This window comes from Hoplias malabaricus, chromosome 12, assembly GCF_029633855.1.
Source record: "Hoplias malabaricus isolate fHopMal1 chromosome 12, fHopMal1.hap1, whole genome shotgun sequence".
Taxonomy (NCBI): Eukaryota; Metazoa; Chordata; class Actinopteri; order Characiformes; family Erythrinidae; genus Hoplias; species Hoplias malabaricus.
The window spans coordinates 38,486,009-38,600,942 of NC_089811.1; the positions used below are offsets into that span (position 1 = coordinate 38,486,009).

At 41.9% G+C, this 114,934-nt stretch overlaps 1 protein-coding gene across 3 annotated transcripts; it reads left to right on the forward strand.

Moving 5' to 3' along the window:
* The first annotated feature begins 1,668 nt into the window (after positions 1-1,668).
* col18a1a (collagen type XVIII alpha 1 chain a) lies at positions 1,669-102,680 on the forward strand. Of its 3 annotated transcripts, XM_066686578.1 has the most exons (42): positions 1,669-1,847; positions 1,949-2,010; positions 65,237-65,775; positions 70,260-70,343; positions 72,185-72,232; positions 75,608-75,674; positions 78,906-79,033; positions 79,316-79,342; positions 80,832-81,038; positions 82,987-83,013; positions 83,565-83,627; positions 83,859-83,939; positions 84,067-84,117; positions 84,698-84,838; positions 84,988-85,050; positions 85,287-85,331; positions 88,033-88,173; positions 88,433-88,504; positions 88,676-88,702; positions 88,800-88,898; positions 89,997-90,032; positions 90,116-90,205; positions 90,599-90,619; positions 91,619-91,654; positions 91,763-91,822; positions 91,963-92,040; positions 92,693-92,728; positions 92,825-92,878; positions 92,986-93,057; positions 93,157-93,222; positions 93,357-93,387; positions 94,287-94,340; positions 94,528-94,553; positions 94,649-94,777; positions 95,119-95,272; positions 95,379-95,443; positions 95,682-95,810; positions 95,936-95,968; positions 96,155-96,724; positions 99,208-99,405; positions 99,585-99,700; positions 101,217-102,680. In XM_066686578.1, exons 1-42 carry the CDS (start codon positions 1,837-1,839, stop codon positions 101,428-101,430), a joined length of 4,251 nt encoding a protein of 1,416 aa, XP_066542675.1. In that variant the 5' UTR covers positions 1,669-1,836; the 3' UTR covers positions 101,431-102,680. The 3 variants fall into 3 exon arrangements, with proteins under 3 accessions (XP_066542675.1, XP_066542672.1, XP_066542674.1); XM_066686575.1 differs by lacking the exons at positions 1,669-1,847; positions 1,949-2,010 and adding an exon at positions 54,012-54,313; XM_066686577.1 differs by lacking the exons at positions 1,669-1,847; positions 1,949-2,010; positions 82,987-83,013 and adding an exon at positions 54,012-54,313.
* The last annotated feature ends 12,254 nt before the right edge of the window (positions 102,681-114,934 follow it).

A 114,934-nucleotide genomic window follows, 5' to 3' on the forward strand; every position in this document is an offset into this window, starting at 1 on the left:
GTGACTGTCTGTGAGGAGTGTGGTGTGTTCTCCCTGTGTCTGCGTGGGTTTCCTCCGGGTGACTGTCTGTGAAGGGTTTGGTGTGTTCTCCCTGTGTCTGCGTGGGTTTCCTCCGGGTGACTGTCTGTGAGGAGTGTGGTGTGTTCTCCCTGTGTCTGTGTGGGTTTCCTCCGGGTGACTGTCTGTGAGGAGTGTGGTGTGTTCTTCCTGTGTCTGCGTGGGTTTCCTCCGGGTGACTGTCTGTGAGGAGTGTGGTGTGTTCTCTCTGCGTCTGCGTGGGTTTCCTCCGGGTGATTGTCTGTGAGGAGTGTGGTGTGTTCTCCCTGTGTCTGTGTGGGTTTCCTCCGGGTGACTGTCTGTGAGGAGTGTGGTGTGTTTTCTCTGTGTCTGCGTGGGTTTCCTCCGGGTGATTGTCTGTGAGGAGTGTGGTGTGTTCTCCCTGTGTCTGTGTGGGTTTCCTCCGGGTGACTGTCTGTGAGGAGTGTGGTGTGTTCTCCCTGTGTCTGCGTGGGTTACCTCCGGGTGACTGTCTGTGAGGAGTGTGGTGTGTTCTTCCTGTGTCTGTGTGGGTTTCCTCCGGGTGACTGTCTGTGAGGGGTGTGCTGTGTTCTCCCTGTGTCTGTGTGGGTTTCCTCCGGGTGACTGTCTGTGAGGAGTGTGGTGTGTTCTTCCTGTGTCTGTGTGGGTTTCCTCCGGGTGACTGTCTGTGAGGAGTGTGGTGTGTTCTCTCTGCGTCTGCGTGGGTTTCCTCCGGGTGATTGTCTGTGAGGAGTGTGGTGTGTTCTCCCTGTGTCTGTGTGGGTTTCCTCCGGGTGACTGTCTGTGAGGAGTGTGGTGTGTTTTCTCTGTGTCTGTGTGGGTTTCCTCCGGGTGACTGTCTGTGAGGAGTGTGGTGTGTTCTCCCTGTGTGCACATACAGCTACAGTCTAAATATACATATTGGTAGGTAAATTGACTGTGTGACGTTGCCCAGAGCTGTGAGTGTATGAGTGACAAGGTAAAATGCTAGGGCACTGAGGGCTGCCGCAAGTAGCAGCTCATTCTCGGCTTGGCCTTTGGAGCTGGGGCATTCCTGCTTCACCATTATTATCAAGTCAGCATTTAAAGCTGCTTGACATTTATAGCTTCACGCATAACCAGCTGAATGGTTGCTCAAGCTTAAAGTTCGACAAATTTGGCGTTGAATTTGTTCATTGTGACACTTAAAAGCAAGATTCATGATTTTAACTGCATAAAAGTAAACACAGACTGAAAATGCTACAAAATGAAACAACTCGAGACATGAGTTTATGTGGTAATCGAAACAGTGAATAAAAACTTACAGACAAGGTTAACTTCAGTAAGATACAAACAATCATTTTTCACCTCAAACATATCATTCCACCTTAAAAGATGCGAAGCTTCTGGATATAAACAAACCAGGGAACACCATTTCCCCGCTGACCGTTTAAGTGTATTTTTCTGATCAGCTGCATCCGACTTCTGACACCAGTGTAACACATTTGTTTGGGGGGGGGGGTCTGTTATTCTTGTAGTAGGTCAACTGTTTGGTACCAAAGTTTCCTAAGTTTTTTATTAATTTCTTAGCAAATAGTAAAACGGCTTAGGCTCCTCTCACCTCTTTGGTCTATTTTTAAACTGTCATTCATGTACTATTTGTATTGTACTGCTGGGGGATAGTGGGCATCCTCGTGTCTCTCTCTTGGAGTCGGGGTGGGACTGAGTCCGGGTTCTGCCTCTTCCTCTCCTCACTCTCCTTCCACACAACACACACACACACACACATATACTCCGCGCGCATCAGCTGCTCCGGGCAGCTTTAGGAACGAGAGCGTGATGGAAAAGAGGTAGGCAACAGCGCGAAGTTTATACACATTTTTGCACGAGACTTGTTTACATTGCGAGCGTCCATGGCGATAGCTCGAGCTGATGTTCCTTTTCCTTGCAGGTGTCTCTCGTGGCTCCTGTGCGCGTGGATCGCTCTGTGGTCAGCCGAGGCGCAGTGGTCAGGTAGGGTAAATCCGGCACGTGCGCCGTGCTCGCGCTCTTCTTGCGTTTATGCCTTTACCGAGTTGTTTGTTTATCTGTTTGTTTACTCGCGAGAGCGGCTCATAGCGGCTGCGGCGTGTTGCACAAAACTAAATGTTGAAACGCGGTACTTGGTCAGAGAGATTATAAATGAGGCCGAAAAGAGCTTTGGTGAAGCAAGAAGCTTCTCGTGACTCTCAGATGTGTTTATACACTTGCCAGGTTTACTCAAAGTCCCCGAGCTGGCCGAAGTGTACAGGACACACATTTTTTGCAGTAGTTCACAATGAAGCTTATCTCAGGTTGAAATGCATTAGAGGGGAACTTTGCAACTGGTCTGTTTTAGTCGTTAACAGTGATGCAAATAGTGCCGGAGAGAAAGGAGAATGTTTGTTTGTAGATAAACTCACCGATCAGATTTCTTTGCACTGGTGGTGATAGGAACCAGGGGTCTCAGTCAGTACAATGCTAATACAGCTCTATTTACTGTCCAATGAGCCCTACACGTCCTCTGTTTTGTATGTAGTGTATATGGCAAAACACTAGTTAAGGCTAAACTGGTGGTAGATTTGATTATTTTTTCTGTACACCTGTTTTTTAAGCCAAAAATGGCAAGACTATTGAGAAAAAAAAAGTTTACTATTGTAACTACTGTGGTTAATTGATAACCATTTGATGTAATATCATATTTATGTAATGTAGCTTACAGGCATTAAACATGACAGACGTCTGGTTACTATCTCTACCACTGTGGACTGTTAGGTTTCTCCAAAGTGGCATATTTCACATGAAATCGCTCTCACTGATGTTACATCGGATCTGGAGGTGTTTCGAACAGTTGGTGTTCCTTTTAAGTGTTATTTTCTTACAATTTTCTTCACTTAGTGCATTTCCCTGCCACTGACTGCTAACGTAACTATAAAACATTCTTTAAGAACTTTTCTTGAAATGTTTGGTGCATTGGTTTTCTGCCTGTAGCTGTCTTTAGACCTAATGGGAAGATCAGGATGTTGCAGTGCATTCAATTTGGAATCACCTTCAAAACTGCTGACACGTCAATGGATATTTTCTTCTTCATAAATAATGACGTTAATTAAACATGCTGGTTTTAAGAACTGGCTGCATGTATTATGACTGGTTTTACAGGTTTCAGTAGCTTCATGGCTTTGCTTTATTTGGCTTTGGATCAATGAAAAAAAAAAGTGTATTATTGAAATTTAAAGTGTTTTAGGTTTCACTGACCCTGTGTTTCTGAACGGTTTGGAGGGTGTTTAGCAGGTACAGCATGTTCAGTGTTTCTCCAGTGATAATGGCTAAGAACAGCCCTATTTAGGTGTCTTTAAGGGCTGCTCTATAGAACCAGGGTTCTTCCAGTGTGAATAATTAACCCAAAACCCTTGTTGCAACCCTGTGTTTATTTTAGCTGAAGCTCTGTCTGTTAGTTGTGCAGGTGTCATGTATAAACCTGAGAGAAACTGAGAAGCTCCTTATAAATATTTGATTGACAGCGATCACGGTGACCACCATCACTTCATACAGACAAGAAAATATAGGCAAAAAGGGTGTTTGCTTTATGGGTTTAATGCTAGCATTGAGGTTTAAAAGAGTTTCATTACGAGTGCAAAGATACAGTGAGTGGAATGATGAGATCAAATGAGCGTAATCAGCTGGTTTCTCAGACTAGTTGCATGGATTAAGTCTAGTTTTTGGTTAAACTGTGGTACAAATGGTGAATAGCCATCGGAAATTCTTTCCAAGTCTTAGATTAGGATTAACCTGGGTCTGGAAATAAAGATGGTTAACGTTCTTAACATGAGCAGCTGTGTTTTTCATTTCTAGATATTTCTAGTCATGACCGGTCTTGTATATTTTCAGTGATTTTTCAGTTCAAAACAGAAGCAGTGAGAAATCAGATCAGCTGTCAGATCGAAACGGAGAAAGAGAAGTGCTGAGGTTTAATGGAAGTATCTAAATGTATGAGAGAGGGGTATTGTAGTGTGTCCATTGGGCCCTGAAATTCTGCTTCTCCCCCGTCCTGCTAGAGAATTCCTTTTGTCATGCGCTCTGTTCCTCCTCTCCAAGCGTGTGGAGCCCGGGGCAGTGGAGCAGACCTGTGGGGAGCAGCTGTAAGGGGACACCCTGCTGGCACGGGTAATAGCCCAATGCGTTGATGCATTAAAAATCATAACAAACAAGTCCTCCACCTGCATCATGTGGATGCTAAGGCTCAGGGAGGCAGAAAGGTCCTTAAGAAAGCTGTGTGCACAACCGTTAACGATATTCCCTTGGGTTTTCTGCTTCTCATAGTACATTTGCACACAGAACTTATAAAGAGCACATTCAGTCTGTTAGCTGTGGATCACAAACAATTCATTCCAGTGGTAATGGATGGTGCTCTATTGCTCAAGAGAAAACCATTCCACTGCACAATAGAATGACTACTTTTGACATATTTATAGGCTCACAGTTATCCTATAAGCTCACACGACTGCATTTCCCTCCTCAAAGTCACTTACTTATGTGTTTGAAGTAATAAATGAATAAGGAAAAGGTGCATCACTGGCTGAATAATCTAAACTAATGGTGTTGGATATAGGGTGATGTTAAATGGGATTAACACAGGTTTTTCTGCATGAATCATTGGTTAAAACATCATTTATTTGTTAAATAGTGTTCTATATTTTATGACGTTAAATGCTCTGTTCGACAGAATCTTGAGAAATCACAACTGCTGACATTGTTTGTGAATGAACCCAGACATCAGAATGATTTAATGCTTCCTTAATAGAAAGTTATGATATGAAATTCTTCTTTAAATATGCTGCCTGATGCCTGAGACATTGTTTATGACTGTTTTGAGATAAGACTTCTAAAAATATGTTTTATTCAAAGTATAAAAAACTGGTTCATGTGTAGATTCCATTATCATTTCGGTTTGTAAATAATGATGATCCTGTACTTGTGCATCATTGAAACCTCTGGTTCCTATCACCACCATTGTAAAAGAGTCTGAATCAGTACATCTCCCAACGTACCAACTTTTGCCCAATGAAGGGATCTCTCGAAGAAAATCTCTTCGTAACTCCACGTTTCTCTCAGCAGCAGCTATTTATATAAAATCATGAACATGTATTCAGGATAAGCAAATCCGGGAAATTACTCCATGTACATCTGCAGTCTCCTAAAAATGTCCCTACTGTTACCACCTGTGACACCTTGAAACATCTGTCTGTCTCTTGAGCATCCTGCAAGATGCTGCTGTGGGGGGTGGGGGCGGGTGTAATCAATAATTATAGACCTCTGCTGTTGGATATATTGAACCTTTCTGGTTATAACACCCTCCCTCTGTGGAATGCATTTTAAACCGTAATCGGTAATGTCTTTCAGCCCTGTGGAATCCCTTTTTTGATTTAATGTGACCACTTTAGAGAGCAGCTGACTTAATCACGGAAGCGGCCTCTAGAATGTTGCATTTGTACTTCGATGAAATGAGTTACTGTTAGGGATTAGTTTTCGAAGGTTTTAAGGGTGTGGATTAAACATGATGTGACTTGAGAAGCTGCTTTGAAGACAAACGCAATGCTGGAATTATGCTGACTGCCTCGACTCGCTCGTAAAAGAGCGATCAGTCATTTTTTTCCAGGGATTCATCTTCACATTGTGAAATGACCATTGTACTGACACCTAGTGGCCTGGATGGTTACATGATTTTGTACATTAACCTATGCACTCTGTGGATCATAAACTGGTTCATTCGAGAACCTCAGAGAAATTTGATGCTCATGTGGGTTGCACTTTATGGAAAATATGCAAAAGTTGTAAATAAGAACTATATCATATCATTTTTTTGGTAAATTTTTGGTGGAGTTTTAAATGTGCCTCGTGGTTTAAAGTCTCTCCTTTCTAAAGCACAAGGCCAGTAAATCTGAGCGCTGGGCTGTGCTCTTTGTGTTCAGACCCGGCCTTTTTGCCTGTGGTGAAGTTCCTTTAGGTCAATGGTTGAGTTGACTTGCGTGAAAAGCAGGGAGAAGTCCGTGCTTAACCTCTGTTCTGGCTCAGCAGTTCCTGTGGCGTCAGTAATCCGTGGATTTTCCAGTCAATAAACAGATTCAGCGATGGCTGGAGTTTTCTTTTTCGTGGCCCCCCTCAGAGCCCGGCAGACTGGAGTGGGGGGCCCTCTGCTGTGGGCCTGAACTGCTGATTTAGGGATATGAAATGCAATTTCGCTTTAACCTGCTCCTCCTTTTCAGGCTGACACCCCCATAGTAAAATGAGCCATACTTAACCCACTTCACTAGAGAGGCCTCAGTGTAGAGGAGCCCAGCAGAACCTCCCAACATGCATTTCAGCTTTAGAGTGTGTGTGCGCTTTGCTCACAGTTGATGCCAGTGCTTTGCAGATAATCCAGTTTAGGATTTATAAGCATTGCCTCTAATGATCAAACATCTGGTTAGAAATGAAGTGAAGCTGAGTGCCGGTGAGCAAACATTCGTCCACAAAATACAGAACCTAAGACCCACAGATGTCATGTCAGGCTTTGATTTCCTAATCTGATCCACCTGGACTCTTTCCTCTCTTTAAACCGGTGTGGAGCAGACACCAGATCTGAGATGTTGTTCTGCCCCATGCAGTCAGCTCTGGCTGTGAATTGCTACAACAAACAGCGGTTCTTCAAAACATTAGGAAATGCCCACAGTTCATAGGTCAATTTTTATTTATGTCATTTCCTTGTTGCTTTTGGTCACTGGGTTTAAAGTAACAGTGACCTGGAGCATGCCTCTTTGATCTTTCATAGCAGTGATAAGACCCTCAGGGGCCAATCCAGGGGTCAAATCAAATTCAAATAATGGAGGAAATAACTGAAATTTCACAAAACGATGCAGATGAAGCTGTTTCCTTCAGCACCGTACTACTGTAAAAACTCTTCTGTTTTAGATTTATGGTTTTATTTTAATTAACACAGAGAACACAGAGAGAAAACAAACACAGATCTATCTATCTCAATCTATGTATGATTTATTGTGTTCATAATTAAGATGGTAATTAAAATGGTTTTTTTTTAACATGTAAAATAGTTCATAGAATAAAACCCAGCTACTTTGAAAATATTTATATTCATGGCATTTAGCAGACGCTCTTATCCAGTGCAAGTCACAAAAGCGCTTAGTTTGTTGTTCCTGGATAGATAATAAATCTACTTACTTACTTATGTGAAACAAACTAAACAAAATCTATAGATTAGTGATGGATGAACAGTACTAAATGTGCTTGGGTGTAAACCTGACCGAAGCTGCAGTCCGGGGGTGTGGACTGCAGATGCTGATGAATGGGAGCTGAGTGTGAAAAAGCTGCGTTTAACAGCTGATCACAGAGCTGTTTGTTCTGTCTGTGAGTTGTTTGTGGGTTTACTTATGAAAGAGGACACATTGCAGACATTCAGTTAGAGATGGGCTGTATCCACGTTCTCCATACTGTCATACCGTCTCAAAATATTAACACGGTATACGCTACTAATGTGGGGTGGTGTGAGGTGATGGTGGGGGGTGCACTGTCGGGCTGCGTGAGCCTCATATCAGTGAGTGTGGGTCAGGAAAAAATATTTCTGAGAGATCCAATTCCAGCAACGGGCTCCACACTGTTTAGAAGCACGTTTAGAAGATAAGGCCTCATACCTGTGAGCATACATTCTGAGTATTATGTCCATTTTCATCTTACTTCCTCTCTCTTTTGACCCAAACTCGGTGCTAAAAGGATGAAAACTTTGGCCTTAAAGACACACACATCATACTTTTGAAATACTGCCCTCATTTTGAGACAGTCCACATTTTTAAATACCGCAGTATATGGCATTACTGTAACACCACCCAACCCTACACTGGGTGACAGTTAAGAGGATGTATGCTCAAAGATGTGGAAAAGTACTTGCCATTTTTATGGTGAGGGGAAAAGTCACATGGTTAATGGCTGTGGTTTAGTTTGTTGGGATGAAGAGAAGGCTAAATTGGTCATGTTTTTTTTTTTTGAGGTCAAAATTGCAAGATTTAACATATTTGGCAGCACCTTGGTGCCAAGGTATTGTCACTGCCACACAGTGCTGGGTACGTGAAGACAGGGGTTTGAACTTCGACTGCAAGCAGTGAAGAAGCTCAGCCCCGGAGCTGTGTTCCTCTCAACCTGCATAGCTTTTACATTTATGGCTTCCAAATTATGGCTTGCATGTATGTGCAGGCACGCGTGCTGGTAATAACTTAACACATGTTGATGAAGTAGTTTTAAAAGATGATTAAACATTTTGTTAATATTTTAAATCAGAACTTTCATTCATTCATTATCTGTAACCCTTATCCAATTCAGGGTCGTGGTGGGTCCAGAGCCTACCTGGAATCATTAGGCGCAAGGTGGGAATACACCCTGGAGGGGGCGCCAGTCCTTCACAGGGCAACACAGACACACACACACACATTCACACCTACGGACACTTTTTTGAGTCGCCAATCCACCTACAGCGTGTGTTTTTGGACTGTGGAAGGAAACCGGAGCACCCGGAGGAAACCCACACAGACACAGGGAGAACACACCACACTCCTCACAGACAGTCACCCGGAGGAAACCCACACAGACACAGGGAGAACACACCAACTCCTCACAGACAGTCACCCGGAGCGGGAATCGAACCCTCAACCTCCAGGTCCCTGGAGCTGTGTGACTGTGACACTAACCTGCTGCGCCACCGTGCCGCCCAAATCAGAACTTAATTTATGGAAAAGCAAGGAAGTTTCTTGACTTCAAATACTTTAAAGGTGCACTTCTCATGGACATTGATGTTGACCTGTGCATGCATGCTTGTATAATATATATAAAAATAATTAATAAATATAAGATTCTCTTGTGCACCTACAGTTGAGCTAAAGGTCAACATGGCTAATGCTAGGTATTGGCTAGATGGGCATAAATTGTCCCAGCACTGAGATGTGGTCAGTGGAACTGTATTCTCTGGAGTGATAAAGCTCAGTATCACTGGGATGTGTTGAAGTGGAATGTGAACTAATAATTAACACCAGAACCTGGCCTCATCAATGCTCTAGTGACCTTCAAATCCAACAAGACAATGCCTACTTTAAGGCTTTCCCCCAAAGATTAGAAGCTGTTGCTAAACCACAGGGGATGAAACGTATTTTTCAGAAGAAGGGTAGCATGGGCATTTGTCCACAAATATTTTGCCACTTAAATAGGAAGTGCATTAAATAAAATCAACGTAGACTTAAAGCCATAACGAGTCAATGATTAAAAATTATGGCTGACAACACCAGACGAATACTTAAGACACTACACCTGTTCAAAATGTAATCTTATATAAAATTACTGGATTACAGGTTATTAAAAAGACATTAATTAATGATATGCCTGCAAGAGGAGTGCAACGCTGAGGTCGTGACCCTTGAGATAATATCATGTGGACACCTGCTCCAGTATAATCATCGTCTGCAGAAGATCATAGCACTTAAGCCATCCTCATAAAACTGCAGCATGTACACCCAGCCTCATAAATACCATGGAGGACACATGAAGAGGAGACTAGGTTCATAGTTCTTAACTGTGTCACCAGATTGGAAAGGTCCCTGTACATCCAGCAGATCATAGTGTTTGCTTTGTTGTTTATGAGGCAGGATGTGCTATCAGCTGTTGCACTGCTGTTAGCGCCTGATTCAAAAGAAACCAGCTGTACAGTGTTTACTTTGTATGTCAGTAGTCTCCAAGCAGTTTCTCATTTCAGTTCAGGACCGTAAAATTACCGCCATCACCCAGAAATATGGCATCATAACAAGGCCAAACCCTTTGGGAACCAGAAAGCTTCACACTTGACCAAGGAATCTACATCTATAAACAAGAGCCCTGACATAAAATGTTGTGTTTTTTTACATGTACATTTACAGCAGCTGAGATATTTCTCAATCCAGTTTGACTGACAGTTTTAGTTGTGTTACAGACAGAGATGAGGCTAATGTAGTGTTAGGAGTCTTACCCAAGGACTCTCACTGATATAGTGCTGAACTATACAACATTTGTCGGTCTGTAAGGAAGTTGGTGTGTTCTCACCGCATCCGTGTGGCTTTCCTTCGGTCGCTCTGGTGTTCCAAAAACACACGTTGGTAGGTGGATTCGCTACTCAAAGTGTCCATAGGTGTCAATGTGTTAGTGTGTGTCGCCCTGTGACTGGACTGGTGCCCCCTCCAAGGTGTGTTCCCACCTCACGCCTAGTGATTCCGAGTAGGCTCTGAACCCACCGCCACCCTGAACTGGATATGTGCTTACAGACAATCTACGATATGTCACGGTTGGTCTTTCTGCTGTAGTGAGGCAAAAGGTACTGGTTAGGGATTCTACTTCTCAGTTCTCAAAACACTGGTCTTATTCTGACACTATACAAAAGTGTCTTCTTGTATTCATGGACGTTTGGGTCATCTTTACTGTGGACAGAGTATGGATTAACTTTGAACTGTGCAGCCTCAATCCCTTGCCTCAACATTTACATTCTTCAAAAGGCTCTACCAAACTTTCAGCCTGTCCTGTATCAACACATTCACTGGTAACGTTTGATCTGAATTTGCTGATGCATGTCCTCTTCCTTTCCAGTGGGAGGTACACAGCACTTACAGCTGCTGTTTGTATTTTTTATATATATATGTATACTGTCTGTTCTCGCTGTCTGGGGACTCTTTCTGTCTCATGCTGAGCCCAGCACTACAGCCCAGTGCCAAAAAAAACAATGGGAAAACTATAATTACTGCTCTGGAGGCATGAAAGAAGGACTTGTAATAGCCTTTAGAATGAGCACCCAGCCATCACCAGGGCTAATAGGACACTGAGTTCCCTCTCACTGCTGCTAAAATTCTTCCTGTCCAGGGATAAAGCCAACACTTATTGACTCCCTTTTCCTATAATCTCAGCAACAGTTTACATGTACAGCACCATTTGACAAATGACAGGCCACAAGACTGTGTACACACCTAGAACACCTTGAAAAAGCTCTGTAGGATAAAAGACCCCAAAGAGAGTTGGGAGAGGTTAGCACTGAGGAATTCCTGTGTGAACTGTGTGACATCTTTGGTTTATTGGATATTGGATCACAATTATTATATAAACTCCTGACTCAGATGAGTTGAATTTAACAGTACTATATTTAGATCACAACACGTGGAATATGAAATGGGTGCAGGTTTACACACTGAACTATCTGTAACTGCGCATAAAACCTACAGCCCTAAAATCAGCTAGGTGCCATAACACCTTTAGAGGGCAGTAGTGAGTCATGTTTGTTTATTTGAGCTCAAGGCGTATCTGTTATCAGTGTCAACAACACGTGAGTTGGCTAATCAGCCCATTTGGCCTATTTTATGTGTAATTTTTTGCATACAATGAAAAATAGACAACTTAATTTTCTCATAGGGAAATCTTCTCAGGTAAAATTTCATGACTGTCTCAGGCAGATCATATTTCGTTTCTTTATAATGATACGATAATGAAAATAATGATCACCATGTGCCTTGTTTTTCCAGCTGCTGTTGTGTGAGATGGAGCTGATATAGCTGCAGCTGTTGATCATGATAGCAGCGTGAGCTTGGAGTTTGATTATTTGTTCAGCATGAATAAAACTATTTTTATTTGCAAATCTTTTTTGTACAATTCTGGAAATGCTACAATTATCCTTTTAGCAATCACACTGTCTACATAATAGTTTATTTAAATATGTACGTCATATGGTGTTTATGCTTTTAATGGTTTAAAAACTAATTCAGTAAAGTCAGTTTATTTGCATTCACTGTGTCAGTCAGCTTCAGTGTAAACGTTAAGGATAACAATCAGTCAGATTGCAGCCATCCTTAACTGGTGATTAGCATAATTTCAAATGATTACATTTAAATCCATTGATTTACCGCTGTCTTTAGTCTCTTGGCATCTAGACATATTCCGACTGACGTGGAACACGGGTTACTGTTTTGAATAATTGTTCTGCATCACAGGTTTGCTGTTTTATACAAACCTTAATGTTCTGTCTAGTCTTGTCTCTTATGAAATGTTTGAACACGAAGGCTATGAAACTTTATGTTCAGATGTGTCATGTTCTGCCAGTTTTGTTCATTGTCTGATCTGTGGAAAGAGTTTGCAAAGCTACTGCATGCTGCAGATGTCATCATCATCATTCTTATACCTCCAGGTTGGGTACTGGGGGCGGCTAATAAATATGTAAAGAGGAATAGCTTGGACTTTAGAGCTTTATTTGGGTCACTTGAGCAATCAGGACATTTCCACAGTCAGCAGTCAGTAAGTGCTGAAAGCCTGCCAGTGGTCTGAAAAGTGGTTTCCATGGCCACCAGGTGCAGATTTGCAGGACACAAAGCATTGCTGGGCCTCCATGTGAGAAATAAGATCCCCTTCTCTGGCACTTCAGCCCCCCTCCCAGTTTAAGGAGCGCTTACACTGCCCGAGTAACAGTCTGGTGAACGCAGGCCTGAATGAAACCAGATCTGGCCTCTCCTGAAATCTATACCATTGGCTTTATTCTCCTGAATGAAAACGGGATTTGAATGACGACCACTGGGTGACACATAAGACTCCAAGGGCAAGTGCCAGTAAGCTGATGCATCTAGGTCTGGAATATCTCCCAAAAAGAATACTGATTCCAGTCTAGTCCTATTCTAGACTGGACATATTTACTGAGGATTTTTTAATATAGCTTTTGGCCCCAAACTTGATGCCTCATATCTGCTTTATCCTGTTGTTTGATGGCCTTTCAGGGTGCATTGCCTTTTTAGAGGATCTTTACATTCCCCCATTTGTCCTCTTTTCACCAGCAACTACCTCCATAGACAGTTCTCTTGTTTCATGTCCTTACAAATCTCACACCGCAGGGGTGTGAAAGGCGTGCTTCCCTTGGGCAAGGGAGATTAGCATCAAGAGCAGCAAGCTCGAGAACAAAAAACGGATTTACCACATTGTGGATCTCTGGAGAGTTGTGGCAACAGGGGCTGGAGTTGGATATGGGAGAAGGTATCATTCATGCCTTTTTCTTGTCAATAGGAGAATGCAGCAGAAGAGACTTTACATCCTTAGTAGTCTCCATATCCAGGTGCAAGCACAGTTTTTTCAGTGACACTTTATTTCTGTTGGGGGGCCTATGAACTGAAGAGCCATTCAAGGATGTGCTACTTTGCTAGTGTTATTGGAGTTCTGTGCTTTTGCCAGAAGCATGTTTCTGCACGCAGGGATAAAAGCAAATATCACCCAGCTTCCTCCCTCTCTGCCTCTCTGCTTTCAGCGGCGGTGAGTCAGGCACTTGTGGTCCTGACCTGGAGAGCGAGACGTCTGTCTGAGGTTTAGTGTCTTTACAGTGCTTAAGATTTCTTCATCACTTTTAAAGCAGACACCATTCTGCAGGTATTTATTTGATATGAAACCACACTTCTCTGTGTTGAGGCTAGTTCACCTTGAGGAGGAATAGTGGATTTTGTTTCTTAGCATTTACCATCAAACCAATAAAAACACTCACTGAGAAGCAGCTAATGTCTCATGAATTAATCCTCAGACAAAGAACCGATCCCTCTATTCATTTAGCTAATTCAGGCCTAAGGGAACTGTGCCACGCATTGAAATCTGCAAAACACAGAGACAGGGACTTCCCCTCTCACACAAGAACAAAGTCTGATATGGCAAAACTGAAAGGACGCCAAAGGGGACATTTTAGCATGACCTCATTTGTGCCTCGCTGCCTAATTTCTAATTTATAAAATTGCCCTTTCCAATTGAACGGTCTCTACATTAAGCCATAATGCAGAAGTGATCTGAGACCTATTTCCCCTACATTCAGCACTGTCAGTGTAACTTCCATTTCAACAAAACTGCTTTGTATGTAGGTTTGGAGGTACAGTAGTCCAATCCAAAACCCCTCCATCAAAGTCAAAGGAAATAAGTGTTTCCAAAACTGGAATTAATTCTTGGTAAAATCAAAAAATATGACCATCAGATAAACAGTACTTAAACCTTGAATCTTTGAGAGCCCCGTCCCCACTCATCTCATTTTCAAGTGTTCCGTCCAGCCTTCCACTGTGAGAAGACATGCAGCTGTGAAGAAAAGAACTGAAAGAATTATTGTGCAAAATTTTTATTGTATGTAATCAGCGAGGAATTTGTTAATGTTCTTTTAAATATGGGCTCTGTCTTTATCACAGCACACTACTATAGGACAAAAGTAGCTAATAAACCCAAGCTAAGATCCTGCTAAGTTTATCCATTATAAATAATATAATGTGCAGTGATTAATAAATAAAGGGATTATCCTGAATATTCCTGATCAATGGCAAACCATCTTTTTAACAAAACTACTGGAAATCTTTTTGAGCTTTTCTGTTCATTTAAGCACAACATGTTAGACAAGGTTAGACAAATCTGCACATTGGTGCTGGTCCAACTAGTGTTACACTGTCATGACACTGTTTTTTGGAGCATGATAGATTTCATTACCAATAGGTTCTGCCTTTGGAGGAAAACTCAGACACTGGGTTTGTATAGTCCCTGTTACAAAGTAATATATTTGGTAAAGGGGTGGTACACCCCTTGGGAAGTAGGGGCTGTTAAAGATTAGACAGATCTGACAGTTTTCTTGGGAAGTATTCATTCTTTGGCGGTCCAGGAGCAAGGGATATTAAGTACAAATTCAACTAGCATCTTGACAGTCCCTGTAATAACTGCTCAATAACTGTAATACTGTTCAAAGCTCATTGGAGTTTTTCACCAGTTTCCCATGAGTCCTTTTTGTTTGAATTCCCAAAGATGCAGTATTGTTGGTTTCAAAAGAGGAGCATGTGCTGGATTCTCTGTAAACCAGGTGTTTCCACGGCTATACATTGCAATATGTTATGTATTTAATCTTACACGTCTCTTGTTCACATGTCAGTGAGGATCATATTTTAGTTTAAGAGGAGAGAGAGTCTGAATTCTTCTTTGCAAAATATGTAGAACAAAAACAATGTGTCCAGGGTTCCTTTTTCAGTCTGCCCTTCACTAATTGAGCAACTGACACTGTCCTCCTGATGAAAGACCTCTTTGTCTGACTGTGTGGTGATGATGGACCTGAAAGCTCTCTTGTTGCTTTGAGCTGGACATCATCCTCAGGTCAGTTTTTACAGCAGATGGCTGAGCAGTTTTAAGGCAAAGTCGATTGTTTAAAGTCAAATGTGCTTAAAGTCCTTAACATTGTCAGTACTGCTCTACTGAAAAAAATCCATTCTTAATTTTTAGCAATCAGAGGTCATGGTCTGCCTGATAATCCTCAACTATTAGGTTTCTTTGACAGTCCGTAACTAAGCAACAGGGATTAATTCTGCAGAATGGCCTGTGCCATGGAATTTGATGCCAGTTTTGAAACTCAGCTCCCAAGACACTTACGGTTGACTTCAACAGTCTGCATCCATCCTGCATTTTTTTCGCCTTCCATTTGAAGTGCTGACAGGCACCAAATTGTACTTGTTTTTTTTTATTTTTTATTACAGGACAGGATTAACATTTGTCCAAGACTTTGAATCTTATTTAAGCCTTCAGAAAAGATCCAACATGATCAGATTTACAAACTGTAATTCCAAGCTTCTGATGGGAAACTCCTTTCCCAGAGCTGTGATTTACAAAGAATTGTAGAAGGTAACATGACAAAATGCCACAAAGTTTGCCAGTATTTTATATAAACTGTTTTATCATGTTGTGCAGTGAGTTCCATCAGAAAGTCTGTTACTCAAGTCTGTTTATGTCTTTTGAGATGATTCATGGAACTTGGAATAAACAGTCATCAACGAACGTATTCCTCTGACCAGGATGGAAAACTGATGTACTTAAGCCCTGTGCTCATGCCAGCTTTCGTGAACAAATTACAAGACACACCTGCTCAGGCATGTAGCGGAACATTGTATTTAACATGAATTGAAAACTCACATAAAACAGATGTCATTATCTTTTTGTTTATATTGATATCATAAATGTGATTCTGCCTACATCAACGTATCAATCTTAGAAATTCCTTTCTTTAATGGAGCACTTTGACCAAAATTATAACTGTACCCATTTCTACATCTGAGAACATTCTGAGAATGCTTACTCACCTCCTACAGAAACCCAACAGTAGCCTTAAGGGGGACATTTTCCAGTTTAAATGTTAGAAAACCCGCCTTCTATTGAAGGTGGGAGAAGCTGCGTTGTGCTAGATGCATGAGAGTTGGTTGCTAACAGTTTTTTAATGGTGGTTTTAGCTTGAGTACCCCTTTAGTAGAATAATGTTAGCTTCTTAGTAGTGGAAATTCATCATTTTAGGATAGAAGGCAAATGAATGCTCCTTATCTGAAGAAAATAACTCTAATCTGTTACCGTAATTAGAAGAGGTGGAAATTACAGGGAGTGTAGGCCTAAAAGCCTGGCCATGTGTTCTACATCATCCCTTTCAGCCAAACATGTATGCACTAAAACAGGGGTTTACAATTTTAGGACCCCAAACCACTTTGAAGGACCAAGTGGAAGCAGAGTCATGTTTGAAGAAGAGATGGTTTATTCTAAATGTGCACAACACAACAAAATCCCAACCAAACATCACACGCTCACGCTTTATACACAACAGTGGTGTTGTAAAAGAGTAGTCTGATTGCTTGACTGTTTTACCCAATTAATTCATTTAGGATGAGTTAATATTTTTAATAATTGCTAATAGAAACAAGCAGCTTGTCAGCATAAACTTCCATCCTGGTCTAAGCTGATTTGTGCCCGTTGATGTTGCTCAAGTTCTGGTTTAACTGGTCAACCACCAGGGTGATTCTGGTTGACCACAATGGCAGTGTTGAAAACACAACCTATATTTTGCTGGCAGCTGGTCTATGCTGGGTTTTAAAACTGGGTAAGCATTAGTCATTAGCCATGTTAGTCTTTTTTGTGAATTGTTTCTGAATTACCCTTCCTCTAGGGACCACCCACAACAAATGACTCAACATAAGCTCTCCCAGTAGCTTCCACATTTTGGCAAGCTAACAGTCTGTTTACAATGAAGGAATGACTGAGTTATGTTGTTCCTTTTGCAGTCTGGTTTCTTTTGTGGGGGGTGGCCATAAGTGGAATAGAAAAGTAGTGAATACTATGCTCTTAGATCTGTCTCAAGGGTGTTGACCATACCAGGAAGGGGACATGTTTTGATTGTTTACTGGCTAAACTTTCCCAGACCACAGGATTTCAGGATTTCTATTACTTACATCTGGAGATTGAATCTTTGTGATGTAATATACAGAGTATATTTCATGTTGGTGATCCAAAAAAAATGCATGTTCGAGGTCAGGGATATAAGTGGATTATCATAAATCATAAAAAGCCATAGGCAGATACATTTCCTGGCGGTTACTGGGCTGGAGAACTGCCTTTTCATGGTTATAGTGATAATACAAAATCAGTTTTGCTTAGTGATTGACAAGGGAATGCTAAGAATGCTGGCTGGCTGGTCAGTTTGTCAGTGAGTGCGTAGGGAACGGTAAAGAACCGGGCCCAAGTTTCATTACATGTAACTGCTTTCAGGAATGTGAGCAGGCTCTGTCTGCCTCCAGAGAAGTAGAATAGAGTACAAGTGCAAACAGGCCACATTTTATTCATCCACAGAATTGGAATTTAACTTTTTGACACTAGTCTTTGTCTAGATAACTGTGGTATTTACATCATCCATGACACATATTTGCTGACTTTCTTTTATCAGAGTATGCACAAGCAAGGTGCACAATCATGTCACAGTTCTTGATAGTGAGTGTGTGGGCTGGTATAAAGTTCTATATAATCACAGTAAACACAGACTAATAATAATATAAAACACATCAGAAATATAAGATAATGTTTCTCTATAAAGCAGTGGGTGAGAGTGAGTTTGAAGAACAGTGTTTTGTTCAGATTCTCCTTGATTTACATGAATTTGTTAAATCCACAGCACATTATTTAAAATCATTATTGATTCACCACTAAAACTAGGCACTGGATGATCACCTCAAATAATACACACTCCACGAGGAGAGACTTGGACAAAGTTAAACACATTCACACACAGAGGATCACACTGGAGGAATGTGATTGGGTTTATTCTAATGAGGGGTGTTATTTGTAGTTTAGCAAATAAACACTTACTGCTCAGATAAATACCTTTTTAAATCTCATAATCTCTGGTGCACAGTACTGTATACATCACAATATAAAATATTTTATAAAAAATATATGATTTTTAAACACATTTTCAATATTTCAGTATAGATTTTGTTTACAGCATGTGTCACTCACTGATGTGTATTACAGGGCACTGCTGTCAGTTATTGGCACTCAATTTTAAAGCTAGTTTAAATATAATATTATTGACAAATCCAAGAGGTTAGTGTTTGACAGTGATGGCATGTTTCTTGTTTGTTCTTGTCAGTTTTTCTGTTGCTTTTATGTTGTTCATATCAATATCGGAATTACATCGTTTTGACTGAAATTACGAACTATATCGTGATAGGAATTGTGGACGTATTGTCCAGCTCTACTACATGATACCTACATAAGCCCTTCATGACAAGTGATCCTAATTTAGATAAACATCTATACATATTTCAACACATTCTAGGGTGAAAGTGACTAAAGTTAACAGTTGTTGGAATGAGCCGTTAAAGATGGCAGAGTAGGTTCAGGCCAGTTGTCACAGAAGGCTTATGCAGTCGTCATGTAGACAGCTTTGAAGACAGCTGATGCTGATGTAGGTTTATGTTATAAAAGGCTTATGTAAGTACCACTTAGCCTCATGAATAATAAGGTACAATAAAGAGTTTAAAAAAAAAAAACACCTGTACTTTCTCACTAACAAGGGTGTCTAAGTCTGGGTAGCTTAAGATGAGAGCATTACTTCATGCATTTAGGTGTTTAGACCTTTGTTCCTTGACTATGTTTAGTATGAGGCGACCAATTTCTTACTTAATCCACTTCAACCCATTAACCTGGCTGACATTTGCTGCGTCAGTGAAACTAAAGTCCTAAACCCTTTCCGGTGCTTGCCAGTGGAAATCTGGGGCCTCACAGTTGTGTGGCCTGGTCTTGTCAGGTGCCAGGGATTAGGTGTAATTAGTACACTCCTCTGAAAGTGACAATGGCTGGGTTTGTTCCCGGCACTATCTGCTTAGAGGATCAGCTGAGATCCACTCATCTGAAAGTATGGATTTACTTTAGAAGTATGTATGCATTAACCAGACCAAGATGAAGCTTGTTCTGCTGCAGGTGCAGAGGCCTTGCTGTGAGACTGTGGTTGTTACATGACTGGATTGTTCTCTAAAAACTCAAACCCATTTTTGCTGGACCACCTACCGGGGCGGCCTAGAAAATGCATTTTCACTTACAAACTGACTGACTGAGTGACTCCTAATGTTGAAATGCACATGCTCAAGTAGAAACTGTTAGTTCAGCTGTATTTCACAGAGAGAACTTAAGGTGGCGCTACTACACATTCTGTTGTTAGTTCAGCTGTATTTCACATTCCAGTTCATGAACTAAATTTGGAACAGTTTGGTGCATTTCCACCGACATAAACTGGTTTGTGAGCCAGAAACCAGAGCTGGAACCAAGAGCAGTAGGTTCTTCAGCACGAACCGTGGCTGAATAATAGGAAATAACACAAGAACATGCTCCGTTTGTGTGTGTTTCTGGGGCTGTGTTTGGCTCAACACCATGAGCATTGCCCAGAGACTCGGCTCAGCATTGGTTAGTTCACAAGCTCAGCAGGACGCCTCTGAACACTGTAACATTTACACAGTATTATATCTCACAGAGAGAGGAGGACTGCTGAATTTGTCTCATTTTCACGTGAGTGTGGGTCTTTGAAATAGTGTAAAGGGAAGTGGCGGGGGGACATTTTGTGGCGTCAGTGTGTTTATAAAACTCCAAACAACAGCCTCCTTGAACTTCACCTGCTTTCACCTGTTTCACTGAATAAATAAGTAACTGTTCATTCTTAAAATCAACACAATGTTCTTGGTCTTTGTTCTTTGGTGGTGGATCGTCTACTGTTTATTTTTAAATAAAATGAAGGAGAAAAACTGATGACAGTGTTGTATTTTATGAACGAAACGCTGTGCTCCTTTTTTCATTTCTGCATTTATTACCTGCTCCATATTTTCTGTACAACACACTCACAGAATAAACACCACATGGAAACACAGACATTGATATGAAGCACCACAGCTTCTCCACACCTTCCAATGACAAGGGGGTGTATTTGGGCATTTCCTGTTTTTCAAATGCCAGAAACACCTCTGGGACAATGGCTATATAGCTAATGGCAGTCCGGTTAAACTATGTTTGCCTAGTTTCTCTTTGCTCTTGTTTTGTAAAAAGAAGACTGTCCTATGCTTTTCTGTGATATATTTCTTAAATGCAGTGTCTTACAAATACCAAGGCTGCACTTACCAACATGTAACAATATGTCCAGACATTTGTGAAAACATCTTGTAATGAGGGATTTCTGGTACTTCAATTTTCAGTTTTCACATTTTTGCAATAACAGCTTGTATAACCTTCAAAATTAGATGCTCTACACTCTCTGAATAAAAAGGTACATTATAGGTACACCTAACTAAAAGTACTGTCACAACTGAGAGCAGTCACAATTTTTTCTGACAGCATAGAGCAACTGCAAATGAGCCTATATTCTGCTCAGTCCCAATCATTGAAACTGCCTTCTGGATTGATGGTGCTCCATCCAATGTCTTTGGGATGAATTGGAGTGGTGTGTTTGATCCAGAACAGATCTTTCAACATCAGTATCTGACCTCACAGAGGTGTTAAAATTCCAGTACCTAAGATAATTATATTTTTTACTTGAAGGTAGTATTATTAATAATTTAGGTGGTGACAAGATATTCCAATTAATTGTAGAACTGTGCAGGTATGACCATACCGACAAGCCTAGTATATTCATTATAAAAACTGATTGGGGGTGTAGGTTGGAGTTTTTCTGGCCATGTCACACAGCTTTTACGGACTTGCGTCACATGCTCCACCTTTAAAGAAGATCCAACAGTTTTTGATGCTAAGAGCACTGAAATTCACAAACCCGACAAACACACAGCAAACATGGAGCTATCTGAGCAGTCTTCCTCTGCTCTTCACCTGCTGTTAAGCCAAAGAAACGCAGACTTAGATGTGAAGAGAGATTAAAGGCCAAAGGAGAATGTGACAGATTCCTCGCTAAAAAAAGGATAAACATTGGACTGGCTTTTAAAAGATGGAAAGACTTGCATGAGCTGAAAGGATTTAAGAGTTATGTTGAACTGGCTTTTTTCTTGCTAAATAAGCTAAGATTTTTATTTTTATGACTAATTTAAACAGGCAGAACAGAGTTCGTATAACAAACAAATTGTACACTTGTCATCTGTGTAGCAAATTAGCTTGTTAGCTAGGCTGTTCTCACTGTCGTTTTGTAAACAAGAGTTATACGTCCATATACAACTTACTGAGTGGACGTTTATATAGCTGTTGGACACATGCCAAATAACGTTAGCTGTACACGATGATAAAGTTTACTTGAGGTTCTGGACGTGACCGATTGATATTTTTTCTACCTCACAGTTATGAAAAAGACCATTTTGACTGAGCTCTTTCTCTCTAATGTGATTACCCCACACCGTCACTGCACTGATTGTAAACACTTGTAAGATTCATCCACTCTGAGTTCAGACCACATCACAAATCACGTTGTAAAAGTACTCATCCCCATGCTTGGTGTAATTACACGTTCTCACCAGAGAGGTCTCTAAATCCCCAAATCTCCAAAACTTAATGAGTATAACTTTAATGCATGAATATTTTCAAATCTTCCCAGAAATGTTCTAACGTTTGGTAAACCCTTCCAACAAAAGTCTGTTACTGCAGTAAAAGGGGAACAAACTCTCAATCTGTATTGGTACTCCATTTATCCTCACAGTGTTTATTTATTTCAATATCTTCCAAAGCCTCTGTAGGAAAACTTTCTTGACCTATTTTCTTATGAGGATGGTTTTTGAGTTAGTAGAATTTGTCTGTTGCTTGAGTTTTCTGTTATTTTGCATATATTATCATGTTGTCTCATGTTGCAGGCCACAGAGGATTGCCCCTGGAGCTCTTCAGATTAGTCCTCTCTGTGTTTAGTGAGGATTGTGGGGGCTGTCTGGTGTTTCTTTGTAAAAAGGAATATAAGAAAAACTAGAACTTGTTAATAACCTTGATTAATGCAATTTTTTATATGTGAAATATAAACTCATTCTTACATCACACCTTGGCATCTATGATGCAGTTTAATTAATCACATGCATAGTTTTAGAGCAATAAGCTCTAAGTCCATGGGATGAATAGTCATTTTTTAGCTTGTTACATAAAGTCTTTATGCAATAGTTGAGTCACAAAAGTCTCCTCAGGAATTTCAAGGTCAGTGGTCTGAAGTTTGGATTCTTGGGAGTGGGAAAGAACCTGCCGAATGACCATAAAAGTTTCATAAAATTAAGTTAAATTAAATCTTGATTTTCCAGCACTGATGTTGGCACAGGGTGCTGTTCTATTTAGTTTAGTTTATTTAGTAAGAACCATGTCCTGTCTCTTGGTTACCTTGTAAACTGTGAAAAGGGTTGCTACTTGCTCAGGGCAATGATTGAAGCCCTGAGCTAATACACAGCTTTGTTTGCATTTTTTAAAACTTCAGTATTGGAAAGGTAAACCCCCATTGAGCTCTTTGCTAATCTGAGTTGATGCAGTCTTTCAGAAGATCTTCAATGATAACTGTGTTGAAGGTCTTGACTGCAGAATGCATAGCCTCAGGGCTTCACCACCTGCCTATGCATACTGAGCCTACAGCCTCCACCCTTCAGCCTCAAGTCTCCTTTTGACAACTGCAACAGCTCAGTGAGGACAAAAAGTGTGGAGAACTCCAAAGAGTCACAGAGAGCTGGCTCACGTCCAAGGGATTTGTACATCCCCCAGCAGTTCACAATGAGGTCAAAAGTGAACTGGCAATAAATGACTCCTTAATAAGGTTCGCTCCAGCTCCAGGAGATAAGTTTGAATGTCGAGAGTTGTGGGGAGGGGACAGGGAGTGAGTTGGGCACAGTATTGACCAGGCTAGGAGGAATAGGCAGCCATTGTCTTTTTATTCTGATCCTGAATATCACAGTGGTCAGTGTTCTGATACCAGGACACACACTGAAGGTTATTGTGCACATAAAACAGGGACGTATTTGTGATTTCTAAAGGCAAACATCATGAAAACCTACTCAAATGCCACACTATCACAATATCATTATGATATACACAATATCGGATATACATGTAGTGCAGTGTGGAGAGGTGAGGAAGGATGGGGTCTCTGCTCAGGTCTTTCTCTTTGCGGTGTGGCCCCTCCCCTCTGCTTCAGGGGTCTGTAGTATTCCTCCACATTCCTGCCTTGCATTCCTGCTGCCGTCTGCCTCTCCTCAGACACATCGCTTCAGTTACTGAATGTCACTCAATACACCTGATCTGCGCTAAACCGCACAGCGAACATTAACAGGGGGGACGCTTTTAGCAGAGCTTTCAGACACTTGCCTGGTGGCAGCCAAAACATCTCCAGCACCAGTGAAGTCACCTTCTATATACATCATCTTTCCATTAGCTCATGCCACATTGTTTTAAAGGGGGAGAGTTTAAAGAGACCGTTTGAATCGAATCTCTGTTTATCCCCCTGCAGTCACGTTGGTAATTCAATCTGTATTGAGTAATTTACCACAAACATATGTCTTCTAAGAAGCCTGAATAGAAGTTTGTAGAAGAGTCTATTCATGGCCTCAAAGCTTTAAATGTCCCAAACACATGGTGATAGAATTATTATTTTTTTCACATTAGAATAAAGCACTAAATCAAAGCATAGTACTGAATTTCTCACGTCATTTCTTTGATATAATAAAGTCTCACAGAATATGTAATGTTTTCCAAGTTGGGCCAAGACCTGCCATTTTTGTTTCTGGGTAAAATTTCCCAGATTTGGATTCCTTGCCCAGTCAGGATCCGATCTACATCTTTATTTTCCAGGAACGTCTACAGACTTTCTCTTGAAACTTTAAGGTTGGGGGGCGTGGGGTTTGATACATAAGTAAGAATGCATGCTTTAATATGCATTTAATACATACAGACATATTTTACATTCAAACCTCCCTCAAGGGGTTAAACAATGATTTACATCTTAATGTGGCTAATTACATTAAAGTAGATGAATTGGGAATGTTTGCCTATTTATAGGTTTAGTTTATTTAAACTAATTGAATGCAGTTGTCTTCACTGTAGGGATTACTGAGGTGTTTGCTTTGTCTACAGTTGATGCATGAAGCTTTATTTCATTGAAATACCAATGGGTGACTGCTTGCCAGCCCATCTGATAAACCGACATGCCCTTCAGTGTCAGATAAAAGTCTTTAACGCTGTGTCTTAGTGTGTGGCTTGTAATAGAAATACAGTTGTGACATGCAAATCAGCCATGGCAGCCTTTGAAGTTTTAATACAAGAGTAAAATTTCAAAGCAGGCTGCATGCTGTATTTTGCTTTATCGTTGTATTGAGTGTCTGATGAGCTTCAGTGACTCTGTATCTCTGGCCCTCTGCCATTTTTTTGTGTTTAATACAGGAGGTGCTGGACCACCAAAATTGGTCCCTGAAAAGAACAGATACTTTGCTTTAACTTGTATACAAAGTGCATAAAAGGTACTTGAGGCATAAACAAAAACATCCCTGGGAAGCAAACTAAAACCAAATTGTTTGGACTAAAAATATAAAAAGAATTCTTCTTGTTTTACTCATTTGTCAAAGCCATGGGGTGATTACTGTATGTCATTTAGTTTTCTAACAAGTGCTATTTTAGAACATCACTTATTTTCTCTTGGGTTCAAGTGCTTATCCGAATGCTGGAAGGACCCCAGGGCTCGATAAAATTCATCACACAGCTAACATTTATTTTTATCTGTTCTCCAGCTACAAACATTGCAGCAAACATTTGGCTTTGAAGCACACACACAAAAAAAAGGTTTTCCGGTTGCATTATGCCCTAATTAAATTTTGGCTTTGCGAGTCCTCATTACACATTGTCTGTTGGTCTCAGTGTTTTTGATGTTGTGTTTGTTGTTGAATCATGAATGGTTCATTGTCAGATCGGAACGAGGACAAAAAAGGCAGCTCTCTCCCTCCTACTTCACAGCTTTCCAGCAGTCCTCTTGCTGCTCCTCCTCACATCCCACAATGTCCTCAGATCGGCTGTGTGGGGATGTACTTCCACTGTGTCTCACGTTAAACAAGCCATATTTTCTTCCTGCTGAGTCATCCCTGCTCCTCTCCAGTGGTTTTAAATGGCAGTTAGTGGGAGTCTGGAGTCCAGGCAGAGGTCAGCGTAAGAGGCCAGTGCCTGCCCTATACATCCCGTGAGGTCTCCTTAGTGAAGCACGGGCTTGGTCAGGAATGTGGTCAGCAGACAATGAAGCCCCGCTTCACCTCAGCATCGTACTGAGGAGGTGGAGAAAGAGGTAGAGCGGGGGGAGGCATGAGAGAGCTCAGCATCAGCCCAGGACAACGATTCATATGGATATTAAAGGCCTTTTGTACAATATCAGACTAGCTTTATTTGCTGAAACCTTCATGCAGCTTTGGAAGTTTTCGAGCGCTTGAAACTTGCATCAAACAGACCTTCACACTGCATAAGCTAAACTGAAATCTGAAACAGCCATATCAATATAACCATTTCAAAAAAACAGTTGAAAATACAATAACAGGCCTTTGTCAGAATATTATAGTCAAGATGTCCTGGACATTGGTTGTTGGTCTATTTTGCTAGACATGGTTTTGCTTTGTTTCTCCGCTGTTTTCACAATCTGTTATTAATTTCCTCCTATATTTGTGATGTAGAAATGTAAATTGTAACAGATGGAAAGGCACAGTTGAACATGCAAGAAATTGATTAAATTAAAAAAGTACATGTTGTTGATGTAAATGTAGCTAGATATTTTAGGGCACAGATGCGGGGCGTGGGAGGGTGCAACGGTGCAAATGAATGTGATACATAATGCGTGTCATTTCTGATAATTCTATTGTAAAGTGATTAGTCACTTATTTAGTTTTCTTCAATGAGTTTGAAGTTTTAAATAAATTACAATTTTTTAAATGCATTTCAGTGGAGGGGGGGCACGGTGGCGCAGCAGGTTAGTGTCGCAGTCACACGGCTCCAGGGACCTGGAGGTTGTGGGTTCGATTCCCGCTCCGGGTGACTGTCTGTGAGGAGTGTGGTGTGTTTTCTCTGTGTCTGTGTGGGTTTCCTCCGGGTGACTGTCTGTGTGGTGTGTTTTCTCTGTGTCTGTGTGGGTTTCCTCCGGGTGACTGTCTGTGAGGAGTGTGGTGTGTTCTCCCTGTGTCTGCGTGGGTTTCCTCCAGGTGACTGTCTGTAAGGAGTGTGGTGTGTTCTCCCTGTGTCTGCGTGGGTTTCTTCCGGGTGCTCTGGTTTCCTCCCACAGTCCAAAAACACACGTTGGTAGGTGAATTGGGGACTCAAAAGTGTCCGTAGGTGTATGTGTGTGAGTGTGTGTGTGAGTGAGGGTGTGTGTTGCCCTGTGAAGGACTGGCGCCCCCTCCAGGGTGTATTCCTGCCTTGCGCCCAATGATTCCAGGTAGTCTCTGGACACACCGCGACCCTGAACTGGATAAGCACTTACAGATAATGAATGAATGAATTTCAGTGGAGTCTGGAAGCAGAAGAAGTGTGTTTTGTGAGTGGGGGGCTTAAAAATATTTGCATCTACAAAAGGGGGACACACCAGAAAAGGTTTAAAACCAGCCTACTAACACTGTGAATGAAAATAGCTGGATGTTACTATGGGAGAATGAGTCAGTGACCTACTGAGATAAATTTCCTGTAAAGAAGACATGAAGGTTCATAGGATGGATGCATTCATATTCATTCATTCATTCATTGTCTGTAACCTCTTATCTAGTTCAGTTTTGTGGTCATGTGATTTATTTCATAAACCCTATAAAGGACTGGTGCCCCCTGCAGGGTGTGATCCTGCCTTGCAGCCAGTGATTCCGGGTAGGCTCCGGACCCACCACGACCCTGAACAGGATAAGGGTTGCTGTGTTTTCTGTTGTTTCTCAGGTTTCTTTCACTGTTTTTAAAATGCTTTTTAATCGTAAAGTTGAACTTAAGATACATCCTCAACCTCTTTATCCTAATGATTTATAGCACAGTGGTGCTACGATTCCTCTGTCAGATTGAATCATTTTTCTCATGCCCCAGATGTTTGGCTTTATAACACTTTATACACCACTTCCTAAACCTCAACACTCATTCGTGATTCTTTTAGATCAAATCTTGTTTTTGTGAAAGAAGCTCTTCATTTTGTTTCATCCTTAGAGATAAAGCAGTGAGGCACAGAGATACAGATACGGCCAAAGAACCGCCTCAAGTTTTCTTTTCCTGTTTTAATGTAATATTTAAGTCAGCTGGTGGACTATAAGCTTTGATATGCATGGATTATTCATGCTCAGTACTGGGCTATTTTCACAGGAAATCACACCTGACTGCTTTGTTAGATTTTGCAACACTTTATTTCCCTCTCAGCTGAAACAAGACTTTCATTTGCAGACAATATTAAGCATAAAACACATTAAAGAACCTTTCGCAGAGGAGAGCCCTCTGAATATTGCTGTTTTGAGTGGTCCTTCACATGTGGGTGGGTAATGCCTGGCCTGAATCAACACGATTGGAATTCTTTTTTGTTCTGCCTTTCTCAGTCTCCCTTGCCCTCTTTCGCTCTTTTTAGTAGAGGTCTTTTGTTCCAGCAGGATAATTAAGATGGAATGTATTCCCTGCAGGGGGGCTTTTGCTTTGGATGGGAGGAAAAGAGTGCCAAACAAGGAGAAAGAATCAGAGGCGGTAATGGTCTTTCTCCTGGTCTGTTTCTCTCTGTCTGTCTGTCTGTCTGTGTCCACCTCTTTCTCTGTCCAATCTGTCTATTTTCAATTCTTCTTTTTCCTCTTTTTTTATCTCTGTATTTGATTCTTCTTTCCCTCTCTGTTAAGTTCTTTCTTTCTTTCTCTCGCTGTCTGTCTCTTTTTCTTCTTATTCTTCACTCTCTTATTCTTTCTCCTCTTATTAAGTCTTCTCTTTGTTTCTCTCTCTCTCTCTCTCTCTCTCTCTCTCTCTCTCTCTCTCTCTCTCTCTCTCTCTCTCTCACTCTCCAGCTCTGTTGAACAGACAGTAGTGTTGGTGCCCTACATCCGGTCACTGAACTGTGCTAAGTTCCCCACCACACTGACTCATCAGGATCCTCCTGAGAACGGGCATTGTCCAGATCTCCCAGACACTCTGATCACTGAGCAAAAAAGCATGGCTTAGTGTGTGTGTGTGTGTGTGTGTGTGTGTGTGTGTGTGTGTGCGTGCAGATGGCTGGATGGCTCTGATAATGGGGAATAAGTGAATGCCAAAACCACAGCATATCCTTTGGATTTCTCTTTTTTAAATTCCTTGTCTTCTCTTTTGGCCTGGTCAGCTGTCGGACCAAATCTCCTGGATCTGGGAAAGAGATTTCAAAAAGTATTTGCGTAAGGGAAAGTACGGAGGAGTTAATGTAGCTTTAGCGGATGTTGAAGGGCCCGGTCAATTTCCCCAGGGAAACTGAGTCAGTCAGGGGGTGGCAGACAGCTGAAAACCAGGGTAAGGAGACACCGGGTTGGGTCAGCAATCTCCGCTAATTCTCGTCCACAGGAGTCTTTTGGGGCTAAGAATTCTTCTTATGCCCTTTGCTTGTGCAGTATCCTTTGGTCATCTTTATTTGATTGCAGCAAATGGAGGAAATGTTCAAAGGGGCTAGGACGTGTCCAGATCTCACCCACGTCCTGTACTTAATAGCTTTCCATGCAGTATCACAGCACACTTATGCTTCCTCAATTAAAACACTCCGCAGAGGTGATGAACTCCCAGCAGGAGGATCATTTCACCGTTCGGATGAGTGGGTGTATCTTAGCTTCTTGTTCTCTGCATAGTTGTCTCTACAGTGTCAGAGGAAAAATGAACAGGCCAAGTTCAAGCCTGCCTGAAAGGCTAACTCTAGCTTTTACCACTTGGAAATGCCGCAGAAGCTACTGGAAGCTGCTCCCACTTGCTGGCAGGGAGGTCTAAGAAAGCAGCCAAGTGTCTTACTCGTGGGGGCCTTTTTGAATCTGACTGCCAAGGTTGGTAGATTAAAAGAGAGTAGCAGCAACCCAGTGCACTTGTCTCTTCAAAGTACAGCCATGTAAAGGTTTGCAACCTTTTAGAGCCCTCACAAAATTGTGGATTGCAGTTTCCTATCCCTCTCTACTTGACTGGAAGTGCCACTATAGCAACCTTCTCCAAGGTTCTTCACATTGGAAGTGTGTTTTATAGCATATATAGATGACTGACTGTCTGTCATAAATATATGCTGAATGCTTATCAACTGCTACTGCTTGAGATTCATTCAACCCAATGGCAACCAAATACATGGACGAACATTGCACAGCCAATCACAAATAAAGCAGCTAGATGTGTGGTCCACCTTACATGCACAGTAAATTCACCCGTGTTAAATGAACACTATTAGTGTAATAATTTAACACTCTCAGTATTAAGGTAACACTAATCGTGTTGATTGAACACTGGTGAATTTACTGTGTGTGTGTTGTGTTGGTGAAAATCAGTATAAAAAGAAATGTACTATGATCTCCAGCTCGAAGAGTATTCAGGTAATGAATGCAGGTGAGGGGTGGTGCCAGGGTGGTTCCATGCAAATTCCCTTATTGTGATGTCACAATAAGGGATCTATTCAAACGGCTTGTAGAAGCTTATGATTCCTCACACCACAATCTTTCAACTGACTCACAGAAAAAAGGATAGATGTTTATAGGAGCAGTAAAGAGTGGAAAAGCACACAGAAAGTGAGTTTTGCACATGTCTCCTTTAATGTCATAGTTTTGTTACAATGTTTGGAAGCAAAAGTCTAGTACGAGTGTGTTGCGGTGTGTGGGAGGTGGCACTACAGAAAAGTATTGGGAACCGCTGAATTATACCATGATATCATCACTGTGGGAAATGTATTTATTGTCACTGCCAAAAGTATGAGCCAATGTATACATTCATTCATTGTCTGTAACCGCTTATCCAGCTCAGGGTCATGGTGGGTCACCGGGCGCAGAGAGAACACACACTGGAGCCCTACCTGCTGCGCCACCGTGTCGCCCAATGAGCATGTGTATATAACTGTAAATACCTGTAATACCCTAAAATGATCTCACAATCCCTTTGTGGTTTGAAAATCACTGATGTGCTGTGACTGTGGTCCTGACGGTAGTCTGGCTGTAGCTGTGTGAATATCCCTTCGCTCTTCTACTGTTGAACTGGTACTTTACAATTAAGCATCATCAAGCATTCCAAAACAAGAGTGAAGGTTTATGTGGAAGGATGCCGAATGCTTTTAAGGCGGAATGAATCATCTAAACCCCTCTCGCAGGTCTAAATGTTTGTGCTGATATGGCACGCTACATGCTCCGCGATCCAAATGGGGGTGTACGAACACACACTGTGCCTGGGAGTTTCCCCTGTGAGAGAGAGGCAAGGAACAGACACCAACAATGTGACTCATCTCTTCTGTACTGACTGTTCCCCACATTACTGACCTCGTTTCCTGCAGGGAATCCTTTTTAATATCTACAGATTTGCAGGACTTTAGGCTTGTCTTCTACAACAATATGTACTTTTCCCGTCTTGATTACTGTTTAGTAACATTTGCCATCCAGGAAAGAGTGTTAGTGCAGATCTGTATTTTCTCTGTGAACATGTTATTTAGTTTGGATGGAAAGCCAGCTCTGTTCCTCAGATACACACATACACAATGTTAAGGGAATGTATACCAAGACGAATCCAACCAAGCAAAGAAATGTCAGTATGAACTGGTGGCAGTCATGTCATGACGATTCAGCAGCTGCTGGCTACTCCCTGTGCCACATTTTCTCTGACTGGGTCTGGGCCTGTTTTACAATATCTTCACAATACTTTCATAAAAGGCTGTTTAAAGCAGTGAGAAAGTTCTACGCCACAAAAGCTTCTTTGTTGAAGCACAAAAGCTGAAGGAGAGCAAATTATGAGGGCAGACGGACAACAACACCGTAAGGTCAACTCGAGTGAGACGCTGTATGGCCAAAATAAAAACGTGTTGAGCAAGCTGAGGGTGATCTGCGCTGTGGAGATCATCCCACTTCAAAGATGCTGCCTAGGACACGCTGTTAAGTTTTAACAAAGTAAGACAGTGAGTGAATGGGCGCTCATGTGGGTGTTCCTTGAGTATGTGGGCTATGTGGAGTTGACAGGCTGAAGTGTTTCTAGTTTAACGTAAGTGAAATCCTCCAGTGCCCACTCTGGTACCTTTGGGACTGATGATTAGAGGTGAGTGTGTTTAGGGAAGTTTTGTTTGAATGTCTAAATGCATACCATTGTTTGATGACCGCGTTGGACACCAAAAAATGTGATATTTTATTTATGTTTCGGTACATGATTTGGTAGTTTTACCCCACTGTGGGAGTTTGTAGGTCAGTTTATATGAGACAAAATGGCAGATTGATAACAAACAAAATGTACTCTTTTGCACGAATGAGTGATGAACCGCTTGTGCAGTAGAACTGATCCTACATTATGGTCAGATGGTGTTGTGGTCATTATGGATTGATACAGAGAGACGGGAAGCTGTTGATGTGCCATGAAGAATTAGAGGCGGATTTAGAGGGTAATGAAAGTAGGGGGGGGGAATGAGCTATAGTATGTCCTTTTGATTGGACGCCCACTGTGAGGTCCAGCTTGTTTTTTGCAGGCAAAGGAGAGCATGGAGAGGACAGCTATTCAGACGCAGCAGACACCATTTTCTAACTTTCCATCATCTGGCTGGCTCCCTTTTAGAGCGTTTTTGTTCTCAACCCCCCATCCCCCTGAAACAAATGCTTAGGCAGCCCACACCCACATTCTGCTCTGGAAGTGTTGGGTTAAGATCAGAGTCCAGACATTCAGAGGAGATGACAGATGATTTCAGGTCAGAATGTGTTCCGTGTCTGTTTCCTGAGAGAACAAATACTGCTTTTACAGGGCGGGATGTGTGGTCCGGTAAACAGAGTGGATGCAGTGTCATGTTTTAATGAATACAGTGAAGCAGGAGTGTTGAAGGTGGAATTAGAGCGCAGCGCCGCTGAGGCATTGCTGCAGATGTGACTGATGGCTGGTCATGGGCTTCGGGCCAGATGTTCAGTCTTCTGCTTATCACTTGTACTTCCGCACCTCCGCATGCAATCCTCACGTTCACTGACGCAAAGTGGAGACGTTTTGAATTCAAAGGTTACATTTACTTTTACATTTACCAAACAAGTCCATATACTATTGTACTAGAACACCGCTAGATAGAGGAGTCTAACTTTAACCCTAAAGGCATGTGTGGTTTGAGGACCCACAGGATTGGGCTGTGGATTAGTGGAATACAGGCAGTGACAGAGCTCCATTTATAACCTCTGAGATATCCCCATCTCTCATATCATATAGTAATCTTCCAACACCAGTATCTGACTTTGCTAATGTTATTGTGGCTGAATGCAATCAAATGCTTACAGGAATGTCCAAAAATGTGATGTTTTCCCCGAAGATTGGAGGCTTTTAATGCAATACACTGTATTTCAGAAGAAATGAGCAGGTGTCAATAAATATTTGACAGTATAGTGTATGTACGATTCCACATCCTGGCTTGTGTTTGTGTTTGTGTGTGTTTGATGGTAGTCTTTTATGTGTTAGTGATTTAATGGAACTACTCTTCTTCCTGTTGTATGAGTCACACCGACCCAAGCACTCTCTCGCCCTCTCCCCTCCAGTCCCTCGTCCAACACAATGTCCGTAATGTTTGCGTATTTTAAAGACGTTCTTCTGCAACACCTAGGATTTATTTAGTAAAAGCCCATGAAGTCATGTTTGAGGGTAAAGAGTTAGTCTACACACAGCCTCTTGTAGTTTAAGGGATTAATTACGTAAGCTGATTTTCGTGGTTGTGTCTTTTTCGCTTTATTTCCACTCCATGTTCACAACAAAAACAAGCCCTGTGTTTGAGAGCATTGCCTTGGTTAGTTCTGGCCATGAGTCAGAGGATTGTGTGCAGACTTGAGGGAGATTTGTGGAGTCTGAGCTCTAAGCTGAGCCCTGCTGTATCCTCTGCGGTGGACATGTTTTGGAGATGCGCCTGTGTGTCCGGCGAGCTTGTAGCCTGCGCGCTTCAAAGCAGCCTCCGCCGTCGTCCCCTTAAACTCAAAACAGAGGCTTTTCAAAGCCCCTTCTCCTCCCAAAAAAACAGCTGCTGTCACCAGCAGCCCATCCCCCTGTTCTGGCTGAATGGAGGTTTCTGAAAGAGAGCCCTGCTTTAAAGACAAGACTTTGTGCGCTGAAAGGTGTGGATTGCAGCGCCGAGGTCAACGTGGCTTTTGTTCTGGACGGTGCAGGGCAGCGTGGGGCCAGCCGCCTGGCCACGGAGGAATGTTTGACTTTCACCTCATCATTTGATACTCTTTTCTCAATGAACTCTTTCTTTGGTGAGCCGAAGAGTGAATGCGCGTGTTTATTCCGATCCCAATTCCCCTTCCAACTGTTGACCAAATACACTTTTGCTCTCTGTTGCCGTCCAGATCAAATACATCCTGTCTGTTTAACTTTAACCACACCTCAGCTTTAGCTCTTGAGAAACTCACTGTGTGTTAATTATGAACATTTAGTGAACCCTCTGCCCCGCCCCATACTCTGTTCGGTGTCTGGATCTTTGTAGGTGAAGTGAGTCAGAGAACTGGCCTCAGGTAAATCATTAGCAAAGCCTCTGAGACGCAGAACTTAAAATATTTGTCTGAATCCCCAGAGGACTCGAGAATAACTTATGTCTGGGTTTTGGTCATGTTGGGACATCGTTTCTCAAATATTTGGCAGGTTCAGGTCGTGCGGTCAGAGCCCATCTGCCACTGGCGGAGTACATTTACCCCCACTTTAGTTTCACTTCCTGTTTGATCCTTCCTCCCTTCTTTTATTGTTTAAGACAGTTTAAACTGGAACTCTAGAGCTGATGTTGATGACACTGAGGTCAGGAAGGTCAATGCGCATTGCGCATCATTGACTGTCCTTTTATTGATTTATTTACTGTCATCACAGGTGTTGTCATTTTTTTTTCAGGAGATATTTCTCAGACGGCTGTAAGACGTAAGATAATCGACTCACGTGAGGGAAATAGAGTTTGTAGTTTTGAAAAGTGGAGTTCATCATTTTATTCAGATACATAGAGGAAATACGATTTCTTAGGAACATTCTCCCCTTGACCTTAACAGCACTTAACAGAGTGGTAATAGTCCAGCACTGTCAGAAATAAGTAAGCAGCAAACGTCTGTACACATTGTACAATGATAGATTAGTGTTAATCATTTTAACAACATAAATCTGTTGCAAAGTTAAGCCAACAAACTAACTGACTGTCCTTATTTGGTCTCACATTTAAATAAATTTGGCACCCATTTCTTGATATCTGAAGATTACTCGCACTAAAGCTCAGCCGGCAGGGTCTCACGGCCAGGGGCTCTGATGCAGCCTCTGTGCACAGTGGAGAATTTAAGCCGTGTTAATGACCGCTTTGACTGAACTGCCCTCTGGAGTGAGGTCAGGGGTGCAGCGGTTGTACTCAGTGCCCCCACAGACCACTCTGAACTGCCCTGCACATAGCGCCACCTGTTGGTCAGCTAGGGAACTACTGATCCTTTTATTTTTATTTTTCATGGACAATTGTGTTTTGTATGTACATTAAAAAAAGACATATCAATGTGTTTCAATGTTCTCCAAAATCGTCCTGCCCTCCCTCCCCCCTTCCTTGGTGTGGTGGTGGGTCACACAATCAAAGAAGTAAATAAATGAACTACTGATCCTTGTTACATTAATGGCATTTGGCAGACGCTCTCATGGAGAGTGATATGGTGTGTGGGGTCTCACTGGTATTGCGTGGTGTTTCTGGTCAAGGTGTTTGAACCCCAGTCTACTTTATATAACCACCTCACTGTGCGTAGATCCTCTTCACACCTCTCAGCCAAGTATGCATCGCATTTATTTTGGTTGGCCTTTCCGATATCTGGTCCCTGAATGTCTTTTAACAAAGATGAAAGAGTTTGATGTTGTGTTTCATGTTGTTTGTTTGTGCCAGACAGGAAATGCTGTAACGAAAAGCATATGCCTGTGGTTTGGACGACACTGTAGCTTGGTTCTCGCTGTTCCAGGGCTAGACTCTTTACCTTTTTTTCTGGATTATATTTGGTTTGCTCGAGCGGATGTCGTGTTCCTACTAAACAGATGTAAGCCCACCATGAAACCCCTGCGCTCAGCACAGCCCTGACCGAGAAGTCCCATAAACGCCTACTTTCCTGATGGGAGCAGGTTAAGAGGTTGTAATGTGACCAGAAGTGCAGCATTGCATCACCAGCACCTTCCAGCTTCTCTGTTTTCCACTGTCACTACATATGTCTGTCCACCACCTAATCAGAGGCTTTGTGCAGCTGGAGCGCCCTCCCAACAAAACACCAAACGCTGACAAGTTATATTAACAGCCCTTGTGTGTGTGTATGTGTGTGTGTGTGTGTACGCATGTTTGGACAGGTGTGTTCTGCCTGTGAGGGACACTCTTAATCTCTATATCTGTGTTTGCTCTCTCTTTCTGTGCTGTTAAAGTTTTGGGTTTGATCTGCCGTGGATACAACAATGAAGAGGTAATCAAGTGCGGTCAGGAAAAGTCAGCCGATATACAGCAACAAATAAAGTAGCCCTGCCTCTCTTCTACTGCAGCTAGATAAATAAAAACCTGTTGCAAGATTGATTTAAAGGGCCTATATCTTAGAAAATAAACTAAATAAGACATTACAATGATAGATTTATAGTTGTATGTAAACATTGTTTAAACATCAAAAGGACTTTTCACTGTGTAAAAGCCACATACTTAATCTATGTCGCAAAAGCAACTGTTTTGATTTAATTGTTTCTGTGATGTCACAAAAGCCAACATCTCTACCTGCTAATTCAGCAGCAGTTTAGCTCATTGAGGGTTAATCATCCGGACAGTGTTTTAAATAAAGGCCAGTTATAACAGAGGTCTCTACACTATACACTGAGAAAGACTGTGTCCACCATTTCTTCCGAAATGAAAGGTGTTTATAGGTATTTTTCTGTGAGGAGTTGATGGCATTCAGCCGTGAAAATACTGACGTTGATATGCTCTGGATCATAAAGGCTTCTCCTACTGATCCCAAAGGTATTGGATGAAGCTCCATCTCTGCACAGCTCAATGCTGCCAATGTTCTTCCAAGTCTTTGTCTGAACCCACAGTTCCCCAGTAAAACCTGATGTACTGCTCTCTGGTGGTGACTGAGAGAATTGTCGGAGTTCTGTCCCTCAGTTCATTTTGAGTAATAAGACCGCAAATGGATCTAGTGAATAAAAAGAGGAATACTATAATTCAGATGAAACTAATATTGAACTGTGATTAAATTAATATGACTCTGCTTTAATTATTTGTTATGGTTCATCGTGTTTCATCCAGTGCAGTTATTGTCTTTTATTTTTCTAATAAAGGAGTGAATGTTAATGGCAAATGAGCATTGAGAGCAAAGCTGTGGTCTACAAAATGTATGTTCAGTTGTTTTCAGGGAGTGGGACATTCGAGGTGTTTTTTATTTGTAAAAGATTGTAGTTGAAGTGTAACTTGAGAAATAAAAATAGTAAAAAGAAAGATATAAATTCCAAAGGGTGAAAAAATGAACATTGTCAAAATGAAGTGCTCTTTTTCTTCAAAGATTTTTGCAGAATTTGTTCCTGAAGAAGTTGAAGTTGCCTGATCTTACAGCAGGGGGAGCCACTTGCTCATAGAGGTGCTCTAGTTTTTAAAGCTCAGTCTGCAGCAATTCTATTGTTTACTATTACATACTTTCTTCCTTTAGGGCATTTCAGAAACGACAGAGAACCATTTTAACATGCTCCTACAACAGTGATACAAACCAGACACTGCTCTGTTTTCAATGGCACCTAAATCATGTGCATAAGCTTTTTTGTTCTGCATCTGGCAGCAGTTACAATGCAGCTTTGTCTGATATCGCTTGGTCTTATCTAAATTATGTTAAAGCATGAAAAACTGATCTACACTTGTATTACACACTGTATAGAATGCAAGGTGATTTTGATGTGGGCTGCACTAGCTCCAGATGAAACGATGATATAAAATCCTTCTGCCTTTTTAAAACCCATTCTCCTCACAGCTCTGAGCCATTAATGCAAACCAACTGTTCAAATATAAACTGATTAAATAATTTAATTACATTTCAATGTGCATCTTAAAGTATTTGGGGCTCAAGGTTTCGCATATTTTGGGTGAATGACCCCTAATAGTTCAGGGTGGCGGTGGATCCGGAGCCTACCTGGAATCACTGAGCATTAAGGCATAAAGAAATTCATCCTGCAAGGGGCGCCATTTCCTCACACATTCACACACACCCTCACACCTACGGACACTTTTGAGTCACCAATCCACCCACTATCGCGTGTTTTTGGAGCGTGGGAGGGAACCGGAGCACCCGGAGGAAACCCACGCAGACACAGGGAGAACACACCACACTCCTCACAGACAGTCACCCGGAGGAAACCCACGCAGACACAGAGAGAACACACCACACTCCTCACAGACAGTCACCCGGAGGAAACCCATGCAGACACAGGGAGAACACACCACACTCCTCACAGACAGTCACCCGGAGGAAACCCACGCAGACACAGGGAGAACACACCACACTCCTCACAGACAGTCACCCGGAGGAAACCCACACAGACACAGAGAGAACACACCACACTCCTCACAGACAGTCACCTAGAGCGGGACTAGAACCCACAACCTCCAGGACCCTGGAGCTGTGTGACTGTGACGCTACCAGGTCCAGGTTTTGAACATTTAAAAAATCAGTTTCATAGGGTTGACGTCACACCAGAACCTTGTACCTCCCGTCATTCTTTTTCTTTTGGCATCATTTAAAAATTAGTTTTCTCCACCATGTCATTACATTTCTATGATAAATGCACAAATAAAATTGGTGTAGAGTAGGGCTCGGCAATTAATCAACAATTAATCGGAATTGACATTCAGAACTTCTAATCGACTTATTCTTGTTTATATTAATTATATATATAAATAACTGTTTTTTTTATACTGTTGTGTCCCCACTGTGTGTTCATGTACTGTCCCTTTAAAACTTCGCTACCAAGCTCTAGTCACGTGACTCTGCCCCCTATCTGCCTCATGGAGGAGAACCTAAACACAGAGGCCGACCGAGCGACTCGAGCTCGTACCAAAGAGAAAGACAGCGTCTGTGGTGTGGAGTTGTGTTGTGACTTTAATTAAGACGACGCTGAATTAAAAGAAGTCAAATGTAAACGCTGAGAAAAAACAGTTTCAGCCAAAGCACAATCACACACCGAATATAAACAGAGCTCAGAAAACAAGAGAGGAACAAGCTCCCAGTGACATTAGAGAAACTATCCCAGCTTTAACCCTGGAGCATATTTACAGCACAAGCCTCGCCACTGAACTGTGAGGATCATAAACACACACTAAATAATCCTTCATTAATCATAATCGTGGTAAATGTACAATTAATCGTGATACTGATTTACGCTCATATCGCCCAGCACTAGTGTAGAGTTACTTGGATAAAAACACTTTCATACAAAGGCTGACTATTCTAGTAATTGGTAAAATAAACAACTTAAACAGAAGGACTGGCGCCCCCTCCAGGGTGTATCCCAGCAGTGCGTCCAATGATTCCAGGTAGGCTCTGGACCCACAGCGACCCTGAACTGGATAAGGGTTATAGATAATGAATGAATAAATGAACAACTTAAACAAAAGTACACATTGTCTGTTCCCTCAAGACCCCAGATGTAAATCAAGTGACCAAATGTGGGGTCCTGACCCCTGGTTCGGGACCCCCATAAAAAGGTATTTCTTTAAGCCTCATGTAAATTTAACAGCTTTCTGGTTGAAACTGTAGTAGCTGTAACAGTGAGATGGAGCTGGGGTATGATTTAGTGTAAATGTGAGCAGGAGTAAAGAGGTGATATGTTTAAGTGAGAGGTATGTGTAATACCTCTGTAATGATACAGATATATGGTGTCATATGGTGCTCTTGCACACTGCGTTGTTTGTCATTTGTTATTGAGCTTTACTGGCCTCGGTTTACAAATGAACCCTCTGAGCAGCTATTAAATGTGTGACCAGTGTGTGAACAACCTCAAATGTTCCTGGGGCTTTCTGTGGGTGTTTGAATGAATCAGAACATTCATATGATCCAAGAAATTAAGGGGAAATTCCACCAGTTCTTCAAAAGAATCACAACAAAGTCGTTCAGAATGGTTTGATGTGAAACGCCTCATTGTATAAAAATTGTAAAATTCAGGGTCATTCACAGTGTTCAGTTTAATTTTTCTAAGGCTTTGTACTGATCAGGGTTGTGGTAGATCCAGAACTCAGCTGGAATTATTGGGCGCAAGACAGTTACACTCCCTGGACAAGGTGCCTGTCCATCACAGGGCATCACACTCACACTTGTGGCATCCACCTACCAAGTGTATTTTTAGATTTTTGGGAGGAAACCTGAGAATCTGGAGGAATCCCACGCAGACTTGTGGTGAACACACCAAACTCCTCATAGACACTGACCCGAGAGGAGTTTTGAACTCACCACACGACCCCAGGACCCTGGAGTGGTTTGGCAGTGACAAAACATACAGCACCACCAAGCCACACTGTAATAAGAGTTACGTTTCATAAATATATCACTTGTAATGACAAGAAGATACTGATCTGATGCCTGGGAGCTTATTATGACACTGTTGAGCTTTTTATTATATATATTTTATTTAAAATGTATTCATTTTGCAGAGGAATGTGTTGGAAGTATTGCTTTATAAATGTTTTTTTAAGATGTAGATGAAGATTTGCAATATAACAACAAAAGAGCATTTTATCTATAAGGTTCAGCTCTATTATGTAGGTATGCTTTAGTAAATTGGAGGGGGTCAGAGCATGTCTGAGCAGAGCCTGAGACCCTCGAGGCTTCTCACTCTGCAGTATTGGGTGTGCACTCAGTGCCTTTTACAGACCACAGAGACCCATATGCTCTCACCATGCTGAGCCATGACACATACATGAGAACACTCAGTGAGACCTTTTAGTCATCTTCTCTCTCACTCTCTATCTCTGTCTCACACACACTCACACACACACACACACACACACACACACAAAGATACACTGCAGTGTTTCAGTGAGTGCCCCCTGAGCAGTTAAAATACTGTCTCTTACTGGAGTGTGTCCAGGCTTGCCTCACTGAATGTCACACCGGTCATAACCAGCCAGGTTTGGGAACTCTGCTGCCGATTGGCTAACCTCAGCTCTCCGCCATATATGGAGCAGAAGGTCATGCAGTGGTTAAAGCCTGTGAAGGCCAGTGTAAAGTGAGGCCCCAGGACAAGACTGTGCTGCAAGGAAAAATACAGTGCTAATTAAATAGTGTGTTAAAAATACACTGCTAACACCTTCACCTTTTAATTGAGATTGCTGAAATGGGACATAATATAATAATAATAATACATTTTTTATTTGAAAAAGCATCTTTCAAGAGACCTAATGACCCTGTACAATAGATAGAAAAAATAAAAAAGGGAATACACATACATACAGAGACGCATACATAACCATAAACACACACATAATATCATCCATATGCTTGTTTAAAAAGATGCTCGCAGTTCATCAGGAAGACTATTCCATTGTATGGGTCAGAACCCCAGCAGCAGAATTCTGCACATACTGCAGCCCACTCAAAGCCCGAGCAGGGAGGCCTTACAACAGAGCATTGCAGTAATCGAGTCTGGAAGTTACAATAATATACCAATTTTCCAACATTTAACATAAATGTTAGCATAAACCTAGTTAAATGATAATGTTTTGGTCAAAATACCACAAGATTATAAAACACAGCACTTTTCTAACCCTGCCTCAACAGCCCTGTTCAGAACGACTGCTTTCAGTGCCATTTCCTTTTAAATGATAATGAGCCACCGTTCAGTTCACTGTGAGAGACCAGGAGTGAGAAGCAAGGAGCAGAAGCTCTCCATTCTCCTTTTCATTTTATGTAATCAGTACACTGGCTTGTACCAGCTTGTTCTGTGTGTTTCACTCCATTTACCCTCATTGTTCTGCTTACACATTAACACGTGTCCAGCGCTGTGATTGGGGAGACTCCCGTGTTTTTATCCTATGTTTACTTCATTGGGTAGCCCACAAAAACAGACTAGGTTGTTTTATTTCACAGTTTGAGAGTTGGTAGGAGCTCCAAACCCTTAAACGACTGTGCTAATGCAGTGAAAATTCGATTTTTTCATATGTCCTCTTTGCTAGGCTATTTTTCATAGGGTGACCAGACGTCCTCTTTTACCCGGACATGTCCTCTTTTTTAGACTTAAAAAAATGTCCAGGTGGAATTTCACAAACGTCCGGGATTTTGTTTTTCTAGAGCTCACATAGAACTTCGAGAAGTTTCGTTCACAAACTAGTCCCGCCCTCCCCTACTCCGATTGGTTCACTTGAGTGAGAAGGGGGCGTGGTGAAGTAGCCTAAAATCTTCTGATTGGACGGTCTGACTGTAGAGCTACAGTTATTGGTCGATAACCTTCTCTGTAAACATTCAATTGGTCAGTCTGCACGTCAGTACGTGTCCTCTTTTTCACCATCTCCGATCTGGTCACCCTATTTTTCATGAGGCTTAACAGTGAGATTTCATTCATAGATTTAACCAAACACAGCTCAGTTAAACGACTTCCTTTGGTGTAATAAGCAAAAGTGTACATCATTTTTTGTTGTTGAAATATTAAGAAAAATTTTCAATGCTATCGTTTTGTATTCAGTTCTTTTAACCATTTTGAAAGTCTGTATTTCCAACACTCTCTATGCTTCCTTTCCCTTGAACAAAAAATGACTTGTGTTTGCTTACAGCTCAGACGCTGGTGAGAGTTGTTTGGCACGGATGTGGTGTCTGGATGAGATGGGCATCTGTCATCAGCACACAATCAAACAGAGATTATCAGAAACCATCACAACCACTCCAAATATGGCCTTCCTTCTCTCTGGAACAATTCAAACTCATGTCAGTAGTGTAACACAGTTCTGTCCATCTCTCTGACAGGGCAGGTCAGCTTAGGCAGAGGACATGGCTAATGCCCCCCTCTGATAGTAGCGTTTAGCATGTGAACAGCCCCCATGCAGCTGCCCTGTCGACTGCCCCACCCAGCAGGGGGCCACATGGAGAGCCCCCACACAAAGCACACCGGCCTCAGGGAGACATGCCCTGCATGCCAATCCATTGTCAGCAGAGCTTTGAAGTTTTAAGTGGAGTGTCTTAGCAGTCCCACCCACCTTTCCTTAGCAGACATAGCTCCTTCCACTTATCCCTCCAACACTGTTACTGTAAACAAGACTGCTGTACATCTCTGATCTCACTGTAATGTGATTCTATAGTGGTTTAGTGAAATCTCAAAGATGATCTTAGTACAATGAAAAATAATAAATAATAATAAACAAACACTGAATGCATAAATCTGTGTTTAAAGGTTCTGTAGGGACACTAACAAAATCCTTCCATGGCATCACTCCTAAGAACTGTTTACGATACTACTGTGAGTTTAATTAAACAGTACTACCATATAGACACAAGATTTCATATAGTGGACACATGATACATGACGCATATGAAACATTGCCTGTCAGCTCAACATACTTGGAGGAGAACACTGTGCCAAATATGTTGTGTGACCTAACAGTAGGATTGCCACTGATCCAGAGTTTTCCTGTACATTTCTAGACTTGTACGGTCCGTCTGGGTGTGAGGACATAAGGGTCACTTACACATCACCACAGATGATATAAAGTGTACGGGGAAATGAAATGTATTATTGAAATGGTCATTTTATGCATAAATATATACTTACCTGTGTTGGGAATTCCGAAGCAGGGAGTGCTTGGGAGTTGTCCTTTTGATGTTGACATTTGTAACGGGTTTCTGAAAAGAGTATGAAAAAATTATTAGTTCATTTACAACAGAGAAATAATGAGTAAATGCAGTATTGTTTAAATGTGTACACTTAATATGGCCATGTTATTATATGTCTGTATGATCCTCCTCTTTGGAGATTGGTTGGTGGTGACTTTGAGGGGAGGGGATTTATGTGTAAGCGGAGGGAACTAGTGTGGGAAAAGGGAGGCGAGAGAGAAACCCTGGAGAGTCCAGTATTGGCCAAAGGGGTTTTTATTGTGGGCAGTTATTTGTCATTGGATAACGTACAATGAATTGTGTCTTCCGCTTTTAACTCATCTGTGGAATTGAACACACACACACACACACACACACACACACACACACACACACACACACTGGTGCATTAAGGGCTGTGAACACACACCCAGCGGCAGGCAGCCATCCCCCAGTGCGCGGGTAGCATTTGGGGGTTCAGTCCTTGCTTAAGGGCACTTCAGCCATGGACGTTCCCGCCGGTCCTGGGGATCGAACCAGCAACCATTTGGTACCAAGCCCAGTCTCTAACCATTAGGCGTCTTTGTCAATGGAATTACTGCTTTTTTCCCTGAGTTTGAATTGTCTTAAATGTGAGACAGTGTTGTGTGTATTCTCAAATTTCTCAAAAAGGGGCACTACTTTATTCACTCAGAGAGAGTGAGGCCAACTGTGTTCTCTCGGGTTATGGACTATGACCTTCCCAGGATTGGACCAATTGTAGGGCTTAGATAGTTGCTTAACAGATGTTTTAACATTTGAAAGAGACATTTGATTTAAATGAGTAATTTGTCCCATTCTAAAATTCATCAATTCATTCATTATCTGTAACCCTTATCCAATTCAGGGTCACGGTGGGTCCAGAGCCTACCTGGAATCATTGGGCGCAAGGCAGGAATACACCCTGGAGGGGGCGCCAGACCTTCACAGGGCAACACAGACACACACACACATTCCCATTCTAAAATTGACACAATTAATCACCTATAAATCACTGAATAATGCATTATATCACTATTCATTCTTACATCTCAGTGTTGGAGCATTTTGTAAGTAATATTTTCTTTCCTCACCCATGACTTTATCCTGAGTGTGAAGCACCAGTATAAGGATTGTTTTCTTTTTTTGGTGCGGTGTTCAGATTGAGCCCCAGAGCAGCAGGGGGTATGTTGGTCATGGTGGAGTGCCTTGGGGAGCAGTATGCAGACCTCATTTGATTAGCATGTGTGAGAACACGTCTGCAGGCCTGTTTGTTCAGAGTTAACCGGGGTTTAAAAGGGACACTGAGGACCTGTAATAATTGCCAAAGGGAGGCCAGCACAGAACAGACCATGCATGGTCATACCAGAGCACCTTGACCCGCAATTAACGTTTCCCTTATTCCTCACAGTTCCTCTGTTCACTCAGAATTAAATGCAAATTGCGATGACAATATAGAAGTGAATAACCAGCCTTAACAGACCCTCACACAAATACTTTTGTTATAATCAATGTTATGAATGTTATAAACCTGAATGCATTTCAGGTTTATTTTATTTATTTTGTGGCATGGTGTTGAGTTTCTTTTGATTGCTTTACTCATCAATGAAAAGAATCTGTCTGAAATGAATGGGAATAGAAGCTTGGATAGTTGCAGTTCCAAGTTGGAAAGTATGTGGTTTTAATTACACTCTCGTTTACCATCTGCCTGGCTGCTGTGCCACTTGTTAAGCTTTTGTTAACTCACATTATCCTTCTGTTAAACTGGAGACACAGGGACTTTAACTCATTGGCCGAAAGTTTGGGGCATGTCTGTAAAACAGCAGTGATCGATTGCACTATTGAATTTATTGATTTTTAAAATGTTGCTCAATTTTTCTTGTCATTGTCCAAAATAAACCCAAACCAAAACCGATATCTCCATTTCCTCAGTAGGTTTCTACGTCATTCAAACACATTAGATACGATTTACACTGTGTAAAACTATCATAAACAACAGACAGATAGAAATATTCCAAAACTAAGCCAATATTTGTGCTAAACAAGGCACTTGCCTTCTCTTGTACACTGTAAACCTGAATAAGTTTAAAAAATTAATCAAAAATAAGTCAGAAAAATCAAGGCTATCAGTTGTCATAAAATGTTTAAGTTCATAAACTCAAATGTCAGAAGTATGCATACACATTTACATACATTCTTACATGCTTACTACAACGTAAAACACAACTGTATTAATCTCAGTGCTATTAAATACTTTTATCTAATTAACCATACATTCATTAATTGTCTGTAACCAAGGTTCCAGTCCATCACAGGGCACCAAACACTCACACCTATGGACACCCTTTCACGGCCAGTCCTCTTACCAATGTTTATATATATGCTTTGAAACTAACATTGCTAACATCAAGCTCATTTTTTAAAAAGCCAAACAAATGTTTTCTGATTTTAAGACACTTTCAATGTCTGACTGAAGCTGAATCTTGTGTCAATGTCAACTATACAACTTTTAAAGTCTGGGCAGATTCACTGAACACTGGGTTTTTCACACCACACGACTGTTTTGTGGCAATTTTTATGGAGACTGGAAAAGTGTCAGGCACATGCTACATGACTGGGGATAATGCACTACATGTCCCCAAACTCACCAACTAAACACGCCACTCGCATTTCCTAGGAATCACACATAAACATGGACCTACAGCTCATAGCGGTTATTTTTTGAGCTGCTAATTGTGTAGTGCAGTCTCTACACACTGCAGAGTGTAGTGGGGATTATTATAATAACACATACATTTAATATGTTTCAGAAACATTGGCGTTAGCCATAGCGTGCGCCACAGTGCTGTGTTATTTAATGTGGGACGGAAAATTAGAATAAACTTGAAATAAAGGCTGTAACGGCGTGTTTTGTGGCTCACTATGTTTTCCTACAGGTAATACTTGTTATATGGGGACATCCAGTTCTATGCGATGTATTGTAGTTTGTCATAATCATACTCTTTAATCTGCCATTCAATGTAGAGCTCCACTGTACGTGCCTGTGTTTTTTGTGCTCTGTTCTAATTGGCTGTTGACTCGTTTAGCATTGGAGAGTTGGTAATGAGTTTATACCACACAACTATGTCCAAAGTCGGGTTGAAAAGATCAGACATGTTTGATAGTCTGTGACTGGTCTGAAACATGATTTGGAGGCAAAAAAATCGAGAGTCAGAGCCCCTCACACACTACACGACTTTCCCCCTGACTGACAACTGCAGACTAGAGTCTGCAGACTAGAGCCAACTAGCACAGACTCGACTGGAAATCAGGCTTAAAATCAGGTTAAAGTCGTGTAGTGTAACCCCAGCTTTACAGGCCTCTGGTTTCAGAGTGCAATAAAATGCTGTTTGACTTGCTACAGGAATTATAACATCATTGCACAAACAATGTCTGACCCACACACGCTCACCTCTAGCGTCACATCAACACCCCATTTCCTTGTGGTTTAATGGGACAAAGTGAGGATTAAATGAAAGAATTCATCAGCTGAATTTCCCCGGCTACACAGCGTGCAGCTCTTGTTCTGATTGCAGTTAATTACCAGGTCTGGTTTTGCTGAGTGCCTGCACATGCTGTGACAGGCCACATCAGGCATGCCGGAGAGGGGTCATGTGAAGAGGTTTACTTTGTGGGTTCTTTTGCTGGAACGTATATAAACATGACCTTCGGGAGGGAGGAGAAGTGTGGGACCCATGGCTCAATTCTTGTGAAGTCTGGCACATTAACGGATAGGGTAGGAGGCCACCCCTTGCAGAAGAACCAGCTTAAAGTTAACCCTTAATAATGAAAGCGTGATGTTAAAAGTTTGTGGACATTTGATTCACAATGCATTCATAGCCCCGCAGAAAAATCTCTGTTTCAAGCCCTACACCTCTTTCCCAACAAGAATTGAGGCACCCTACCCCTAGGCAAAGTGGTGAGGTAGGGCTAAGTGGTAGGGCTGAGGGGTGAAATGGGATTCACCCTGGTTTGGTACATTTGTTGTGAGAATTGTGATGGTAATCAGCCATGAGAATATTTGTGTTGTCAGATATGTTTAGGCACTCCAACTCAAGATATGAAGAGGTATGAAATCACTCCAGAGAGCGCAGTTCCTCTGCAGCAAGCAGAAACCCCAATGTTGTGGGGTTTTGTGCCCTTCTAGCTGATTGAGCGTGGTGACATTAAGCTCATGGGAGGCTGATGAAAGGCAAACAGAGTGTAATTCACTACATGACTAACAGTGAAATGAATTATGTAATTAAATTTGAATGGTATATCACAAATGGTGGGAAGAGATCTAGACTTCCATGTGTTGAGTTTGTGTTGCATTGTGAGAATCCAGCTGCAGCTCTATTGTAGATATCGGTATTAGAGTGAAATAGACCCGTGTGAAGCCATGTATCTCCTCTCTGTTGCTATGTTCTGTCTGTTCCTGTCAGCAGAGGCTGTAAAAAGGAGCAATAATGGCGTCACATCTGGTTCTGCATGATTATGGATCAAACTGATTGTTTGCACGTCTCATAACCTCTCAGCTTGGCATGTCTGCAGCTCTGTCTGGAGCGAGAGTAGTCTCTCTAACAGGAAGCTGGATATTTGGAGTTGTTATTATCTGTGTACGAACATGCTGATTACAAGCATGCTGCAGATTCATTTGACAGATAAATACAGAATGCACAGCGCCTCTAATTTATTTTATTACTGCACCCACTCACACTGTTCCAGTTCCAGCATAACTTTAGCCTAAGCCACGTTCAGCTTAGTGTCATTGAGGCCAGTAGTAGTGTCCTGAGGTGGGGGTAAAGAGGGGACATGGGGTCCATAATTTGTTTTCTTAATTTGTTAATTACTCAGAGGAATTGTAACCACATGCTGAATCGTGAGCTCTGCATCTCGAGCTCAGACGTCCAACTTATGAGCATCAACAAGAAAAAGTTTCACAGTTTGTAAACAAATAACAGCTCCAATTTTCTCAGTCTCACTGTTTACTGCTTAGTCTGCTTTCCCCTGAGCCATGCAGAACTCTCTTGTAATTACAGATTCAAACTACTTTGGAATACAGTATGAGACATTGCTGTACGGTAAATTGTTGGACAGCATTATGTAAATGACAGAGTGCGTCACTAAACTGTAACTGCTGCAGGGTTCTAGTTTGCAGAGGGACATACACAGTATAACCAAAGCTTTAGATACCTACTCGTCCCACTTTTCTTCTGAGAGGAAGGGTATTAATCAGCTGGAAAGGCTTTACTAGAGATTTTGGACGGTGTCTGTTAAATCTTTCATGCCGTTTAACCAGGAGAACGTCAGTGAGACCAGGATGTTGAATTAGTTCTGGAACACAAACATCACTCGAGCTGACCCTAAAGATACAAGAAAGAGCTCCATCACTCCAGAGAACACAGCGTCACAGCTCAGTGCTTTGGGGGTGGGGGGGGGGGTCTTTATATATCCCAGCACTGGGCAGAGGTGACCTTAAGATCACATGACCTTGTATTCCCAAGCATTGTTTGTTCCAGAATAAAGCAACTCTATCAACGTTTTCTCAAGTCTGGAACAAATGCAAATAACTAGATTTTCTTAAGAATAAACAGAACGAGAGAGAGAGAGAGAGAGAGAGAGAGAGAGAGAGAGCATGAAGTTCTGCGGGGAAGTCTTTGGCCACCCATCCTCTCTGTCAGTTTATCTGTCATAAATCTTCAGCATCACAGCCTCCCATTTTGCCGTATCCTGTCCCTTTCATTATATTTTAACATCTCTAACAGCAATTCCAAGGCCAAATCCGCCAGACATGCCACAGCCTTTTGTTTCGGCAGCTTCAAAACAAGCCAGGGCCTTTTCAGACCTTTGGGGGTTGTTTTGGCACCGGAAGTAAAGAGTTTTTTAAATGCGTGAGGAAGAAAAGTAGGAAAAAGTGGAGACTCTCCTGAGGGAGACAGGGTGCATGCACAGGAAACACAGAGTGAGCCATAAAGGAAGCTGCTGGATGTGTTTAGAGCTCAGGTTGAAACATTACTTCACATTACAGCTCTCTGATCATGCTGAAGAGCGACATGACCCAGAGCGGAGTAGAGCTCCATCACCAGCAGACTGTGGGAAAGAGGTGGAATGCTGACTGGGAAAGGTCACTGCGAAATGACAGATGAGGGAGTGTAGTACACAAAGTTTATGGTGTTTCCACCCTTGCTTTGTCTCAGCTATGATCTCGTAAGTGCTCATATGATGCTTCACTGTGTACATTTCCAGCAGCATGTCATGATTGTCCAGAGAAAATCAAGGTTATCATTTTTCTACATCATTTAAATGAATCAGCTGCAACAATATGTTCAAGCATTAGTGCATATAAGGGCGGCGCAGCAGGTAGTGTCGCAGTCACACAGCTACAGGGGCCTGGAGGTTGTGGGTTCAATTCCCGCTCCGTCTGTGAGGAGTGTGGTGTGTTCTCCCTGTGTCTGCGTGGGTTTCCTCTGGGTGACTGTCTGTGAGGAGTGTGGTGTGTTCTCCCTGTGTCTGTGTGGGTTTCCTCCGGGTGACTGTCTGTGAGGAGTGTGGTGTGTTCTCTCTGTGTCTGTGTTTTGGGTTTCCTCCGGGTGACTGTCTGTGAGGAGTGTGGTATGTTCTCTCTGTGTCTGCGTGGGTTTCCTCCAGGTGACTGTCTGTGAGGAGAGTGGTGTGTTCTCTCTGTGTCTGCGTGGGTTTCCTCCGGGTGACTGTCTGTGAGGAGTGTGGTGTGTTCTCCCTGTGTCTGCGTGGGTTTCCTCCGGGTGCTCCGGTTTCCTCCCACAGTCCAAACAAAAAACACACATTGGTAGGTGGAATGGTGACTCAAAAGTGACCGTAGGTGTGAGTGTGTGAGTGAATGTGTGTGTGTGTGTTGCCCTGTGAAGGACTGGCGCCCCCTCCAGGGTGTATTCCCGCCTTGCGCCCAATGATTCCAGGTAGGCTCTGGACCCACCACGACCCTGAATTGGATAAGGGTTACAGATAATGAATGAATGAATGAATTAGTGCATATAGAAAGAAAATGTGCTGTCTGGACAAACGTGATATGTACACATAATTATTCATTATAATTCATACTTATTTTACGCTCACTAAGCAAGCTCCCATCCCCTGGTGGTGCTATTTCATTAAATCCACTATCTGTTATGCACCTGAAATGAACATTTACATCCGTGAGGGGCAAAGAACACTTTGTACATGTTGCATAATTACACAGCATTTTTGTACACACTTTTGAATCTTGTGAATGTTTCAATCAAATATATACAAAATTCATGTTGGAATTATGTTTCTGTTTTTGTGGGAACAATTCATAATGAATGAACCAAGAGAAATGCTCTAAAATAAAATGTTTTTACATTAGCTTGCATTAAAATTGAAGAGCGTTTGTTCTTCTCTGTTAAAGTTGCAATTTAATGTGATGATCAAGACCATTGGGAGTTGAGCTGTGATGAATTACAATGTGTTACGGTTTGTAGATTTGTTCAGGGATAATAAACACTGGCCTGTAGACTTCACACGAATGCCAAGAAACTTCAGGCATTCACTGAAGCCTGTTTAATATATTAAAACAATAACATATTCAAATATTTTTTGCTGCTGAATGATTAAAAATGATCAAAAATGGCAGGCTTTGGCTGAATGAGGAAAAAAGAGTAAGAATAAGGTGAAGTAGACTTACAACAAGCTCAAACCCATTTTTTAGAGACATTTTAAGAGTCTCTCTTGATGGCGATTGTCATCTCTGAGGCATTTCTTTGAACTTTTATTTAATTTAATATAAATTCCTCACGTGATTTTAGGATCAGAACTGCAGTTTTCATGGAACACCTAAACACAGATGAAATCTATATTTCGTTCATATAAAGCATCTCAATACCCTTCTGAAATCGGATAACCTCAGTGAGTCCCTGCTTGAGGCACAAGCGTGTTTCCATTGTGGGTTTTGGCACAAGGTGAAATGCTGTTCAGCATTTGTTAATGTCATTCCCGCATTCACCATGAGCCCCTCTCATTTTGGCCTGGTTTCCCGGCTAATGGCTTGTAACAAGGAGGGGTCATTCTCTCTTCAAGGAGCGTGGAAGGTCAAGGATCTTATGCATAGGATTAGAAATGTCTTTTGTCGGTCTGGAACTTTATCCTTATATCCAGTCTGAATATAACACTGACTCAGTCTGGTATAACACTTCTAAAGAGGCCAGTGGGTCCTACATTTTTCCATTTTTGTCTCTTCACAATTTATGTTAAACACTCTGAATGTGTAATTAGAGGCACTAGGACCATTCCATAATCCAGTATCTAACTTTAAAGTAACTGTCCTTAAGTTTTGGCCATATGGGGATTTAGGGACCCCTCTGGTGAGATTTTTAATTGCACCAAGCCTGTAGAAGTGTGAGATGTTTTGTGGACAGCAAATGCGTCCACATAGCGTAATGTTTTATTTAGGGTTTTCGCCATTTAAATACAGATACATGATGTCAATTTCTACTGAAAAAAACTTGTATATGCACTACAGTAATTCGGAAACAGCGTAATTTCCATTTAAGTTGAAATACTGTCACAATGTAGACAGACTACTACCTCCAACAAATGAAAACTTAAATTTGGAAAACTGAATCTCAAGGCTTTATCCTAATGTGAGCAAAATGGAAACAGTCAAATGATAAAAATGACTGACTATATGATGCTGCTATTTAGATTGCTTGCTATCATCAACATTTTAGCTAAGAGAATGTACAGCTGTTTTAAACTTGTGGATAATTAGGGGAAGTACTCTACGGCCTCATTGGGTGCTTTTAGGAGGTCCACCCAGCTGCCAAACTGACTTGTGATCCTATCCCATGTATTTATTTAAAGTCGGGGCATTATTGCTCTAAATGTTTTGTACTCATTATGTAGTATCATAAAGGGAGTGTCTATGATGGTGGGGAACCGCTGTTCTCTCTGGTTTGTTTACGCTCGGAAGCTCATCATCTTTTAAGGTGGAGTGGTGTGTTTGAGGGGAAAAAAAAGTGTTTGTAGGCGGCTGAAGTATAAATCATCTGTAAGTTTTTATTCACTGTTTGAAATACCACAGAAACTCATTTGTAACTTGAGTTTTCTTTTTATTTGCAGCAATTTCAGCAATGCAGTTAGATGCCTCTGTCATGAGCAGAGAGAGGGATAGAGAGAGAGAGAGAGAGAGAGAGAGAGACAGAGAGAGAGACAGAGAGAGAGAGAGGGAGAGAGAGAGAGAGGGAGGGAGAGAGAGAGAGAGAGAGAGAGAGAGAGGGAGAGAGAGACAGAGAGAGAGAGAGAGACACAGAGAGAGAGAGAGACAGAGACAGAGAGAGAGAGAGAGAGAGACAGAGAGAGAGAGAGAGAAAGAGAGAGAGAGAGAGACATTTACAGACACTGGGGTTTCCTAAACACTTTAGATCGCCTTCAAACATGAAAACAGACTATAGAGCAAATGGTGAGAAAACAGCTTCAGAATTTTATAATAATAAAAACAAAACAAAACAAAAAATGTGTTTTTGATCAAAATTGAGAATGTCATCTTCAGCTGTGTGGTCTTGCTCACTTAACAAAATATTATTATCTTTAACAATTAGCTATTATGAAAATGTAATGCCACATTGCACTCCGTTCCTTAACAGAAACATTTGCTTTTGGGAGTTTTCCCCTTCCCCCATGTCCCAGTGCACTGCTGAGGTGCTGTCTGTAGTCAGATGATATAGCGGTGAAAGCCATGGGTAACCATGCATACACACTTCTCTATTCACAAAGGGAAAGCGAACTGGCTTTACATGAACAAACACTGCACTCTCCCTCAAAAGTTTTCTCTGTTGAAGTGTTCTACAGCTCCATATTTCCATTTTGTAAATCCTCCAAAGCGTAGATCCTATTAACACATGTTAGATGGCCTCTGCTGGCCACTATGCTGGGCCTGTCTGAGCAAGCAAACCAGTGCTGCGTCAGTAACTGCTTCCTACACTAAGCAGACCTGGGGGTGGACATGGTGGAAAAGTAATTGTCAGGTAGAGCCAAGCAGAACAATTTATGATGAGCTGAGAGAGGAGAGAGTGTGAGGTAGAGAGGTCATGCATTGCCAGAGGTGAGGAAATACCCCCTTCAACCTCCATATATGTGGTAAAGGTGGATAGTTATTGGGAGCTTATTTCACTTCATTAGCTAAAAGACAGTTTTCAAGAGAAAGACGTTTCCATGTAAAGCTTTTCTTTCTTTCAAGAGGTTTCAGATTTATTTAAAATTGGAGAATTTAAATTGGATTAAATAGGAGAACCTGAGAGACTCAGTAATAAATATTATGGCAAATGAGAATATACATATTAGAGAGAGAGAGAGAGAGAGAGAGAGGTTCTACATTTTAAAAGGAACTCTCCCACTAATGTTGCACAGTTCATTTAAGCCACTGCTTTCATGAACACTGTAAAAGTGAGTTGAAGAAAAAACCCAAATTCCATCAGTGAAGCATTTGTCCCAGTTGCTCAGAGGCACCCGTGCACACAAAAGGAAGCCTCACGGACGTTCTTTTTGTGGTAAGATTGTCTATCAGTGGAGACAAAGGGAAAGGGGAGGAGTCGGGGGAGGAATAGTCCTAAGTTCAGCCCACCCCCTGTTCTCCATGAATAGTTTACTCCTCCTCTGAACTTTTTCCACCCGCTTTGAGAGCTGAGCATGGTGACTCCGGGTGAGAGTGTGTGAGGGATTACTGGCTGAGGCATGCATGCTGCAGGACCCCGTACAAGCTGCTGCTGAAAGATTGAAAGTGAGCACGATGTCTCGGCTTGGGCTGTGGCTTGGCTTCTGCGTGCTTCTGAGCATCTACATTGGGCACTCTCATGGATGGTTTTGGTTTGATGACAAGGACAAGGGCAAGGCGACACCAACACCAGCCTATGTCACCAGCGCTGACACCACTGTGCTCCCAACAGCACCAAGGATAGAGCTCCTGAGGCACAGAGTCACAGATGCTTCTGCAACAGTGGTCCCTGCTGAGGGTGAGGAGTTTGGGATTGGAAGGGGTTCTGGAGATGGTCTTGAGGGCTCAACCTGGGAGACACAGCTAAAGGCAGAGATTAGACTAAGTTCTCTGTTAGAGTCAGTGACTGAATCTCTTTCTAAGTCAAGAGTTGAGACTGGGTCTGGGTTTGTACACAAGCCAACTTCTAGGTCCATTTCATTGGAAGATCAGCAAGGCTATGGTATGCAAAGTAATCTGTCTAGTGTTGCAGATGTTGCTGTAACGGTTCTTCCAGGAGATGTCGAGCTAGAAACAAGCCTGGCCGAAGTGGACCTCTTTCAGACAGACAAGCTCAACTTCACAGAGAACAGCACTAGTCTTGCTAGTAATTCTATAGAAGGTCAATTAAACATTAGCATAAATACTTCTTTTGAAATAATCAACAATGTTTCTAGACACATACCTACTACCACGAGTTCTAGTCGGCATGTACGTGATAACACGACGCAGTATTCTCCTGAATACTCTGTCTCAGTCAACTTACTAACTGCAAGTAGTGATGATTCTTTCCTAGCTAGTCCTTCCACACCTAGCCCAACACCTGCTGCCAAATTCCCGCGCTGCCTGTCCATCGATTCCGACTTGCCATTTTGCAGCAGGATGGGAGTGGAGAAATTTGCTGTGCCTAACCTCCTCAACCAAAGCAGCGTGGAGGAAATAGAGGCACTGCTGCGGGAGTGGGCATGGCTCTTGCGTTCGGGCTGCCATCACAGCGTCGAGTGGTTCTTCTGCCTGTTAGTGGTGCCCCGCTGCGGCCCTCCAAGCCTACCCCCGCAGCCGCCCTGCCGCAGCTTCTGCGAGCTGTTGACCGACAGCTGCTGGATGCTCCTGCAGGACCGTGCTCACCTCCCAGTGGAGTGCAGCTCTCTCCCTGAGGAGAGTGACGACAGCTCTCGGTGCCTGTCTGTTAGCAACCAAAAAGGTAAAAGGGGGTTAGAATGCTATCTCTCGTTCCGGCCTCCTGCTGGAGAGATGCATTTTGAACCAGTGACCACCTGTCTGTGTTTTGGTAATGTTCACCTGTGCCAAGACATTTTTATTTGTTTGTCTGTTTGTCCATGCCTCCCCAGTGCTGTGTGGTCTAGAGGCAGGTGGAAGTGCATGTCAATGTGGGTGGAGATGTGGGTGGGTAACAGTGAGCAACAGGGTGCTCTGTCTTGCTCAGCTCATTTACTCCATTGTGCTCCACTACACTGCATGTTAGTGGGGGTATGAATGCATGGCATAACCCTTGTGACCTCCTGCATGTTCATGTTAATGTTTTTATGTTTACAAGTGAATAAATTACAGTGCGTTTCTATTCAAAACCAAATGAGAATCATTTGAAAATCAATTCTTTAGTAAGTTTGAAAACAGCTGCTTTAAGATGTAGAATGTGGACACGTTTAATTGTGTTTGCATAACTTCTGTAGAAAAACATGTAAAAAATAAGATGATCTACAGCAGCTGTAAATGATCTTGACGTCACCATGCCCAATGCCAAGCAATTGCTAGAGGAGTTTAAAGGCCCTCAGCATTGAGCTGTGAGGCAGTGTAACTGCAGTCTGTAGAGTGATGGTGTACCATCCAGTAGTTCTTGGAGGAGTGGTGTTTGTGATCCCAAGCTAAACGCCCAACGTGTGCTGAAATTTAGTTTTTAATCCATCATCCCTGAAGTGTAAATAGCTACTGCAAGATATGGGCCATAAACTCCATAGTAATACCTATCAGTTCAACATAATTTGGAGCAAATATCCACAAACCTGTGGCAGTACAGGTTATATACAACATTATTATATTGATAAACCCTGGCGTACTTAGAATATAAATAGTCAGTTTAATCAATTTGAAGTAGTTCATTTCTGTTAAAAAAAAAAAGGGACTAGACTGTGGCTGGTATCTAGCATCATTCTCATGTGTGAATACTTGGAGTTGAAATGTGGTCATGCTTCTTCGTCATTTGGCATGGTTTATTCCTGAGGCATCTGTCATCTGTAATTCTCTTACACCACAGAGAATGCTTTTTTGATCTTCTACAAACCTTCCAGTTTTGACTGCAGTAGGTATGTGCAGAGCTTGCGCAACTTGAGTCTTTGTTTTGAGTCATTTGTTTGTGTTATGCTTCAGAAATTAAGCCCTGGTTTGTGCACGAACGGAACCTATACACAAATGTTTGTAGACACTTCTTCAAATGTGAATAGTAAGCTCTACAATATGGCACCCATTCAATATGGCACCACTTGTTTATACACAAATGAACAAGAGAAAGGGGCGCTCAGGAGCAAAGTTCACCATGAATATTGCCCAGTGTGGGCTAGAAAGGAAAAAAAAAACAGTGGAACTGCAGTAGTTTACTCTGTAGTGATGGAGCTTCAGCTCAAATGAAATTTGAATTTAAGTGTTTTTGCTAACAGGATGGACTTCTTAGTAGGGTTGGATGGCATAACAATAATACCATATACAAACATATCACAAGCGCAGTGACCCACTGCAGTGTGAGTTTAGTACTGAGCTTGGGTTAAGAGAGAGAGAGAAGGATGAAAACATACAGAATACTCAGAGAACACTTCACTAGACTTTGTGCTCACAGCTATGAGGCTTTATCTCTGATTATGTGTGATTTGAGCCTCAGTTCACTGGAAAATGTGCTGTGGTGAGCTACACCAAGTGTCTGTTAGCACCAGCTCTGCTGAAAACCAGTGGCTGAAATTTACTCTACCATCTGAGATGAACTGCACATCACAAACACTCAGAGAACCCTTCACTCAACTTTGTGCTCACAGATGTAAGGCTCAGTGCAGCTCGACAGTGCACCCCCCACTCACCCACACCATGCCCCCAGTAATACCATACACCCCATTAACATTTAGAGACCGTATGTCGGAAGGAAAGGTGTGGATACCACCCATCCCTACTTCTTAGTCTAGTAAATCAAAAGTTGACACAGAGGAAGTGCCTTTCTCAGAATTATGAAGAGAGTATAACCTTCATACCACTGTCATTGTTTGTCTCTCATTACAAACTCAGTGGTGTGTAACAGGTCGATGTCCCGTAAGCTGATGAGAGATGCCTTCAAGTCCATTCAGTTTTATCTTCACACATTGTCAGGGTAATTTCATGCGTAGCAAGTTCATACCACACATCTGTGTCCGACTGGTCCCCAGCAGTGAGAACATCTGGAATCATTCTTTCCAAATCAGCCGCGGATACTACCATCTAAGAGAAGTGCGGGCGATAACAGGACTCAGGCACAATTATAAGTGGATTTTTAATGCAAGGAACATATAGAAACAAAAGGGTTTATTAAGCAATTAAACTGTGGTCTGTTTTCAAGGTAATATTCAATAACAGGATGATTTTTGTGTTTTGGATGCAGCACACTACATTTCATGAAATTTCATTAATTTGAAACGTTGTATAGTCAGAATATTGAGCTTTCCAGATGTGCTGTACACTTGGGAAATAAACTAATCTGACTTTATTAATGGTTATATGATTCTAAACTTGATAACCATTTACCTTCAAAATAAGACACATAAACGTTCAATTAAATCCTAGTTTCTACATTAATTGTCCAATTTATCAGCTACACTGATTATAAATGTGTACATTGTATCTCTGCAATTACAGACTGTCATTCTGTTCTTCCGTGATCAGGATCCCAACAAGATTCTTTGGCTTGTAAATCATTCTTAGTGCTCGTAGTTTGTGCGCGCTGCGATGGTACGAGGGGATCGGACAAAGTAGTAATTCTGAAGTTTTTAAACACTGTGCTGCTGCACACAGGACACTGTTAGCTGGATATTTTTGGTTGCTGGACTATTCTCAGTCCAGTGACACATCGTTGTTTAATATCTACCACTGAATCAATTTCACAGAGATGCAAACACAGTATTAGGAGTCCTGTCCAGTGATTTTCACTGGTAGAGAATAGCATTTCAGTTTAGGAAGGGCACCTTGTAACCTGAGGACTTAGCTGCCAACATCAGGATCTCATCTCACTAATCCTCTTGTGATTGAATGCCATCAAATTCTGACAACAGTGTTCCAATATCTAGTGTAAACCCCTCACCGAAACGTCGAGGCCTATCTACAGTGCAGAGAACTTTAGGAGGAAGCTCAGGGCTAGTATTGTGACTTGTCTGGACTGATGGATGTTGCTGTTAATTAACGTATTACTTTAAGCTCGTTTCTATCTCCCACCCATTTCCAACATTTCACCTCTTATGCACTCTGCATACCTCTCTCTTTCCCCATGACCATTCCCTTTTCCTCATTTTTCCTCAGTCACTCACACTCTATAGACTCTCAGTATACACTCGGCTTGTTCTCTGTCTGTGAGAAGTGGTTCTTTTTCCATCTTATCACTCATGTAAAGGATTGTCATGCACTCAAAGGCTCTATGGATCCTATCTCAGTGCGTTTTCTTTTTTAAGGAGCAGGAGATATGTAGATGCTGAGGATAAACTGTGAGGACGTGGGATTGTTCAGTAAAAAGGCTATTTCTCCCACTATTGCTGGTCTTAAGACATACACTATAGAGTTTTTGTCTCATTCATGTGAGAGCAGGGCAGATTGTTATGAGATGATTACAATGGTAATATTGTTGAGAGTGTACCCCTTAGTTGGACCATTGGGTCAAGAAGCCCTACTGAAAACAACAGAGTCTCTGATTGGCACCAGACAGCACCCCCAGTTTTGGGTCTGACAGGATGATGGAGAATAGGAATGTGCTGTGAAAGTCGTGGCTGATTCCAATTCCTTTGAATGACAGAAGGCTGCCATTTTTTCACCTTCTTTTAACCCAGGCTCAAACAGTGTGGTACACACTAAGATATTTTCAGTAGTGTCTGTTCTTCAATATTGTATTAGACACAATCGACCTCCTTAAACATTTGCCCATTTAAATAATCTGTATAAAATATTGAACCAAACAAGAACCCATGTGCTACCTTGGAACATGTTCTAGTTAAAGTCTCCTAGTGGACGGCACGGTGGCGCAGCGGGTAGTGTCACAGTCACACAGCTCCTGGGGTTGTGGGTTCAAACCCTGCTCCAGGTGACTGTCTGTGAGGAGTGTGGTGTGTTTCCCCGTGTGGGTTTCCTCCAAGTGCTTCAATTTCCGCAGGTTTTTATTGTCCCTGTGAGATCTCAGAAAACAAACTAAGTAAGTTGCAGTGTTATGGCTGAGCACAGTGATCAATGTATGTGTACTCATGTCTGGTCCTTCTACTGCTAAATGGTGGGTGTAATATTAAAACGTTAAAGCAGGATTGATGCTTTAACGTCAGCAGTAAACTGCTGAGGATTGATGTCGTGACTGTGGAAGAGTCAGGATTGGGGTGAATTCAAACAGGCTATGCTTACCTTCTCCAGGTGTAAACAATGGAAAAACCCAAATTGTGCAAGTTAGAACTCAATAAAAGTGTTGTGCAGCAGTGCTTGGTTAGGGCCTTATTTAGGAACAAAGTGTCCCTAATCAAATACAGTGCATCTCTAATCTTTACCTTGAACTTCTGTAGGTATACTCAAAAAGCAGAACCACCTACATTCTCCACTGTATTTCCAGTGACTAAGCCTGACTGATTTGTAACGTCACATTTATGGGAGCCCTTCGTAGTAAACGTGTGGTTATACTGGCTTTGGAGGTTATTTTGGCATGTTATTTGGAAACATGACAAACCTTAAAATGCCAGCCTTTTAATGACAATTAATACAGATTTTTACTGTCCCTCAGTGAAAGTTGGCTTTTTTGAAAGACATTTATTAAGTATATAATGAAGTCTAGTTGCCCTTGCCAAACAATTAGACACCAGATCTTATCATGGATATCCTTACACACAGTACTGATAGTGAAAGACTGGTCAGAGTCTAATGCCAACATCTCAGCATCGCCCAGATACAGCATGTTTTTTTTTATGCTTCCTGAAGCAAAAAGCACAATTGCCCTTTGTTCTGTTCTACCTTTTATATTTTAGAGATGTTTAAAAATATAACGAGATGTCTTTTATGGTTTAATCAACCCTCAGACTTCCTTTGATAATGTAATATTTATTATTTTTTATTTCTATAATTTATAAATAGAGTAAAACTAGTTCACAAGAGAATAGTTATTAGCAGATTACTTCTGTGTCCACATGTGAACTCTGATGCCAAAACAACAAGGAATAATTGGTGCATAGATTTCAGTAAAATAGGAACAGGTCATGAGAGGTCTTTGGAGCCCCCAAGCTCATGTTTTGACTCATGACCTCACATGACTGCTGCTTGAAGACAAGGACAACCCTTCTATAACCATTTTCATATAACCAAGCCTTGCTGGGAGAAGCAAATAGGCACTCAAGTTTCACCTCCATATAGTCTTGTTCTTTCAGTGAAAGCTTCCCTACCTACTAGTGGATGGATGAACTTACTCAGTCCATAAGCCCACCAAGAAACTGATTGTCAACAGGATGACAAGGGCTTTGTTTTTGTCAGTCCAAACACAGTGAGAAGGAGGCTGAGCTAAGCCATGCTCATGCCGAGATCTAGCTTTTTCTCTGGCTCACTGACTGCTTGAACTAATTTAGCTGTCAGAGTGTAGCAACAAGAGAAGGGTCTGTGAGCATGAATACCATGTCTAATTAAAGGGCTAATTTTTAAACTCTGGCACACAGCAGTTCGATGCTTTTCATTTCTCTCTATAGAGCTGGTTTGGTTGTTTGGATGCTCGATTTACTTTGAGTTTACCTTGTAGTTTCTAACCGAGTAAATGATTTAGTGCAAGACTACAGGAGAAGAAAGGGGAGGCATACCTTCCGAAAGCTAAGGAGACATGCAGAACTCATTAACTCAATCTCTGGCAATAGCTCAACTCGGCTAAGTACTAAATGAAGAAGATCTCATTTCAGTTAATGGGAATAATTACCTGAAGGCTTGCTGATTTTCTGGAGTGAGAAGCTAATGTCAAACGCTGCCACATCATGTTACTTCAGATGTTCTGTTTGAGATTCTAAGCTCTCTTTTAAACAAATGGGACCAAGAATGTTTGAGTACCCATCATAAGAGTTTCATAAGAACAACAAGAATGTGCTCTTTTCCTCACAGCTTACAGAACAGTTTCTTGGCCTGCTGTTGGAATGCCTCATACTGGTAACAGAGCAGAGATTTGTGCATTTAGGTTGGCAGGGTATTTTAAGGCATCAGATGACCACACCATGGGGGAATTAAAGCAATGAAAGCCTTTGCCGTTTACAATAAATAAATGTTTGTAGCAACTCTTGTCTCTGTTTTTGAGATGAGCCCTGCATTGCTTTTCATCACTATATTTGGCTTTCTAATCAGCATAATCTTCCTCTCAGTGTTTGGAGCCTGTTGCATGGGTTATTACGCAAATGGCATAGCAGTCACAACCCAGGCATCTCGGAGTGAAAAATGGGAATCAAAAAGCAAAATGTTTACGAGAGTCATTACCGTCAAACCTCTGGCTATGTGCTCATGTTCTAGAACAGGCACATCTTGCCTCAAGGGACTTCCCTGAATCTGGGATTATTGTCATAAACATCTGGATTCTGCTGTCACGTTGTATCCTACTTTATCACATTATACTCTTCCAAAGGTATCGGTCAAGGACTGTGGAATCTCTGAGGTGATTTTAACAAATCATAGCCAGCAAGTCACTCATAGTCTTGACAAGGCCATACATAAGGGTCACGCCACAGGGTGCTGAGTCTACGCTTCCGCTCGTATCCAGCAGCACCTGGTCACAGTCAGGATACAAACACCAAGGGCTGTTCTCCTCTAGGTTCGTCATTATCCTGTCAGGGCCTGACATCAGTTTCAGGATTTGTTTGGTTGTTTTAAATCGGTGCGTAGTTTTCAACAGAACACACGGCAGGGGTTCAAACAGCACACTTCTCCCAAGCTGTAGAGCTTGTGTTGTTGTGACAGAGGCCTTTCAGCAGTTCCTTTTTGTCCTGTACTCTGCTAACTAGAACAAACGCATTTGCCTCAGCCTCATGGTCAAGGTATGTTTCAGCTAAGAACAAGACCCACTTCTCCACATTTTAATGAACATGGATCTGTGTTTGATAAATAAGGCCATGTGCTCACATGCTAAACTGAGTAGTGTTTTAGTAGCTAGGCCAATGTTCAAAACAGGAATTCTTTCAACAAGAAATCTGCATTTCACACTGACACATGAGTTCATTTCTCACCTAGAAGCAAATCAAATTGACATCATTTTCATCATAATGGCAGTCAATCAGTCAGGACACAAACATTGCTTCTTTAGAAGTGTAATGTAGTCCATAGCTAAATGATACTTATAGCCTTTGTTACCTGTGTTGGCTTAAACTGTATCCATGTCTAACCCCTCCCCAAACACTGTGCTGTGTGATATTTTATCTCTAAAAATGAAAAAAACTATTAGCATAACTTTTGAATAGTTTTTTAGCAATTAATGTTTAATTCATAGATAAGACATATTAGCAAGTCAGTGTTTGAGACTACTAACCTGGGGTCTGAGGTATTAAGCAAACTTGTACATTGCCATGGAACCAGAGCAAGTCTAATTAAGAGAGCTTAATAAATTGTGGTTGGAGGCTATGGTGTGATGATTTACATGTGGTTGTAGACTTTATGTGTTAGCTACGTTAACCTAGCCCCCACCCAGTTAAAAACAACATAGACCAGTGTCCAGGAAAACCGTTATATGGTGTGTTTTTGATGTGCTAATCCCACATTAGATCAGCATAGAAAACATACTGGTCTATGCCATTTTATGTCAGCAGTTTAAAGATGATGTAAACTGAAAGCTTTCGCATTGGAATAGCTAGATTTTGTTCCGATGTTATTGTTTAAATATGAATCACTGCGATACTATACCCTGAACCTGAAAGGCTTATATATGTGCCAAAGTTAACATGTAGCCAGTTGCTATTTCACTTTTTTTGGTCACATTTTGTGAAGCAGGAGTATGACAGAGCCTCAGAGAGTGTTCCATGTCCAACATCTGTTTTCATTTTCTCAGAAACTAGCTAAACTAATGAACGTGTGGATAGGATCATTAGATAACTGTCTCTCTCACAAACCCAAACAGATGTAGAAGAACAGGATGTTTTATTTACTGTGCAGGTCAGACATAACTCCTAAACAGAAACAGTGGTACACCCTTACAGATTTTATGGTTGTGAAATGACTCTTTGTTCATTTTCAGGCATGACACATACACACTAACAGGCAGTGGCTACAACTGTTCTAGATGGTTTAGTTTTATGAAAACAAACATACAATTATTGTTGCCGTCTGGTTCTGAAGCAAACTGAGGTAAGGCCTGTTTATTCAAAGGGTTTTCTCAAGCAGAGACTTTTAATGTAGTGCAAACTTCGCATCAAATGTGGCTTTTAAATCATGTTGAAAACACAAAAAAAGAGGCAAATGGTGAAGGAAAATTTGATTCCTTGAGAAGTAGTGATGCTGAATTAAACATTGTGACTTAAAGATGCACACTGTGGCAACATTCTTCTGAAAGACCAGTAAACACACTTGGACATCCCTAGATAAATAAATACAAACACAATATGAAGAGTATAGTATAGTGGGTCAGTTACTGTGGGCTTGATGTGAAAGATTTATTAAAACCCATTTGTACTTTTTTATTTTTTAATTGGCATTGACACTATACACACACACAAACACACATGACTATATTAATCTGTTTCAATTTCAAGCAGTTACAAGTTAGAGACAGAATAAGTAAGAGATGGGATCCTAACTGCTCGAGCAGATGTCTGTTTTACAACGAGAACGCTTATACTTTTGGGGTCTTTCTATTCACTGGGGCTTTGTGCTTGTGAGACATTAAGACTCATAGTAAGTTTGTCTCAGGGTCTTAGGAGATGTTTTTCTTTGCCTGTTTCGCAAAGGTCAAACAGCATGTTTTGTTAAGGGACCCCAGCTATTTTAGAGCAGTCTGTGTGGGCAGACTTGCTTTATTTTACCTCTCTCTTGAGGTGACTTACACTGGGTCCTCTTAGGGGAAATAAAAGCTGAAAGTCACGTTAATAAACAGGAGAATTTGCTGACATCAGAGTTGGGTGAAAGTCATTTCCTTTTAAGGCGAAACATTTTTTTGTCCCTCCAGAAGGTTCCAATATATTTGGCTCATTTTATTGCTGTGCTTAATGTAAGTCGTACTGGAGGTCTACTGCTTGCATTACATTGAAATGCATAAAACATGCAAGATGTCTCTAATAGAATATTTGCTCATAGTCATAGTTACAATGGTCTTTCATTGTGAAGCCTTTGTGAGAGGTTTTTTTTTTTTTTCGTCCTTATGTTCCCTTGTGAACTCTTTGTCTTCAAGAAACCTTGTGCTGTAAGACATTCTGACAATTCTTACAGCTCCCTCTTGAATGAACACTTCCTCCAAAAAACCCTGCAGTCTGATGAATGAAAGCTGTACCTTTGAGAATTATGCAAACAATTCTCACTGGTCGTTCCCATAAGTTTTCATCCAGTCTTCATCCTGTAAGCATTTTGAGAGAAGTGTTCCTTTAAAGGTGTGGTCCCATCATCCTAATAATTTGCTTTTCTAACTGGGTTCCTTCCCTGCAGTCCAACTATGACCTTCACCTTCCTTTCCTTCCCTTTGGCTTCACCTCTTTCCTTGAATTATGCAGACAGAGGCAAAACTTTGGACCCCCCTGGTCAAACGATGTGAAAATAAGTACACTTCCTTCACAGAAACCACACTTCAACATTTTAATGAGCATTTACTCTTGATCTGGTGCTTTTTATGTGCTCTCTAATGTGTGGAGCAATGTATTATATATTTATTCTCTGTAGAATATGTTTTAATATGTGATATGTGAGACCAGGGGAGCTCAAAGAGTTGCATACAACTGGAAGTATTTTTAATTCAATTCTTCTCCTTCCACAGAAAAGAGTGGTGTGTCACTGCTGCAGCTCATTGGTGAACCTCTTCCTAATGGCGTGGACAAGCTACGTGGATCGGACACCCCCGGCTACGTGTTTGGCCCAGACGCCAACACGGGTCAGCTGGCGCGAGCCCACTTGCCAAACCCTTTCTACCGGGACTTCTCACTTCTCTTTCACCTGATGCCCATGTCCACCAAAGCTGGGGTAATCTTCTCCATCACAGACTCTTCCCAGAAGATCATGTATGTGGGTGTGAAGCTGTCAGCCATAAAGGAAGGGAAGCAGAACATTGTGTTCTTCTACACAGAACCAGATTCTCAGACCTCGTATGAAGCGGCCAGCTTCAGCGTACCCGCCACCCCCCACACCTGGATTCGCTTCTCCATCAGTGTGCGGGACGATCAAGTGTCCTTCTTCTTCAACTGTGATTCGGATCCCCAGGTGGTCCGCTTCGAGCGCTCCCCTGATGAGATGGAGCTAGAACCGGGAGCTGGCATCTTCGTGGGCCAAGCCGGAGGAGCTGATCCTGATAAGTTTGTGGTATGTGTAGCCCCTTAATAGTACCCCCACCCCATCACAGCAGGATAGTCTGCAAAAACACAAGAGTTGCTGTAGTCAAGGGATACTGTAGCTGGTAATTAACGTTTTGTGTTTTGAAAAAACAGATGGTTTTTTTTTTTTTTGTCGAAGCAAGCATGCGAAACAAACGGAAAACCACTGCGCCTGTCATGATTCTCGCTTGATTTGATTGTTTAAATTGGCCTCCTTTACATACAGTAGGCCATACAGGTCAGGTCAACACCCCAATCTCCGGAAGCAGAGGAGTTAATTGCACTTTCAGAACCACAGGGGTACAGTTAGCTCCTTCAGACTCATCATGTGTAAATCCTGTATTTGAGTCTGAACAGATCAGAGGAGAACGCCAACACCAATAAAGTGATTCATCATATATTTTTATTCAAACTACTGTTATGTGAATTAATTTTCTGACATATTTGACATATATTACCGTGCAAAAGTCAGAGACCCGTCAGGGTTTAGCATCTCACCCTTTTGCCTTAATTACAACTTTCACCTTTTCTGGGAGACTTGTTGTCAATCGCCCAAATGTATTTAAAACAGATATTAACAGATATATAATATATTTTCATGCCTCCAAAATTCAGTCTTCGGAAGCATTTTCCGCTTCATGATTCCAGTAATCCCAAACACACTCAGCTACTCTGTGGCAACCAGATCTGAACTGTTCTCTCAAAGATGAAAGGTCTGAGTGCTGTTTATCTGATGGTTACAGTTTTGTGGGCAGACTTGGTCTTGGTTGCCAGGAGTCCCATTTTCTTTTAACACTTTTTCAGCTTCCGTTTTAGAGAAACAAGATCTTTGCCTTCTGCACAATAGCTAAACAACTACTAGGTATTATGGTGCTGGGTGATGAAAAGATATTGAGTTGTTTCGTGATTAATTGCTCGATAATGATGAAAAACTTTGGGGAATAGAGCTCAATAAACCTTCATTCTATTCCCGATTAGCACAGGCAGCTGCACGGTAAATGAACAGGTGACCGCATGAATGTGAAAAGACTATGATAAGTTTAATTCAAGTGCTTGTGTGTATGTATTTAATATATATATATATTAGATATGTTATAGTGTTCACTGTGTTTCGGTGTGGCGACCCCCTGTCAGAACACAATCGCAGAAATTTTCGCTTGTGCGAAAGGAGAACGCAAGACCAGTGCGTTTGGCGCCCTCTCTTGACAAGGTGGGGTTTTCCTTCCTCAAGTGAAATGTTTTCCTGTTTGCGAGAGCACTGTTCCTTGCCTGAGGTGTTTTTCCCTCACACTAAATTATTTTCTCAGCTTGCGAATTTGAATTGTATCCGACGCCATAAATCAGGCTACTTCTCTTAAATAAACATGGTCAGTAAATAAACACTGGGTGGAACTGTTCCTGCCCTGCGCTCAGTGATTCCGGGTAGGCTCCGGACCCACCGCGACCCTGAATGAATGAATGAAGGTGTGAAGCTGAAAACGTTCTAGATAAAACGTTCTGAAAACTGAAAACTGTTCTAAGCCTTTAATGGGTTAAGTGCAATATATTTACAGTTGGGATAGATTATTTATTTATGTATTTATTATTTTAAACTCTTCTTAATCCATCTTTTTATTCTTTCTGCTTCTTTAAACACTTGATATATAACACTATATATATATTGTATAGTACTGAACATATGATGTATTCAGTCTTAGTTTTAGAAGGATGTTCTTTGTCGAAAAATATTAATATTGTGATAAATATCGAGACTGAAGAATTTAGAAAAACTTATTGTGATAACATTTTTGGCAATATCACCCAGCTCTGCTATAAATCTGTGTGCAAATTCTCACATTAAGAAATTGAAGTGTGTTCCCTATATGGGTCTTGGGGAGTTTATATGCTCCATATACCACATATACAATGCTAATCTGAGCCATTAATGCTTCAGCACAATACAGAACTTGGGAGATAAAGAACAGAGTGGTGGAGAAGCGTACATGAATTGTCTGAATACATATTAAATGCAGGCAGTCAGATTTGTTGAGTGAGAATTGATCCTTAGTCCATGAGAAAAAAAAAGACACAGAAACCCCTAACTCCAAATATGGTAAAGATCAGCCATTCGCCCAGTGATTTGTGGCTGTAACCTAGCACACCGTAGGCTTGGTTTCAAACACTCCACTGCTAGATGTGGAAATTCAGCTCCCGAGGAGCCAGCCTCTAAGCAGCCTTAGGTACTTTAGAGAGGCGTGCGATCAACTATTGATCTGTGAACACAAAAGCAACTCCTTCACTGTCATTCTGCCATGTTGATTCTTTGCCAGCTTCAGTGTGTGACAGAGTGTTTTACCCTGTCAAGGTACATTTTACTGCAAAACCAGGCAGAAGCTGTCCTACTAAATCACTCAGTTCAGGTTTATATTGTCCCGTTGCACAATGTACAGACTGTCCATGAAGTCATTGCGCCATAAATTTCCTTACCCTCACAGTATCCATCAACTCAAATGGAACATTACAAGAATAATGAAAACCTGTTTTTTAATACCACATTATTGCCCAGTAACATCATCAGTGTCGACCTGGCTTTTACATAAAACCAGAACTGAACTGCACCACTGACTTTACATGTAGTTCCATGTTATTGATTAACATTGTGTTTACTCATTGTTATGGGCAAAAAATATGGGTCGATTTTTTTTTTTTTTTTTTTTTTTTTTCTCCAAACAAGCTGATTTTAGTCATGTTATTTATAAACGTGCTACAGGGACGCTGCAAATTCTACTGCAGTTATGTATTTTAAGTTGCATGATTCCATACCTTTAAACCTAACCCTATATATTACTCTTCTTTAAAACCCTATATATTACTCTTCTTTTAAATAAAAATGCAGTGTATCTTTAAAGGGGACATATTATACCCCTTTCCTACAACTTAACACAGTTTGCTGGGTCTGTAACATGTCTGAGCAAAATAACACAAGGATCAAACAACACAGCACAGAACAACAGGTTTTAGGACCTGTTCCTTTAAATGAGAACAAGCCACAGCTCAGTTCAGTTCAGAGCGAGAGCCCAGGAGGAAGGAGCAGAAGCTCTGGATTTTTGCCCTTTTTGCTCATTTCTCTTCCTTTCCTATTATTGTTTTTAGCCATATTCAGACAGTATAGTATTTTATCTGCTCTTGTGATTGTTGTGTTTGTTTTGTTCCTTTGAACCCAGTCACATGAATTCTGTAACTGGAAAGACTCAGATGAGGAGGCTACACATGGACAAGACAGGACATTTCTACAGTCTCTGCGCTTGATATAAGAAACAGCTCATTGTATCCTGTGTTTTCAGACTTGTGCAGAACACAGAAACTGAATGGGTTTTGTTATTTCATGTTCTGAACTGGTAGGAGCTGCATGTCCCCAAATTAATGTGCTTATGCATTGAGAAATAATTATTTTCTTAGAAGGTCCCATTTGATCTATGCTACTGGATCCTTAGACTTTGGAATGGTACATTTGTTGTATCTTGGTGCCTTGGTACCTGGGTTTTTTTTTTTTTTTTTTGGCAGTATGTCCTTTCAGTCAGACGGTGGGACCACACTGAGGCTGGATGGCTATCTTTCTGCTACCTTTTATCCATGGCAGCACTATCCTGCTGTCTGCCCATAACCATAGTGAGGCGACGGAGCTGGCGGGAATGCACCTCTCTCTGCGCTGGACGCTGCTCTGACAATAGGCTTTCAGAAGCAGATGGGTGGGATGCACCCCAGTATGACTCCTCTGATCTCCCTGTGTTTCATGTGGTCTAAGGAGGCCCCGCAGAGTGACGTCTGTAATGAGGCCATAAGTGGACGGCCATCATAATTACAGGCTTCATTAGGCCAGATATGATTATTGTACCCCTGCTCACATTGGAGCCATGTACTCATCGGCAGATCTGTGGCTTGGTGTGTACTAGGCTGGGGATCACGACAAAGGCTCAATTAAGGCATCATAAAGCCCCCCTTTGACTGCATTCTCAGGCTAAACCTTTGACCTAAACCCTGGGTATTCAGTGGGGGAGAAATGTCCCATTGGTTTTGAAGATAAATTCCTGTTAATGTCAAACTGTCCTTGCCCTCGTTTGCAGACGGCCTTAATGAGACAGTGGTGAAGCAGCTGTCCATGTGTGTTGAGCTTATGTAGCTCTAATGGGCCGTGCCATGTTCCTAAGTCACTGCTGCTCTGAATGTCATCGCACTCAGGGAAGTAATTGCAATGATGTCCATGAAGGGGAATGCACACTGGGGAGCAATCCTTTTGAAGTATGGCACATCAATAGACGTGTTATCGTGAGGTCCTGAGGACTGCGGGAAAACAGGGACAATTTGACACTAAAACATAGTGGTACATGTGACGTCACACTTGTCAGATACATCAAAGAACACCTGCTCACCTGTTTTGTGTGTGTGTGTTTGTGTGTGTGTGTGTGTGTGTGTGTGTGTGTGTGTTTATTCCAGGGTGCTTTTGGAGATCTAAGGATTATTGGAGACCCTCGTGCAGCAGAACGGCACTGTGAAGAGGACGAGGATGACTCAGACATTGTAAGTCCAAAATCATGGCTGACATGAGTCTCATACCCATAATCACACTCTCATTCACTTTTTATGGCATTCTGTGGCATAGATTACACCTTGTCAGAGGCTAAGAGCTGAGGCAGAGCTGAGTGGAGTTCTCTGAGGGACTGTGAACAGACTGCTGTGTGTCTGGGAAAGCAGCTCTACATGTCATGTCTTGATCACACTCCTCTTACTCAATTTATGTCTCACTTAAAATGTCTTCCTTAAAATGCCAGGGCTGTTAAATGTAATTAATGCAGGGGAGAGCTGCAGGGTCTTTGGGTCTGTATTTTCACTGTCCCTTTTATCTCAATTTTTGTCGTTTTTTCAACCTCTCAGTTGAAATATGTGGTGCATTTCTTCATCAGCTCGTTTCAGCTCATGGCAAGAAGTGCAGTGATGCCACAGAGGAGGCTTCATGAATCAGAGAAAGAAACAGCTGCTGGTCAAAACTAATTAACCTGAGACGCTAGCTGAACAGACGAAATTAACCTTTCTAATCTGTCAAAAGAAAAATGTGTCTCCTGTTTTAAGAACTTTAAATTTGAACACAGCAGCTGTCCTTCACAACCGTGTGAAATGCTCCAGAATTATTTGGAATAAAATCTTTTTTCATTGACTTCCACCGAACGTAAAGACGTTTTCTTCCATCTCATGTAAAGTTACTGTTTTGGACACTGGGATGCAATTTTTGAGTTGTGAAAAACACTTGAATGAAAAAGGGAAAAACACGTGAATCAGAATTTCAGTTTACATTCAGGAAGTCCAGTCTTTCAAAGGAACAAAAGACAACCTTTGTGGGCTGATTTCTGTCGAGTCGAGTTCTCTATAGTGTGAGTCTTTTACAAAATCAGTGTTGGGCAGAGCACTTTCAAAACAATAGAAATGCTTGAGTACTGAATAAACACTATTACTGAATAAACTATGTTCAGTACCTACTGTTACTGTCTGTTAAAAATATGTATCTCCCGTAATAGCAGCTTTACCAGAGAAGGGAATAACCTTTTTAAATTTCAATGGAGGTCTATGGAAAACAATTTTATTCCAAGTTGATTGGTGGTTATCACATTTGCCTCCCAGTGCTGGGATCATGCATTCAAATCCTATTCTGGTGGAATTTCCATGTTCTCCCTGTGTCTGCGTGGGTTTCCTCCAGGGTCGCCACTTTCCTCCCACAGTCCAAACACATGGATGTTAGGTGAATTGGCTTCTGTAATAACTGTGAATGGTATGATATGGATTGGCGCTGACGATAAATAAATAAATAATTAAATAATTGTGGAGCATTACTATTGGCCCATTTCTAAATGAAATTTTCACACAATGTGAAGGACCACTGCTGTGTTCAAATGGTGTAAAACATTACAATTACATTAGATCACAAAATGACAGCAGAAATCTGTAAATGCATTTAGAAAACCTCTCAATAATGCAATGTCTGCTTTTTCTTCTTTAATATTACATAAAGTTTAGCTTGTCATTTGGATCAAGTTCTGAAACTCTTAGCCATGTCTTCTGCTGTCCCTTCCCCAACATCAATGCTAAGTTTATCGCTTGTGACAGGATCAGTTACTGAGATTATCGGCGTGACCACTCCTCAAAAGGTCTTAGTAATGCTCAAGTACATACCTGGCTTTTATATATATCAGTCTGCTCAGGGTAAATGAGAAACTTCTGTGATCGTAAAGCAGCTGAAGTTGATTTCACTACATCTTTAGTCTGGTTTGCTATAAGCTATGCACTAATATTAGAAATGAATAAACGTGTATTGATGGTGTTTCTCTCTCTCTCTCTCTCTCTCTCTCTCTCTCTCTCCTCACCTACAGGCCTCTGGCGATTACGGAAGTGGATATGACGCCACTCACACAGTCTCGGTATTGTCTTTCGTTTTCATTCCCTGTTCCTTTGACCACTCTTCACATTTCCTTTGTATATGTAACCATGTGACCTTACTCCTTCCCAATCAACTTCCACATAGTCTCTCCATACAAACATCATCAGACGGCTCAGTGCCCTAAGGGTCTGGGCTATTTCCAGAGCGTGTGTGCTGTGTGAGTTTTGGAAGACCTTGTGGTTGCACTGGAGTTTCAGAGTCCAGCACAGTTTTGTGATTTCCCTGATTTCCTGCACTTACTGAGGAGATGAATCAGGGGGATATTGAAGCAGGAAAGCCATTAAACTGTGCTGGACTCAGGACACTCTTAATCTGGAAGGAATCCCAGTCAAATATGTTGTTATCCATGGCTTAGTGTCAAATATAAAATACCTACAGACATAGATACTCAACCATATGGAGTTTGAAATGAACCCCTAAGCCCCTGATTCTGTCCTGTCTGAGCACGCCAGGCCCAATTACAGAGGAGTGGAAAACCAGGTGGTTCCTTAGGACTAAAGACAAGGGTCCTTTACTTTGACGTCTGCTTTGTTTATTTTTTCTTTTTCAGTCGACTGGTTTCTCCATCGGTGTAAAGGTCTGGCTTGAGGTGAATTGAGCAGGTTGAAGAGGATCTAACTCCCCGTAGTTTACAGGCTTGTTCTATATCACAGGGGCTTTCCTTTCTAGCGTCATGTATTTATTAACGTTAAATAAATCAGCTTTAAAATCTCTCAACAGCTGGTACCAAACCTAGAGACGGCGTTCTCATTCTTTCCCACTTCCATTTCTAAAATGAGACAGGTTTAAACAAGCTGTTGAAGGAAAAGGTGAAGGTGTCATACACGAGAAAGACATGAAGAAACTTTCCATTGTCTTCTACTGGAATTAGTCCTTGATTGATGGCCTCTTCCCCTGGAGGCATTTTCCTTGCTCATTTCACAGCGAATTAAGCCATACGGTGACTTGTGGTGTAAACCGTGTCTGGGGTAAAGACTCCCGGTGGGTGTGAATTCTTGTAGCCTCCTGAGCATGACTGTGCCATCTGTGTGCTGCCTCGTGTAATCTAATCTTGTAGGATCTTTTTTTTTTTTATATTTCTATAAATAAATTAAAGGAGGAAAATGGGAGCCTTCATCTTGTGACTTGGGAGCACACACGAGATTTGTCTCATTACGTTACCTCGGTGAACCTGAAATATGATTTGCAGGAGCACACGTACAGTACGTGTGTTTTATTAGCGGCCAGTTGTCAGCAGGAGGTTGTGGCAGAGTCTGCTTGTGTTTCTGCTCTGAAGTTAATAACCAGACTGCTGAGAGGTCAGAGACTCCAGAATGTCCGCCAGTGATGGATGGACGCATGGGCGTCTTGCCTTATTACACCTATCAGTTAAGAGCCATTCGATTCCAAAGGGACGAGCCAAATTCCACTCCGTGTGGATCTCCATCGCAACAATAGAAGGAATGTGGGCCAGTAGAAGAGAGCATTATTTATTTATTTATTTGTTTGTTTGTGGCAAATGATATCCTGATTTTTTTGATCTTCTGTTGACTGCATGTTGCTGCTGTCCAATTAAAATAGTGTGTGTGTGTGTATTAGAGGTTGGTGATATGGCCCTAAAATAATATCACGATATTTCAGGGTATTTTAGCAATATTATAACGATATTCTTGATGATATGAACAACACACTGAAAATATACTTTTATTAATATCAAAAAGAGACTATTGCAACAAAATCAATGTTATATTAATATGAATTATACTAAATTAAAAATATTTCATATATATTCATAATATTAAAAGCTTCTTACATTTCTAACATAACTAGGGTGACCAGACGTCCTCTTTTACCCGGACATGTCCTCTTTTTTAGACTTAAAAAATGCCCGGGCGGAATTTCACAAACGTCCGGGATTTTGTTTTTCTAGAGCTCACATAGAACTTCGAGAACTTTCGTTCACAAACCAGTCCCGCCCTCCCCTACTCCGATTGGTTCGCTTGAGTGAGAAGGGGGCGTGGTGAAGTAGCCCAAACTCTTCTGATTGGACGGTCTGACGGTAGAGCTACACTTATTGGTCGATAACCTTCTCTGTAAACATTTAATTGGTCAGTCTGCATGTCTCCGACTACTCCGACTCCGACGTGTCCTCTTTTTCACCATCTCAGATCTGGTCACCCTAAACATAACACCATGGTTTATTTTACGTCTGATATTTTGTAACCAAACCACCTCCACAAACCACTCCACTTTTTTGGAGCTAATTCCTCTGCCTCAGAGCCACTTTCCACCGCACTTCACTGTGGCTAAGACTCATATAAAGAACGTATGCCGTATTACGGGTAACTGCATGACATCATTACGTAAACAAGTCTGAATATCACTATTTTTAAAATTGTTTTAAAAACAATGACGGTATTATTGGGAATGATACGATATGGCACAGCCCTAGTGTGTGTGTGTGTGTGTGTATATACATTATTTTAAAAATAATTTGATCTCCTCAGCTCCTCTGAGCTCAAATTGTAGATGGATTTATAGAAACTTTCCACAATAATTTGATTAAAATGTGGATTGAAGTTAAGGAAAAGTTGTTTTACTATTTTGGTGGTCTATGTTTTTGTTTTTTTTTATTTTTTGGACAGCAATATTGGACAGACATCTGCTTGGAGTGGAGCTTTGTCTGTTATCTCTGTTGTAGAGCAGTGAAGAGCAGTGATGGCAGATGTCCAGCAGGCCCGTCCTCATCTCCTGCTGACCCCAAAAGTCTCGGCCCACATTCCTCTTCCTGATCCTTCTCTACAGGCTAAAACACATACCCTCAGCGTCCTCTCACAGTGGGACATTAAAGACCACCCCAGGTCAACATCAATGGCCTTGTGGGAGCGCCAAAGAAGCCCCCAGTTTCTCCTGTCTGGGCTAAGCAGTTTAAGTGTCCTGTGACAGCCTTAAAATAACGTTGAGCTCTTTCTGTCTGCGTATCTCTCATCCTCTTTGACTGACATCCCACACTGAGCTTCAGCTCTGACGTTAAAGGAATACTTTACCAAAAAAAAAACAAAAAAACAGGAAGTGTGCCAGTAGCATGCTGCTATCATTGCTGCACTGAGAATTGTCTACTCTCCAAATCATATCTGGTCTTATAGTGTTTGTTTCCATTTGTGAGGGAGTAGGTGGGCTGTGTAAGTGCATCTATATGGCAGGTGCTTATAATACGGACAGTAGAAATATTTAAGTGAAAAATACCCCCAGATGTTGAAAAAAATTTAACTGGCAAACTTTGGCATTTTTCCACTGTCCACTGAACTTTCTGTCTCTCTCTCTCTCTCTCTCTCTCTCTCTCTCTCTCTCTCTCTCTCTCTCTGTATCCATACAGACCACACCCCCCTCTCTCAGACCAATTCAGGTGCCCCCAGTGACTGTGAGCAAGGAGATACAGACAGGTGAGGGTTTTTTTGCCCCAGCTTTTATACGGTTTTCAGCAACATTACTGTTCTAAACTGTATTTACATTTATTCCATATTATGCACACCGCAAAAAAAGGGTTTTAAACGTTTCCATGATATTGCATTTTACTACACTGAGGTGTATTATGTTGCCAGGCAAAATGGATGCAGTAAGTTGCAGGTCAAATCATGCTGAGTTTCTGATGCTATTTGTCTGAACTGTTACTAATTATAGCTTTGTCAGAGAAATAGGAGCTTCAGTGTTTCTGTTCATTTTAAATGATGGGCAAACCCAGGTCTCAGGCTTGCTGTGACTGCTTATGTAGAGCATCTTTCAGTGTTTAGCTCCCTCTAGTGGCAATGGCATCTTCTACAACTCACAAGCCTCCACTGACGCTGGACTATAACAGTGTTAATTTAATAATGGAACACATTCTCAGATATGCTAAAGGTTTGTAAAATTTACAGTCATTATAGTGTATATTGTTTTAGAAATTATGTTATTTTGGCAATATACATAGTGTAGTAGTATATATATGACCCTACATTCAGTAAATATTGTACCAAGGTTGAACTATCAGAGTAATGAAATGATTTTAATCTAAAGATTAGTAAAAGTTAAAGGCTCAGATAATAATTTTCAATGAACATCAGGCTCAGTTGATGGTTCTGGACGATTATCTGGCTCATATGATGATTCACGAGGAACATCTGGCTCATATGGCGATTTTGAACGAACTTCTGGCTCGTATGGTGACTCTAGACGAACATCTGGCTCACATGATGGTTCTCACCAAAGTTCTGGCTCACATGACTATTCTGGACGGATTTCCGGCTCTTCTGATGGTTCTCGAAGAACCTCCAGCTCCTCTGATGGTTCTCGAAGAACCTCCAGCTCCTCTGATGGTTCTCGAAGAACCTCCAGCTCCTCTGATGGTTCTAGACAAACATCTAGTTCAGCTGATGGCAGACAAACATTGTTTTCATCTGAGGACAGTGGCAGACGAACTGTCATTTCTACCGATTCGAGAGGAACTTCTGGCTCAGTCTCAGGCTCGCTTGATGCATCCATTACTAGTGGTGATGTTCGAAGGGTTTCAGGCTCGGGTGATGAAGTACATTACACTGTGGAGCTCAGGCCTGTGGCTCCTGGAATTCAAGGTGGGTTACAGAGCATGAAGGGCAAGGCTGCTCTGTGCTCTCCAGCAGATTTACCTCCAAGATGCTGTGCATGAAATGCTGGTATAAAGCTTTTAGAGCTTCAGGAGAGTCCGTTGCTTCTAGGGGAGACGAAGTGCTGGGACCACGTACAAGATGTTGTTACAGATATTTTACAGATTGCATGTAAACGCAGCATTGCTATGCTCTTATGTCATTAGATGAGAATTCCACTGGTTTCCATTTTATTTCTGCATACACAATGGCTGAGAAGAAGTCTTCTAGAGTAGTGTGATGAAAGTTGTTTTTGTTTTGTTTTTTAATTAAATATATCAGAGGTTGAAACATGTAAATGTAGCTGTTTTATTTACCAGAATTGTGCAGAAGTCTGAGGCCCTAAGATAGGGCCTCAGTGAGTGTGGGGCTGGTATAAAGTTCTATATAATCACAGTAAACACAGACTAATAATTATATAAAACACATCAGAAATATAAGATAATGTTTCTCTATAAAGCAGTGGGTGAGAGTGAGTTTGAAGAACAGTGTTTTGTTCAGATTCTCCTTGATTTACATGAATTTGTTAAATCCACATCACACATTACTTAAAATCATTATTGATTCACCACTAAAACTAGGCACTGGATGATCACCTCAAATAATACACACTCCACGAGGAGAGACTTGGACAAAGTTAAACACATTCACACACAGAGGATCACACTGGAGTAATGTGATTGGGTTCTGGAAGTTGTGGGTTCAAGTGTGTGTGTGTGTGTGTTGCCCTGTGAAGGACTGGCGCCTCCTGCAGGGTGTGTTCCTGCCTTATTATTCATTAAGTGGGCACTGATGAGTAGACTTTATTTCTCTACATCAATGATGTCAGTGATACAAAGTGATTAAACCCAGACTTTATTTAAAAACTATAATACTTTTGTAAGGAATCGGAATCGTTATAAGACCTGTGTATGATTATAAACAATAAAAGCTGTAGCCAAGTGGCTCCTTCCACACACAGATAGAAACTGGTTTCTCAGGAGTGGAGTAATTCTATTCAACATTTCTATGAATTAGTTATGCAGAAATGCCTGTAGAAAATGGTGGGATTCTCTTTAATGCAGTTTTGAAAATGTGCTGATGGTGCAGCTTTGAGCTTCTGCCATTGTGTATTTCTTAGAGGAATATTTCACCCAAGAATGTTAATGTTTGTAATTATGAATGAAACCCAAATTAGACCTGTTAGCTTGATTGGAGTCATGTAAATGTGCAGTAACACCTTGACTTACGAGTTTAATTCGTTCTGTGACCGAGCTCGTAACTCAATTTGCTCGCAAATCAAATTCAATTTCCCCTTTAAAATGAATTGAAATGCTATTAATCCGTTTCAGCCCCAAAAACCACTTTTTAAATAAGAAAAAATCACTTTATAAATGACAAATGATGTATAAAACATAATAATACATAATAAAAGGGAATGTACAGAAATAAACAGGTTGTAGTAAGTGTATTAAACTTGAAGATCAGAGGAAGACGCTGGGGGAGGTGGAGGAGATCGGAGGAGGAGGTTAGAGGGAGTTTTTCTTTTTGTGCTCTCTCGCTTAACTTCACTTACTCGCTACACACTTAATGCTACAAAAACAGCAATGTGACAGATGTACAGCAAGATCAAGTGAACTGAACGCTCACTTGGCCACCTAGTGGCAGGTGACGTAAGGTCACTCGCTCGTAACTCAAATCTCAGCTCACGTCATAAAGCAAAGCATCAACAGAGCGACGGCTCATTGATTCACTCATAAGTCAAAGTTTCACTGCACTGTTCAACATCTATTTGTGTGTGGCTTTTATTCATCATTAGCAACATTAACATCATTTACATAATTTTCCTTGAGGAATATGATGACTTCGGGCCTGAATGGAGCATGGCCTGTTTATTTCGCTGAGAAGATTCATTTCAGAGGAAATTTTGATGAAGATGGGGCATGTTTTCCTTGTGTTCTACAGACGTTTATGGGCCAACTGCATTTCTATCATAAGCAACACTTAACACTGAAGCTAACTGTAGCTGATTTACAGGCCCAATCGGTGCTAGAGGAGAGAAAGGGGACAAAGGAGAGAAAGGAGCCAAAGGAGATCGTGGCCCTGAGGGACCCAAGGGAGATGCTGGGTCCAGGACAGTATCTGGAGGCTCCAAAGGAGACAAAGTATGTTTAAGTATTTACTGTGCTATTTAAAAATGTTACACATCGAAGTGTGTGCTTCACGCAGTTGTAATACAGTGTGCATCAATGTTTGAAGTAGATTCAGTGAAGGTTAGACCACACCAGGGGATAAAAGACCACTTGTATTAATGTTTTCATTCCCCAAGACTCAGAAATGCTCTTCAAGGATTAAACTCAAACATGGGAAGTCAGAGTGTTGATGTTTCTGCCGTGGTACTGGCCTTGATGCAGATAGACATTTATCTTTTGTATGTATGTTCCCAGGGCAGTCCAGGAGAAAAAGGAATGAAGGTATGTTATGATTATCATCTTACATAACCCCAGTGTGAACATTACCCTCATAAAAGTAACTTTGTGTATCTTCTAATGTTCATATTCTTTGTAGCCTCGTTTAGATACTGTACAACAGTCACAGACCACTCTTTGCTGTTGATTTGTTGAGCGTAGATACAAAATTAACCCACTTGGGTTAGGAACAAGAGCAAAAAGAATAGGCAAGTCTAGTGTAGCCGGATCTCCATTAGCCATAGAGCTGTTGTTACAGAGGTGTTGTGGCATTTCAAAAACAGGAAAAGCCCAAATAACACCCCCTTGTCTGTGTTTCCATGTGGTGTTTATTCTGTGAGTGTGTTGTACAGAAAATATGGAGCAGGTAATAAATGCAGAAATGAAAAAAGGAGCACAGCGTTTCGTTCATAAAATACAACACTGTCATCAGTGTTTTTCTCCTTCATTTTATTTAAAAATAAACAGTAGACGATCCACCACCAAAGAACAAAGACCAAGAACATTGTGTTGATTTTAAGAATTAACAGTTACTTATTTATTCAGTGAAACAAGTGAAAGCAGGTGAAGTTTAAGGAGGCTGTTGTTTGGAGTTTTATAAACACACTGACGCCACAAAATGTCCCCCCACCACTTCCCTTTACACTATTTCAGTCAAAGACCCACACTCAGGTGAAATGAGTCAAACTCAGCAGTGCTCCTCTCTCTGTGAGATATAACACTGTGTAAATGTTGCAGTGTTCAGAGGCGTCCTGCTGAGCTTGTGAACTAACCAACACCGAACCGAGGCTCTGGCCAAACACAGCCCCAGAAACACACACAAACGAAGCATGTTCCCGTCTTATTTCCTATTATTCAGTCATGGCTCGTGCTGAAGAACCTACTGCTCTTTGGTTCCAGCTGGGAACTGATTTTTCTGGGAAACACGCCGAACGGCTCCAAATTTAGTTCATGAACTGGAATGTGAAATACAGCTTAACTAACAACAGATGATGTAGTAGCACCACCTTCAGTTCTCTCTGTGAAATACAGCTGAACTAACAGTTCCTACACGCACATGCACCTTTCAACATTAGGAGTCAGTCACTCAGTCTGTCAGTAAGTGAAAATGCCTCTTCTAGGCCACCCCGGTAGGAGGTCCGGCAAAAATAAAGTTGAAGAAAATTTGTGTAAAAAAATGTCATAATATTTAGTTAAAAAAAAAGCCATCAAGAAAACTGCCCCATCAGCTAAAGCAGTGCTGATTGATTTTAAATATTTTATAGCAGTTTTTATTGAAAAATAAATGAAGTGTGATATCTGATTTATAAACTCTACCACGTGTAAGCTGTGTATATATTTATAATCTTCTTTCTTTTTTTTTCCCCAAAGTCTCTTTAGTCATTTTCATTTTATTAAAACCATTGCCCAAAGACTGACCTTTACTTTGTACCAGTACATCGTTCCACAAACACTAGTGTCTCTATTGCCTAACTGAAGTTCCTGATCCCTTCAGGGTGCTGCAGGTTTTGGTTATCCTGGAGCAAAGGGTGACCAAGGACCTCCCGGCCCACCTGGCCCTCCCGGTTCCCCTGGCCCCAGTGCTGAAGTCGTGGATAGAGGAGATGGATCTGTTGTACAGAGAGTTGCAGGACCCAGGGGACCAGCAGGCCCACAAGGACCTGCTGGACCTGCTGGACCTCCTGGAGCTGATGGAGAACCCGTGAGTAGCTCCTGAATACTCTTAATTTTATTATTATGCAATTTCTTTACTCAAATCCTCATCATAATTACAAACACATTTCCAGAAATGCTGGGACATTTTGTAAAAATGAAGAAAAAATAAATATTGTAATGTGTGAAATCACTTGAACATTTAATTTAACTGATAAATATACAAAGAAAACATGTCCTGGTAACAGTTGAGTTCATCAAGAGCACCAACAAAATCACTGTCACTTAACACACTGTCGCTGCATGAAGAATGCAACATGAAAATATATAAAGCAAAGAGAAAACTACATTTACATGTTTAGCACAAACTTTGGAACAAAGCTCTCAGGGCCCTAAGTCCCGTGAAATGGACTGAACGACAGTGGAAATGTGTTCTGTGGTCAGACAAGTCCATTTTCAATTCGTTTTTAGAAAACATGAACGTCAGATTTAATGTGCCAAAGACCATCCAGACTGTTTTGGACAAAAACCAGCGTCTGTGACGGCATGGGGTGCATCAGAGCCCACAATATGGGTGATCTGCAGCTATACTGTACGGATGCTTATATTGTCAAGATGACGTTTGTTTCCCAGGAACTCCATATTTATTTCAGCAGGAAAATGCCAGGCCTCATTCTGCACAAATTACCACAGCAAAGCCTCGTAGATATAGAGTGCATGTGCTTGATTGTCCTTCCTCAGCTTCAGACTATGTCTAACATAAGCTGTTGAACAGCGTAAGCCTTGTGTGCCGCAGGAATGGGAAAATCTCCACTTGCAAAACTGCAACAGTTTGTGTCTTCAATTTAAATGATGATCTTTTCTTATCTAATCTTTTCATTGTCCTTTTGTCTGTTAAATAAAAGTTGGAGTGAATTTAAACAGTTACATATTTAAATTTAGAACATGTTCTAGCTTTCCTGGAAATGGTGTTTGTAGATTCTGTTATCGTTTAGAGTTAAATAGATGAAAGGTGAATAGATAATGTTAAACATTTCTTTACTGACAACCGGCATTTATAAAATATTGTTCACACCGTATAGAGGTAAGGTGACGAATATAAAAGGCAGAAGCATAAAAGCAAAAAAGAATGGCAAACTAGTTTCAAAAGCAGTAGTTTCATGAATAATAACTGAGGAGAACATCTTCTTATAAAGGAAGATGATGGTTTACCATTGTTCACACCTAGTTTGTTGATTTAAATCTAAACAAGAGTTTAAATTCCTCTTTGGCCATCGAATAAACCTCTAAAAACTCATCTCTGTTCAAGAAAACATTGTCTAATGCTTTAAATGGGTTAGGTAAGCAGTCTATATGCAGACATGTGAATATACATTCAGTCCCATTCAGTCTCAGTGCATTTGAGACTGTCTTTGGAACACTGCAGTTCCAGAGTGAAAACGCTTAGCCATTGCACTGGCTTTCTTTCCTTTTTTTTACTCATGATACATCCTCTTATGTGTAACCAATACAACAATGACATATTTACAAGGTTGAAAACTTGACTTTCATTGGAGAGGATCTGTGAGTGACGTTCTGATAGTAGTCCTTTAGATTCAGGGTTTACCAAGCTCTTCTTTACCTGAATCTCTGTCATTGGTTCGGGAAAATGTGTGCTGTGGCCTCCTGGACTTGTGTGAAGAACACTGGCCGAGAATAATAGCCACTTTACTAGAATGTTAAGGCCTTTATACATGATACAGCTCTGTGTGCGTGTAATACGCAGCGCTATATGCACAGCTCATTCATTAATGTCGTTCAGAGGGCAGTGCCCATGTCAGTGCTCTATGGTGTCATGCCCAGCGAATGCAATTAATGTAACTGTAAGTGCGTGTCAGTGAGGTACATTGTATTCTGCCCTTGAGACGTGGAGCATAATGCATGGGCCAGCTTAGACACCATTGGTCATATCTGGACAAATGCGCCATATAAATATTCCTCCCTCTGTGCTTTTATAGGGTGACCCTGGAGAAGATGGAAAAGCTGTAAGTTCTCCTGAGTAATGCATTCCATAATGGAACATTTAAACAATGTGGACGTGGGGTCAAGTGCATTTCTCTGTGTTCAAATGACTGTCTTCTTATTCTATCTCATCCATTTTCCATGTATCCTTTTCCTCCTGGCTATACTTTACACTGTGTAAGGCTAGAGGTGTTATACAGTCAAAGGCACACAGCACAGAAGGGCCACAGCATTGCACAGTAACTGCTGTACTGCAACAGATTTAACTCAGAGGCTTGATAACTAGCTGATAGCAGCTTCTGAAACAAGGTAATCACCCACTGTTCAGTGCTGTGGTCCTCCATGATTGTGCTCACGTTTGGCATGGGGGAAATGATCATGATTAACCAGTAATATCATGGTGCTGCTTTTAACCTACTGACATGTTTCTGTTTGGCAAACTAAATTCTAAAACTCTATTCTCCTTTATTACAGTATTTGGGATATTTTCATTATGGACTGCATTCACTTCCATAATCAAGGCAATAAAAGCAAATATGTCACACTCGCTCATACTTTCTTTTGTAAATTATAGGGTCCACCTGGAACCCCAGGTTTCCCAGGAACCCCAGGAGACCCTGGACTTAGAGGTGAAAAAGTGAGTATGAGGATTCATTAATAATCACGTTTTTAATGCCTACTCTAGATTTTCTAAAGCATAGCCATGGCACCTTCTGTGTATGGAGACTAGTTATAATGGCAAAGGGTTGTTATTATTTCTCATATGCCTTTGTTGTTGGAGTACCAAAAACTATCCTGGTAATTGAAGTAGTTTCTAATTAATGAATGGAGTAAGTACTTTAATGACTGAGTATTATCACACATTCAGGGTGACAGAGGTGAAGGTCATCCAGGACCCAGGGGACCACCAGGGCCTCCAGGACCCCCAGGACCATCATCTCGCTCGTCTGTGAGTTACTTGCAGAGAGTGCAGATCTCTGTGATGATCGTTGATTTCTGCTGCATACGATGAACTTTTAGAAAAAAAATAGACAGTAGAAACATTGCATGATGAATTTTGTATCTTTTGCTCTTAGACATTTGTGGACATGGAGAGCTCTGGCTTTGGAGATCTGGAGAGCTTGCGGGTAAGTTAGTGTTTGCAGTTATTAGCACATGATTAGATTATTGTCTCCAAGGCTCCCAGACTGTTTCCCAGACAGGAATTAGGCTTAGTCCTGGACTAAACATTATTGTGAATTACAACTCTCCACTGAAAAGGAATTACTCTCCAGGACTTAGCTAAATCCCTGTCTTGGAAACCAACCCAAGGAGTATCAGAGTTGTCAATAAAATCACGTGCCCAAGTGTTTCAGTACCTTAGTTATTATGCCTCCCAGTTTTGGTCCTTAACGTCGAGACTTCTGGGGTGTGTTCCTGGCTCTGTTAATGTGAACGCTCACCTCTGAACGCACCAACTCACGTATCCAAACAAATGGACCTGGTGCTGTACGTCTCAAGTGTGAACGCAATACAAACCAAAGTCTTGAATGAACCAAACACAGGACGTGATGTCTCAGTAATAATAGTGCCGTGGGGGAAGAGAGCACATTACAAACAATGAACCAAGGACAGACCTCCTAATGTCTCTCTTTGCACCATCTGTCTATCTGTCTATTTTCAAATCTTCATTATGAATTTCATTTTTTTCTCACCGTTGTCCAATAGGGGTTGCCCGGCCTCCCTGGTCCACCTGGGCCACCAGGACCACCTGGACCTGCAGGCCCTGGCAACGGTTCGGTGTCTGCTGGATCTGCTGGCTTTGGGCCCCCTGGACCACCAGGACAGAACGGAGCTCCGGGAAAACAAGTAGGTCCTTCAGAAATATCACATTTTGCTCTATTTCAGCTTGCAGTGCACTTTATCTCAAGTGTTGTTAGACAGTTACATTGTACATTGCCCCATATGCAGATATGCAGCGCCCTCTGTTTAAAATGGCTGTGTGTTCTATCCTACAGGGGCCTGCTGGACCACCGGGTATTGATGGCAAACCAGGCCAGCCTGGCCCCAGAGGAGAGAAGGTAGGAGTGGATTAACACCTTAATCCCCGGCCCCCCTACTAGTTCTTGAAGAGCTGTGGGTTCACATCCATTAGTTTCTTTGGATAAGAGGAATTTGCATGTCAAAAAATAGACTCGATGATGGTAATCCTATATGGGATTTGGAAATGCATGACAGGCCTAATTCTGCTCCTGAGAGGCCACTGAAGTGTCAGTCATGTGTGAGATATTAAACACATTCATGTTGCACTCGGCAGGGTGACGCTGGTGAGCTCGGCCTACCTGGTGCAGTGGGAGAAAAGGTTAGCGTACACACACAAACACACAGATGCACACATTCTGATGCAAACTCATGAAACACTTTGTGGTACGAATGCACTCAGACAATACATTAATAATTAGTGTTTGAGTGCACTATTCACTCACAGAGTCGTAGGGAATCATGTGTATGTTGTTTATCTTTCCTCATATAACACGGTGCAAATGTTACAGACCACACTTCTTTTATTTCTCGTTGAAATGCCAATGGTGCAAGCAAGTTTTAAAAACAATACTCAACAGGAAACACGCAGAAATCTCAACAACGAATCTGTATTATAAAATTACATTTTAGAAAAATTAAAAAATAAAAATGTTGCTAATTTCTTTACCTTCAATGCCAAGGCTTCACCTTTATTACACCTTTATTACGCTCCCATACTTTTCAGGTTTAAGAACTGTGCAGGAATGTTTTTCCATGCAGTGCCCAGTCTTAAACGTTGGCTGCGTTTTATTCTTATTATAGTCCAGGTAACACAAAATGCATTCAATGATATTTTAATAGTGAAAGAATGGAGAGAAACACTGGAGATTTGTTTATATCTGAAGCAAGAGTTGAACTTGATTTTCTTTCCCATCTCAAAAATGAAAGCTTTAATTACTGCTTATTTGATGATGACAGTGTATGGTCTTGTGTGGTTATTAGGGGTCCATTTTGCCTATTTATTTTGATTACTTTTAAACTGCAGTTTTGAAGACCTATGTTTAATCTCATGTCTGCACTCATTAGCATTATTTTATGTAAAATCAGTAACATACTTCATGGCAATTAGACTTGAAATAAACATAAAGAAAAGGGTGCTCTTTGGCTCTTGCACAGTGCTGTTAGATGGAGGGACATGAGAGATCTCATGCTTGGGCTTAAAGGCAAACATTTTGGTTGTTTTTTTTCCCTAATAACATCCTCTCTACTTGTCAGCCCTCACTGATGTCTGGTCGTTCAAGATTTTCCTCTGTGTGTGTTTTCTTTAGCAAGGCCTCTACTTTCCGGCCTCTCTTTGAGCTCTTCCCTTTCTTCTCTTCGTCCTCCACTGATAAACACTTCAGCATAGCAGGTAGAAGGGCTCTGAGCCTGAGGGAGCAGTACTTTGTAGCATCTTGGATGTTCATGCAAATGCTGTTAATATTGTCATGCTGTGTTATTAATTGTGAGCAGAGTGGAATGTGGCTGTGGTTGTGGTCATGATGCTGATCACTTCTATGTTCATTTTCTGCCTTGTGGTTTTGTTTAGTATTCATCTGTGACATTGTGTGGTATGACAGGATTCTGCATCGTTTGAGTGGCGTTTGCTCCTATTCCGTTGCTTTCTTGTGCCATTGTTCTCAGTTTTATTCATTTTCATGTCTCTCACTTCCCATCTTCTTCATTTCTCCATTAAAGATGATTCCTGTACATTTCTCTTATTTTCTGTATAATTTGTTTCAGTCAAATTGATCTGATACTAAATGGTGTGTCTTATATAAACTTAAAGAGGTGGTGAACAGTCAGGAGTCATGATGTAATCCAAATATTTTATTTACTATCAAAAACAACCTTTAAACATACATGTGTATTCATGTGGATATTCATTGGTGGGTCCAGAGCCTACCTGGAATCACTGGGTGCAAGGCAGAAACACACCCTGAAGGGGGCACCACTCCTTCACAGGGTGACACACACTCACACATTCACTCACACACTCACACCTACGGACACTTTTCAGTCTCCAATCCACCTACCAACGTGTGTTTTTGGACTGTGGGAGGAAACCGGAGCACCCGGAGGAAACCCACGCAGACACAGGGAGAACACACCACACTCCTCACAGACAGTCACCCGGAGGAAACCCACTCAGACACAGGAAGAACACACCACACTCCTCACAGACAGTCACCCGGAGGAAACCCACGCAGACACAGGGAGAACACACCACACTCCTCACAGACAGTCACCCGGAGGAAACCCACGCAGACACAGGGAGAACACACCACACTCCTCACAGACAGTCACCCGGAGGAAACCCTCGCAAACACAGGGAGTGCACACCAAACTCGACCAGGACTTGAGCCCACAAACTCTAGGTCTCTGGAGCTGTACCTGCTGCGCCACCGTGCCGCCCACATGTGGAGATGATAATAGTGAAATAGTTGTAAATCTGAAAAACAAAAAGAAGCAAGTAGCAATTCCTCAGACATCATCATGAAAAGCTATAGCTTTCAGTGAAAGAACTCAGGTTTCTATCACCACTACCATGATTTTATATCAGTTAGTTTCTCTACAGTGCACCATTTCATATCAAACCTCTCTGAATACCTTTGCACTTTAACTGTTTAATGAAATTTTGGAATAACAGATAATATTTTATTTTAATGTATGAGCTGTATGAGCAAGTATGTAATGCATTTCATTGGAATTATTTCCATATCTCTAAAACATACAGCACTGTATAAAGAATGTTGGTGCAGTATATATTTAAATAAAACAAATTACTAGGTGTAGGAGCTTTGAAATTAATTGCTTTTAAAACACAAAGGACTTTGGATTCCAATTTTGTTAAAACATACTTGATACAACGCAGTCATCTTTAGTCATTATTCTAGATACACTTTTTGCATATTTCTGATTAATATCCTTTTTTTTCATTATCATTAACAGCAGTATTTCCAAGCTGAAAACCCAAATTCTTACTTATCGCATTTCTTTAGGGTTCTCAGGGGCCTCCTGGTCTTCCTGGAAAAACAGGGCAGCCGGGCCTTGCTGGACTTCCTGGACCAATGGGACCTGTTGGACCACCTGGATCTCCTGGACCTCCTGGACCTCCAGGACCAAGTTATCGTGCTGGCTTTGTGAGTATCAGTTCCATGTTATCTACAGATATATGTCATCACTATTCTAAGCAGTACAATGCATCTGGCTATTATTAATTATACAGTTCCCAATTTGGTTAATCCCTGGAAATCATGGAGGAAAATTTATGGACATGTGCCAGCATTTCTTCCAGAATTAAGATTATTACCAGTGAGGTCGTCCCGTTAGCGTGTAAAGTGTACTTTCAGGGACTCTGATTTTTACTGAGATAAGAGTGAGGTCTCTCTGTGTGTTCAGGATGATATGGAGGCGTCTGGGGTCAGTGTTTTTAGCAGCACACCTGGTGTCAGAGGAGCTGAAGGAGTACAGGTTGGTAGAAGTTCAATATGAAGTTTGGACAAGTGAATATTTAAGTGCTCCTTGTCAAACTGCATTTATTGTTGATTCTTTATGTAAAAAAGTACTGTAAACATCTACAGATGTTTTCTGTATCATTTTATCATGAATATATTTACTTAGTTTGCTGCGATTCATTTTCAGGGTCCTGCTGGTGCTCCAGGTATGCCGGTAAGACCATTGTTTCACGTTTTTCCTAAAATAACTGAGATGTGTAAATGATGAATGTGAGAAACGCTATTTATTTGTGCTTGTTTTGAATGGACAGGGCAATCCTGGCCTTCCTGGTGTAAAAGGAGAGAAAGGCAGTGAGGGACTTGAGGGAAGATCTGGCCAGAGAGGACTGACTGGATTGCCTGGACCACAGGTACAAAGACACTTTCAAAAGATCACTGCTTCTGTCCTGGATTTCTCTGCATATAACATGCATTAGTGATGGATGGGGGGCTTTGATTAATGATTTTTCCTCTAATCCATTTATTGAGTGGTGATTTGATAAATGAACTGGTTGGACCGTTATGACTCGTGCTATTTCTCTTCACTTTGCTTCCTTTACAATGCAGTAATAATTCAGCTCAGCCTATGTAACTTTAATGGTGAAGTGAATAGAAGACATATTGTCCCCATTGTTTGCTGTAGTGTACTGCAATCTGTCAGAATGACTGTGAAGATAAACAAGGACACAGAGTGACATTAACGCAAAGAACACTAATGCAGCATTTGGGAAGCTATTGTTAAATGTGAGTGAATTAGTGAACAGTGAATGAGTTACACATGACACTTCACAGCATTTATATATTATATAGCATTTATATAATCAGCTTTTTTTATGTCCCCAGTCAGTAAGTCTCTACAAACCACAAAATGCTACTAGCGTTGGGTTGGTGGAGGTCAACACTTGTTCACTCTAGACAAGAGCCATCAGCCCACTTTTTTTTAACTGTCACTGATGCCACACCAGTGAATAGTTTAGTCCCTCAGAGGGGAATGCAAACTGCCCAGATCTGTTACATATGCTGATGTGGCTAGCGATGGAAGTGAGAGGGGCCCATCTTACTCAATCTGAGGTTGAGGCCAATTGTGACTCATGGCCTTGGGTCGCAGAGGCATCACTTGGATTTGAATCAGCAGTCTTCTGATGGTAAAGCCAAAGCTTAGATTTCAGGAGCTCCCTTTATGTAATGTATTTTCTTGATAAATGCTTGCAGTCTAATTATTTAATTATGGTAATGCAGAGCATGGCGTGGTTAGCTTTGCTGGGAACTGTCATTTGGAGAGTAGTGGCATTGCTTACTATGATTTACCAACCACCGATGTACCACCCATTTACTTCGTTTTCCTTCTAAAAAAAGAACAAACTGCTACAGAACCATTCTCATTGCTATGTACCTCTAGCATCGTGCCACTTGTCCAAGCCGGATATTATCAGGTTAATGTTGGTGTGTTTGGTGTTTTCTGCTGACAGGGACCCAAGGGTGATCCTGGAGACAAAGGAGAGCGAGTGAGTAAACTGTTGGATGTTTACAAAGTTCTCTAATATTCATTTGGTTGTGTTTTAAATGACTCGATGTGTTTTCGCTATAGGGCGATCCAGGTCGGGATGGTATGGGCCCACCAGGCCCACCAGGCCCTCCTGGACCTCCGGGACAAATCCTCTATCAGTCTTCAGATGGTGTAAGTAATATAACAGTATTATTCTTGTTCAGTGCTGCTGCCACACAGCTCCAGATTTCTGGGCTCCTGTGTTCATTCCTCACTTGGGTTCACTGTCTGAAATGAGTTCTCCCTGTGTCTGCCTGGGTTTCCTCCTACAATCTGTAAAGATGTGTTTGCAGGTGTGTTGGCTGAGTGAAATGTTCCGTAGACGTAAGTGTGTGAGTGACTGGATGTGGGTGTGATGCCCCACCCAGGGAATGTTCCAGTCCCATGACTCTGGGAAGGCTCCAAACACCCGGTGACCTTTAACTGGATGGAGCAGTTACATAAGTTGAATGAATTGCTTGTCTATAAGTGGAATAATATTGAAGTACAACAGTGACATATGAATCTTGTGTTTGTTTTCGGCAGGATGCAGTGGTGGGAGGCCCGGTAAGTACATTTTAATTGTTCTGTCCTATAATACAGTATAATAAAATATGGCATAGTCTAATAAATATTTAAGAAAATGTGCTGTTACTTGTTTCCACGGTAATGTGTTTTGAGCAAAAAAAGAGCAGAGATCTGGTTTCACAGGATGATGTATTGTTTCAAAAATGTGTTACCTGTTTCCTGTTGAAGAAAAATATTGTTTCATGGCTGGTCTTTCATAACTGTTATATGATTACCGAATTATTATTACTATTATTATTATTATTATTATTACCAATAAATTCAAATGCCAGCATCATTTTTACCAATGAGCACCTACTAATTTCATTTCTTGGCTTGTTATTATTTCTGTTGCCCACATGAGAAAGAAGAGCAGTAACAGGTGTTTCTTTTTTGTGTGAGTGTGTGTGTGTGTGTGTGTATGTGTGTGTGTGTGTGTGTATGTGAGAGAGAGAGAGAGAGAGAGAGAGAGTTTGTGTGTCGTGTGCATGTCTGTGTGTGTGTGAGAGTAGACAACACTGCCCCCCCCCCCAACTCTTTGAAGAGATAGATGAGAGAGATGTAGTTGGTATATGTGTATATGAGGGAAATAGAGATAAAGATTGAGTGAGAAAGAAAGCGAGAGAGAGAGAGAGAGACAGAGAGAAAGAGGGAGAGACAGACAGAGAGAGAGAGAGAGAGAGACAGACAGAGAGAGAGAGAGAGAGACTGAAAGGAAAGTCCTGCAAAAAGTATTTTGTGATGATTTCTTAAACAGAATGCATTTGCAACCGCAGCACAGTCAAATGTCCATACGCCTTAATGGTCAACAGAGGAAAACAGATATTTTCTGTGGTGATATGCATCTGATTGCCACTGAAAGGATAAGTCTGGGGCTCCCACTGGATGTGTGTATGCCTTGCTGCTAAACCTAGCCTAGCTCTCTTGTGTCTTCAGGGCCAAATCTTCAAAACATCTTTTAAAATAAATCCAAATAATCTGCATTGTTGATATTTTCAGGGGCTACCCGGTGTTCCTGGTCAAGCAGGATTCCCTGTAAGTACAGTGTGTTTGTTTGAATGTTTGATGCACATGATACTTTCATAGCTACAGAGACCTACAATGTCGGATGCATCCTAATGTTAAATATCTATATTGCCAAAGGGCCCAATGGGACCGAAGGGTGAGAGAGGGGACCCTGGCTTTCCAGGTTACGGTATGAAGGTCAGTCACACAGTTTGATTTGAGTCTAAACCCCACATCTTTCAAGGAACCTACAGATATCTCAAGAAGAACATATTGCATTCATATTCATAAAGCTGCTCCGCTCATTCCCTCCATTTGAACATGTCCATTGTTTGCAGGGTGACAAAGGAGAACCTGGAATGGTTATTGGACCTGATGGAAGCCCTCTTTATCTTGGTGGATTGGCAGGTCCAAAGGTATTTAAAAAAAACACACACAAAAACAAAAAAACCCTCATAAATATTTTTTAAAAATCTGACTGTGTGCTTTTTATTACTCTACACTTATGTGATTGTTGTCAACATTTTAAATATTAAAATTAAAATGTGGCGGCACGGTGGCGCAGCAGGTAGTGTCGCAGTCACACAGCTCCAGGGACCTGGAGGTTGTGGGTTCGATTCCCGGGTGACTGTCTGTGAGGAGCTGGTGTGTTCTTCCTGTGTCCGCGTGGGTTTCCTCCGGGTGCTCCGGTTTCCTCCCACAGTCCAAAAACACACGTTGGTAGGTGGATTGGCGACTCAAAAGTGTCCGTAGGTGTGAGTGTGTGAGTGAATGTGTGTGTCTGTGTTGCCCTGTGAAGGACTGGTGCCCCCTCCAGGGTGTATTCCCGCCTTGTGCCCAATGATTCCAGGTAGTCTCTGGACCCACCGCGACCCTGAATTGGATAAGGGTTACAGATAATGAATGAATGAAATTAAAATGTAAGATATAAGCATGTTTTTCAGAGCTAGAAAGAAGAAATATTACCAATAAAATATTTAAAATGATTCTTTTTATCATCTGCAGAGATTCCTATAACTTAAAAATCAGGAAATAATTTACCACATGGAGTTATTTTTTTTCCCACAGGGTGATCAAGGGTCTCATGGCCCAATGGGACCTATGGTGAGTTGATATTAAATTATCAGGGTTCTCTGGTTTGATCAAATGTCACTGATCAGATTGTAATTAACCTTCCTCTGTGGCTGTGTTGTTGTGCAGGGGCCACGGGGTCCTGCTGGTTTAAAGGGGGAGATCGGGATGCCAGGCAGACCTGTGAGTCCCTCGCTTCTGAAGCTCATTTCTGAGAGATTACATTATTTTGTGCTTGAATTTTTCACAGTCATGGATTTAGACTGAATAACCTTGTGGTGTCACTGCAGGGCCGACCAGGTGTGAACGGATATAAAGGAGAAAAAGGAGAGCCAGGGTCAGGTTCCGGATATGGCTACCCTGTAAGGACATAATACACGGTGGTGGCGTAATGCTTATATTTGCTTGCTACGGGCAAAGAGAACTCTTAGCTTAATAATGTTATTTTTCAACTTTTCAAGGGTCCACCAGGCCCTCCAGGGCCGCCTGGTCCCCCGGGCCCTTCCGGGCCTCTGGACAGATTTGGTGTAAGTGGGATTATTTCTATTTTTAAATCAGATAAGCTGTAATTCATGTGTGAACAGTGCTAACAGTGCTTTACATGCCGAACAAGCAAAGAGATACAGGCTTGATTATCTAATTTCTTTGCACTTCATTTCAGAGATATGAAGATAGCGGAAGGGTGTATCCAGGTACGCTGTTTTGCATAGTTTTAAGTTGTTTTAAAAAAAAAAGTCTTGCCAGAGGCAAAACGATGAATACGAAGATAACGCTGCTGTGTCAAAGAATGTTAGTAGTAGTAACAGTATCAGTGATGTACACACATTCATTTAATCTGCCATTGATTTCTGGTTATTGTTATTGGATTTTTGGATGTTTATCCACATTTAAACTAAACAAACTCTGGAAGATTCTGAAAAGACTTTTAAAACACTAAAGTCTGACACTTGCATTCAAGGACAATGAGTTTTTAAACTGGGGACTTCGCAGAGACACTTTGCACGAGCAAAGACTAAAAACAGCATTAAATTAAACATGGCTGATTTTTTGGGAATGTCTAGACAAGTAAAGATTAAGGTCAAATATCCGGACCACCTTACACCAAATGTTCACAATGACTGGAGCATGCCACAACTGTGGAATAGTTACTTCATGTATGGCTTGTATCAGTTGGAACACCTTGGGATTTGGCCAGGACTTAATGGTCAGTGATCCACACTTGAGACTGGAAGGGTGTTGGTTCAATCCCTTAAACTAGCGAGGAAATTTGGGAGGGGGTGAATGAATAGCACTGACCTCCTCCCTCAATCCACAGCTGAGGTAACCTTGAGCAAGACACCTAACTCCAAATGCTCCCTGGGCACATTAGATTTTACTGGCCCTGTGTGTGTGTGTGTGTGTGTGTGTGTGTGTGTGTGTGTTCACTGCCACCAATGGGTTATCAGCAGAGGTCAAATTCCTTTGCAGTGTTGTACAATAACCATAAAGTATGAATTTAATTTCAATCTCAATTTCTATGGCAGTCAGCTAGGTTTAAATCCATAAGCCCCACTAACTGGTCAAATGACTGCTCGTACTTCTGTGTTTGTAGCTATGAAAGGTGAGAAGGGAGATCGTGGTGCCCCTGGTCTCCCAGGACCACAAGGTAAATCCCCAATTCTTCTATTTCTTAAAAGCAGTTACACATTAAACCAATGGTTATTTTTACTTTGGTTACAGTCAGGGCCTGGTTTCACAAAAAAAGATTTAGAAAAAAAAAAACCTCGAACCTTAAACTTGCTGTGAGTATTATCCTCAATTCTACTAATAAATACTCTTTTATCTTTTTGTAGGCAACGTTGACATTTACACTTTGAAGGTCAGTTATAGTCTGTGTCCTGTATCTGTACAGAGTACAATTGCCTGATTCTGTAAACACAAAAGCAAAGTGTGTGATGTGATTTGTATTTACAGAATGAGCTGAAAGGTGAGCGAGGGGAACATGGAACTAAAGGAGAAAAGGGTGAGCCGGCCAGCTTCTATGATCCTCGCTTTGGGAGCGTGGAAGGACCACCAGGACCTCCTGGAAACCCTGGACCTCCTGTAAGAACGCTGGGAATGGGAAACACTACATTTATGTATTTCTTTAATAATTTAGACCATGAATCCATTTTTTAAAGGACATACAGCATGGAAAATCAAACATCTAACATTTTGTTGAATGTTTCAGTTTATACTGCTTTCAAAATGATGTGCAATACAATTGATTATCATTAGTTTTGATACAGAAACCTACACTGATGTCAGAAGCGGACCTGAGGGAAAACAAAAAAGTTCAAGAAAAGTTTAGGATGGCGACTCTTTAATGAGAATTTTAGGTGGACACTTCTAGTCTGTGATGTGATAGAAACGATCTCACTGATCATGTTGACCTATTTTTTCAGGGTCCCAAAGGAGATTCTGTCAGAGGGCCCCCTGGTCCACAGGGTCCTCCAGGGTCTGCTGGTATTGGTTATGAAGGACGGCAAGGAAACCCAGGACCACCTGGACCTCCTGGACCACCTGGTTCACCCTCTTTGCCAGGAGCATACAGACCCTGTGAGTCAAAATATCTGTTTTTACAAGCACACGGAATATCTTCAGCTTCATCTATAGAATGCACTTTTACTGGGGAATTTGACATTCAATGTTTTCCATTATTCAGCACTCAGCATTCCTGGCCCTCCTGGTCCCCCTGGTCCACCTGGACCACCTGGCCAAAACACTGGGGTAAGGAGCATGCTAGAAGAGCTCATTTATGCATATTCATATGTTGATGACCTTGTCAAACATTGCTGGGGCTTGGCGCATGTCGTTTGTAAGATTAGAAGCAATCATAGAACATTCACTTAGTGTAATGAATGATGTTCTGAGCAACCAAACAGGTTTACGCTCTGTGTCATTATCCAGTTTTCTGGACCAATGATTCTAACCAGATTGTCTAATATGATTCTGTAATATGTTGTAGGTGACGATACTAAGGTCATATGATCTGCTGCTTGCAACAGTGCCTAGACAACCAGAGGGAATGCTCATTTACATCACAGAAAAAAGTGATCTCTATATCAGAGTGCGGGACGGCATCAGACAAGTCATGGTACAGTGCATTACAGAACCTTTTGTGCATTGGAAAATAACATTTGTTGTGTAAATCCATCCATTGACGTATAAGCAGTGTTTCTTTGATACATATTTTAATACGAAGATTCTCCTCACTTGCAGCTCGGAGATTATAGCCCCTTCTACCGAGATCTGGTAAGTAGTTTTACATCTGAATAAAGAGTGTGCTAAATTTGTCACCTTTGGCTATTACTTAGAAAACCACATTAGCATTAAAATATGTGGCTGGCACTGAATCAAAAGCACAGCAGCTTGGTATTAAGAAGTATGCCTGTATTACTTTATAAAATTATTACTCTCTCTTGGTGGTGTTCTCTCCAGGACAATGAGGTGGCAGCAGTGCAGCCACCTCCAGTGGTCCACTACTCCCAGGACCACTCTGCCAGTAATGGAGCAGAGCACTTCTCCCACAGTGGATCTGCCACCCAACCCATCGAGCCTCCGGCACGTCACCCAGCAGAGAGGCCTGGCAGAGAGCCACCTCAGACTGGAAGCATCGGTCCTGACCCTCGATATGACCCTCGCTACTCCTCTCACCCTGATCAGAGATACCAACCTCAACCAGACTCTCGGCACCAACCCCAGCCAGACACTCGGCACCAACCCCAGCCAGACTCTCGGTACCAACCCCAGCCAGACTCTCGGCACCAACCCCAGCCAGACTCTCGGCACCAACCCCAGCCAGACCCTCGGTACCAACCCCAGCCAGACCCTCGGTACCAACCCCAGCCAGACCCTCGGTACCAACCCCAGCCAGACCCTCGGTACCCCACCCACACGGATCAGAGTTACAGCCCAGTGCAGCCAGAGAGGTATCCTATCACACCAGCCCGCAGACCCAGCCTTCCCGTCGTCCAGCCTGAGGGTCACGTGCACACATCAGGACCAGGGGTGAGCTCAGACTAATTAATAGTTTAGCAGTATTTTTCTGTTGTACAACTCCTTACAAAGAGCAGTCAGTCATGTTTACAACCCAAAAGAAGGAACAATTTATTAAAATAATTAATTTCTATGAAGTGCTGGTCAGATGATGTGAAAAATAATTTCCCTAGTGTGGGTCCCCCATAAGTGGCGGACATGTTTAAAACACAGAATCTCTGCCTCATCCAGGTGTCAGCATAAAGTTTACAAAATAAAGAAGAACCATGGGGAGGGATAATGATGGTTTGCTCCTTTAAACTCAAGCATGATGGGAACAGGAAGAAAATTCTGGAGTGGGGCAAATGGGAAACATGGGAAGAATTAAATCTCTTCACAAACAGTCACCCAGAGGAAACCCATGCAGACACAGGGAGAACACACCACACTCCTCACAGACAGTCACCCAGAGGAAACCCACGCAGACACAGGGAGAACATACCACACTCCTCACAGACAGTCACCCGGAGGAAACCCACGCAGACACAGGAGAACACACCACACTCCTCACAGACAGTCACCCGGAGAAAACCCACGCAGACACAGGGAGAACACACCACACTCCTCACAGACAGTCACCCGGAGGAAACCCACGCAGACACAGGAGAACACACCACACTCCTCACAGACAGTCACCCGGAGAAAACCCACGCAGACACAGGGAGAACACACCACACTCCTCACAGACAGTCACCCGGAGGAAACCCACGCAGACACAGGAAGAACACACCACACTCCTCACAATCACCTGTAGAAAACCCACCCAGACACAGGGAGATCACACCACACTCCTCACAGACAGTCACCCAGAGGAAACCCACGCAGACACAGGGAGAACATACCACACTCCTCACAGACAGTCACCCGGAGGAAACCCACGCAGACACAGGGAAAACACACCACACTCCTCACAGACAGTCACCAGGAGGAAACCCACGCAGACACAGGGAGAACACACCACACTCCTCACAGATACTCACCTGGAGGAACCCCACGCAGACACAGGGAAAACACACCACACTCCTCACAGACAGTCACCCGGAGGGAACCCACGCAGACACAGGGAGAACACACTACACTCCTCACATACAGTCACCCGGAGGAAACCCACGCAGACACAGGGAGAACACACCACACTCCTCACAGACAGTCACCCGGAGGGAACCCACGCAGACACAGGGAGAACACACTACACTCCTCACATACAGTCACCCGGAGGAATCCCACGCTGACACAGGGAGAACACACCACACTCCTCACAGACAGTCACCCGGAGGGAACCCACGCAGACACATGGAGAACACACCACACTCCTCACAGACAGTCACCCGGAGGGAAGCCACGCAGACACAGGGAGATCACACCACACTCCTCACAGACAGTCACCCGGAGGGAACCCACGCAGACACAGGGAGAACACACCACACTCCTCACAGACAGTCACCCGGAGGGAACCCACGCAGACACAGGGAGAACAAACCACACTCCTCACAGACAGTCACCCGGAGGGAACCCACGCAGACACAGAGAGAACACACCACACTCCTCACAGACAGTCACTCGAAGGGAACCCACGCAGACACAGGGAGAACACACCACACTTCTCACAGACAGTCACCTGGAAGAAACCCACGCAGACACAGGGAGAACACGCCACACTCCTCACATACAGTCACCAGGAGGAAACCCACGCAGACACAGGGAGAACACACCACACTCCTCACAGACAGTCACCTGGAAGAAACCCACGCAGACACAGGGAAAACACCACACTCCTCACAGACAGTAACCCGGAGGGAACCCACGCAGACACAGGGAGAACACACCACACTCCTCACAGACAGTCACCTGGAAGAAACCCACGCAGACACAGGGAGAACACACCAACTCCTCACAGACAGTCACCCGGAGGGAACCCACGCAGACACATGGAGAACACACCACACTCCTCACAGACAGTCACCCAGAGCAAGACTCTGACCCACAACCTCCAGGACCAGAGACACTACCAATGTACACTACCCTGCCTCAGGTCACACTGTCTATGAGGAGTTTGGTGTGTTCTCCCCTTGTTTGTGTGGGTTTTCTCCAGCTATTCCAGTTTCTTCCAACAGTCCAAATACACGTATTGTTAAGTTTATTGGCTGTGTGGCATTGCCCATAGCTGTGTGTGTGTGACTGACTGAATGAGTGTGTGAAGCCCTGTGATGGACTTGTGCCCTGTCCAGTCTGTGTTCCTGATTCAGTGCAGGCTCCAGACTCTCCATGACCCTGAACAGTATGAAGCAGTTACAGAAGATGAATACATTTAATTAAGTTAATTACTGACTGAACTCTAGTGCAGAGATACTCCCCTGCCTTGGACTGATTTCTGCTTCCAGTTAAATTGCATGCTGAAGTTGTTTTGCCTGAAGTTGGCTGTCTTAAATTCCCATATGTTCTCTCTGTTTAAACAGCTGCACCTGATCGCCTTGAACAGCCCCCAGGTGGGGAACATGCGAGGGATCCGAGGGGCCGACTTCATGTGTTTCCAGCAGGCTCGGGCTGCGGGTCTAAAGGGCACGTTCAGGGCCTTCCTGTCCTCCAAACTTCAGGATCTCTACAGCATAGTGCGCAAATCTGATCGGCCCACACTGCCCATTGTCAACCTCAAGGTACAGTTAACACTATACCAGCATACAAAATCAGTTATTTAAAACAGATAACAACATAAGCTCATAATATTCAGACTTATTAAAGCTTACCTTCCAGAAACTATCGACTGTAGCAGTGCAAGCCCTTCCAGGCTTTTTCTGATAACATCTTACGGTTGAATTGGTGCTTTTTTCTGTAGGACCAAGTGCTGTTCAGCAGTTGGGACTCTCTTTTTGGAGATTCTGAGGGCAGAATGAAGAACAATGCTCCTATCTACTCATTTGATGGCCGAGATATACTCAGGGACAGCGCATGGTGAGAAATATAGACTGCCATTCAAGCTCAGTTTACATATCAAACTGTTCTGATTTGCTAGGGTCAGTAATTATAAACCTAAAAAGTGCACTTTTATCACAGGGGTTCCTGATGAAACAACCAGATAAATATATCAGAAAGTGTTTGTTCATGAGATGAGAAATACAAGTCTAATGAACCATATTAGGGTTTAGAGAACCTTCATATCAAGTAAAAAAAGGACCATAGATCCATATAATGAACCACTTGGGACCCTTTCTTTATGAGAGTGCAGGTACAGTAATTTTCAGCCTGTATATCATTATTCACAATACACCATTTTTTTGTGTGTAAACAGAAATTACATGGTTTGTGGGAGGAGCTATATTGGTGGCAGAATGTCACAGTGAGTCTAGTGGTGTCTGGTGTAGGAAAATGGGAATATGGCTAATCAAGATGCTTTCTCCAGTTATTTTATTAGCTTACGAGTAAAAGAGAGGTTGTCCTACACTAATAAGCTAACTCTTAGTAATGGGGTGAGGTGTCCTGACCCGTACTCACTGTTGGGCGAGTGTGTCAAGGAACCGACTAAATGTCCAAAGTTACAGTGGCCGGACATCTTCCTATCACTTGCATAAAACCCAGGGTGTACACAACAGAAACACTCAAGACATAAAGTCTCTCGATGTTTACAATGTCAGGACACTGAATACCAAGATTTGACGGATGCTTTTTGTGTTTTACGGACCAACGTACTGCCTTTTGTATTCGTTCATTCATTCATTGATTGTCTGTAACCCTTATCCAGTTCAGGGTCGCGGTGGGTCCAGAGCCTACCTGGAATCATCGGGCGCAATGCGGGAATACACCCTGAAGGGGGCACCAGTCCTTCACAGGGCAACACACACACATTCACTCACACACACCTACGGAAACTTTTGAGTCGCCAATCCACCTACCAACGTGTGTTTTTGGACTGTGGGAGGAAACCGAAGCACCCAGAGGAAACACACGCAGACACAGGGAGAACACAACACACTCCTCACAGTCACCTGGAGAAAACCCACGCAGACACAGGGAGATCACACCACACTCCTCACAGACAGTCACCCGGAGGAAACCCACGCAGACACAGGAAGAACACACCACACTCCTCACAATCACCTGTAGAAAACCCACCCAGACACAGAGAGAACACACCACACGCCTCACAGATGTTATTCCATCCAATTCCCATACAATCTGGAGGCATGAAAGGACTTGTGTTCCTATATCCTACATCATTGCAAACTAATATTTTTAAGGCTTAATTGTACAGGAATTTAGAAAAATCCATGCAGTTCCCCACTACAGTTAATACATGCTTTTGTCTCCACCTGGATTTAGACCTGAGTTCCCGAAGTGAGGCAAAAGCATTTCTGTGCTATACATTACCTCGGTCACCTTCACTTCAAGACATCATCCATTGTGTCTTGTATATGGACTGTATGTGTAAAATGCAGGGTTTTTATGCGGTGTAATGCTTTGTGTGTTCCAGGCCAGAGAAGATGATCTGGCACGGCTCTAATGGGAAGGGTCATCGGCAGACCGATAACTACTGTGAGACATGGAGGACGTCTGACCATGCGGTGATGGGACTGGCCTCATCTCTGCAGGCTGGGCAGCTCCTGCAGCAGACACCTAGCAGCTGCTCTGGGTCATATATCGTGCTGTGCATCGAGAACAGCTACATAACACAGTCCAAGAAGTAAACATCTGTCTGACCCATAAAGCACTAGGCAACACCATGTTCATTGTCCACGTAGGACATTCTTTTAACCACAAAAAGCACCCTGCGTCTAAACTTAAATAAATAAATAAATAAATAAAAGAACGGCTGGGTCTGCACGGCAGAGAAGCTACCCACTGTCCTCTGGTTCCCTCCATAATGCCAAAGAGACTGGCCGAGCACACTAGTGTTGGTCATGTCTCACGGCATTGGCACATATTTTCCCGTTCAACCAGAGAAGAGAAGCCAACCGAGAGGTTTTTAACTGTATCCATATAAAAATTGTATATGAAATGTTGGTTGTTCATGTTGTTTTTTTTGTTTTTTCTTTGTTTATCAATGTTTCTTTATAAGATGACTTTATTAGTATATTTAACCCGTTTTAGCTCCGTATTTTTTGTAACTGTTTCGTTTATTGCTTCAGTTTTCATTGGATTGTTGGATGTGGAGACGCAGGGAAGGTTTAAAGAAAAAAAAACTGAATTTACAGAGAGTAAATATTTATTTTACAGTAAAGATAACACCAGGGCGAAGTTGAAACTAAAAAAAAAAATTAGAATACATGTTTAATGCTATTTTAGTGTGCACTATTTGTAGCTTATGGCTTGTATATACACAGGTAACGGTGTGAAACTAAAATAGAACTACAAATACTCTGATGAAAACAAACAAACAAACAAACAAACAAAAATAGTTTTGTGATTCTTTGAATATTTTGATATTTAGCCACAAAAGAATTGTGTACAATACAAACACATTTGAGATGGTTCTTAAGTATTTCTCAGTTGTATGTGTGGGATCAAATGTATATGAAAAATGTTCATAAATGGTTCTTTTTCAGGTTATTATCTCCTTGCTCATTCCAGGCAGTTTTATATAGAATATAAAAGATGATAAAATTATGTAAAAAAACAAAAACAACAAAGTGGTTTGTTTGTTAAAAGGTTATTAAAATGTTTTTTTTTTTTTTTCAGTAAATGATTAATAGTTTCCGGTTCTAAAGCCCAGTCATACTCCACTGTTTTAAAATGGGTTGGTGCTGCTTTGTGTGAGAGTAAGCTGGAGGGTCAGAGATGTACTTTATCAAGACACTTAATCTTAGACCCGTGTGAAATTTCAGATGCTGACTCAGTGGTAGAGGTGATGATTTAGTACAACCCTGTGGCCTTGTTTTTTGTAACCTTTATGTGCTCCACCATTTTTTCAAGGCACTGAATAAATGATTTTTCTCCATTCACAAAAATGGACTGTGCTTTTCCCTACTTCTTGGGTTGAAACGTTGTGTTTACAGATTCATGGGAAATCCTTTGTGAAGACCTTATTACAGTATTACTTTTAAAACATCTGGAATTATTAAGTCATATCTTAATATTAACAAGCATTAAGTCATATCTTGCAGCTCAGTTCTGAACATAAATGATCTTGAACCAATCACAGTCCAGTATTTAAAAAAAAGTCACATACTCTAATATACTACATTAATTATCCGTTTATTCAGCGCAACTTACCATATAGGTGCCCATTTTAGCTCTAAAATTAGAGTCCCCACAAACCTGAAACGGATTAGTGGCAAAAAAGATGATGATGATGATGAAATTAGAGTCTGTTTTCCATTTGTTGCTCTGCATACTTTGTGCACCTTGTTTTTCAATTGTCAGGACCACACCAAAACACCAAAGCATGTAAAGTACGGGCGATGGATCCACCTCAGCACTGCAGTGACACTGATGTGATGGTCGTCATGTGTTGTCCTGGTACAAGTGGATTGAACACAAGAGTGCTGCTAGAGTTTTAAACACTGTGCGCACTCCCTGAACACTGTATTTGACAAACATACTATAGACACCTTGTAAAGTTAGCCATAGTTGCTACACTGTATGCGTTTGTAAAACTCTAGTCCCACAGGATGCTAATAGCCACATTTTTTACACTGAAAACTTTAAAATCTCTCAAACTAAAACTACTAACCACCGCCCAGCTGGCCAATGACATTACCATAATTATAAATAGATAATGATCCACTCACTACCCCTCTCTATTGATTTCAGTACAGTTCTGTAACAGTGAATTACACTAGGGGGAGCCCCAGGAGCCAAAATCCCAAATCTTACATAGTGTTCCTTTAATACATACTCTGCAGTGGGTCTTATGGGTCTTGAATATCGAAAAACAGATTTAAAGCGGGCTATCCAGGAAAAGCAACAGTGTACAGTAAACGTAATAGTAGTGTACCCTGTTGCTTTTCCTGGATAGCCCACTTTAATTGAAGTTATACTATAACAGAATTTTGGGCGTTTGGCCACGCCCACGCTCCTCCCCCCAGGCCTATTTATACCCTTCAACCTCACGTAATCTCCGTGACAATCAAGTCGCTAGTCTTCCGCTTCCTGCTTGCGTCACTGAGTTGCCAACTGCTACCATGGATCTCGACCTGCTCGCTTCTGACCACGAGCTCTTCTCTCCTTCCTCTACTCGATCGCCCAAACGCCACCCCTGTCATCAGCACTAAGAGACTGCGTTCGGCAGTCGTCGTGCCTGCCTCACCTGCCACTTCAGCTGCTCCTCCGCACGCTCTCGTCATTCCCGCTCCACACTCGCGGGTTCTGCGCGCGGACGCCGCTCCTCTCCGATTTCTCCTCCTCCCCAGCGACCTCATCGCCGCGACCATCGCGCTCGGCAGCCCTCCTTCACCGTCGGACGAGTACGGCCCGATCCGGCTTCTCCCGCTTCTACGTCCATCTCCGACTGGACCGTGGCGGGCCTCCAGAGAGAGCTCCGAGAGCGCGGTATCCCCTTCGCTCGTTCAGCCAACAAGGGGACCCCCTTTTTTCGGCTTCTACCCCGGAGGATGGGGTCTTTCCCGCTCAACCTACGCCATCGCGCCATGACGTCACTGCACCTGCACCTGCGACCCCCGCAAGGGCCCCGCTCACCAGCTCAGTGCCCCCTGCTGGTGCCACAGATCTGGCTCCTGTCTGCACTACTGGGCCCGACCCTGCTCCAACTTCCGTTTGTTTCTCGTTTGTCTCCCCTTATACGTGCTTCTGATCTTCCTGCTCTCTCTCTCTCCCTGCTACTTCTTCTTCCACCTACCCGTTTTTTCCCTTATCACCCCCTACCCCTCACGGGCACGCAGTATCCCGTTGTTTATCATAATGATTCTCTCTCCGCAGGTTTTGCAAGTCAACCTCTCGAGCTCCTGACGCCACATTCTCTCTCTTCACCACCCCTCCAGCTTCTCCTCCTCCCAATGCTCGTGTATTCAATCCACCCCTGGTGCAGCCTACCCTTCGTCAGCGGATTCTCCATGGTGCGGACGTTGACCTGTCCTCTCTATTGCTTCCTGTACAGCACCCCGCTCCATTGACGTGGGGGATGTGACCATTTCATTGAAGACTTCAGAGCATAGAGCTTCCAAGCTCCTCACAACTTCTGAATTCGCACTCGCGTTTTCCCTCTATCACGACGTGGTGTGCTCCTCCTTCCCTGCCCGCAGGCAGGAATTGGACGATTACCTCTCCAACATCCTCGACCTCGCAGTCCGCTTCGGAGGCTCTGGTTTTTACGACTACCATCGGCTCTTCTCCGCACAGGCCGCCGCCTGCTTGCAACAGTGGAATATTCCATCCTACTGGGGTGCACTCGACTTGGAGCTCTACTGCCGCATTTTCGCTGGCCGAACTGCACTTTCCTGCGGGTTGTGCGGCAACCCTTCTCATCCCACTTCTGCGTGCTCCCAGGTCAACCTGGCGCCCACTCCAGGCCCTAATTTTTCTTTCATCCCTGACCAGGCCCCCAATCAGCGTATCACCTGTTCTAGCTCCCGTGATGCCCGCGGTAGACGCTTGTTCTTTCTTAATGGCTCTATGATCTGCAATAATTTACATTCCGCTGGCTGCTTTGTATCTTCCTGCAGGTTCCTTCATGTATGCACCTCCTGTGGTCAAGCGCGCGCTCGGCCAAGCTGCACCAAGCGGCCGCCTAAGTTCGGTAACAGCTGACTGATCCATTTTCTCTCCACCCCTGTCAACGTTCCTGAGCTCGCAAGCTGCCTCTCGCGCCACCCTGACCTCGCATTCGTATGTTATCTCCTTGATGGTCTATTGTTTTTCTCCCCAGGTTTGGTGGTTCTGCCCGTCTCCTCATTCCATGCCTCCAACCTTCTCTCTGCTGAATCAGAGCCTGATGTGGTTACGCTTTCCATCGCCTGGGCATTCCCTTGTCTTCCGAGAAAACTATTGGCCCCGCTACCTCACTTGAGTTCTTGGGCATCTTTCTGGATTCAGTTTCTTTTCGTGCTTCACTCCCACACAACAAGCTGGCCCGCATTACTGAATTCCTCCCTGAATTTCTTACTTTTCAGCGTGTCACCAAACGACAACTCCTCTCCCTTTTGGGGCATCTTAATTTCGCCATGAGTGTTGTCCCACAAAGTCGTTCCTTCGTCTCTCATTTGCTGCACCTAGCCTCTTCGGCCTCTTCTCTCTCTCAGTTAATCTCCCTGGACCAAGCCTGCGCTTCAGAGCTACAATTCTGGTTGCTCCTCCTCCACAGATGGAATGGCATCTCTTTTTTTATAATGACGCACTAGCTAACCCAGAGGACGTTTATTTGTTCGTCGACGCAGCCCCGTCCGTGGGGTGTGGAGGTTTTTACAAGGGACACTGGTTCGCATCTTCCTGGCCTGATCAATTCACCCATCTAGTGCTAGACTGCGGTGACTCCATTGCGCTCCGCGAACTCTTTCCTGCTGTCATTGCTGCAGTTCTTTGGGGACATGAATGGACTGGCCGAGTCATCCTTCTCCATCCAGATAATGAATCAATTGTTCATATTATTAATAAAGGATGCTCCAGTTCACTCAGTCTCATGCCATTCGTCCGCCACCTCACTTGGCACTCAGTCGTCCATCAATTTCTATTAAAAGCAGTTTACATTCCTGGTCACATTAACTCTATTGCTGACTCTGTCTCATTTCCAATTTCACAATTCTTCTCAAATATTTCTCTTTAAACTCCCTTCCCCTTTAAGCCCCTATGAACCTCTTACACGCTACCTCCAGCTTAGATTATCTCAAGGTACCTCCCAATCCGATCCATTGTTTACAACTGAATCAGGTTTGGTCGCCACTGGTTTCAGTCCCACTTACGACAAATCCTTTCACGTAGTAATCTTAACCCATCACATTTTCCGCTCACTCTTCCAGGATCGGTGCTGCCTCTACAGCTTACCATCAAGGCCTTTCAGATCGTACCATTCAGTCACTCGGCCGATGGACCTCCCAAGCACATCATTTATACATCCGCACCCATATCCGTGATCTCTTCGAAGCTCACCAACGTATTGCTTTCCTGTAACTTTTGGGGGCCTGGTTCTACACACGCTCAAAACCGCTCCGAACTCCATCCCAAATTCCTCTGAGTTCGCCCCCCCGTTCCAACCTATAGAGCGTGGCCCATACTATCAAATTGAAGTTATACTATAACACAATTTTGGGAGTTGGGCCACGCCCACACTCCTCCCCCCAGGCCTATTTATACCCTTCAACCTCACGTAATCTCCGTGACAATCAAGTCGCTCCCATCTCCTCCCTCTTCTAAATTTAATCTTCTAACGGGGGGGCCTGGTTCTACACACGCTCAAAACCGCTCCGAACTCCATCCCAAATTCCTCTGAGTTCGCCCCCCCCCCAGTTCCAAACTATAGGGCCCATACTAGCAAAATCTGTTTTTCTAAATGTAATAGTAGAGCTACAGAGAACATATAGTAAAGTTGTAGAATATTGGAGGCTTTTGGTCAGCCAGTGTATACAAATGAAAAAGGATTAGCTTTAGATTAGTTAAGGGGTGATGAGCTCTCGCCCCTCGTTGCCGTTGTATTCTTAGCTGAACCTATGTGTGCTTTTAGGTCCTTCACACAAAAAAAAAACAGGGGAATTTCTTTTTTAATTCATCCGAGAACTTGCATTTCCGTTTCGGCACAACTGCTCGAGATGAGGGTGGGTACATGAGCTTTTCTTGATGTAAACAAGGACTACTGACGTGCAGACTGACCATTTAAATGTTTACAGAGAAGGTTATCGACCAATAACGGTAGCTCTACAGTCAGACCGTCCAATCAGAAGATTTTAGGCTACTTTACCACGCCCACTTCTCACTCAAGCGAACCAAACGGAGTAGGGGAGGGCGGGACTAGTTTGTGAACGAAACTTCTCGAAATTCTACGTCAGCTCTAGAAAAACAAAATCCCGGACGTTTTTTTTAAGTCTAAAAAAGAGGACATGTCCGGGTAAAAGAGGACGTCTGGTCACCCTACACAAAACTAAATAACCCAACCTTTGAATAACCATCTGTGGTAACTCACACAGTGAATAAACACTTTCAAGTTAAACTTAAGCCACATATAAACAACAGTCGTTTTTCTTCTTTAACATACCGTTCCTCGTTAAAAGAGGTGGAGATTTTTAACGTAAACAAACCTGGGAGTGCAATCTCCTAGCTACTACTGTGGAGAAGTGCATTTCTTGATGGTTTGTTTAGCTAAATTCCGAAGCGCCTCGGCTTTTAATGTGGAACGGTATATTTGAAGGGAAAAATGACTATTGTTTGTACGCGGCTGAAGTTTTTATTCAGTGTTTGAATTACCACAGAAACTCATTCATAACTCGAGCTGTAAGGCACATTAGTCTAGCACAAAAACAGATGGGAGAGCTAGCAAATTTTGAGGATAATACTTTTGATTACAATCGTGAACGTCGCATTTAAGGTGGACTAAAGTTTAAGTTAAATAGTAGGCATGGTAGCTGTTGCTCAATTTAAGCTGGAAAGGGGAATTCCACTAAGAAGCAAGATCGTGTTACAGGGAACTGTGTGTAAATTGAACCCTCAGTGCTAGCTAGCTAACGTTTTGGATTGAAATATAGCTATGCTAGTACATTAAACACAAAGCTGGTTGATAATTTATTCAATTTTTCACACTAACTTATTGTAAATCCGTCTATTGGAGACACAATGTTTAAGTTTAAACAAGGAGCCATTAAAAGGCTAAAAAAACCTCACAAAGTCGCTGTTTAAAACTGCAAACCATTGGGTGTTTGGATGGTATCACTAGACCAGGGGTCGGCAACCCGCGGCTCCAAAGCCACATGCGGCTCTTTGATCCCTCTGATGCGGCTCAGCTTTTGAAAATAATTACTGAATATTTAATTAAAATGTATTTTATTTTAGTTCGTTCATTTTCAAAATGTAATTCTATGAAAATTATGTAACATCTAAAATATTTTTCTCGCTCTTAATACACGTCATAACTTCCAACTTCTAGTGTGCGGTTTCTTGAACTTTTTGACCGCTGACTGCACGGCGCCAGTAAAATAATGACAGCACGCAGAGAGAGGACAGCGATTTTGTTTGCTGCCAGTGGATAATTTAAGTTTGCCGTTTTTTTTTGTTTTTTTTTCTCCATTACAACAAGGACTCAAATAGACATTGAGTATTTTACTTAACCGTCAACACAACGTCTTTTTTTCGGAGTTAAAAATGTTTTGTTGCATGCAGAAATGTTATTTTATTTTTCTGCAGTCGTTCATTGATTTCAGAAATGTAACACAGTATAGTTTGTTTATACACAGCACAAAGGCAAACAAAAAAAAAACAACCCTGTCATATGCAGTGTTATTTCATTTAAAATTTCAAAAGGGTTTTGTGGCTCCCAGTGTTTTTTACTGTGTGAAACGGGTCCAAATGGCTTTTTGAGTGGTAAAGGTTGCACTAGCTAGATACAGTTTGCCACTAACATAAACTAGCTAAGTATTCTACTTTAAATTCTTGCTTAACATTCAGCGTGTATTAATTCTATTTATAATTTACATAACGAAGTATTTTCATTTTTATTTTCATTGATGATATAAAGTCAACTTAAGATGGAGGGAAAAAAAATTGAAGTTTACTTATAGCCTGCCATTTTGTTTATTTACCTTTTCAGTATGGTAAACATAAATATACAGCCATGGCCATATGCTTTCATGCATTTCTTTCAGGAATTACATCACTTTTCCCATAAAACTTTTGCCATTACAAATGCTCTAGTGTTTTCATGTTTGTTTCATTTGTTTGCATTGCTGACCATTTAAGGACTTTCAAAGTATTTGTCGCAATCTATTTCCTGGCGCTTTCTGAAGCATGCTTTTGGTGATTGTTTTGCTGAAAGTGTGAGGAGTTTTTTTGGAGACCCTTTTCGAAGTCCTATATGCACTCCAAAGCTTTTATTTAGTCTAAAGATTTCAAGTAATGCACAGCAAAGGCATCCAGTGCCAAAAGCAGCAAAGCTACCCCAAAATACATTAAATTTCACAATATTTGATCAAAGGTCTCATTCATGTTTGTGCTCCAAGGCCTAATGTAATTTTTTGTAAATTATACAGTGATGTGTTTCAGAAGGGTTTGTTTTTATTGATCAATTGCCTATCAAAGGTAAGTTTTGGCAAACTTCATTTGACCTTTTTTTCTTTCTGTCTGTGTTGGGTTTTTCCTGGGTCTCCTACCATAGCATACCATGTCATTCCGAGGGCGACGCTTGTGTATGCTGACACTGTTGTACCTGTTGTCTACTAGTCAGCTTGAATGTTTTTTTGTATTTGATTGAGGTTCTTTAGCCTGCATTTGAACAATTGTATGCTGTAATCCTCCATTGTTTTTTTCCATCCCTGTCAAGTAAGTTCAGATAAAAGGCCATGGGCTGTAAATGTCTTAATGAGGCTACACACAGTGGACGCAGGAGCATTAAGATCTCTGGAGATGGACTTGATGTTGTCCATGCTTTTCCACATGTTCAGACCATTCTCGGCTCTTCTTTCTTTTATCTTGGGGTATTTAGAGGATTATGTTTGCAACTAATAATAATATAATCGTTCTTATTGGGGCTGGCATACAGAGAAAAAAAAACCCAAAGACCACAACAAATAAAAACATGAAAGACCAGAACGGAAAACTATCCTTAACAGCATAATTTAGCCAACATTATGATGCAGCAGAAAAACAGCAAAAGATGAGGAGACACATCTAATGTAGTTAGTGTAGTCCTTACAAGCCACATATTGAGGAGCAAATCTGTAAAAGAGTAAAGTTTACAGCCTAAATTGACCAGATTTGGAAACGCCTTGATTAACCCCGGTGTAACATCCAGCAGATTCGAAAATGCAGCCAGTACAGACTAATACACTCAAACTCTTCCTTGTTAATTAAAAACAGAGCATGTGTGGCAGCGGCGTATGCCCACAGTTTAGTTTGACTTTGATTCCTGTCTCTCGCTGCTGTTGGAATGTGTATAAATAGTGAGTTTCTTGAGTAATAATGAGTGGTTGGTTGGTCTGTACATGATAACTAATTATAAGCTTTGTGTTATCAAACAACACCTCCATCTCATAGTGGGCTACACCTTTCTCTCTCTCTGGACCAAGTATGGCACCTTGCAGAGAGCCTTTTCTCGCTCCTTTAATGGTGTTTTCAGGATAAAAGTAGCTTGAGTTAGTCGTGTGATGTGGAACAGATTTGTTGTGCACACACAATGTTCTCTGCCTCCAGTATTATACCATGTATCATGCATGAATTTGGCACGTGTCATTTTTAAAATGCCTTTCTGATTAAGTGGAAAGGAAGTAGTGTTAGCCTCTATGTTAGCAGGACAGAATATGAAACACTGACTTGACACAGTTTTATGTTCACTGACAACCAGTGAGTCTCTACTGTGTCTGTACTGTTGATTATAGCACAGCAAATATCAGCTACATCAGCATTTAGATGTAACTCCTCAAAATCCCATCCATCATTTGTTCACTTGCCACAATGAATAATGGCCTAAATGCTGTTTAAGTGTTGAGGAGCTGCAGGCTTATGCTTCAGCCTTAAGGCAGAAAGCCTGAAGCTGTTATTCATGCATGTCCCTATATCATGCTCTGGGCCCCTGTGATGAGACAGCACTCCCCTCAGCTGTGCCTTTTGCACTGGCTCACTGTCCGCCTCGAGGGGTTTATAGGGTCTCCAGTAGGATTTAGCTCTGTGTTCTTGAGAGGGCCTCTGAGACACAAATCAGTGGCCACGCTGACAGAGAAAATGCGGCTTGGCCTGTGGAAAGAACCCTCTTCTGGCCTGGTGTTTTAAAGAAAAACAAAAAAAGATTTGTTGGATGAGACGACACATACTGCATGATGCCTACCTTTTACATTCAGTTTGATTTTAGTTTTCATAATTGTTATTATTACATTGTTACTGTCCAAAAATAATGAATAAAATTAAACAAAACTATAAAAGTAAATAGTAACTGCAAAATGTTGACTTTTCAGAAGTCCAGTACCTTCTATGTTTTCTCTAGGTTTAAGTGAAGAGATTTTATTTTTTATTATTAATTGGGAGCATTCAAAATAATTTTTGGTATCAGGGTCTGAAAACTAAGAGCAGCTGTAAATGTTTTATCAGAAACAGGTGGAAACGTCTAGTGAGTGGTCGTGGATAAGGACTATATGCAAACTGGAAATAAACTGTAGCGGGTTTATTGCGGTTGTAGGTGATGTAGCACGTAAAGTTCACATGGAACTGGTGTCACTAAGCATGCATTAACGGTGCCAGTGGGGCTAGGTACAGCTTTAGTCACCAGGGAGATTTACGGTTGTTGATGGTAAAGGGTAAGGTAGGACTGGCTTGGAGGGGGGGTGTCAGGGACGCCAGACTTCACTGCTGAACGTTCTGGAGGTGTTGTGGGCATAATTCAGTGAAACACTGATGAGGGGAGGTGCCGACCTGATGACCCCTGTGAAGAGCTAGTGATACAGTGGGTGGTTTGGTTAACTCAGTAATTTACACTATTGCTGTACTAGCTTCAGTTAAATATATTTATCTTGGAAGGAAGGTAAGTTAAAAATGATATTGCATCACTATGCACTATGCACTCAGACAAGGGGAGCTGTAAACTGGCCCCAGGCAGATAACAATGTTTAAAATATGCTGTTGTCTTTGTCTATAGCTTATTTTGTTTGTTTTTATGTGTGTGTGTGTGGAAGACCACTACTTTCAATAGTTTATAGCAAACATAAAGACTTCAATACATTTTAAATGCTACCGTGTTCCTGTATTTGTGACAAGGCCTGATCTTATTATTATTTGTAATAAGATTAACATTTGAGATCACTGTGGTTTAAGGAGACCACATTATGCAGTGTGTAGGTTTCAGTCTAGGCCAAGGCTTTTGGCTTTTAAATCCACACCCAAAATATAATCTGCTGAATGATAGAGTATCCTCATAAATCTCTGGGTCTGAGAACAAGACGGCAGTCTGCAGCTGGCTGCCATCTCAATAATGCTACGGCAACGCTATACTTAGTATCTGGTGAGTAATAAGTAAGCACATCCAAATGGCCCACAGACAGTAATGATACAATAGCAGGACAAGATGAGGACTTTAATTACATTGGTGGTGGAATGGAAGCCATGTCTGCCAGACGTGCTGTGTTTATGCTGTCCTCTTGAGTCACTGAAATGGAGATGTTTTTGTGTAGCTACTATGGAGGCGCTGAATTTATGTAGAGGTCCAGGAGTGCTGCAAGTTCACTGCTTTGTGCTACACACCGCTGAGGGGCTGCCTATCAGTCTTATCAATTTAGATAGATAGATACTTATTCTTAATACTTACTAAGAATTTCTTGCTTATTTATTACTTCTTATTTATCATAAAAACACTATAGCTATACTACAAGAATTAAAACAAATATTGCATTACAATCCAGTAAATTCAGACATTTATAAAGCTGGACTAATAAAAGATAGGAATATACAAAGAGCTATACTTTATATTATTATTACGTTGTCAGATTATTCATAGAACTTAACCAATATAATTTATACAATGGCAGCTTTATGCCAAAATGAATAAATGTTCATTCATTCATTCATTCATTATTTAAAATTGCTTACCCAGTTCAGGGTGGCGGTGGGTCCAGAGCCTACCTGGAATCACAGGGCACAAGTCGGCAATCCACCAACCAACCCAGAGGAAACCCATGCAAACAAGGGGAGAACATACCAAACACGGAGCGGGACATGAGCCCACAATCTCCAGGTCCCTGAAGCTGTGTGACTGCGACACCTACCTGCTGCGCCACTGTGCCACTCATAAATCGTCAAATAACAACATACAGTATTGTGCAATTATAGTTATTCTTATTTTTTTTTACATATTTGTTTTAATGAATATCTTCAGTAACTAATCCTGGATTCAGTTCAGGCAAAATGTTGTACATCAGAGTATGTGTAATTTTGCTATCAGTGTTGAATTGTGGCACTTCTAGTGGTGGTTCATTGTTAGTAAAATGTTGTTTAGATATAGTAATATTATATTTCTACTAAATTGCCCATACCAGTGTAGAATTCAACTCCAGAGGTTTGAAATCAAGTCGTTGTTATGACTAAAGGCAGGTATAGATCATGTGATCCAGGGTCCGGGGTTGTGTCTTTGAACCCTGCTTGGGTCTGTGAAGAGTTTGGTGTATTCTCCCTTTGTTTGTGTGTTTCCTCCGGGTTCTTCCATCCAACCGTGATGGTACGCATTGTAGCTCGCGCCCAGTGATTTAGAGGAGGCTCCAGACACACAGCGACACTGAACATGATAAATAAGTTACAAAAAATGAATGAGTGAATGAATGAATATTTAATTTATTTGATGAATTTAAGCTCTGTCTTACGTCAAATGGTTCTGGTTTGTTGAACTGCTCATAGCAGCAAAAGACCAACCCTGTTTTTAATAACTAAATTAAAATACACAGTTATCATGTAAAGTGGTTTTTCTCCCTACTAGGCATGACATTTAAAGCCTGACAGTACCTCAGACTGAATGCATTTTTAATAAGATCCTTTCCTGTAATCTTCCAATATGGCAGCAGTCACCCATGTGCACTCTAACCTTGACTTTGCATACGCTGGAAAAAATAAAGTCTGGTTTAGAACAAGTCTGTGGTCACATAATGACTTGCAATGTACTGTGAATACTTTTTAAATATAATTTTTAAATTTTAAATAAATGTTATTAACTTGAACCTCACTATTTTACTACTATAATACATCAGTATTTGTGATTTAGACTGTAGTTAATCATGCTGTTTAAGAAAGACAGGTGTATCAGCATAGGACAGGTGTGTGCATATAGAATTAAATGGTTAAGGCAGAGTGGTGTTCCTCGTAGAAAGTAGATCTCTTCATTCATCATTTTGAAACTGAGGATGCTAATTTTTTAAGTTGAATTCTGGCTTGAAGACCTCAGCAGTCCTTGGTGGCTGTTGCCTGATTCTCCTCTTTATGACGTACCATAGGAGACACATCTGGACTGCAGGCACACCGGTCAATCTGTGTCTATAAAGCCATTGGCCTTCCGAGGAAAAGATGTTGTCTTGATGGCAGCATACGTCTCTCTAAATATGCAATGTTTTCCTCTACGTCAATGGAAAC

What these genes read in the sequence shown, in the direction of transcription:
- col18a1a (XM_066686575.1), top strand. Translation starts at nt 54,040, where the DNA reads ATGCTGCAGGACCCCGTACAAGCTGCTGCTGAAAGATTGAAAGTGAGC. An exon ending in ACGCCACTCACACAGTCTCG is followed by an intron (nt 72,233 to 75,607) that starts GTATTGTCTTTC and finishes GTATCCATACAG; the next exon opens with ACCACACCCCCCTCTCTCAG. An exon ending in CTGGACTTAGAGGTGAAAAA is followed by an intron (nt 83,628 to 83,858) that starts GTGAGTATGAGG and finishes TCACACATTCAG; the next exon opens with GGTGACAGAGGTGAAGGTCA.